This window comes from Pyxicephalus adspersus, chromosome 8, assembly GCF_032062135.1.
Source record: "Pyxicephalus adspersus chromosome 8, UCB_Pads_2.0, whole genome shotgun sequence".
Classification (NCBI taxonomy): domain Eukaryota; kingdom Metazoa; phylum Chordata; class Amphibia; order Anura; family Pyxicephalidae; genus Pyxicephalus; species Pyxicephalus adspersus.
The window spans coordinates 74,360,234-74,504,412 of NC_092865.1; the positions used below are offsets into that span (position 1 = coordinate 74,360,234).

A 144,179-nucleotide genomic window follows, 5' to 3' on the forward strand; every position below is an offset into this window, starting at 1 on the left:
ATGCACTTGGGGGCTAACAACATACATGCTATTTTTTTGTAATAAAGAGGAATAGACTGTGCAAAGCATTGGTGGGATCTTGGAGACTCTTTTCTCCCTTGAGACGTATAAGGGGGAATATGATCAAAAATATTATAAATGATCCATATAAAGAACTCTCTTCCCAACTATTCACTTTAATACCCTTACAAAGAACAAGAGGGTGCTCTTTGCCTCTGGAGGAAAAGTAGTTTAATCCCTGGATAAGGAAGGGATTCTTTACTGTAAGGTCTGTGAAAATGGGGAATAGTCTCTCTCGGGAAGTAGTTTCAGCAACTACTATAAATTGTTTCTAGAGATCATCCAGCTGTTTCTTAAAGCACAGAATATAACTGGGTATACAGCTTTACAGTAAAGATAACCGAGACTATTGATCAAGGGAACATCCAATTGCCTCATGGAATCAGGAAGGAATTTTTTTCCCCTGTTCGAGCAAATATTGCCAGGGTTTTTTTTTGCCTTTCCCTGGATCAGCTATGTCCATAGGGTTTTGTATCTGGGATATGTTTTATTTCCCTAGTGGTTGAACTTGATGTACTGATGTCTTTTTTCAACCTGACTTACTATGTAGCTGCAAAGATGGAGACATAATCCTGCCCCTGTACAAACCATTGGTCAAACCACGTCTTGAATATAAAGTACAGTTTTGGGCAACAGTTCACAAAAGGATATTGTGGAATTGGAGAGAGTGCAGAGAAGGGCAACTAAACTAATAAAAGGAATAGAGGAACTCCGCTATGAGGAGAGATTAGCTGAACTGAATCTATTCTCCCTTTGAGAAGAGATGTTTAAGGGGGGATATTATCACCCTGTATAAATGGACAAGGAAAGGATTGAAAAATTAGGGTCTTTTTATGGCAAGCCTGACTAAAACTAGATAAAATAATCCTACAAACATAACCATATACATAAATCATGTAAACACAATGAGGGAGAATCTTTTGTGTTTACTGTACATATTACACAATCTCTAGCAATGTATAGCATTATAGAATAATGGGCTTCCTCAGGGTACAACAAGACTCTACAATTCAATAAATTCAAAAAATTGTAAGCTCTTCGGGGCAGGGTCCTCTCCTCCTGTATCGCTGTCTGTATTAGTCTGTCATTTGCAACCCCCATTTAATGGGTGCGTAATATGTTGGCGCTATATAAATCCTGTTTAATAATAATAATGGTAAGTACACATACTATAAACCATCACTGGAAAAACATAATGTTAGATTCTTATTTGCAAGCGATAACTCACTTGATATATTGACCCGGTAGATAATGCTAATGATGGGATGAAACATCAGAGGCTGAACTCACATCAAGGACCAGAGTTTTAGATAGCAGGTAAGTAGGTTGGATAAGCTCTAAAATAGATAGATTCCTAATAAGAAACCACTAAAATTCATATTATGAACTGACATTGTCAAATCAAAATAATTAAAATTACTTTGACTGTATAGTAGTTAGTGTAAGTTATTAAATGTTAATTTCTTAGCTCAAAATAATAGGAATTGGTAATGTTCTATGAAAAAGCAAATATTTCAATGATAGAAAGAAGGTATTTATTATCAGAAAATGGTAAGACAATGCAATATATTAGTTGTCCACAAGATGGCACACCTGAGATGAGTTCAATACGGAACCTAATAAAACTATTGGTGAAAGATATCATTAATTCCTGGTAGGGTTAAATCTATAAAAAGATGAAAAGCAATTGATAAGTATACCAAAAGAGCAATATTATGTCTGGTGAACTATCCTATTTCTGTGATTTAGAACAGAACTAGGCAAGACAAACATTATTATTAATATTATTATTATTATTATTATTATTAATAAACAGGATTTATATAGCGCCAACACATTACGCAGCACTGTACATTAAATAGGGATTGCAAATGACAGACTAATACAGACAGTGATACAAGAGGAGAGGACCCTGCCCTGAAGAGCTTACAATCTGGTAGGTGGGGGAATTTCACACACAATAGGATGGGAGATATGTAGTGGTGGGAAGTAGTGGTGGTTTCAAATGACAGAAGAAGCCAGGTAGGCAAGTTTGAAAAAATGGGTTTTGAGCGCTCTTTTAAATGAGCAGAAAGTGAAGGATGTTGTGGGGGGAGCAGGTGTGGGGTTTATGAGGGAGTCAATTGTAGAGAAGAGGTTGCGTGGGTTGGAGGCTTGAGAGGAAATGACTGCCGAGAAATAATTTAAAACATAATATGTTTTGTGAACCTGAACCAATGTTCCTACTTCTGTGATTCCTTTTAACAGAACTAGGCAAGAGAAATACAACATACTAACAATTATATGTATTTGTTTGACTTTGTTAAGTATGAAGTTAAGATGTATTAATACATTCATAGTGTGTCACAATACTTTTGAGCCTCGAACCTCTTTCTTTGTTCTCTCTCTGTGCTCCCTATTATTCTCTGAATTGTGTTTACCAAAGAGGGAGGACCAACTGTACACACCTTAAATCCCCTAGGGACAACAGGGAACATTCCCACTCCCACCAATACTTTTCCTATCTCCTCTCCCCCCCCCCCCCCCCCCCATTCCCGGACCATCATATACTATATACCTAATATTATTACTAACTGGAACTTTCTATGAGGCACTGCAAAGAAAGACGTAGCAAAGAGTTTTAAAACTTTTGGAAAAGTAAAACTATAGGATGTAGTTAAATTAAAATGACAAAAACCTTTGCATTTATTTCTAGTTTTATTTACTTTACCAGAGAGATCGATATTGTGTTGAGATCTTAATTCTACCCTAAAGACCTTGCAAATGTCATATTTTTTTTCTTCCTGCCATTTCTTGTGAATTGTTTTGCATCATTTTACAATTTTATTTATGGTTATATCCCCGTCAGTGCTGGATCTGCAGCAACTTTTTGACTTGAGTAAAAAGAGCAACACCACAGCAGAAAAGCCTGGAATGCCAAGAGCAGGAGTCCAGAAAGATACTGAAAAACAAATTTTAATGCCAACAGATTATGCTGATCTCATGGTAATATATTCTGCTCTTTCAGGTGCTTTAAGTAAATTAGCAAACAATATTTTCTGTAGACTTTACACTGTTTAATCTGTATTTGAATGTTCCTAAAAGGCCGGCTTCCACTGCTATCTCTGTGGAAAAAACAGCAATAGTGAAAAGCAGTGGCAGAAACACATTCAGTCAGAGAAGCATAAGGACCGTGTGTTCACCCTGGAAAATGAGGACAGTCCCTGGACGTATCGCTTTCCTGGAGGGGAGTTTAAGTTGTGTGAGAGGTGAGTGTTCCAGTAACCTTCTAATGCTTATTTGTAAATAAATCTACCTTAAAGTTTCATAATATCCGAAGATTCAGGGTTTTGAACAGCTGGACCTTCTCAAGTATAGTTTTTAGATGTGGAAGATTCAATGAGACAGCAACCAAGCTCAGAAGGGTAGATGTTTAACTGTGAACAGATGGCTAATTTCTGTCTCTGAATCAATCTTTTGTGATGGTTTCAAGTGACAGTAGAAGGAATGAACTCTGCATAAACAGTTCTGTTACGTTCTGTGGAGAACTCCATTGGTATTTTAGCAGTCACCCCTAGCTTGTTCTGATTGATCTGCAGTGGAGGATCTTGAAATAATGTCAGGACTGCTAAACACTTACTAGATAATTGTTGTCCAGGACAAATAATTGTGATTGTCTTGATTAGCAATTATCTAGCGTGTGTACAATTTGCTTGAATGTGGAAAGTCCCTGTTTTTGCACCTGTTGAAAATGCTTATTTTCTGCAGTCTGGATTTAGGCTAGAACACCTGTCTCTGTAATAGATACTGTGTGATTTGTACACCAATTATACATGAAGATTATAATTGGTGTAGGCGCTTAGTTTCATACGGCTCACAGCCTAAAACTATTAGATGGGTACTGAAAGGCTAAGTCACCCACTTATGTTTTGCATATTTAATTTTTGTTTTCTAGGTTTTGTTTGATTTACATTTTTTTTTTACACTGTGTTATTATGTGCACTTCCGATTTGGTTTTTGTTATTTCTTCTGCTTCTTTAAAATTTATATAGAGTTTGAGATTTAAAGTACCATTTCTGTGTTTGCAGATTACACCAAAGTATGTAATGGAATTTGGTCCATAAAGGATGTCTGTAATATACAAGCAGATCTGGATGTACTTTTTGATTGGGCAACCAAGTGGCAAATTACATTTAATATAGATAAATGTAAAGTTATGCACTTGGGGGCTAACAACATACATGCTTCATAGTGTCTAGGGGGGGTACATTTGGGGGAATCAGAAATGGAAAAGGATCTTGGGGGTTCTGGTAGATTAGAGACTTAATAACAGCATGCAATGCCAAGCTGCAATATATAAAGCTAGTAAAGTACTTTCTTATATTAAAAGAGGAGTAGACTGCAGAGATTGAGAAATAATCCTGCCCCTGTACAAAGCATTGGTCAGACCACATATGGAATATGCAGTCCAGTTTTGGGCACCAGTTCACAAAAAGGAAACTAATAAAAGGAATGGAGGAGCTCAGCTATGAGGAGAGATTACCTGAACTGAACCTATTCTTCCTTTAGAAGGGACATTTATGATCACCCTGCATAAATATACAAGTGGTCCATATAGAGAACTATCCTGCCAATTATTCACTTTGAGATCATTACAAAGAACAAAAGGGCACTCTTTGCGCCTGGAGGAAAAGAAGTTTAAGCTCCGGATAAGGAAGGGATTCTTCACTGTAAGGTATGTAAAAATGTGGAATAGGCTTCCTCAGGAAGTAGTTTCAGCAACGACTATAGATTGCTTTAATCTCTTTGGCAGTAATCCCAAGTGAGACTCGGGCTGAATTTTCCATACCGAAAGCGGTAACCCCAAGCAATACTCAGGGTGGAATTGCCATGGAGTCTAAAAGTCCTACCTGGTTCCCACGTTCCAGCGGCGTCTTCCAGCGGTTTCTGTGGCATCCTCCAGTGATGCCCGACATCTTCTTGCCCTGGCGATGCGGGCATCTGTGTAACCAGGTGATGCGGGCATCTGTGTAACCAGGTGATGCCAGGCCGGCATATGCTTCCCCAGTGTGTGAACGGTTCGGGACGCGAGGCCAGGGGAAGCAGGTGCCGGCCGGGCATCTGCTCGTGAGTTTGTGGCTGGGAGGCGGTAAATTTAAAAAACTATAAGTATTTTTAAATGTACCGCTTTTACATTTAAAAATACTTAGTATTCATAGCTCTAGGGAGGTTAAGAAAAAGATGAATGCTTTTCCAGAAGCACAGAATATAACTGGGTCTTAAAGCTTTAAAGTAAAGATAACAGAGACTGTTGATCCAGGGAACATCCAATTGCCTCATGGAATCAGGTACGAATATTTTTCCCCTGTTGTAGCAAATTGAACCAGGGCCTTAATTGCCTTCCTCTGGATCAAGGATTTTTTTAGTGTTTTTATCTGGGATATATTTATTTTCCTAGTGGTTGAACTTGATAGCCTTATATCTGTTTTCAACCTGACTCACTATGTAACTATGTTTCAATGGCACCTGATAAGGGGTGGTGAAAAATAGGCAAACATAAGGATCTTAGTGACTTTGAAAAGGTCTCTTTAACAGTAGGTATTGTGCAGTGTGGTTTAACCTCCCTGGCGGTATGAATGAGTATTTTTAAATGTAAAAGCGGTACATACTTATTATTTAAAATTTCCCACCTTCCTGCCCAACGTTCCCGCCTTCCAGCCTAAGGCTCGCGACCAGATGCCCGGCATCTGCTTCCCCTGGTCTTGCGTCCCCAACCTTCACACGCCGGGACGCAGATGCAGGCTGGCATCTGTGTAGCCTGGCGATGCCCGAGATCGCCAGGGGAAGCAGATGCTGGGCAGCGCTAGAGGATGCCACTGGAATGTGGGAACCAGGAGGGAGTTCTAGATTCCCTGGCAATTCCACCGAGTGTGCCTCGGGATTACCGCTTTTGGATTTAAATATAACTTTAATGTTAGAAAAAAGAATCTTTTAAACCTTTATTAGTGGAATTCTGGTTCTTACCTCTAGTAATTTTATTTTTCAGTTATGAGATATTGGCATTCCTTTGAGTAGTAAAGCTAGCTAACTTATTTTTTGTTCAGTTTACATACATTTTATTTATATTATCAACAGGTTTGAGGGGATGCAAAGTTGTCCCAATGAAAACAATTGTCCATTTGCTCATGGAAAGGATGAATTGGCAGAATGGCACGAACGAAGACAGTTTTTGCAATTGAAGGTCTCCAAAGCTCGTGAAGACAAGCTTCTGGAACCCAGCGACTCTGACTTTGGAAAATATACCTTTATCATGCAAGATTTGGCACAAGGTGAAATGAAAGAAGCATTGGCCACAAAATGAAGCCATCAATGCCCTCCCATAACCCACAGTTTTTGTACTTCTTTGAAACAAAAATTGGCTGAGGCCTTTCTTTCACAGTATGTTTCTGTTTTAAAGATACATGTTAATCAGTCCAAAATCTTTTAACCATTCTTCCCAGGACAGTATTAGCATTGTATCAGTGGTTCATTTAAAGTGTTTTCATGAAGTATAGGATTATGCTTTGTGACCTACTAATATAATTTTTTTTTTTGTTTTTTTTGCAACCAAAAAAAATGTGTTTTCCACTTCTGTGTTTTCTACCACACTGGAAAGTACATTTAGGGCCACATAGAAACAGTAGCTACACAAGTATAATAATAACTGTTTTTAATGTGTGTATTGTCTTGTCTTGACTTCATTCATAAAGTGAAAGTTCTTGTTTTGTTTGAGGGTTCTTGTGGGTTTTTTTTTTAACTTGTATTTTTATTTATTTTTACAAAAAATACAGAACAAACATAAAAAAGGTGTAAAGATTTGAATACAACTACAAGATAAGAAAGGGTGGATGAAAAGGGAATATTTTGCCATGTACCAAATGTAAAATGTAATAGTAATGGAGAAACAATATTATAAACAATAGCATAGTATCAGAGTCCTTGTGTCCCATAAAGTCCAATCTTAATAAATATCCTTTGCTTAGAAAAAAGGAAAAGGTGAAAGTAGGCATCTGAAAATAGTGTAACTCGTGTAATACAGAATAGTACTAACAACCACCCACCTTGTCAGTCAAAGCATTTATTTTATGGGATAACCTCTTAGGGGTATCATTGTGAGTAGTTAAGAGGCCAAAAAAAAGGGGGAAGTGAAGGTTTAGGGAGGAGGGAGGTAGAGGTTGGGGGGTCAGGTTGGTAGAGGTTGGGGGGGGGGGTGTAACTTTTATGACCAGTTAAGTGTGTGCGGCAGAGCGGTCATTATCAAAAGCCCTAATTTTCTTTATTCTTATTATATCATTGACCCACAGGGCAAGAGTGTGGGGTGTTGATTGTTTCTAAAAGGGAGGGATGAGTTGACGGGCAGCTGCCAATAGGTGATATAGCAAGGTTTTTTTGTGGAAGGTCAGGGGGTGTAGGGATTAGGGATAGTAACCCATTCTTTGGTGTTGGGTTGTAGTTTCTTGGCAAAAAAGTCCAAGCGGGCCAAAAAAATGTCTTGCCAGTATTGTTGCAAAAACGGACAGGCCCACCAAATATGTAGGTAAGTCCCTTTCTTTAATTTCATTTGATAGCACTAAGGAATTCCTCAGGTATGAGGGGTATGCCTTGAATGTGGCACGGCTTAATGTTGGTATAGCCGTTTCTTGGTTTTAGAGAGACATATGCTCCTGATAGTACTTCGTGGTGTGAGTGGGAAGAGTTTGAGAGAGGTTCGACAACTTGGCATAGACTGATTCAAACTCACTAGCAGTGTCTGTTGCCATGCACCTGTAGCCCCTTAAAATTAATGGATGGGGTGGAGATTTTTGGGGGTCTAGGATGAACTGTTCATGCTAAGTGTCTACTGCATATGTTGGCAAACTCATAATAGTGCCGTTTGGCTTTCTCACATGCTACGATCGTTTGTGAGCTTAAAATATGCAGCAGTTGCCGTCTGGCATTGGAGACTTCTATGAGGGTGCATGGTGACAGATCGCGCCTTTGGATAGATTCCAATTCCACTATTTTAGTGAGGAGAGGCATACTCTGGGAGGTTCTAGCCTTTTCAAACAAGCACCATACTTGATAAGTATCCCATTGAACACACATTTAATGGCTTCCCATTGAGTAAGTGGATGTGTGGTGTCATGTTCATGAACCAGATGTAACATCCATTTGGCGTTTTCTACTTCTGCACCACATACTGAGTCACTTAGAAGCCAATCAGTAAGCCTCCAGAAGCCCTGAGACCCCTGTCAAAGAGGATGGCCCAGCTCTAAATGTATAGGGGTGTCATCTCAAGCCAATGCGGGCTTTTAGTTGCTTTGCCAATTAGGAAATAGTCTATGCGACTATACGTATTGTGAGCATAAGAGAAAAAACTAAAGTCTCTTCAAGTGGGGTATAAAATTCGTCAAACATCCATCACACCCAGCTTTTGCCAAAGGCGCTTGATTGTAAGCAGGGCTCCCATGGGCACTGCAGATCTCTCTGGAGAGGTATCGATTTGTGGCACTAATGGTACATTAAAGTCACCTTCAATGATCAAGTTGTGATAAAATGCTCTAGGGCACTGACTAGCGTTTTTAAAAAATCTGCACTGGACATTGTTGGGAGCATAGAGGTTAACAGTGTATAAATCTGGTTGGCCACCTTGATGGTCAAAAATATATTGCGGCCTTGCGGGTCAGTGTGGGGCTGCAATTTCTCTGGATCAAAAGATTTGTGAAAAGCTATTGACACACCCTTCGATTTAGCAGATTGGTTGGTCCTAAGGAGCCACTTATTGATAGTACCAATTCCTAAAGGAGAGTAATGGAGTCACTTCAAAAACGGATTCTTGCAGGAACAGTATTTTAGACTTAATTTTGTGGAAATGGTAAAGAACTTGGCTGCGTTTTTCAGGAACATTATTCCTTGTACGTTCAGGGAGTACAGAGTTATACTCTCATCCTCCATCATTAAGTGATTGGGTATGAGTAAGTTGCATGGATAGTGCCCCTAGGAGTGAGACCAGGGTCAGGGGATTAGGAGAGAAAACGGGGAGGGGGTAAAGAGGGAAAGGACAACATTATGGTTGGTGTCTACATTGTGTAACACATGAATCTGTGGGATTACATGGGAGTCGAGGTGGTGGGACTGCCCATCCTCCCAGCATCCAAAACCTGAGTAATTAACATTATATTAGCCAATGTGCAGCACAAGTAATAAAGTTGCAGTAATACTTATAAACAGCATAAATAACAGTATTAGGCAATTTAGCTTTAGAACAATGTTAGGAATGACAGATATGTCAACGTAAGCTGTTAGATTAGAGCAGGATATACTCATCAGCTAGGGGGGTCGACAGCACTTGACCATGGATTTACTCAGTGATCGTGTGTAGCTTGCCCTTGTGCTGGATCCAAGTTGAAGAAGGAGGTGGATCAAAAAGTGGGAGCTGCACAGGCCAATCAGGCAGGGACACATCAGGCAGGCCCAGAGTGCGCTGAAAAGCCAGTAAGTCCTCAAGTTGGTGGAAGGAGGCAGTTTTCCTGTTGCCAATAGGAATTAGCTGGAAGGGGAAGCTTTACATTTTTGGCATGAAGTAGATCCAGGATAGGTTTGAGTGCCCTGCATGAGATGAGAGTGTAGCAAAAGAGGTCCTGCAAGAGTTGGATCGGTTGGCCATTGAACAGGATGGCTGCTTGTTAGTGGGCTATTTGCATAATATCCTCCTTGAGGCAGTAAAAGTGCACTCTGCAAATAATGTCCCGTTGGATCCCAGCTTTTAGGGCCCGGGGCCCTGTGATCTCTGCCCATTGCGATGAAATGATCCTTAGGTTTTGGCAGGAGATCATTAACCTCCTGGGCGTTTCACTGATGTCTAGATTTCTGTACCAAAAGCGGTATACTGTTTTTCATGAATTTTTTTAAATTGTAGACCTGTAACTTACAGAAATATGTCCAAACAAGGGTCTAGTAGATATCCTGAATATAAAAAAAGTTTGAAATGCACAATCATGTAAAAAAAAAAAAAAAAATGTAATAAAATTAAATAAAAAACACAAAAAGCAGCTTAAACAAGAATGCATAAATAAATCAAAATAATTTGGTATACTGTATAGTACTATATTTTTCTAAAACGCCTCCCCAGTGTGGTAAATTTTAAAACAAAGTTCAACGTCACATAACTATGGATAAAACCACATAAATATATTTTGTATTGGATTGGATACAGGAGTTTGTATTGAATCCAATACAAAATATTTGAATTTCCCGCTACAACCCCCGTCGACGGGCACATGGACTGACATCAGTAGGAATCGCAGAGGGACGCGTACGGGAACACCAAGTGTTCTAATTCTTTCGGTACTTCCATTCAAAAAGTGTTACAATTTTTGCATGGAAATTTATTTTAGATTGTAGGCTATTATTCACCAAATTACTCAATATTTACTTATAATTCACCGAATTACCGCATAACTCACCGAAATATGTCCAGTACAGTACATATAGCCAGTACAATACAGTACAGTACAGTAGCATATATATATATATATATATATATATATATATATATATATATAAATATTATATAAAGATTTCTTTGTATTGGACTCAATACAGCTTTTCTGTATTGAGTTCAATACAAAGTGATTTGAATTTCCTGCCCCGTCTCCCACCCGCACCGATGCATGCACTGATGTCACCGGGAAACCCCGGAGATCGTTAGTGCACACGCCGGGAGAAGACTGAAGAGAGAAGACGTCTCCGGAGAAGCTGCGGGGACAAGGTAAGTATTTTTTTTCAGTTGTAATCCGATTGTCATACAATGTTCTATGACAATCAGATTGCACTGTAACGCACTGTAACGCTATACTTTTAGCTACCCCGAACCTGGTTCGGGGTAAACAATTGTAGCAAGTTTTCTGACCCTGAACCAGGTTCGGGCTAACCGCCCAGGTGGTTAAAGACAGCTGTCACCGCTATTCACACCCTTCTCCTGATATTGGTGTGCCTGTTCCTATTCTCCAAATTATCATGTTGGTATAGGAGTTGTTGTAGGAGGGTGGAGTGTGCATTTGTTGCCTCTGTGTGCCAAAATAAGTGACTCTATTCTGCTCCCCAGGTCCTGCTTTTATTTTAACATTTCAGATTTAGTGGGGCTCTGCATTCCTTGAACAATGCCTTCTAGATCTCCTTAGTGGGTAGGCTTTGAGGTAAATTTCCATGTCAGTGTCATCTGGGGCTGTTGGGATGTTGTGGCAGGCGCAGTAGGAGGCAGAGAAGGCTGAGAGAGGGGGTCCCTAGGGCTGTTTGGTGAGGTAGACCTTGCAATAGGGCTCACCTAGATAGCTGTGGCTGCCGCTTGTTCCGCCGCCATCTTGCCTTCCCTTTTGGCTGCACGTGGCTCCACAGGAAGAAGGTCCCGATTTTCTGTGATCAGGACCCGCTGGATGCTGCACTGGAATTCCGGTGATCGTTTCTGCCGCTGTGCTGTGAGGTCTGCTTGCCGCTGAATATCGGACTGGAGATAAGAGCTTGTGGAGTTCCAGGCCACGCCCTGAGACTATGAATTTAAATCTTTTTTTCTGGGCACTTTACAGCATATAATTTGCTGAAGCTCAGAGTCAAGAGTATTTACAAAAATTAAAGTTGTTCCTCTAATTTTTATTACAGTTTTCCTTTAGTGCCCTCCTGAAAAAGAGGATACTTACAGCTCATGGTACACTTGCATAATCAATAAGCTAAAGAAATAGTGAATATAAAATCAATTGTATTTTAAACTTTAATTTTTGCAAACTCACCTTAAAATAAAAACCTTTATTGGTTAGTGTAAAAAAGTTATATTTTTGCTGAATAGTAAGATATATAATGGACTAGGGGTATTTTGAGGGAGAATTAATTATCTACTTACATTTATATAGATATGTAAGTTTGGACTCAAGGGCTTAAGTGTACATGGGCTTTTGTAAGCTTTTCTACATTATTTTTTTATTCATTTGGAATGGGGTGTTTCATTTATTTTTTAATTTAATCACATAGTATTGTGGTATACTAGCATTTATTGTTGCTTTCTACATCTTTGTTTTATGTTTCTGTACAGGTTTCGAATGAAACTTGCCCACATAGTAAAAAACATCCCAGATACCTCTCAAAAGCATGCTACATTTGCCTTGTAGATCTGACACCCTAATACACACTAAACAGAGTAAATGCTAGTATTTTTTGAAGAAGGGCCAGGAAAAAGGAATATTTACTATGTTGCTCTAATTTACTATAAAAACTATATTTGAGACCACAAAGCTTGACGCAAAACTCCTGACCTTTTCCACCAATCCTTGTGATTCAAACATAACCAGTCAAAATGGTATTAAATGTTAGACGTGACTTGGAAACAGTTGCAAATATAAGGGCATATTCTTTAAGGTTATTTACATAAATTAAAACATGGTGAGGGGTAAAGATGAGAGGGTTGCAGGCTGCTGTGTCCTTCAGTAGGAAAGTTCAGAAGTCATCCCTGGATCAAATATGTTGGGAGGCCACTGTACACACTAGATTGTTCATCTCATGTAACAATCATCTAGCATGTGTATGTAGCCTTTGTCTGCTCCTATAATTATTATCATCATGCTGTTAAATGCAGTTTATTTGTATTGTTAAAAGGGCAAAAGTCCATTTTTTTTAATGATGGCTGCTGACTGGTTGACAAATTAGTCATGCCATTTCTAAATATATATATATATATATATATATATATATATATATATATATATATATATATATATATAGTGAGTGACAATTCTTAAATTGCAGAGGAGAGGAATTTCCCTTCCTGGGAGTCCCTGGTGGGGGGCAGAGCCATCAGTGCCGGGACTCGCTTACTCAGAAACAAACATCAAGGCACATCATAGCACCATGTGGGACATAGGACTAGTTGCATTTAAGGGCAGCTGCTCATTGAGCAAAGATGTAGATGAAACATTTTAAAAGTATGTTTTCAAAATCTTAATGTATGAAATCATTTTTTGAATGTCTTTAGGTATAGAGGTATTTGATCATGCACTCCAATTTAAATACTTAATATCTGAATTTGAATATATATCTTCATGAATTTAATTACATTTTTTTAAATTTGCCATTATGGATTTCTCAGTTATATATCAACTAATCATATATTATTCATCTGATAAATTATGCATTGATCTTTGGGATAATAAATCACGATAAACATACATTTAAATAAATAAGTATATTATCGTATAAATTGAATTAATTTGATCATGATCACAGTGAATTTAATTTGGAAAGCATTTAAAGATTTGTCAAATTGTCTACTTTGTCTACAGGACTCAAAAAGGCCTGCATAGTTCAGTGTTTATTTTATTTCAAAGTAGGCCTACTCATGCACACTGCACTTCTGTTTGTTGTATTCTGTTGTTGTAAAAATTTTAAAAGTTTATAACCTGTGTTATGTTTTGCGGCTCCAGAAGATATTTCTTGAGTGGAAGGGGGGACAAAATGGCTCTTTTGATAGTAAAGGTTGCCGACCCCTGGTCTAAACTAATACTAAATCTTATGTAAATTTCTGATATAGCCCGATTAGGGGCCCGAAAACAGTCTTCCAAGAGATTAGACCAATATTCTAGAACAAATTATATCTTTTTATCACACAAATTTGTTTTTTTATAAGGGAGCGATATTCAGGACACAATTCTCTGCTAACTGGGGGTTACCACAGAAGGACAAAAACAAGGTAGAATGACTATTAAGATAATAATATTTGCATACCTTATGCCAAGCTTGCCACAAATTGTGTATAAGAGGGAGTTGAGAGAAGCCTCCAAAGGTAGTAGCTCCCAATGTAAAAGAAGCTTTTAAATTTAGGGTAGGAATTGCCAGTAGGTCCAAATCTGAGTTCTGCATAGACTTGGGTACCATGAAGCCAACATCTGAAGTATCTAGTTTCAGCAATATCCTAGTAATATAACTCTATATCAAGGAGATTAAGTCCTCTATTTTTAACTGGTTGGTGCAGGATTGCCCTTCTCAGTTGGGGGTCTCCCTTCGGCCCAGATAACACTGGGGAACGCATTTTTTGTTGAGTTAGATCTTACATTTGTTTTTTACTAATTTTTGGGTGGTTAATCCAGAAATGACCCCAGTTTTTTGCTATCACATCCAGTTTTTACGATACAGGGTACCCTCCATTTTTTAAAAAAAAACCATACAAATTTTACATACAATGAAAAAATAATGAAATAGTAACTTGAGTGTACTGTTTATTTACATTTCTTTTAACAGTAAAACATTTGAAAATTAATCGGGTAAACAGCTAAGGTAGAAATTTACGTCTATAGTTTTTCCTGGAGTGTTCAGTGTTGGGACAATCCCGCCGGATGCTCCAACAATAGTCAGCCATCATATGTACATCTTATCTACCCTGATACCTTCCTTCCATGACCTTCAAATCTTGGTGGAATCGTTCACCTTGCTCATCACTGGCTGCACCATTTTTTTTTCCAAGAGGTTAGAAAGATGGCTATGCAGAAAATGCACCTTGATGCTCATATTCAACCAAGCATTTTGTAGCTCTACAAATGTTGCTGGACAATTTCTGTGTAATTATTTGCTTGTGTGTTTCCAAGAAAGTCCTTGACAATGGCTTTGAATGAAAACCAAGTATTCTTTTTGATTTCTGACATTGTCCTGAAGAAATATTCATCTTTGATGAACTGCTGAATCTGTGGACCATCGAACACACCGGCCTTTATTTTTTCAAATGACAGGCTAGGAAATGCCAAAATGAGGTACTTGAAACAGTCTCCTTCAATTGGCAAAGCTTTAACGAACTGCTTAAACAGACCCAGTTTCATGTGCAGAGGTAGGAAAATAATCTTTCTATCAACAAGTGACTCATGTAGAATGTTTGAATCACCTGGTTTTAGAGCAGATTTTGGAGGCCAATTCCTTTCCACCCAATGCCTCTCACGAGCTCTGCTGTCCTACATGCACAGATAACAGGGATACGTGGTGTATCCGCGTTGCTGACCAAGAGGAAGCATACAATTTTAAGGTCAACACAGATTACCCAATTGTGTTGGTGATATTGCAACAACTCAATGACTTTTTTATGTGTGCATATTCTTCACGAAGAGAAACTGAATGGCCAATTGGGACTGACCCAAATATATTTACATAGTATGAGTTTTAGATTGAAATTCTCAATTCCTCTATTAAATCAGGTAAGTACTGCAGAAATGCAATTTCTCTGGTTCGAAAGTATGATACCCTTGTTCCCTTTTCAAGTAAATTTTTCTCGCAGTCTTGATGCCAGGAGTTCTGAAGCCTTCTTTGATAGTCCCAAATCTTGCGCCAAATCACTCAACTCACACTGATCAAATTCCTTTACAAACAGTTTTCTCTTCAATTTCAAACTCTTTATCATTGTTGTCACCTAGTTCACCACCATAGTCATGTTCTTCAAGAGAGGGTAGTGTAACGAAAACCGGAACTGGGATTTCATCTGAATGAGCCACTGGGCATATAGCCTAGGTAGACTAGGAAACTGTCACATTTATTTTTCTTGTTATATCCTGAAGTTTTCACTATACAAAAGTAACAGTCACTGAAATGAGATCCTGGCTCTCGCCAATCCATAAGTATATCAAATGGCATCTTATCACGTGTTCCCTTTGTCCACATTTGTAAACCCTCGACACACTGTTTGCACACCTTATGAGTGTCCCAAAATTTATCTTGATCACCAAGTTTAACTTTGAAATATGCCAAATATGCTTGCTCTACAAATGTGCTGATGTTTGCCCTTTGGGAATAGTGGAACTGCCACAGATATAACAAAATGAATCGGTTGTTTAGGAACTTTAGACAAGAAACAGCAGAGCCAGACATGATCTGAAGGAAAGGAAAGAATGAACACTTGCTTCTGAAAAACATGGCTGTTAAGCATTCCTGGAAGGCTATTCTGCACTGCTAGGCTTCCAGGTTTGTTTTCTGGCAAAAAAAAAAGTTTGTGTTTGCAAAAGCCCAAACAGGCTTTTATAGATGTTTGCAAATCCATACAAACTGCCAAAGAACTCTAGAAACTACATGAAACTTATGAACTAACGCTTAAAAGCAAAGATCCTGCACAGATCCATTCATGTTAACTATTTTTTTTTTGCAAGGCCTTTGTAAGAGTTTGCATGCTGTAAAAACGCTTAAAACAGACTGAAACAAACAGAGGTCTGAACATGCCCTAACAACATCAAGTTGATAGTCAACAAGGTGGGTAAAAATGTTTGCAGCCTGTTTGCCATGAGCTTATCTAAATTTTTTTATTCACAATTAAGTAATAATTTAGGGCAATAAAATGTAACTAGATCTGGATCTGTCCCCTCTTTATTGTAGTATACGCTTCATTAAACTCAGTAAGAAGGGGCGCTACTTCTTGTATTACTATGTTATAAAATCTGTTTGTGAATCCATCCAGTCCCAGTGTTTTATTATTAGCCATTGATTTTATTGCTTCATTAATCTCTACTTCAGTAATAGGGGCATTGGGCCTTCCCTTGCAAAAATAGTTATTTTAGGAAGCTGGACCTTTGGCAAAAATTACACCAACATATTGGGCTAAGAAGGCTGTGGTGTATAACGTTGGGAATATTATTGTTCAAAAGCGAAAAGGGAGAATAGTTCAATTGGCATAGGCTAAATTTATTGGTTTTGGATTCTTAATTCTTAAGATTTGTTTCCTAGGACCTGTAGGTCTTAGGCAGAAATCACTGGTTCCTGGTAAAGCTTTTTAGATTGTTGTAGATTCTGGTTTAAGTGAATTTTGTAGGTCTCAGTAACTTTTTGTTTCTCTCATCTTACTTGATATTCCTTATATAACTGCACAACAATGATTTTGCTATTGGGGATAACACATGTGATATATAGAGCTGTTTCTAAATCTGAACTCAGAATTTGCCTATCACTTACAGGTTTTAAGTTATAGGCGTGCTATAGCTGTTCAAAAGGTCGGTAATTAGGTAATGTATTTTTACATCGGAACATTTGCAGCCACCACTATGTCTGCTGCTGCCTCAGCTGCATCATGTCCCCTGGTAGCATGCATGTTCAAGCAGCGGTTGGGCATGTCCAGGCAAGTCGGTGAGCTGACGTCAGAAATAGGTATAATAGATTGAGATAGTCCAAGGGCTTGTCTCTAGTGCAAAACCATTTTATTGCATACTACATCTAGGCTATAGTGAGTCTGTTTTGAGATAAAGATGAGTAGACACAGCAGTGTTAATAAACCAGACACTTTTCGCTACATTTGTGGTAAATATACCCGTGTGATCAATGCAAGAACCTAACCAAGAGGGTGAGATTTGCTTACAAGTATTACTTTAGATGTGAAATTGAAGATCAGGATAAAAGCTGGGCATCCTTTATCTGCTGTCAGGTGTGTTACATTGGCCTAACAAAATGGTTGAATAGGAAAAGGAATAAAATGCGTTTTGCTGTGCCTATGGTTTGGCGTGAGCCAAAAGACCATCACTCGGATTGCTACTTCTGTATGAGTAAAATTGCTGGGTTTTTAAAGAAGACTAAGACTACGAACACGTGCAATGGTTCTCGTCAGATAATCGGTTTAGGATTGATATCGGATGAGAATCTGGTGTGTGTACAGCCCTCGTTGTCCATCATCCGAATGACCGTCTTGGCGGATCCACGGACAATGAATGATCCTAATGGAAGCGAAGAAGGAGAGAGTGCAGCAGGGTCCCACTCCGTCATCCTCCCCCTCCCCTCTCCATAGAGCCGAACAGTGCTGTATGTACAGCACTAGTTCATACATCGTGCAATCGTTAGTCGTTGGAAAGGATCGTGAAAGATCTTTTCCAACCACAATTATTGCATGTGTGTACATAGCATGTGTGTGTGTGTGTACTGTAGCAAGTCAAAAATCATCTATCCTGATTGTAAATCTTCTCTAAAGCCAGTGCCAGTCCCTCCTACATCTGTTGTTACTAACAGGGACGTGTCGGATCAGGAAACACGAAAACTTCAGTCTTGTTTCTTCTGGTGGGCCTTAATGGCAATACATATGTTTTTTTCATGTTACACTTGTGCCCGTAACAAAGAAACACAAGCTCTGCCTGTAGGCCTGCTACAGCCACTACCTGTGCCACCTCGGTCTTGATAATCTATATCAATAGACTATTTTGTCAAACTACCTCCATCAAATGGAATGACAACCATCCTAGAAATGGTTGATTGCCATACAAAAATGGCTCATGAATTATTACCTACTAGTGGACTCCCTACTGCTGAACAAACTGCTGACCTTTTTGTTCGAAAAGTTTACAGACTACATTGCCTTCCTCAAACAATTATATCAGACAGGTGTACAGTTTTCTTTTCGAGACTTTTACTTTTCTTTTCGAGAACTTTCTGAACTAGCCTTAGCATAGACGTTAATTTGTCCACCTCCCTCCATCCCCAAACCAATGAATAGAGTAACAGGACAAACCATATAAACCATAAGGATGACTGGCTACATATACTGCCACTTGCAGAATGTTGCTTATAATACCACCTGTCACAGTCCTACCTATTTGAGCCATTGTTTTTTGGGTAAACTAGGTTAAATAAAGTTTTCCATTCCTGACCTTCCAAAAACTTCTCCTGTTCCAACTAATGGGAGGCTCTCTGCATTACAAGAAAATCAAAAACGACTCAAAGAAAATTTGCAAGAAGCACAAGAATCTTACAAGTGAATGGCAGATAAATGTAGTCAGGCCTTGCCTTCATTTCAGGCGGGGAACAAAGTTTGACTATCTACTAAACATCTTCAACTCAAGTTACCTGCTTCTAAATTTGGTCCCAAGTTTTTTGGACCTTTTGAAATTTTGTCTCAGACTAATCCAGTTACATTCAAGCTCAAACTACCAGTAACACTAAAGATTCACCCTGTTTTTCACGCTTCAATATTTAAACCATTTAAAGAGAACCCTGACCACACAATCTTTCCACTAGCTCCAGTTCATATACATAGTGAGGAAGAATTAATTGTTGAAAAAATTCTTGACTCTCAAATACTTTGTGGCAAACTCCATTATCTAGTTTGGTTTCAATAAACTTGTATGGAATTTTTAGAAAATATAAGGTAAAGTTTAATGGGAGTAAAATAATGTCATTGGAAGGAAGCTAAGGGGTCTGGCTGGGGTGTGAGAGAGTGCACTGAAGACAACCATAGCAGACTGATCACTGTATTACAGGGTCCAAAACCAAGGAGGGGAGGAACGAGGACATCTTAACTCTTAACATGTGAGATTATTGGCATGCCAGAACTCCATTTACCAGCAAGAACCTGTTTTGCTCCTGTGAAAATAAAACGAATATATATATAACGGGCACAATGCTCTGGTTTCACTTTAAAGAGAGTGACCTTTGAATCTGTAGTTATGAATTTACCCAGCTTGTGCATACCAACTGGTAGACTGATGACCAGTATCTGTGTATTTTAGGACTTTCCCGCTATATTTGCGCCAGTGTTCCCTTGGAGTGACAATCCCGGAAACAAGTACCAGGTGCCAAACCCGAGATTTTACTGGGCGGGAACCATGAGCCTACTGACCAACAGTTTGTAATTTTCCTCCATCGCGTTTCTGATGCTAGAGCTGTGGGCAGTATACTCCCAAATTGATTGCCAAATTTTAGGATCAAGTGTAGTTTGGAGATCTCTTTTTCAGTTGCATATTACCATAATATTACCTTTTGAATAGAGCAGAAGTTTACAGTTATCTTCAAAAGTCTTTAGGCTTAAAGGATTAGGGGTGTCCTTAGTCCTATGTGGCACACGTTTTTTAAAAGTCAGGGACTGGGCAGGTGGCAGCATCATTTACAGCAGCAGGAGGAGGTGGTGGGCTCTGAGACGGAGCGTGGACGGCATTAGTGTCTGGCATCTAATGACAGGTACTAGGCAGGTGGCAGCATCATTTACAGCAAGAGGAGGAGGCAGTGGGCTCTGAGACGGAGTGTGGACGGCATTAGTTTCTCACATCTACAGTCGGCTACTGGGCAGGTGGCAGCATTATTTACAGCAGGAGGAGGAGGAGGCGGTGGGCTCTGAGACCGAGCGTGGATGGCATTAGTGTCTGGCATCTAAAGTCAGGTAAAGGGCAGGTGGCAGCATCATTTACAGAAGGAGGAGGAGGTGGTGGGTTTTGACACGGAATGTAGATGGCATTAGTGTCTGGCATCTAAAGTCAGGTACTGGGCAGGTGGCAGCATCATTTACAGCAGTAGGAGGAAGCGGTGGGCTCTGAGAGGGAGCGTGGACGGCATTAGTGTCTGGAATCTACAGTCATATACTGGGCAGGTGGCAGCATCATTTACAGCAAGAGGAGGAGGCTGTGGGCTCTGAGACAAAGCGTGGACGGCATTAGTGTCTGGCATCTACAGTCGGGTACTGGGCAGGTGGCAGCATCATTTACAGCAGGAGAAGGAGGCAGTGGGCTCTGAGACGGAGTGTGGACGGCATTAGTGTCTGGAATCTAAAGTCAGGTACTGGGCAGGTGGCAGCATCATTTAGAGCAGGAGGAGGAGGAGGTGGTGGGCTCTGAGACAAAGTGTGGACTGCATTAGTATCTTGCATCTAGAGTTGGGTACTGGGAAGGCGGCAGCAGTAACAGGCAGTAGGAGGCATTGGGCCCTGTTACGGAGTGTGGACCGCATTGGAGGTTGAGGCCATAACCTCTGTGGACAGTGTAGAAGCTGTAGCTAATTGAGACATGAATGGATTAACGAAAATCACACTTTCCATACCTACTATCTAGTGAAACCACATAAAAAGGAACGGACTTGGTGGAATACGCGGGGAAATACAAATTTTTTATCATTTGTGGATATCTAGCAAGTGCTATCACAGTTAAATTTATGTATTTGTTTTACATAAATACATACATTTTTAGGGGTTTTAGGATACATACCAAGCCATTCTATAAGAATAAAATATCTGTATTTTTGAAGAAAAAATAAATGATTTTTTTATGGCATTTTGGATAGATACCAACTACCAAGTGCTATCAGAATTAAAAATCTGTATTGTTTGTAGAATAATACATCCATTTTTATGGCTTTAAGGTTATATAGCAAAGTGGGATCAGAACTAAAGATCTATATTTTCTGTAGAGAAATATAGAATTTTTTATGTTCTTTTGGATCGATACAAAGTGCTATCAGAATTAATTATCTAGATTTTTGGTAGAGAAATATAGAAATTTTTATGGCTTTGGAGATATATAGCAAAGTGGGATCGGAATGAAATATCTCTATTTTTTGGAGAGAAATCCTGAATTTTTTATGGGTTTTAGGATAGATACCTAGTGCTATCATAAAAAAAAATCTGTATTTTTTTTACAGAAATACAGACATTTTTATTTTTTTGTGATAGATTGCTAAATTATATCCTAAATTATACCTCTTGTAATATATCACAAAAAAAAGAAAAATTTCTATATTTATCCATAAAAAATACAGATATTTCATTCTGATAGCACTTAGTATCTATCCAAAAACCCATAACATTTTCTTAATTTCTGTAAAAAAAAAAAAAAATACAGATATTGAATTCTAATCCCACTTGCTATCTATCTAAATAGTCACAAAAAATGTATTTCTCTCTAAAAAATAATGATATTTAATTATGAATCGTAATTAAATATCTGTATTTTTTTTGGGTGAAATACATACATTTTTTATGTCTTTGATAGATAGCAAGTTGTAGCCTGAATTAAATATCTGTATTTTTTTATAGAAAAATAGAAAATTTGCTGTTTATTTTGATAGCAAGTGGTATCAGAATTAAATATCTGTATTTTCTTTTACAGAAATACAGAAATTTTTCTGTTTATTTTGATAGATAGCAAGTGGTATCAGAATGAAATATCTGTATTTCTTTTTACAGAAATACATACATTTACAGAGTTATCATAATTTATGCCAACTCTTGCAATCTTTCAAAATAAACAGAAAACATTCTGTATTTCTGTAAAAAAAAAAATACAGATATTTAATTCTGATACCACTTGCTATCTCTCACAATAAACAGAAACATTTCTGTATTTCTCTAAAAAAAATACAGATAATTAATTCTGATACCACTTGCTATCTATCAAAATAAACAGAAACATTTCTGTAGTTCTGTAAAAAAAAATACAGATATTTAATTCTGATAGCACTTGATATTTATCAAAACAAACAGAAACATTTCTGTATTTCTGTAAAAAAAATACAGATATTTCATTCTGATTCTATTTGCTATCTATCAAAAAAGGCCATAAAAACTTCTGTATTTCTGTAAAAAAAATAAAAACATATTTATTTTTGATAGTATTTGCTATCTATCCAAAAGGACAGAAAAAAATGTATGTATTTCTCTACTAAAAATACAAATATTTAATTATGAATCACACAGCTCCATTACAAGTGATATAGGCCTCAAAGTAGATAAAGGCAAAGTAGATAGAGGGCCCTGAGGGGGGTGCTCGGTAAAAAAAATAGCCAGTTACACAGCTCCATTGCAAGTTATAGACCTCAGAGACAGCGTAGAGGTAGACGGCCACTAGGGTGAGAAGTAGAAGGAGATGCTGAAAGTCTGTGAATGTGTGCTCTTCCCGACAAGATGTCCGTGCAGCAGTTGATGACTAATCAGTACACTCTGCAGAGGGGGTGTTGAAGTCATTGCCAATCCAAGCCTTATTCATTTTAATAAAAGTGATTCGGTCGACATTTTCTGCGGAGAGCCGAATCCATTTATCACTCACTACACCCCCAGCTGCACTGAAAGCTCTTTCAGATAACACACTTGCGGCTGGGCAGGCAAGGATCTGAATGGCATGTTCTGCCAGCTCCGGCCACTGCTCAAGCTTGGATACTCAGTAGCCCAGTGGGTCCCGGCTTTGCAGGTTGCAGATGTCCCATGCAGCACACAGGTATTCCTGCACCATGACTGAGTACCGCTGCTGAGTGTCATTGGCAATTTCTGCACGACTGGCAGCTTGCTTCCGCTGAAAAAAAAGCCTGCATAGTTTGGCTTAGACGACCTCTACTGCTGCTGCCACCCATGCCGCTTAAAGCAGTTGTTTGGCTCCCATGGCTGGTGGAACTGCCATAGGGATCCCTGCTGCTGCTGAATTTTAGGTCCCCTGTATTGGGGCAAGATCAGTTGTATCTCAGGCTTGTAACGTGGATCCAGTAATGTAGCAATCCAAGTCGTCAGTCCTTGTTTTTATGTGTTCTATGCATGGATCTTTGGCTATGCACTCCTGCATGAAGGCTGTCACGTGGCTCAAACTACCCACAGCTAAGGTAATTCTGGACCCACACTCTTGTGGGTCGAACAGCAGCACAGGGTCATCCCCCTCCTCCTCCCCCTGGTCTTGCCATCCACAGAACATGCCGCCTTGTGTTTGGGTGGATGGATGCCATGTACCCTCAATATCCTCCTCTGCCTCTTCCTCCCCTTCTCCCATGCCTGCAATGTCATCCTCTTCCACCTCCTCCTCTTCCTAGATTTGTGGTGCACTATGCATAGTAGGCACGCATGTCTGAGATGATGTTTGAAACATCATCTCTTGATGCAGCGTCCGCTCTGTGTAGTGTCCGAGATCCACCATCATCTGTTCCACCAGGCATATGATGGGGATGGTGTCACTGACACAGGCCTGATCTCTGCTGATCATCCTGGTGGCCTCTTCAAAAGGTGACAATACCGTGCACAAGTCCTCAATTTGCAGCCACTCCGCAGGGCTGAAGAAATGTAGTGTAGGTATACGTCTGAAACGAACAGCCACGTAATCCACCACCGCTTTCTGTTGTTCAGCCAGCCGCTGCAGCATGTAAAAGGTGGAATTCCAACGTGTGGCCACATCACAAATTAACTGGTGCACTGGCAGGTTGAGATTTCGCTGTAAATCCACCAATCTGGCACTGGCTGTGTACGACCGGGGGAAGTGCGCTGACAACTTTCTGGCCTTCAGCAACATCAGCTGGAGGCCTGGGTAATTCCTAAGGAAGCGCTGTACTATCAGGCTCATGACGTGAGCCAGGCAAGGTACGTGTGTGAGTTTCCCACAACGCAGGGCTGCCAGCAGATTGGCCCCATTGTCACACACGACCTTGCCTGGCTGAAGTATGTTGGGAGTTAGCCATTTCTCCTGCTCCCACAAGGCACTTAGAATGGCTGCGCCCGTGTGGCTGACGGAACCCAGGCTTCGCAACTTCAGGACTGCGTGGCAACGTCGGAATTGTGCACTGAAATAGCAAAGTGCAGGTTTGTGCTGGAGCTGAACAGATGCTGCCGAATGGGAGGTGCTGGTGCTGGGTCTCCACGGCAAAGTGTCCCTGGAGGAAGAGGTTGAGGCACAAGATTCAAAGGAGGAGGTGGAGGTGGAAGTGGAGGTTGAGGAGGAAATTGCATGGTGATGTGCTCTGGGCGGAGGTAGGTATGCAGGCCTTGCTGCAGCTGCATCTTCCCCTGCTGCCACCAAAGTTACCCAGTGAGCTGTATATGAAATATATCTTCCCACTCCATGCTTGCTCGACCAACTGTCGGTTGTCAGGTGCACCTTGCAAGAAACTGACTGCTGCAGGGTCATGGATACATTGCTCTGCACATGTTCATGCAAAGCAGGAACACATTTTTCTGCAAAATACTGTCGCTTAGGCATAATGTACTGTGGGCTCGCACAGAGGAATGCGTAACGGAATGCATTGGAGTCCTCCGGTAAGGGAGGAGCTCTAACGCAATCAGCTGTGCAATTGCCACATTGATTAGCTTTGTTTTGGGGTCATTTGGGGGATAAAAGGTTGGATGCTGCTAATGCTAACCACAGAAACATTGGACGATGGGGTAGAAGTTGTGGGGGATGGCAATAATGCCTGGTGCTGACTGCTAGCAATGCGACAAACAGCAGCCGATCTGCATTGGACTCCTGCTCACCGCTGGTGGAGCCTGAAAAAGGTAATGCTCAGCTACATGCCACTCTTAAATTGCTGGCAGCAGCACGGGTAACTTTGATGGCAGAAGGAGGAAAGACAGCGGAGGAAGATCGAGCAGTTTGAGCTTGCTTCTTGGGCGGAGGTGGTTGCACACAGCTCTGTGCTTTGACCAGGTGTTCTGACCAGGTTACTGGGTGGTGGCTTTTTAAATGAGTGGTCATGCAACTTGTTCCAAGTTTGTTTGGGTTTTTGCCTCATTTCAAGTGTTGAGCACACAGTTTACAGATGACCATAGTGTTGTCATCACTATGGACATTTAGAAATGCCCACACTGGCGAACATTTAACTGGCCCGAAAGGTGCTCTGGAGCTGGTGCTCGTGGCGGCGGTCCGCGGTTGTTGAGGCATAGCTGTGGTGACAGCTTCTGATGATTTACGTCTATGACTTGCCTTACTGGTACATGAAGAATGCAGAGTGTCGGCAGCTTTTACCCTCTTCCTCCCTTCCCCCTTGAGGGCGCTCTGCAACCGCCTCCTCCTCTTCCTCCTCCTCCTCCTCCTCCTCCTCTTCCTGCCTATGATGATCTCCTTGTTCGCCCCATGTCGGATCAAGGACATCATCATCATCATCATCTGATGAGACAGTTTCCCGATATGTGCCGAAAGGAAGCAGCGGCCTTTTGGAGCCAGTTTGAATTGGCTCGTCTGGCTCAGAGTGTTCTGGTGAAAAAAAACTGGGGGGAAAGCCTGTGAACTGACTCTCTTCGTCAGATGGCTGAAACAACTGAGCATCTTCAATGAATGCTTGTAGCTCCGCCTCTCCAACACCTTGGTGGGACTTCTCTACATACTGCCGTACAAGTGACTTTCCAGCCGCTGATGAAGAACTAGGAGGAACAGGTGTATCATGGACTGTTTGGGACACCTGTAAGGCCTGTGTCTGGGACTGGGATGAAGAGGGGGTACAATCATTAGACCCAGGCTGGGTCATGTACTCCACTACGTCTTGTGCCTGGTGTGGCAATAATAGACGCCCACCACCAACAGCAGGGCTTCTTGTTCTCGGGTCTGCAGCTAAAAACAAACTCATACTGCTTTGCTTGCCACCCATGCCAAAGCTGCCCTTTCTTTTTGTCCAGACATTGTAGAAATGTTTTTATTTATGTGGCTTGACACCCTGCACAATACTTTGTAGCTAATATGCTATATGTATATGTCAATTTGTACAGTAAGTGGATTTTTTGATTGGGGGGGGGGGGGGGTTGACACAGCAAATACAAGTGCACTGTGTTGTATGCAGCACTTTGCTTCGGTGGTGACGCTTGTAATATGCAGCACAGTATACAAACCATATACTGCAGTCTGTGTGTCTGTCTCCCAGTACAAGTGTGATACTGTGCACGCAGTCAGCGAGGGGACCCTGCCTCTGGCTGCGTGTATGTAACACGCTGACTGACTATCTATCTAGCTTTCTATCTATCTATCTATCTATCTATCTATCTATCTATCTATCTATCTATCTATCAATGTATCTATCTATCTATCTATCTATCTATCTATCTATCTATCTATCTATCAATGTATCTATCTGTGTATCTATCTAGCTAACAGTGAGTATCTATCTAGCTACCTATCTGAGTACAGTAGATTTCAGGACTGCACCAATACACTACAATCCAACAATCTGAGTAATAGTGTGAGTGTGACACAGTCTAACAAAGTTAAGCACTTTTTTCACTTTGACAAAGCAAGCCAAGCAGCACAGAAAGGTTGTGATGCTATCAGCAAATCTCTGTCAGGAGTGCTAAATGCAGGCACGCCCTGGCCATATATAGGCCAATGGCTGCCTGTGTGGCATGCAGTGACAGACAGCCAATTGGCTGCCTGCCACAACAAACATGGAGGAGGGCATCCCTGCTCTAATTGGATGGCCCTAGGCATTGTGGGAGGGTCGGATTCGGGGATCAGCACAATTCGGGTCAGGTCCACCCGAATTCGAACGGTCATATTCGGGTTGAACATTAGGACGACCCGAATTCGAACAACAACACTACTAGTGGGGCCCATGGTGGAGATGAAGATTCCAGTGAAGGATATGCATGGCGTCACTTGGATGTCACCGCTTGTCATGGGGGAGTGCGTGGGCATGGGGGGTCCTCAGGTTCCCATCCGGGAAGTTTTGGGCGATCAACACCCACTTCCTTACAAAAGGCAGTAAGATCCTCTGGGCAATGAAGTATGGATGTTCTTCCATTTCGGTGTGCAGATAGGCTAAAAGTTAAACCCAATCCCGGAGCACAGTCAGCAACGGTTGTAGCAAATGACACTATTGCAGGGTATGCCACGATAAGTCCTGGAACAGCTGAAGAGGAGCACCATCAAACTCAAGATTCTGAATATTCCTAGCAGTGGCCATGATATCATCCTTCAGGTCAGCACTGTCCAGTTGACAGAGAACATCACCGCGCCAGGTTGTCTGGAGATGTGAAATGCCCTGGTCATTTTAATTTCTCTAGCGGCTCTGTGTCCCAGCACACAGCTAAAAAAGGCCTGCAGAACCAATTTCAAATCGGCATCCTGGGTGGCTTCTAAAATATCTGTATTTATTTTACAGTTGAACAGAAATTTAACTGTACCAAATCGTCTTACTAACATTTAACTTAAAGTATTTAACTTACAGTAGGCAAAAATTTCACCGTACCACACCTTTCACATTGGAAAATAGGAACAGGTATGAAACGTTAAGTTATCTGTATTTTTTTAAAAGAAGGAAAAATATTTCACTGTACCAAACAGTCTTCTTTGGTAAATAGGAATAGGAATAAAACACTAAAATATCTGTATTTATTTTACAGTTGCACAGAAATTTTGCTATACCAAACCGTCTTCTTTTGTAAATTGGAACAGGTATCAAACACTATAATATCTGTATTTCACTTACAGTAGGCAGAAATTTCTGTATTTATTTTTACGGTAAATAGGAAGAGGTATCAAAAATTAAATAATCTGTATTTATTTTACAGTAGGAAAGAAATTTCACTGTACCAAACAGTCTTCTTTTGTAAATAGGAACAGGTATAAAACACTAAAATATCTGTATTTATTTTACAGTCGCACAGAATTTTAAGTATACCAAACACTAAAATATCTGTATTTATTTTACAGTAGGCAGAAATTTCACTGTACCAAACGGTCTTTTTTGGTAAATAGGAACAGCTATCAAACAGTGAAGAATCTGTATTTATTTTAAAGTTCCACAGAAATTTTGCTATACCAAACGGTTTCCTTGGTAAATTGGAACAGGTATATATAACTAAAATATCTGTATTGCTTTTATAGTCGTACAGAATTGTAACTATACAAAACCGTCTTCATTGGTACATAGGAACAGTTATCAAACACTAAAATATCTGTATATATTTTAGAGAAGGACAGAAATGTCACTAAACCAGTCTTCATTGGTAAATAGAAACAGGTCATCAATCACTAAATTATCTATTTTTGTTTTACAGAAAGCAGAAATTTCACTGTAATAAACCGTCTTCTTTGGTAAATAGGAAACGGTATCAAACACCAAAAATATCTGTATCTATTTTAAAGTTGCACAGAAACTTTGCTATACCAAACCGTTTCTTTGGTTAATTGGAACAGGTATAAAACACTAAAATATCTGTATTTTTTTTACAGTCGCACAGAAATCTAACTATATCAAACCGTCTTCATTGGTAAATAGGAACAGGTATCAAACACTAAAATATCTGTATTTATTTTAAAGTAGAACTGAAATTTTATTGAACCAATCTTCTTTGGTAAATAGGAACAAGTATCAAACACTAAACTATCTGTATGTATTTTTTTTTTTTTTTTTTTTTTTTTTGCAGTAACACAGAAATTTTAATTTACCAAATATTATTGAACCAAACAATCTTCTTTGGTAAATAGGAACAGGGATCAAGCACTAAAATATCTGTATTTATTTTACAGTCGCACAGAAACTTAAATTTCCAAATCGTATTCTTTGGTAAATAGGAACAGGTATCAATCACTAAAATATCTGTATTTATTTCATATAAGGCCAGAAATTTCACTGTACCAAACAGCCTTGTTTGGTAAACTGGAACAGGTATAAAACACTAAATTATCTGTATTTATTTTACAGTCGCACAGAATTTTTTGGTAAAAAGGAACAGCTATCAAAATATCTGTGTTTTTTATACAGTAGGCAGAAATTTCACTGAACCCAACGGTCTTCTTTGGTAAATAGGAACATGTAACAGTAAAGAATCTGTATTTAATTTAAAGTAGGAAAGAAATTACACTGTACCAAACAATCTTCTTTGGTAAATAGGAACAGGTATCAAACACTAAAATATCTGTATTTACCTTACAATAGGCAGAAATTTCACTGTACCAACAGTCTTCTTTGGTAAATAGGAAACGGTATCAAACACTAAAATATCTGTATTTATTTTAAAGTTGCACGGAAATTTTGCTATACCAAACCATTTCCTTGGTAAATTGGAACAGCTATATAACACTAAAATATCTGTATTGCTTTTACAGTCACACAGACTTTTACCTATACCAAACTGTCTTCTTTGTTAAATAGAAACAGGTATCAATCACTAAAATATCTTTATTTATTTTACAGAAAGCAGAAATGTCACTGTACTAAACTGTCTTCTTTGGTAAAATAGGAACAGGAATCAAACACAAAAAATATCTGTTTATATATAAAAGCAGGACAGAAATTTAGTTGTACCAGTCATCTTTGGTAAAGAGGAACAGGTATCAAACACTAAAATATCTGTATTTTTATATAGTAGCTCAGAAATTTCAGTGTACCAGTCTTCTTTGGTAAATAGGAACAGGTATCAAACACTAAATAATCTGTATTTACTCCACGGTAGCACAGAAATTTAACTGTACCAAACGGTCTTCTTTGGTAAATATTAACAGGTATCAAACACTAAACTATCTGTATTTATTTTAAAGTGGGACTGAAATTTCACTGTACAAAATGGTCTTCTTGGGTAAATAAGAACTGCAATTAATTGTGAATGTACAGTGTGAAAAAAAGTTGACTAACAGTATCTTCACCTATAAACAATACAGATTATACTAAATGTGCTGACTGCTGACAATTTAACAAAACTCACTAGCTATGCGTGACACTACAAGTAGTGGCAGCATGGTGGCTCAGAGGTTAGCACTCCGGCTTTTGCAGCGCTAGGTCCTAGTTTCGATTCCCAGCCAGGACACTATCTGCATGGAGTTTGCAGGTTCTCTCCGTGTCTGCGTGGGTTTCCTCCAGGTACTCCAGTTTTCTACCACATCCCAAATTGGCTAAATTGGCTTCCTCCTAAAAAATTGACCCTAGACTACATTATTAACATATGACAATAGTAGGGACATCAGATTGTGAGCTCCTTTGAGGGACTGTCAGTGACACGACTATGGACTTTGTACAGCGCTGCGTAATATGATAGCGCTATATAAATTCTGTGTAATAATAAATAATAATAATAAAAGTAGCAGCAAACACAATTGTACCTTCGGTGCATGTGCAGTCAGTGAACAGCACCTAAGAGTGTAATACACACAATAGAACTTGCACAAAATTCTGCTGACAATTTAACAAAACTGACTAGCTAGTAGTACATGTAAAAGGAAAGATGTCTGCCTAACCAATTCTACAAACATAATATCCTATAGTAAACAGTATTACAGCTATACAGCTGACAATGAACTAAGGAGGCTCCTACACTGTCCCTGTCACACTACATGTCTCCCCCTGCATCTATCCTATACAAAGAACACAAGATGGATTGACTAACCCCTCCCTGTATTTACGAGGAGGTGCTGAGCAGTTCCTGGTTTTTGCCCTCTTCCGGTTGAAAAAAATGAGTGTGGGGGCATATGACAGCCTAATATCTTAGTATGTAACTGTGCAAATATCAGGTCTTTGCGATTCCTAAAACTGTTTTTTCTTTTAGTGAGAAGCTGTGATAGGAGAGCCACAAGCAAATGTCACGTCTTTTGAGTTACAGGCCATCATAAAGTTTTTGTTTCTCTAGGGAAAGGAAGGACACTTCTCCCCCAGTGTTTGTGACATCTCAAAGTGAATATGCTTTGCTGACTTTCCCTGGAAACTTGCTTATATTTCTGCCATTACAGCTTCTCACTAAAAAAAAAAAAAGTTTTAGGATTTGCAAAGACCTGACCGATGCATGCACCGACATCACCGAAAACCCCTGAGAACGTCTCTACGCTTCATGGATGGAGATCGGTGGGGCAGGACGTGTCCCCAGGACCTGCAGGGACAAGCAGGACAATGGAGGATGCCAAAGGAGCAAGGTAAGTGGGTTTTTGTAAGTTTAAAGCAACCCCAAGTGTGATTTAGGATTACCGCTTATGGCCTGGAAAATCCAACCCGAGTCACATATGGGAATACCGTTAGGGGGATTAAACCAATGTGTGTTTTCAACAGTATAATAATTCTCCTTAGTTGGGTGTATGTCACAGATATAATTTATGACAATTTATGGTAATATTGATGGGTTGAAATTGAAGTGTACAAAGAGAGGTAACACAAAGACTGGAAAGTCTTTACTTTACTTTTTAATAATAAAAAACAGATAGATAAAACAAACAATAACAAAGAGAGATAACAAAAACACTTAGCTGCAGAAGTGAGTTGTATTCAACCAAAGAGTCCCCCAATTTTATGACTTGACAGATGATCAATAATACAGTTCTAGTTGAGACTACTCAGTTAGGTGTGGTACTGTGTTTTAAACTACCCAGGAACTGAGACAATGGCCCATGATTGACTAGTACTGACAAATGATCATCCTTTAACCAGCATTATATACCAGTATATGCTGGTAAAACATTATTGTTGGTGAGACATTATTTATAATAAATAGCAAGAGGTATTAAACAATGAAATATCTGTATTTTTTGCGAGAAATACTGAATTTTTTATGTTTTTTTTGGATAGATAGCAAGTGCTATCAGAATTAAATATCTGTATTTTTTTGAGAGAAATACAGAAATTTTCATGGCTTTTTTGATAGATAGCAAGTGCTATCAGAATTAAATATCTGTATTTTTTTGAGAGAAATACAGAAATGTTTCTGGGTTTTTGGATAAATAGCAAGTGCTATCAGAAATTAATATCTGCATTTTTTTTTAAAGGAACACAGAAATTTTTCTGGATTTTTGGATAGTTAGCAAGTGCTATCAGAATTAAATATCTGTATTTTTTTGGGAGAAATACAGACATTTTTCATGGATTTTTGGATAGATAGCAAATGCTATCAGAATTAAATATATATATTTTTTAGAATGAAATACAGATTTTTTTTCTCGATTTTTGGATGGATAGCAAGTGCTATCAGAATTAAATATCTGTATTTTTGAGAGAAATACAAACATTTTTCTGGGTTTTTGGATTGATAGCAAGTGCTATAAGAACTAAATATCTGTATTTTTTTGAGAGAAATACAAACATTTTTCTGGGTTTTTGGATAGATAGCAAGTGCTAGTTACCAATGCTGTCCATGCTACATCCCTGGGCCCACCGCCTCCTCCTGCTGCCGTCTGTCAGTGCTCCATTCACTAAAATTGTACACTTCTGGGTGGCATTGATGATGCACTAAACCCAGCTTTAGATGCCAGTTACCAATGCGGTCCCTGCCCTGTCTCAGAGCCCAGCGCCTCTTCCTGCTGTTGCTGCTGCCACCTTTCAGTACTCTATTCACTAAAATTGTACACTTTTGGGTGGCATTGATGATGCACTACACCCAGATCTAGATGCCAGTTACCAATGCGGTCCACGCTCCATCTCAGGGCCCACCGCCTCCTCCTGCTGCTTCTGCTGCCTGTCAGTGCTCCAATTACCAAAATTGTACACTTCTCAGTGTCATTGATGATGCACTACACCCAGCTCTGGATGCCAGTTACCAATGTGGTCCCCGCTCTTTGTCAGGGCCCACCGCCTCCTCCTGTTGTTGCTTCTGCTACCTGTCAGTACTCCATTCGCTAAAATTGTACATTTCTAGATTGCAATGATGATGCACTACACCCAGCTATAGATGCCAATTACCAGTGCGGTCCACGCTCCTTTTCAGGGCCCACCGCCTCCTCCTCCTGCTGCTTCTGCCTGTCAGTGCTCCATTCACTAAAACTGTACACTTCTGGGTGGCATTGATGATGCACTACACCCAGCTCTAGATGCCTTGACCATTGCCCATTGGTGATTAGTGCTGTTGTTCAAATTCAGGTCGTCCTAATGTTCGACCCAAATATGATCGTTCGAATTCGGGTGGACCCAACCCAAATTTTGCTGAATTTGAATCCCTGAATTTGACCCTCCCACAATGGCTAGGGACTTCCCCATGATGCCTAGGGCCCTCCAATTAGAGCAGGGATGACCCCCTCCATGTTTGTTGTGGCAGGCAGCAGATTGGCTGTCTGTCACTGCATGCCACACAAGCAGTCATTGGCCTATATAAGGCCAGGGCGTGCCTGAATTTTACCACTCCTGACAGAGATTTGCTCATAGCATCACAACCTTTCTGTGCTGCTTGGCTTGCTTTGTCAAAGTGAAAAAAGTGCTTTACTTTGTTAGACTGTGTCACACTCACACTATTAGTCAGGTAGATTGTTGGATTGTACTGTATTTGTGCAGTCCTGAAATCTACTATACTCAGATAGGTAGAGTGTTTCACTGTTCGATAGATAGATAGATAGATAGATAGATAGATAGATAGATAAACAGTCAGTCAGTGTGTTACATACACACAGCCAGAGGCAGGGTCCCCTCGCTGAGTGTGTACAGTATCACACTTGTACTGAGAGACAGACACACAGACGCAGTGTATGCTGCAGTGTATAGTTTGTATACTGTGCTGCATATTACAAGCAACACCACTGAAGCAAAGTGCTGCATACAACACAGCGCACTTGCATTTTTTGTGTCAACCCCCTCCCCCCCAATTACTGTACAAATTGACATGAACATATAGCATATTAGCTACAAAGTAATTTGCAGGGTGTCAAGCCACATAAATAAAAACATTTGTACAATGTCTGGCCAAAGAGGAAAGGGCAGCTTTGGCAGGGGTGGCAAGCAAAGCAGTATGAGTTTGTTTTTAGCTGCAGACCCAAGAACAAGAAGCGCTGCTGTTGGTGGTAGGCGTCCATTATTGCCACACCAGGCACAAGACATAGTGGAGTACATGACCCAGCCTGGGTCAAGTGATTTGTACCCCCTCTATATCCCAGTCCCAGACACAGGCCTTACAGGTGTCCCAAACACTCCATGATACACCTGTTCCTCCTGGTTCTTCGTCAGCGGCTGTAAAATTCACGTGTACAGCAGTATGTAGAGGAGTCCCACTGAGGTGTTGGAGAGGCGGAGCTACAAGCATTCATTGAAGATGCTCAGTTGTTTCAGTTATCTGACGAAGAGAGTCAGTTCACAGGCTTTCCCCCAGTTACTTTTCACCAGAACACTCTGAGCCAGACGAGTCAATTCAAACTGGCTCCAAAAGGCCGCTGCTTCCTTTCGGCACATATCGGTAAACTGTCTCTTCTGATGATGATGATGACGATGATGATGTCCTTGATCCGACATGGGGCGAACAAGGGGATCATCATAGGCAGGAAGAAGAGGAGGAGGAGGAGGAGGAGGAAGAAGAGGAGGAGGAGGTTGCAGAGCGCCCTCAAGGGGGGAGAGGGAGGAAGAGGGTAAAAGCTGGCCACACTCTGCATTCTTCAAGTACCAGTGAGGAAAGTCATAGACATAAATCGTCGGAAGCTGTCACCACATCTATGCCTCAACAACCATGGACCGCCACCACGAGCACCAGCTCCAGAGCACCTTTCGGGCCAGTTAAATGTTCGCCAGTGTGGGCATTTTTTAATGTCCATAGTGATGACAACACTATGGTCATCTGTAAACTGTGTGCTCAACACTTGAAAGGAGGCAAAAACCCAAACAAACTTGGAACAAGTTGCATGACCACTCATTTAAAAATCCACCACCCAGTAACCTGGCGAAACACCTGGTCAAAGCACAGAGCTCTTTGCGACCACCTCCGCCCAAGAAGCATGCTCAAACCGCTCGACCTTCCTCCGCTGCCTTTCCTCCTTCTGCCACTACAGTTTCCAGTGCTGCTGCCAGCAGTTTGAGTGTGGCATGTAGCTGAGCATTACCTTTTTCAGGCTCCACCAGCTGTGAGCAGGAGCTCCAACGCAGATCGGCTGCTGTTTGTCGCTTTGCTAGCAGTCAGGACCAGGCATCATTGCCATCCCCCACAACTTCTACCCCATCGTCCAATGTTTCTGTGGTTAGTGTTAGCAGCATCCAACCTTCCATGCTCGGGATGCTGGAGCACAACAGGAAATATGGCCCAAATGACCCCAAAACAAAGCTAATCAATACGACAATTGCAAGGCCTGCATACCTACCTCCGCCCAGAGCACATCGCCATGCAATTTCCTTCTCAACCTCCACTTCCACCTCCTCCTTTGAATCTTGTGCCTCAACCTCTTCCTCCAGGGACAGTTTGCCATGGAGACCCAGCACCTCCTATTCGGCAGCATCTGTTCACTGCTAGCAACAACCTGCAGTTTGCTATTTCCGTGCACAATTCCGACGTTGCTGTGCAGTCCTGAGGTTGCGAAGCAGGGAGCAGGAGGACATATGGCTAACTCCTAACAGACTTTAGCCAGGCAAGGTCATGTGTGATAATGGGGCCAATCTGCTGGCAGCCCTGCGTTGTGGGAAACTCACACACGTACCTTGCCTTGCTCACGTAATGAACCTGATAGTACAGTGCTTCCTTAGGAATTACCCAAGCCTCCAGCCGCTGTTGCTGAAGGCCAGAAAGTTGTCAGTGCATTTCCGCTGGTCGTACACAGCTAGTGCCAGATTGGTGGATTTACAGCGAAATCTCAACCTGACAGTGCACCGGTTAATTTGTGATGTGGCCTTGCGTTGGAACCTTTTACATGCTACAGCGGCTGGCTAAACAACAGAAAGCGGTAGTGGATTATGTGGCAGAGTCTGTTCTTTTCAGACGTATACCTACACTACCTTTCTTTAGCCCTGCGGAGTGGCTGCAAATTGAGGACTTGTGCACTGTATTGTCACCTTTTGAAGAGACCACCAGGATGATCAGCAGAGATCAGGCCTGTGTCAGTGACACCATCCCCATCATATGCCTGCTGTAACAGATGAAGGTGGATCTCTGACACGACGCGGACGCTGCATCAAGAGATGAAGTTTCATCCTCATCATCAGACATGCGTGCCTACTATGCATAGTGCACCACAAATCCAGGAAGAGGAGGAGGTGGAAGAGGATGAGGAGGACACTGCAGGCATGGGAGAAGGGGAGGAAGGGGCAGAGGAGGATATTGAGGGTACATGGCATCCATCCACCTTAACACAAGGCAGCATGTTCCGTGGATGGCAAGACCAGGAGGAGGACGACCCTGTGCTTCTGTTCGATCCACAGGAGTGTGGGTCCAGAATTACCTCAGCTGTGGGTGGTTTGAGCCACATGACAGCCTTCATGCAGGAGTGCATAGCCAAAGACCCACGCATACAACACATAAAAACAAAGACTGACGACTATTGGATTGCTACATTACTGGATCCACGTTACAAGCCTGAGATACAACAACTGATCTTGCCCCAATACAGGGGACCTAAAATGCAGCACTACCAGGAAGTGCTTGTAAGGGACTTGTGCTCAGCCTTTCCAGCTGCCAGCAGCAGCCGCAGGGATCCCTATGGCAGTTCCACCAGCCATGGGAGCCAAACAACTGCTTTAAGTGGCATAGGTGGCAGCAGCAGTAGAGGTCGTCTAAACCAAACTTTGCAGGCTTTTTTTCAGCGGAAGCAAGCTGCCAGACGTGCCGCAATTGCCAATGACACTGAGCAGCTGTACTTAGTCATGGTGAAGGAATACCTGAGCTCTGCATGGGACATCTGCAACCTGCAAAGCCAGGACCCACTGGGCTACTGGGTATCCAAGCTTGAGCAGTGGCCGGAGCTGGCAGAACATGCCATGCAGATCCTTCCCAGCCCAGCCCCAAGTGTGTTATTGGAAAAAGCAATCAGTGCAGTTGGGGGAGTAGTGAGTAACAAACGGATTCGTCTCTCCGCAGAAAATGTCGACCGAATCACTTTTATTAAAATGAATAAGGCTTGGATTGGCAATGACTTCAACACCCCCTCTGCAGAGTGTACTGATTAGTCATCAACTGCTGAACGGACATCTTGATGGGAAGAGCAAGTTCACAGCCTTTCCGCATCTACTTCTGCTCCTCACCCTAGTGGCCCTCTACCCTTAATCTGTCTCTGAGGTCTATAACTTGCAATGGAGCTGTGTAACTGGCTAATTTATTTTTACCAAGCACCCCCCTCAGGGCCCTCTGCTTTTATCTACTTTGAGACGTTTATCACTTGTAATGGAGCTGTGTGATTCATAATTAAACAATTTGTATTTTTAGTAGAGAACTTAGATCTGTCCTTTTGGATAGCAAGTGCTATCAAAGATAAATATCTGTATTTTTTTTACAGAATCACAGAAATGTTTCTATTTATTTTCATAGATAGCAAGTGTTATCAGAAATAATTATCTGTATCTTTTTTACAGAAATACAGACATTTTCTGTTTATTTTGATAGATTGCAAGAGTTAGCATAAATTATGATAACTCTTGCTATCTATCAAAATAAACAGAAAAATGTATGTATTTCTGTAAAAAAACACAGATATTTCATTCTGTTACGACTTGCCATCTGTAAAAAAATCCATAAAAATGTCTGTATTTCATTAAAAAAATACAGATATTTAATTCTGATACCACTTGCTATCTATCAATATAAACAGCAAAATTTCTATTTTTCTATAAAAAAATACAGATATTTCATTCAGGCTACAACTTGCTATCTATCAAAGACATAAAAATGTATGTATTTCTCTCCAAAAAATACAGACATTTCATTATGATTCATAATTAAATATCATTATTTGTTAGAGAGAATTACATTTTTTTATGGCTATTTAGAAAGATAGCAAGTGGGATTAGAATTCAATGTCTGTATTTTTTATGGATAAATATAGAAATTTTTCGGTATTTTGTGATATATTTCAAGAGGTATAATTTAGGATACCTCCTGCAATCTATCACAAAAAACTAAAAATGTCTGTATTTCTGTAAAAAAATTACAGATATTTTATTATGATAGCACTTGGTATCCATCCTAAAACCCATAAAAAATCATTATTTCTCTCCCAAAAATGGGGGTGATTCATTCCCATCCCACTTTGCTATATATCTCCAAAGCCATAAAAATTTCTATATTTCTCTACAGAAAATAAAGCAATAACAATTGATGTATTATTCTGCAAACAATACAGATATTTTATTCTGATAGCACTTGGTATGTATCCTAAAACCCATAAAAATGTATGTATTTCTGTGAAACAAATACATATATTTAACTGTGATAGCATTTGCTAGATATCCACAAATGATAAAAAAATTATGTATTCCACCAAGTCCGTTCCCTTTTATGTGGTTTCACTAGATAGTAGGTATGGAAAGTGTGATTTTCATTAATTCATTCATGTCTCAATTAGCTACAGCTTCTACACTGTCCATAGAGGTTATGGCCTCAACCTCCAATGCAGTCCACGCTCCGTAACAGGGCCCACAGCCTCCTACTGCCTATAACTGCTGCCGCCTTCCCAGTACCCAACGCTAGATGCAAGATACTAATGCAGTACACACTCCGTCCTCAGAGCCCACCACCCCCTCCTCCTCCTCTTGCTGTAAAAGATGCTGCCACCTACCCAGTACCTGACTTTAAATGCCAGAAACTAATGCCATCCACACTCCGTCTCAGAGCCCACCGCCTCCTCCTCCTGCTGTAAATGATGCTGCCGCCAGCCCAGTACCTGACTTTAAATACCAGACACTAACGCCGTCCACACTACGTCTCAGAGCCCAAGGCCTCCTCCTCCTGCTGTAAATGATGCTGCCACCTGTCCAGTACCCGACTATAGATGCCAGACACTAATGTCGTCCACGCTCTGTCTCAGAGCCCACCGCCTCCTTCTCCTCCTCTTGCTGTAAATGATGCTGCCACCTGCCCAGTACCCGACTGTAGATTGCAGACACTAATGCCGTACATGCTTTGTCTCAGGGCCCACCACCTCCTCCTCCTCCTTCTGTAAATGATGCTGCCGCCTGCCCAGTACCTGACGTTAGATGACAGACACTAAAGCCGTCCACACTCCGTCTCAGAGCCCACCACCTCCTCCTCCTCTTGCTGGTAATGATGCTGCCACCTGACCCCAGTACCCCACTTTAGATGACAGATAAGAATGCAGTCCACAGTATGGCCCTGATTTATTAAAGTTCTCCAAGGCTGGAGAGAATACACTTTCACCAGTGAAGCTGGGTGATCCAGCAAACCTGGAATGGATCTGGTCCAGAATTGAAAACATTTGCTAACAAATAAGTATTGACTTTTAGGAAATCCATTCCAGGTTTTCTGTATAACCTAGCTTCACTGATGAAAGTGTATTCTCCCCAGCCTTGAAGAACTTTAGTAAATCAGGGCCTATGTCTCAGAGCCCACCACCTCCTCCTCTTCCTACTGTAAATGATGCTGCCGCCTGACCAGTACCTGACTTTAAATGCCAGACACTAATGCCGTTCACACTCCGTCTCAGAATCCAACGCCTCCTCCTCCTGCTGTAAATGATGCTGCCGCCTGCTTTGTACCCGACTGTTGATGCCAGATACTAATGCCATCCAAACTCTGTCTCAGAGCCCTCCGCCTTCAAATCATGCTGTTACTGCTGCTGCCTGCCTGGTATCCAACTCTAGATTCCAATTACTAATGTCGTCCACACTCCGTCTCAGTGCAAAATGACTCCTCCTCATGCTGTTACTGCTGCTGCCCAGTACCCAACTGTAGATGCCCGTTACTAATGCCATCCACACTCTGTCTCAGGGCCCACTGCCTCCTCCTCCTGCTGTTACTGATGCTGCCGTCTGCCCAGTAACCAGCTCTAGATGCCAGTTACCAATGCAGTCCCCGCTCCGTCTCAGAGCCCACCGCCTCCTCCTCCTGCTTTAAATGATGCTGCCGCCTGCCCAGTACCAAACTCAAGATGCCAGATACTAATGGCGTCCACACTTTGTTCCAGAGCCCACCAGATAGGAAAAGTCAGTGCCCTACAAAGCAACGTCTCCACTAGCCACAGCTTATACACTGTCCATATAGGTGACCGCCTTAACTTCTAATGTCCTCTTTGCTCGGTCTCAGGTCCCACCGCCTTCTCCTCCATGTACCCAGCTCTAGATGCCAGACTAGACTCCAGCTCAAAAGGGTCTTCTTTTCCAGCTGATTCTGCCAAGCCCAATCCCTTTCACGTGGTTTCGCTACATAGTAGGTAGGAACAGATTGGAATCTCGCTCATCCATTCATGTCTCCATTGCCAATAGCTACAACTTCTACACTGTCCATATAGGTGATGGCCTTAACTTCTAATGCCCTCCTTGCTCCGTCTCAGGGCCCGCCGCCTCCTCCTCCCAGTACCCAGCTCTAGATGCCAGACTAGACTCCAGCTCAACAGGGTCTTCTTTCCCCGCTGATTCCTTTAAGCCCAATCCTTTTCATGTGGTTTCGCTACATAGTATCAGGTAGGGACAGATTGGAATCTCGTTCATCCATTCATGTCTCCAATAGCTACAGCTTCTACACTGTCCATATAGGTGATGGCCTCAACCACCCACTTGAATCAGCTGGCTCATCCGAAGTATATCTGCATCCTGATGGCTCATACTGATTAAGCCTAGGGCGTGCAGCAGGAAGAGGAGGCGGTGGGCTCTGAGACGGAGCATGGATGGCATTGGTAACTGACATCTAGAGCTGGGTACTGGGCAGGCGGCAGCAGTAACAGCATGAGGAGGAGGCAGTGGCGTCCTTGCTCCTTCTCAGGGCCCACCGCCTCCTCCTCATGCTGTTTCTCAGGGCCCACCGCCTCCTCCTCATGCTGTTACTGATGCCGCCTGCCCAGTACCCAGCTCTGGATGCCAGTTACCAATGCTGTCTACGATCCGTCTCAGGGCCCACCGCCTCCTCCTCCTGCTGTTGCCACCTGTCTGTACTCCATCCATAAATATGGCATTACAGCCATCTAGGTGGCATTGATGATGCACTACACCCAGCTCTAGATGCCAGTTACCAATGCGGTCCCAGCTCCGTCTCAGTGCCCACCGCCTCCTCCTCCTTCTGCTGCTGCCACCTGTCACTTGTATCTTATAACAGAGCTGTGTAGCTGGCTAATTTTTTGACTGAAAGACCCCCCTCAGAGACCTCTGCCTGTACTCTGAAGCCCGTGTATGGCTTGTAACAGAGCAGTGAAACCTGGTTGCTAATTTTTGGACCAGAGGAATCCCCTCATGTCCCTCTCTGCCTCTACTCGGAGACTGTGTAATATCCGGCATGTTCCCTTGACCGCCCCATAAAATGGCCTTGCCAGGAACAGAAAAAAGTCTTCCTTATTTTTTTTTTTTACTTGTACAGTGTTGTTCAGATCTGGGGGAGTCTTGACATGTCTTTTTAAATGTATTTATAGGCTGTGGAAGCTCTCCACCGTCCTGAAAAACAACCCAAATTTTTGACTTTAATGGAGTTCGAATTTGACGTTCGATTACCCGAATAATTATGCATTATTCGCCCGAATAGCGGTCGAATCGAATAGTGAGCTAACCAAACAACACTATTGGTGATGCAGTACACCCAGCTCTAGATGCCAATTACCAATTCATTCCCCGCTCCAGCTCAGGGCCCACCACCTCCACCTCCAGCTTTTGCTGCTGCGGCCTGTCAGTAGTCCATTTACTATAATTGAAACATACACTTTTGGGTAGTTGGCATTGTCAATGCATTACACCCAGCTCTAGATGCCAGACAACAATTCAGTCCCTGCTCCATCTCAGGGCCCACCATCTCCTCGTCCTCCTGCTGCTGCTGCCGCCTGTCAGTACTCTATTCACTAAAACTGTACACTTCTGGGTGGCATTGATGATGCACCACACCCAGCTCTAAAAGCCAGTTACCAATACGGTCCCCGCTCCTTCTCAGGGCCCACTGCCTCCTCCTCCAGCTGTTTCTGCTGCCGCCTGTCAGTATTCTATTCACTAAAATTGTATTACACACTTCTGATGGGTGGCATTGCCAATGCACTACACCCAGCTCTAGATGCCAGTGACCAATGCGGTCCCTGCACCGTATCAGTGCCCACCGCCTACTCCTCCTGTTGCTGCTGCCGCCTGGCAGTACTTCGTTCACTAAAATTGTACAGTTCTGGGTCGCATTGACGATGTAGTACACCCAGCTATAGATTCCAAATACCAATGCGGTCCACAATCCACCTCAGGGCCCACCGCCTCCTCTTGCTGCTGCTTCTGCCTGTCAATGCTCTATTCACTAAAATTGTACACTTCTGGGTGGCATTGACGATGCACTACACCCAGCTCTAGATGCCATTTACCAATGCGGTAACCGCTCCTTCACAGGGCCCACTGTCTCCTCCTCATGCTGTTGCTGCTGCCGCCTGTCAGTGCTCTATTCACTAAAATTGTACACTTCTCAGTTGCATTGATGATGCACTACACCAAGCTCTAGATGCCAGTTACCAATGCGGTCCACGCTCTTTCTCAGGTCCCACCGCCTCCTCCTGATGCTGCTGCCACTTGTCAGTACTCTCTTCAATATAATTGTATTACACATTTCTGGGTGTCATTGACGATGCAATACACCCAGCTCTAGATGCCAGTACCAGTATGTGTCCCTGCTCCTTCTCAGGGTACACCGTCTCCTCCTGCTGCTGCTTCTGCCTGTCAGTGCTCCATTCAATAAAATTGTATACTTCTGGGTGACACTGATGATAAACTAAAGCCAGTTCTAGATGTCAGTTACCAATACGGTCCCCGCTCCGTCTAAGGCCCCACCGCCTCATCCTCTTGCTTTACCTTCCGCCTGTCAGTACTCCATTTACTAAAATTGTACACTTTTAGGTGGCATTGATGATGCATTACACCCAGCTCTAGATGCCAGTTACCAATGTGGTCCCTGCTCCTTCTCAGGGCCCACCGCCTCCTTCTCACACTGATGCTGCTGCTGCCTGTCAGTACTCTTTTCACTAAAATTGTAGGCTTCGGGCCAGAATTGACGATGCACTACACCCAGCTCTAGACGCCGGTTACCAATGCAGTCCGTACTCCATCTCAGGGCCCACCACCTCCTCTTGCTTCTGTTGCCGCCTGTCAGTGCTCCATTTACTAAAATTGTGCACTTCTGAGTGGCATTGATGATCCACTAAACAAAGCTCTAGATTCCAGTTACTAATATGGTCACCGCTCCTTCTCAGGGTCAACTGCCTCCTCCTCCTGCTGTTGCTTCTGCCGCCTGTCAGTACTCTATTCACTAAAATTGTACAGTTCTGGGTTGCATTGACGATGTAGTACACCCAGCTCTAGATACCAAATACCAATGCAGTCCATGATCCATCTCTGGGCCTATTGCCTTTTCTTGCTGCTACTTCTGCCTGTCAATGCTCCATTCACTAACATTTTAAACTTCTGGGTGGCATTGGTGATGCACTTAACCCAGCTCTAGATGTCAGTTACCAATGCTGTCCACACTCCATCTTAGGGCCCACCGCCTCCTCCTGATGCTGCTGCCACTTGTCAGTACTCTCTTCACTATAATTGTATTACACACTTCTGGGTGTCATTGACGATGCAGAACACCCAGCTCTAGATGCCAGTACCAATGCGTCCCTGCTCCTTCTCAGGGCACACCATCTCCTCCTGCTGCTGCTTCTGCTTGTCATTTTTCCATTCACTAAAACTGCATAATTTTGGGTGGCATTGATGATGCACAAACCCGGCTCTATATGCCAGTTACCAATGCGGTCCCCGCTCTTTCTAAGGGCCAATGCCTCTTCCACCTGCTGTTGCTGCTGCCGCCTGTCGGTACTCCATTCACTAAAATTGTACACTTCTGGGTGGCATTGACAATGTAGTACACCCAACTCTAGATACCAAATACCAATGCAGTCCACGATCCATCTCTGGGCCTATTGCCTTTTCTTGCTGCTATTTCTGCCTGTCAATGCTCCATTCACTAACATTTTAAACTTCTGGGTGGCATTGGTGATGCACTTAACCCAGCTCTAGATGTCAGTTACCAATGCTGTCCACACTCCATCTTAGGGCCCACCGCCTCCTCCTGATGCTGCTGCCACTTGTCAGTACTCTCTTCACTATAATTGTATTACACACTTCTGGGTGTCATTGACGATGCAGAACACCCAGCTCTAGATGCCAGTACCAATGCGTCCCTGCTCCTTCTCAGGGCACACCATCTCCTCCTGCTGCTGCTTCTGCTTGTCATTTTTCCATTCACTAAAACTGCATAATTCTTGGTGGCATTGATGATGCACAAGCCCGGCTCTATTTGCCAGTTACCAATGCGGTTCCCGCTCTTTCTCAGGGCCAATGCCTCTTCCCCCTGCTGTTGCTGCTGCCGCCTGTCGGTACTCCATTCACTAAAATTGTACACTTCTGGGTGGCATTGACGATGCACTACATCCAGCTTTATATGCCAGTTACTAGTGTTGATGTTCGAATTCGGGTTGTTCCTATATTCGACCCGAATATGGCTGTTCGAATTCGGGTAGCCCGACCCGAAAAACATGGGATTCGACAGCAAAAATTCGTGAGGAAAAAAAAAAATTTTTTTTTTTTAAATTTTTCATTTCGTATGTGTTTTTTATTTTAAACTTGTTCTTTTTTTTAAATTTTTTACAGGTTAGTGCTCCATTCAATAAAGCTGTACACTTCTGGGTGGCACTGATGATTAACTACACCCAGTTCTAGACGCCGGTTACCAATACGGTCCCCGCTTCACCTCAGGGCCCACCGCCTCATCCTCTTGATTTTTCTGCCGCCTGTCAGTACTCCGTTCACTAAAATTGTACACTTCTAGGTGCCATTGACGATGCACTACACCCAGCTCTAGATGCCAGTTACCAATGTGGTCCCTGCTCCTTTTTAGGGCCCACCACCTCCTCCTCATGCTGTTACTGCTGCCGCCTGTCAGTGCTCTTTTCACTAAAATTGTAGGCTTCGGGCCAGAATTGACGATACACTACACCCAGCTCTAGATGCCAGTTACCAATGCGGTCCCTGCTCTTTTTTAGGGCCCACCGCTTCCTCCTCATGCTGTTACTGCTGCCGCCTGTCAGTACTCTATACACTAAAACATTACACTTCGGGCTGGCAGTGAGGATGCATTACACCCAACTCTAGATGCCAATTACCAATGCTGTCCGTGCTCCATCTCAGGGCCCATCTCTTGCTTCTGCTGCTGCCTGTCAGTGCTCTATTCACTAAAGTTGTATTACACTCTTCTGGGTGGGTTGCATCTTCAATGCACTACAACCAGCTCTAGATGACAGTTACCAATAAGGTCCCCTCCGTCTCAGGACCTACCACCCCCTCCTCCTGTTTCTCCCGTCTGTCAGTACTCCATTTACAAAAAATTGTACCTTTTGGGGTGGCATTGATGATGCACTACACCCAGCCCTGGATGTCAGTTAACAATGCAGCCCCTGCTGCTTCTTAGGGCCCACCGCCTCCTCCTGCTGCTGCTGTTGACGCCTGTCAGTAATCCATTTACTTAAATTGTACACTTCTGGGTGGCATTGATGATGCTCTACACCCAGCTCTAGATGCCAGTTAACAATGAGGTCCCCGCGCCTTCTCAGAGTCCAATGCCTCCCCCTCCTGATGTTGCTTTTGCCGCCTGTCAGTGCTCCATTTACTTAAATTGTACACTTCTGGGTAGCATTGATGATGCTCTACACCCAGCTCTAGATGCCAGTTACCAATGAGGTCCCCGCTCCTTCTCAGAGTCCAATGCCTCCCCCTCCTGATGTTGCTTCTTCCGCCTGTCAGTGCTCCATTTACTAAAATTGTACACTTCTGGGTGGCATTGATGATGCACTACACCCAGCTCTAGATGCTAATTACCAATTCGGTCCCCGCTCAATCTCAGGGCCAACCGCCTCAACCTCCTACTGTTGCTGCTGCCTCCTGTCAGTACTCAGTTTACCTAAGTTTTATTACTCACCTCTGGGTGGGTATTGTCAATGCACTACACCCAGCTTTAGATGCCAGTTACCAATACGGTACCCACTCTGTCAAAGCCCACCGCCTCCTCTTCCTGCTGCTTTTTCTGCCGCCTGTCAGTACTCTATTCACTAAACTGTACACTTCTGGATGGCATTGATGATGCACTACACCCAGCTCTAGATGCCAGTTACCAATGCGGTCCCCGCTCCTTCTCAGGGCCCACCGCCTTCTCCTCCCGCTGTTTCTGCTGCCGCCTGTGAGTACTCTATTCACTAAAATTTTATTACACACTTCTGGGTGGGTGGCATTGTCAATGCACTACACCCAGCTCTAGATGCCAGTTACTAATGTGGTCCCTGCTCCATTTCAGGGCCCACCGCCTCGTCCATCTCCATCTGCTACTGCTGTCATCTGCCAGTACTCCATTCACTAAAATTGTACAGTTCTGGGTTTAATTGACAATGCAAATCACCCAGCTCTACATGCCAGTTACCAACGTGGTCCCTGCTCCTTCTCAGGGCCCACCGTCTCCTCCTGCTGTTGCTGCTTCTGCCTGTCAGTGCTCCATTTTCTAAATCTGTACACTTCAGGGTGGCATTCATGATAAACTTCACCCGGTTCTAGTTGCCAGTTACCAATAGGGTCCTCGCTCCATCTCAGGGCCCACCTGCTCATCCTACTGCTTTTACTGCCGCCTGTCAGTACTCCATTTACTAAAATTGTACACTTCTAGGTGGCATTGATGATGCACTTTACCCAGCTCTAGATGCCAGTTACCCATGCAGTCCACGCACCTTCTCAGGGCCCACCGCCTCCTCCTACTGATTTTACTGCCGAATGACAGTACTCCATTCACACACCCAGCTCTACATGCCAGTTACCAATGTGGTCCATGCTTCTTCTCACGGCCCACCACCTCCTCCTACTGCCGTTCCTGCTGCCACCTGTCAGTACTCTTTTCACTAAAATTGTACACTTCAGGCTGGCATTGACGATGCACTGTACCCAGCTCTAGATGCCAGTGCCAATGCGGTCTGTGCTCCATCTCAGGGCCCACCACCTCCTCCTGTTTCTGTCGCCTGTCAGCGCTCCATTCACTGAAACTGTACACTTCTGGTGGCATTGATGATGCACCACGCCCAGCTCTATAAGCCAGTTACCAATGCGGTCCCCGCTCCTTCTCAGGGGCCACCGCCTCCTCCTGCTGCCCTCTGTCAGTGCTCCATTCACTAAAACTCCAGCTGTTTCTGCTGCCGCCTGTCAGTACTCTATTCACTAAAATTGTATTACACACTTCTGGGTGGGTGGCATTGTCAATGCACTACACTCAGCTCTAGATGCCAGTGACCAATGCGGACCCTGCTCCGTCTCAGTGCCCATCGCCTGCTCCTCCTGTTGCTGCTGCCGCCTGTCAGTACTTCATTCACTAATATTGTACAGTTCTGGGTCGCATTGACGATGTAGTATACCAAGCTCTAGATGCCAAATACCAATGCGGTCCACGATCTATCTCAGGGCCCACCGCCTCCTACTGCTGCCCTCTGTCAGTGCTCCATTCACTAAAATTGTACACTTCTGGGTGGCATTGATGATGCACTACACCAAGCTCTAGATGCAATTCACCAATGCGGTCCACGCTCCTTCTCATGTCCCACCGCCTCCTCCTGCTGCCCTCTGTCAGTGCTCCATTCACTAAAATTGTACACTTCTGGGTGGCATTGACGATGCACTACACCCAGCTCTAGATGCCATTTACCAATGCGGTCCCCGCTCCTTCTCAGGGCCCACTGTCTCCTCCTCCTGCTGCTGCTGCCGCCTGTCAGTACTCCATTCACTAAAATTGTACACTTCTGGGTAGCATTGATGAAGCACTACACCAAGCTCTGGATGCCAGTTACCAATGCGGTCCATGCTCCTTCTCAGGTCCCACTGCCTCCTCCTGATGCTGCTGCCACTTGTCAGTACTCTCTTCACTATAATTGTATTACACACTTCTGGGTGTCATTGACGATGCAGAACACCCAGCTCTAGATGCCAGTATCAATGAGTCCCTGCTCCTTCTCAGGGCACACCATCTCCTCCTGCTGCTGCTTCTGCCTGTCAGTGCTCCATTCAATAAAATTGTACACTTCTGGGTGGCATTGATGATAAACTACAGCCAGTTCTAGATGCCAGTTACCAATACGGTCCCCGCTCCATCTAAGGCCCCACCGCCTCATCCTCTTGCTTTAACTGCCGCCTGTCAGTACTCCATTCACTAAAATTGTACACTTCAAGGTGGCATTGACGATGCACTACACCCAGCTCTACATGCCAGTTACGAATGCGGTCCACACTTCTTCTCAGGGCCCACTGCCTCCTCCTACTACCGTTGCTGCTGCAACCTGTTAGTACTCTTTTCACTAAAAGTGTATGCTTCGGGACGGAATTGACGTTGCACTACACCCAGCTCTAGATGCCAGTTACCAGTGCGGTCCGTACTCCATCCCAGGGCCCACCACCTCCTCTTGCTTCTGCTGCCGCCTCTCAGTGCTCCATTCACTAAAATCGTGCACTTCTGAGTGGCATTGATGATCTACTAGACAAAGCTCTAGATACCAGTGACTAATATGGTCCCCGCTCCTTCTCAGGGTCAACTGCCTCCTCCTCCTGCTTTTGCCTCTACCGCCTGTCAGTACTCTATTCACTAAAATTGTATTACAAACTTTTGGGTGGGTGGCATTGTCAATGCACTACACCAAGGTCTAGATGCCAGTGACCAATGTAGTCCTTGCTCCGTCTCAGGGCCCTCCGCCTCCTCCTCCTGCTGCTGCCACCTGTCAGTACTCTATTCACTAAAATTGTACAGTTCTTGGTTGCATTGATGATGTAGTACACCCAGCACTAGATGCCAAATACCAGTTACCAATGCGGTTGACGCTCCATCTCTGGGCCCATTGCCTTCTCTTGCTGCTGCTTCTGCCTGTCAATGCTTCATTCACTAAAATTGTAAACTTCTGGGTGGCATTGGTGATGCACTTAACCTAGCTCTAGATGTCTGTTACCAATGCTGTCCACACTCCATCTCGGGGTCCACCGCCTCCTCCTGCTTCCGCCTGTCATTTCTCCATTCCCTAAAACTGCATAATTCTGGGTGACATTGATGATGCACTAAACCCGGCTCTTTATGCCAGTTACCAATGCAGTCCCCGCTCCTTCTCAGGGCCCACTGCGGCCTCCCCCTGCTGTTGCTGCTGCCGCCTGTCGGTACTTTATTCACTAAAATTGTACACTTCTGGGTGGCATTGACGATGCACTACACCCAGCTTTATATGCCACTTACCAATGCGGTCTCCGCTCCTTCTAAGGTCCTGCCGCCTCCTCCTGCTGCCGACTGTCAGTGCTCCATTCACTAAATTTGTATACTTCTTGGTTGCATTGATGATGCACTAACCACAGCTTTAGATGCTAGTTACCAGTGCTGTCCACACTGCATCTCAGGGCTCACCACCTCCGCCTGCTGCCCTCTGTCAGTGCTCCATTCACTAAAATTGTACACTTCTGGGTGGCATTGAAGATGCACTACACCCAGCTCTAGTTGCCACTTACCAATGCAGTCCCCGCTCCTTCTCAGGGCCCACTGCCTCCTCCTCCTGCTGCTGCTGCAGCGCCTGTCAGTACTCCATTCACTAAAATTGTACACTTCTAGGTGGCATTGTCGATGCACTACACCCAGCTCTAGATGCCAGTTACCAATGCGGTCCCTGCTCCTTCTCAGGGCCCACCGCCTCCTACTCATGCTGTTACTGCTGCCGCCTGTCAGTACTCTATTCACTAAAATTGTACACTTCGGGCTAGCATTGACGAAGCACTACACCCAACTCTAGATGCCAGTTACCAATGCCGTCCGTGCTCCATCTCAGGGCCCACTGACTCCTCTTGCTTCTGCTGCCGCCTGTCAGTGCTCCTTTCACTAAAATTTTGCACTTCTGAGTGGCATTGATGATCCACTAAACCCAGCTGTAGATGCCAGTTACTAATGTGGTCCCCGGTCTTTCTCAGGGTCAACTGCCTCCTCCTCCTGCTTCTGCCGCCTGTCAGTACTCTATTCACTAAAACTACACACTTCTGGGTGGCATTGACGATGCACTACACCCAGCTCTAGATGCCAGTTACCAATGCGGTTGACGCTCCGTCTCAGGGCCCACTGCCTCCTCATGATGCTGCTGCCGTCTGTCAGTACTCCATTCACTAAAGTTGTACACTTCTAGGTGGCATTGATGATGCACTACATACTACATAAATTATAAATTTAAAAGGCTGCATACATTAAATAGCAATGCATTCTTCTGCTGTTTTTATGGCAGAGACTGTTGCTAGTGAGTTGAGTTCACCCTTTCTCAATGTCCTAATGTTTATGCTGCCTTCTGGACGCTGTCCATCACTCAAAAACCTATTTGACAGCTATCACTTTGCCTGCCATTTTCTGGAAAACCACAAGGTCTTTTGGAACTTTTGCATTTTTCCCTTATTTGCCACTGTTCTCCTACACATACCTAGCAAATTTTGGTGGTTCGAACATATATAGGGGCTTTAAGTGTTGGAACCTGAAGCCACTAGGAATAATTACAATCCCTAAATGAGCAATATTCTTCCCAATAAAGAACCACTACGACGTCATGTAAACGGTCTCTGCATACTACCTGAAAAAGCCAGTCTGCCAAATGCTTCGGGAATAAGAGACAATCTCTCTTTAATCATTCAGGGAATATCTGTGTCTAGCTATTTGGTCCCATTTCCTATTCTGTTAATGGGAGATACCTAAAAATTTAATCATTTGATTGTATCCTATTTTTGTATGAAAGTTATACTTTCCATACTTTCCATTTTTTTCAAGCACAAATTATTTTGATAATGCAAAATAAATTCATTATACAGTCTGTTATGTGTGTATTAGCTTTATGCTACACATCCAATCAAAAAATAAGCATAAAGATATGTTTTCTTAATCATTGGCTTCCCTTCTGGTGCTACCCTAAAATTACCAATCTTTCTTTATGTCAGCTTCAGGTTTAAATATAAGGAACAGGCAAAGCAGTGCAAGTGTTCAACTATCACTTTTTAAAGTGTGATATTCTAATCTGGACATATATTACAAGTGTAATTCATGTTAAAATGTGGATACATGGTGGACTGAAAAACAGCTAAATAAATGATGAGTTGATAAATACAGACATGTAATAACACAAATCTTTATTATATGACTATTAGGGAATTAATGGGTCTTTGTTAACAGGAAAATGGAAAAAAAATATGATCCTGGAATTAAAAGTATAATAATGTAAATATAGATATTGGACCACAAAAACATGTACGGATTAGATCTTACTGTGTTCATCAAGACAAGTCGTGTGAAAATCAAAAGGGCGGAAAGAGACTGTACACGCGGGAGGGATAGAATGAGTGTAAAAGGAGGAGGGAGAAGAGGAGAGAGCTGCAGCTTAGACAGGAGGTAAGGAAAAAATCTTTTATATACACGATTCACACAATGAAACACTGTATAGCAACAAACCTTTATGGCCACAAGAGACTTATAAATACATCTACACTAGCTCATTTACATGGTGATAGCAGACAGGTGCCCATGTATAAATATAACTGACTGTGCGATATCCAGAGACACATATCTAAGAATTCTACTGAAACACAGACATGCAGAATTAACATAACATTTTTGGCAGGCCTTGTAGCACATACGCTACCATAATGGCATATGGTGAGAAATAGAAGATCTAACAGGTAATCTGTAATGAGGTATCACACATGCAATATATTCTAATCAGGTAAAATATGTATTTACCTGGGCATTAGATATGTGCTAGATGTGCCCTAAATAGAAAGACCAAGTCCGCTGGGAATGTAAATACATTTCGCAGATTACCTACACAGCTTCTTGTAGTTATGAAAAGGTATGGTTAAAATTATGTGTTAAATTGCATTTACAAATATCTAAAATACATGGGTAAAGGGAACCTTTAAAGATTCCTTTACATGTCTGATGCACAATGCTATGCATGAAACTTGACTTATTATAAGATTTGAAAAAATAATAGATTGTGTTTTAATGGTGTGTTTTGTACATACAATTCTGTACAAAAAGCAACAGTGATATATTAACTATTATTTAGTTGTTTATGAATTGTTCCTTTTGTGTTAGTGTTTGTTTAGTTTCAATAAATATAATTTTTTTATGTACTCAATTATTGATGACCAAGCTTATTTGTTTGTTTATATTGTATTATTCAGTATCAATATTATAGTAATGTTTTTATTTGATTTTCAGGTAGCATATCTAGATTTGTTTAATTAAAAATATAATTTGCTACATGAATACTTTCAAGACTTGATATATTGCTTATGTTGGTGCTGATAAAAATTATATTTTACATATAATAATTAAATTTAGGATGTTAGTATCCTTTTGGTTAACTCTTTCATAATTTCCAGCTTAAAAAAAATCAATTTGTATTGTGTGTTGCACCCTTCACCAGAGCTCTTCAAAAGCATCAACTACCCTTCTAGCAACAGGAATGATTTTCTGTGATATATTTATCAAAAGCATTAAACAAAAAAAAAACATTAAAAAAAACTTTGTATACACAGAAGCTAGTACATTTTAAGATTTGCAACACCACACATTTTTAATGTATTATTTATCTGTATTTCCCACAGGGTTGGTGACAGCAGTGGAGCAATGTCTCAATCTTGGAATGCCTCTGTTACATCAGAAATGCCCCCCGGGGGAATCATTGTGCCTGTGGTCTTTTCCTTGATATTTGCTCTGGGGACAGTAGGAAATGGACTCGTTTTGGTTGTACTTCTGAGGAATGTCCAAACTAAGTACAACACAACCAATCTCTTTATTCTAAACCTAGGAGTGGCAGACTTATGTTTTATATTATTATGCGTCCCTTTCCAGGCAACCATTTACACTCTGGATGGATGGTTATTTGGAGCTTTCCTCTGTAAAGCTGTTCACTTCGCGATCTACTTGTCAATGTATGCTAGCAGTTTCACCCTGGCTGCCGTCTCAGTTGACAGGTAAATAGATAATTTGCATTTGTGTGTTTTTTTTTGTTTGTTCAGAATATTTCATTGTCTCACATAGGTAGAATATGCATGGACTGCAGGTTTCAATAGCTTGCTGTTTTCCATTTATCACCTACTGTATCCATTTGCTTTCCAACATAATGAATACCTTTAGTATTACACAAGCTTTAAATCATTAATTACCTATGACAGTTTAGCTAGACCAACGAAATCCATAGCTTTCCACTGCCTCCCTTCTGTTTGGGTGCATGTGTGGGAGACACACACACACCTGCTCATCATCTAATCCTCTGATTCAAAATCTCATTTCTTTTTTAGTTGTTAGTTTTTTATATTTTCTCAGTTGAGTTGAGTCTCAGTTGAGTTTATGACTAGAACCTATGTACTAATATTCTTAACTTTTTTTGGACACTTTCTTTTTTTTATTTAACATTTGAGTTTGGTGTAGTGTTTTATTAGTCCCTCTGTTGACATCCTAAAATCCACTAACTGGACCACATTTTGACTAACAGGCAGATCAACTAAACAGGAGGCATGACGTAAATGCCTGTGCTAAAAGGACACACCACCTGCTCTATCCCGTATAAACAAATTGAATATATTGACTAATATGTAGATATTGACCAGATCAACAAAAAAGGGAAAAAAAGAGAGAGACAGCTTTTTGTGGCAACAATGCAAAAAAGTGGTTTACTTACTTTTGGACTATTTGTCACCTCTAAGATTCTATTAATCAGCAACTATCAACCAACAATATAAGTCTCTACAAAACCATACTAACAAGCCATTTTATATCCTTTATACTTCTATGTAATTTGCAAGTCAATCAGAGCAGACCATTTTCCAGTTATGTAGGTAATGCCTACAGCTTCGCATCTTCCCTAGGTGCTCACCTCCCTGCCTCTATAACCTGCATTGCCATACTCACTTCCTCTGTGAAGTGCTGCCCACCTTTTACTGGTACTTTGTCTTGCTCCAATGTTGTAGTTGTGTAAGATGGTCTGGTTAGTGGTGACATAGGTCTGGTAGGAGTCTGGTTAGTTGTTTCCCCAGAAGTGACAACTGTATTCACTGCAACCTCATCATACCCTGGTAGTCTGGTCTGTGCTGTTCAGCCAGCTGCTGGTCTGGATGACAAAATTTGGGCTGCTGAGCTTTTGGTGAGGTTGGACTATCAGACAATGGTGTGGCAGGCAGAGAGCAAGAAGCTACCATGGCAGCTGGCTCAAATATGGTACTATTCACCTAGTGAGGAGATTAATAATACAGAGGATTGTTATGGGGAACAATGTTTTATGAGCAGATAAAAAATATAAGATGAATCATCATAGTCTGCCCAAATTTGTTTGTATTTTTTATGGACTGTCTATAAAATTATGAACATTTGGCAACACTGTTTCCTGTATTACCTATGTAGTGGTACAATGATACCCCTGTTGGGATACAGATCATAGGCCAATCTAGTAAAAATAAACACCTAGGGCCTGATTTAATAATGTTCTCCAAGACTGGAGAGGATAAACTTTAATTGGTATCCTCTGGTCCACTGGACCATATCGATCTGGTCCACTGGACTGGACTGAAAATATTTGCTTTTAACAATTACCAAATAGCAAATTACATTTAAGAACTCCATTCTTGGTTTGCTGGAACCAATGAAATTGTATCCTCTCCACTCTACAGGCCTTTAAAGTCTAAAAATATTTCAAGCAATAAAATAGCTATGAATACATAGTGCACATATGCGTACAAGCCATAGCATATAGTTAGAATTTACCTACTAAAGCCAGAGCAGCTACTGAAATCTGATGAAGTTTGAGCATCTAGACTAAACTAAAGTTTGGGACTTTATTGTAGAAAGGTCAGGCAATTTTCTGCCTGATTGTTGTCTCTTCTGTCACAATCTACTGAGCTGCACATGCGCATTGGTTGCCAGGATACTCAGCACATCCGGGCTTCCCTGCAGGTGTGGGGCACACAACAGAATAGAGACAGGTGAATGAACATACACTGGGTTTAGTTCCACTTTAAGGCTGAAGTGCAGCCATACAAACTTTACTGAAATATTTTCTTTAATAACCCCAAATAGTAAAAAAAACACCTTGGGTGCAAAAAATGTCTAATGCGAACCCAACATTTCATATAGATAATTGCCTAAAGTTTTCCGATGTGCACTTCAGATTTCCCTAACCTAATGCACCATTTGAATAAAGACTGTTTGAAAAGAATAATTAGAAAAACCCTACAAACTCAAATTCTTTTTTTGAGTCCTAAGAATTTTAGGCTTTGCCATTCACAAATTATGAAATAATTTATGTAGCTCACTGTAAGGCCCTGGTCCAGCAACAGTACTCGCCAGACGCCAGTCCCCCAATCTAACACTGTACTCCTCACCTATAGCAAGCTCCAACTTAGCCTCCAAAGTCTAGTTGCACCCAGGACTTCTGTGCGCTAGGGTTGGTGTCTGGCAAAGGACTGGCAAAGAACCAGGAGCCCACAGATGATGCAGTATCAAGATTCCAGCAGAGACAATGCCAGAATACAGAGCCAGGTAACTCTTAGGTAATCAGTCCATCAGATGAAGTATTCAAGGGCAAGACAAAAAGCAGACCAGGCAGCATATACTCTCAGGGTCAGCAACAGAAAACTTTATGATATCACACGCTTGCAGCAAGTCAGCCCAGCTTAATGCTACAACAGGCACTGGGGGCAGAGAGGCTATAGAGCCTTTCCAGCCAATGACAATGCAGGATAGAGTCATGAACTAACTGTTTAACTAACTGCTTCTAAAATCCCCTTCAGCTGTGCACAGCTGTACACAGAGCATGCGCTGGGGATGCCAATAAAGTAAATCCTAGGCTGCCCGGTTAAAGATAAGAAGGAGGTTCCAGTTATTTTTTAGTTCTCCTTGCTGCTGCAAATGACATCACTGGACAGAATAAAGGGTGTTTGATATTGGCACACAACACAGGATCGTCAGTTATATAGGCATCTCCTAACACTCACTTTTAAATTATTTATTTATTATCAACATTTATATATTAACAACATTAGTGTTATGATGTTTTCACAAATGTCCAAATGTTCTTAGGAATCATAATTAACATGATAACTTCTATTAGAAATAACCAAATCTAACAGCACTTTGGTTCATACAATACTTGGGGGTTTCCTGCATTCTGGTGTGAAGCCTCCACAGGGAAATAGCAACATTTTTTTATGCATTCTTGTAAAAGTTTTACTAGCAATAACAGGTAATGATCTTTCACACCAAAAATGCATCAGTATTGATAGTCCCCAAAATACCTTTACAGTTTTTAATGGTATATAGCAATAGATAAAGGCAGGAAACATCTCTAAAGCTAAGGCTAAAGATAGCAATCTTTTAGATATATTATCACCCCAAAAAACCTTTGGGGTTTCAGAAGTTTTGAGGCTTGTTTACATGCTATTTGGCACATTTGGCTTAAGCTGTTTAGTAGTTTTGGCACAGCGTTTTTTGCAACTTGCAGCTATTTTAGTTGTACCTACTTCATTGCAAAATTACCCTTAATTGGAACCTTTGTGAGTTAACTTGTGTGTAATCTATCAGGCCCAACATTTAGGAAAATGCTTAGCTGATTGCCCTATCACTTTAATTAGGAAAGGGTACAATTATGTTACATAGTTACATAGTAGGCTAGGTTGAATAAAGACATAAGTCTATCAAGTTCAACCACTAGGGAAATAAACATATCCCAGATATAAAACCCTATAAGGTATAGTTGGTCCAGAGGAAGGAAAAAAAACCCTGGTACGTATTGCTTCAACAGAGGAAAAAATTCCTTCCTGATTCTCCTACGGCAATCGGATGTTCCCTGGATCAGCAGTCACTGTTATTTTTACTTTAAATCCTTAATACCCTTATATTCTGTGCTTCTAGGAAAGCATCCAGCTTTTTCTTAAAGCAATCTATAGTAGTTGCTGAAACTACTTCCTGAGGGAGTTGATTCCTCATTTTCACAGACCTTCCAGTGAAGAATCCCTTCCTTATCCGGAGCTTAAACTTCTTTTCCTCCAGACGCGCCCCCTTGTTCTTTGTAATAATCTTACAGTAAACAATGGGTTCAGTTCAGCTAATCTCTCCTTATGGCTGAGCTCCTCCAATCATTTTATTAGTTTAGTTGCCCTTCTTTGCACTCTTTCCAATTCCACAATGCCCTATTTGTTAACTGGTGCCCAAAACTGGACTGCATATTCCAGATGTGGTCTCACCAATGCTTTGTACAGGGGCAGGATTATGTCTCCATCTCTGCAGTCTATTCCTTATTCCTATTCCTCTTAATACAAGAAACTACTTTACTAGCTTTAGATTTTGCAGCTTGGCATTGCATGCTGTTAATAAGTCTATGATCTACCAGAACCCCCAGATCCTTTCCATTTCTGACTCCCAAATGCTAAATAATTTATAAAGATGTTAAACAGTAAAGGTCCCAACACTGAACCCTGAGGTACACCACTAATAACCTTAGACCATTCAGAGTTTGAATCATTAAATACAACTCTCTGGATGCGGTCTTTAAGCCAGTTCTCTATCCATTTACAGATTGACTTTTCTAAACCAATTGACCCTAGTTTGTGGGGTCAGAATAGATTCAGTTCAGCTCCTCTATGTGTTTCTTTATCAAACTCTCTAGGACCTTTCCAACTATAGACGTTAAACTAACCGGTCTGTAGTTACCTGGTAATGACTTTGCTCCCTTTTTGAAGATAGGAACCACATTGGCCTTATGCCAATCCATCAGTACATTGCCAGTGACTAAAGAGTCTCTAAAAATTAGAACTAATGGCTTTGAAATACCTGAGCTCAGCTCTTTGAGGACACGTGGATGCAATCCAGCAGGTCCTAGTGCCTTGTCAACCCCATTTTTTCCCAGCTGTTTCTCAATCATATCAATTCTGAGCCGTTGTGAGTCATTTAAGGCAGTGGCATTGCTTTTATGAATTTGGACTTGAGCTCTGCCATTTTCTTTTGTGTACACAGAGCTAAAAAAAGTGTTTAGTAAATCTGCCTTGTTTTTATCCCCGGTTACCAACCCAGCAACATCCTTTAAGGGGCCTACATGCTCAGATCTTTTCTTTTTGCTATTAATATATTTAAAAAATGTTTTGGGGTTTGCCTTACTTTCCTTTGCAATCTGTCTTTCATTTTGAAGTTTTGTACATTTTATCGTCTTTTTACATCTTTTGTTATATTCTTTTTAGTTTTCAAATGATACCTTTGAAATGTCTTTTTCTTGATCCTTATGGTTTTTTTGACATCAGCTATGAGCCACATAGGTTTTAAATTTAGCCTCTTAAACTTATTACCAATTGGAATATATTTTTCAGTTTGCTTTTGTAGAACAGACTTGAAACATTCCCATTTCTTTTCTGTGTTCTTTGAGGACAATATTGTCTCCCAGTCCAAGTCACAAAGAGCCTCCATTAAAAATGGAAAATTTGCTCTCTTAAAATTAAATGTTTTTATCTTTCCTCTTTTTGCTCCCTGTTTACAACTTACATTAAATGAAATCATATTATGGTCACTGCTACCCAGATTCTCTTTTACATGCTTATTTCTTATAAGCCCTGCATTGTTAGAAAGAACTAGGTCCAGCAGAGTATCAATTACAGCTGGGGCTTTTATAAACTGTACCATAAAATATCTTATAATAAATTTCCTCCCTTTTGCTGTTCCTGTTAGTGCCATTACTCCAGTCAATGTCAGGGTAGTTGAAATCTCCCATGATTAAAACACTTCCACTTTTTGCTGCTTTTTCTATCTGTGCTAGAAATTGATTTTCTATTTCTTCCCTAGCACTGGGGGGCCTATAGTGGACTCCAATCATTAATTGTGTGTTATTAAACCCCACATTCAACTCGACCCATAATGCTTCAACCTCATTGCTTGCTCCATCCGCAATTTCTTCTTTCACATTCACTTTCAGATCACTTCTCACATACAGACAGACACCACCACCCTTTCGTTTGACTCTGTTTTTACAAAAGAGAGTATACCCACGAAATTTTGACAGTCCAGTCATGCGAAGAACAAAGCCAGGATTCAGCAAAACCAACTAAGTCAAAATTCTCCTCACTCACTAAGGCTTCCAACTCTCCTATCTTGTTTGCTAGACTTCTAGCATTGGTGAACAGGCTCTTTAAACCATTGCTGCTTCCTGTCCAACCCCCTCTGTCCTAGTTTAAATATCCCTCCACCTCCACTAAATCTTTCCCCTAACACAGCAGACCCCCTTTCATTTGGGTGCAAACCATCTCTGGCATACAGGTTGTACCCCAATGAAATATCAGCCCAGTGCTCTATGTACCCAAACCCTTCCCTTTTGCACCAGGACTTAGGCCATGTGTGAGCAAACGATGGCCAATATTTCTGCCAGGGTATGTTTATTTATGAAGGAAATGGTATGTACTGCACAGTTGTTTGGCAAGTGAAATTACTTCTAATACCTTTTTTTCCTAACCTAGAAACAGTGATGACATGCTTACTACATTAAGGATTTCACAATGCAACCACTCCTGGGATTTGTAGGTATACAGTATGATAAAATATTACAGTTTGACTCAGACATCTTGAATTTCTGTAAATGCTTATGTTAAAGTGTTATACTCGTGTGGTGCTGTGGTTTTAAAAAATGGATTAGAGGGGGGCGTGTCCGGCCAGCTCTAAAGATGGCCGCGTTTTGAGAGGGCTCTGTGGGAGTCTGGGCATTAGAAATATTTTTCCTCTGCGACTGTGACCCTCCGAGTGCTTAACTGGTATTCTGGATCTATACTCCCCCTGGACAACAGGACTAAACGGAAGAAGGAAAAAATGGAGCCATAGAAACTTCCCTATTACTTCAGGCCTCAGCAGTCCCAGCAATTGCAAGATGGCCACACAACTTCTTCCGGCTTCCTCGCCTGCACAATCGGTCTGTGAATCTTCCCTGCCATCAAACTCTGCACGTATGGGCAGATCGGAAGATAGTGTGGACAAGTCCTCCTGTCATACAGCTTCACCTGCAGCATCATCTTTATCTCTGCAGGATGAGGTATGTTTGCTGTAAGCGAGGACGGGGATGCATCTCCGACAGCAGGCCCGATGGTAGGGTTAGAACTGAAGCATTTCCAAGTGGGTGATACATTGGTATTCCCATCAACTCTGAAAGAGATGCTACTATTTTTGAGACATTCCATACAGCAGGATCTAAACTCCATGCTGGGCAAATTTAACACTTCACTCTCAGGATTTGGGAAACAACTTCAAAATGTAGAATCAAAGATGGGGGAATTCCCCCAAACCCACAATGATCTGATTGATGCCCATCGAGAACATGCTTCTGAGATAAATTGGCTAAGTAGCAGATCTAGAGGGTCTCTCCCGGCACAAAAACATCAAAGTAAGGGGGAAAATTCCGGAAAATGTTGCCCAGGGGGAACTGGGGTCTTTTGTCAAGAATATGTGCCACACATTAGTTCCGTCAGCCACAGATATGGAACTCATGATTAGCTGGGCCCATACAATCCCCAAACCTGCGTTTCTCTCTACTGAGGTGCCATGAGATGTATTGATTTGCATGCATTTCTTTCATATTAAAGAAAAAGTATAGGCGGTAGCCAGGAAAACACCTTCTTTGCCGGAACAGTTCCGCAATATCCAACTGTTCAATGATCTATCGGCCCTGACAATTCAAAATTGGAGAAAAATGGCTTCTTGTTGCCCAATTCACCTGGTTTTTAATCAAGGGGACATTTCTTTTTTTCTTAATTTGTTTCTATATTTTTTTTCTCTATTCTTGCTATACCAGTCTACCTGTTTCTTTTTTTTGATGTAGCTGAAACTACGTCTCAACCCGTATGTTTTGGGATTCACCGTACCCTTGCTAGAAGGCACTACGCTACTATATCTTATCAGTTTCAGCTGATATTGAGATGACCCGTTTTATTTCATTAAATGTTCGTGGACTGAAAAGCCCATTTAAAAGAAATTTACTATCTAAAGGAAAACAAGTTTAAAAGGAGATGTCATATTCCTCAAGGAAACCCACCTACATAGTCTCCAGCCACCCAAATGAACATTGAAGTATTTTCTGCATACTTATATGGTAAACATACCTAAGAAGAAGCGTGGTTTCTTGATTGCGGTGAGGGGGACTCTGTCATTTATCAATATCTAAATCTTATTGCCAGGGAAGATGGCAGGTACCTTTTTTTGATTTGCAAAATCAATGCAGAAGTATTCACCTTGGTGAATGTGTATTCCCCCAACTATAATCAACACTCTTTCTTGAGAAAGTTATTTAAATTGGTAAATAAAGTTAAACAAGGAGCACTGCCCATAGGGGGCGATTTTAATGCGACTCCTTATATTACATTGGATTCCAACACTATAACCAAAAGAAAATTTAACGATCTACATAACCTTCTGGTGGAATATGAATAATTTGATGTCTGGAGGTGCCAACATGGATCTGAACGTGACTTTACCTACTTTTCACATGTCCATCTTTCGCATTCCTGCATTAATTTTTTTCTGACAGATTTTTGGTCTCTCAGAAACAAAAGATCGTCAGATATTGGGTCTTTAACGTGGTCAGACCATGCACCAGTGATGGTGATGTGGGGGGAACAGCCTTCTAGGCCTGATAGACTCTGGCGGCTGAACACGCTTATTTTGACTCATCCGAAGTATTGGGAGGAGTTTGAAAAAGCTCAAGATTTATATTTTTCTGTGAATAATACTTTAGATGGTAATGCTTTTACATTGTTTGGAACACTCATAAGGCATTTATGAAGGGGATCTTTATAAAAGCTTGTGCTCATGAGAAAAAGAATAGAAAGCATCAGATTACTGACTTGCCACAATCTATCAGTAAAATGGAGACCTTTAATAAACAGTCTTCTTCTCCACAGATGTTAGCTGTGCTTATGAGAGATCTTTATTACTTTTTAAATATGATGTAAATAATAAGAAACTGAAGGCAACTCAATATTCTCTGGGAAATAAACCGGGTGCATATCTGGCCAGGAAATATAAAAATAGAAGAACTAAATCTAATATATTTTCAATTGTAGATCCTGTTAGTAATAAAAGTTCTTTTAGCCGTCAAGGTATAGCAGAAGCTTTTTGTAACTACTATAAGAGCCTTTATAGTTCAAGGAATGATAGTTACACGTTCAAGCCGACTGATGTTTTTATTGAGAAACTTTTGCGTTCCATCTCTCTACACTCTAAGATCTGTCCGCAGGTAGAGAACATAAGATTAGCCTATTTGATGATGACTCGGGGGTATGGGCCTTCCCAGCATTCAATAATACTATGCTGCTTCTCTTATGGTGCACATTAAGCACTGGTGGAATAAGGATACTAGCAAAATGCGTTGGAGATGGAAATGTCGTTTCTCAATCACTATTGTTTTCAATGGCTTTTACTAGCCATAAAAATGGGTTTTATGCCCTCTAGTGAATACCAAACTATTCAAGCAACTCTTCATGTTTGGGGTAAATATTTGATCTACGACGCGAATATGCACACTACTATGTTTCTTACCCCAGAGTTGAGGCTTTCAGAAGTATTTATACCTCATTTGAAGTTATCCTCTTGGTGTATTCTTGGAGTCACAAAAATTAAAGATTTATATTTTTTAAGCAAATAAAAACCTTTCATGTTTCAAAATATCTACAATCTACCATCTACTGAATCTTTTACTTATATTAGAATTAGACACTACTTGTTGAAATTGGATCTATCTGATAGACTCCCCATGGATAGTTCTGTTTTTTCTTATTTTAATAATTCAGCTTTTTAGGGAACAAGGGAATTTCTAAGTTTTATCGGCTGAATATTTCTAATTTGGAATTTCAGAAGACAGCACCGATGCTAAAATTAGAAAAAGCACTCAATTTTAAAACTCAAAATTCTATTTGGTTGGCCGCCTTGAATGCGACATATCAAACTACAAAATATGTGGACCATTGGGATATGTACCAGAAGGTGGTTAACCAATGGTATTTGACTCCGGTGAGGTTGGCACATTTCTCAGCTTCTGGTACAAATGTTTGTTGGAGAGAATGTGCCGAAATTGGGATGCTGCAACATATTTTATGGCATTGTAAATCGATTCGATCTTTCTGAAACCAAATTTTTACTTTAGTCTCTGAGATTTTGGGCACCCACATTCCAGCTAGCCCTGAGTTTGCAATCCTACATCTGGGTCTGGATACAGTCCCTTTACTGGCTGGACCGGTAGTCATTCATGTTTTATTGATTGCCAAATTGTTGATCCTACCTAAATGTAGAAGTCTGGAATTGCCCACAGTAATTGAAGTAGGGGCATTCATGTTCATTGTTCAAATGAACAAATCTTTGCACTGGCTCAAAATAGGTTGGAGAGTGTGGTCTAACCATAAGAAATGTGTCATCAACATCCACCCTTTACTTATTTAGTTAGCTTAGGTTTATTGCTAGATTTGGAAAGACGTACAGCTGCATGTAATGTATTCTTTTAGTGAAATTTTTTCTGTTTGCAGACGTTATTTGACTGGTATATGGTTGTTCTTGCACTCTGTATCTTCTTCTTTTCTCTTCTCCTTTTCTGTGCATGTTAGTTCTATTTCTTTGACTGTCCTGTTTTATATATAGAGTCACCTTATTGGTGTCTCTTTTTCCTTTTATGATGTTAAAAGTGGATATATGTAACCTTTACATGTCTATGTTTTGTCTTTTATTAACATGACTCTGTACTTTTATATCCTTCAATAAAGAACTATTTACACAAAAAAATGGATTAGAAGCCTCAGGAGACTGGCAGCACAGTACATTTAGATCTTTTTCCCAGTCACAGGACCGATCACAGCATTGCTAACAAAAAAATACTTCAGGGGATTAAAAGACTCGACTCAATCCCCTGGGAAATAGAATACATTTGTTATGCTTATTTTGGCACAATTATTTTAAGCTAGTTAACAAATGTCAAAGGCAGCAAAAAGTTAGGGGCACGTTTTTACAAAAGTAGCTTTTAAACACCATTGATCCCAGATCTGGCCCATGGTATTCATCAATATCAAGATGGTGAATCCTATCTGGTGATCTGTAAAGTAGCGATCATGCTGATCACCACTTTAAAAATTCACTTTTGTACTTGCAATCACTCCTAAAAGCATGTCAGCTGGTTGTCAGCTGATTGCCACTTTTAGGAATAGGATAGAAAAAGGCAAATTCTGGTAATTTGCATGATTGCTACCTTAATGGTTGTAATAGAATAAGAATTAATGTAAAATGAATGACAGCATCATTAATGATATATTAGCGATACTATGTGACAATCACAAATCTAACTTTATATAACTAGATTGTGTTTACAGTACTGATTCTTAACAAAATGTACTTTTTAATACTTTTAATGTAATAAATATATATTATTTATTTACACAAACATTTTAATTGCATGAGATTTCTTGAAGCAGTAAGCAATATTGGGTTGAATTTAGATTTTTTTTTTACTCCCCTAGGCCTTCTACCTTATACCTGCCCCCAAGGCAGAGCTTTGGATGTTATAGTACATACCACACATGAATATCACGTGAGCCATTTTCTCATACAAATACAAAAATAATTACAGTAGATTACGTTCAACACTAGAAATATTCACATATACAAAAAATGCATCATAAAAAAAAATATTTATAAATTATTTGTCATTAACCTAACTAAGCATAAGATATCAAACAGAATAATGTGAAAACAACTGGTAATGTTTAAAACTTTACCAGAAAAAAGTAAAAAAAAAAAAAAACACCCCAGCAGGAGTCGTTACGGTGACTGCAATATTAACCCCCCAAAAACATTGCCAGTGGCAGCAATAATAATTTTTTAGACCAGTAAATGCGTGCTAAAATATCATAATAAAATTCAAGCTAAATATTCGTTAGCCAGTTGAAAAATTATTAGTACTACAAATGGCATCAAATTCCAGGGCAGTCATCCCATTCAAGCAGGTGGTAGTAAGATTTAGAAGTGCCAGCTACATGTTGCTAGCCATTTTTGTTTTAATTCAGGTACATATATGGTTTGCTAAATGGGTTGAAACATTTAAATAATGTTTGGGTCAATTTTATTTTTTGGAATAGAAAAACAAATGACATAGAAAACAGAGACCAATACAAAATAAGTAACTAACAGCATATATGCATGATACAGTGTAACATTTCAAGAAAACCATAATCAAAAAAATGGAAAAAAATAGCAAATAAGTATTTTCGTGCTGGTGTCTCACTTGGTGTGAGTAAATTGAACAACAAATAACCGGTTTGGAGCTAGAGTGGAGCTAGAAAAAACTTATAGTAAGCACAAACTGTAAGTAAACGTTTATAACTCCTTGTAAACAAACAAACATTGTTACTGGGAAGATGAGTGGTAGCAAGGTGGAAGGTTTGGTTCAGTGCAGAGTCTGCCATATGTATGCACAAATGGAGCAACAGCTCCTAGTCGCCTTTGTGGTATCTCGCATTGGAGAGCTGGAGAAGCGCATTGCAACACTGAAATCACTGGATCACCTTGAGAGGGGTCTCCTGCTCACTGAGCAGGCAGTTATTGGCTTAGATGTGGAGGGTGGAAAGGTTAGTCAGGATGAGCATGTAGGGAGTTGGGTTAATGTAACTAGAGGGAGTGGTAGGGGCACCCAGAAAAGGAAGGCCAGCCCTGTGTTTGAGCACCCCAACATGTTTGCAAAGATATGTGAAGATGTGCAGTTGGCAGACCCAGTGGTGGCAACTCTAGATGTTACTGCTACCCCTTAACAGCTGGGAGAACAGCACACCTAGTAGTGGTGGGGAGGGAAACGCAGGAGAGAAAAGAAAAGAAAATTGGTTGTCATAAGAGATTCTATCATCAGGAGGACTGATAGAATAGTTTGTCGCCCGGATCCCTTCAACCTAATGGTTTGCTGTCTCCCTGGTGCCAGGGTTCGGCATGTGGTGGACCGAGTGGACAAACTACTGGAGGGGCTGGACAGGACCCAGCTGTCTTGGTACATGTTGGAACCAATGACAATATAAATGGAAGATGGAGGGTCCTTAAAAATCAGTTTAGGGAACTAGGTTTCAAGTTGAAGAAAAGGACCTCCAGGGCTATATTCTCTGGAATATTGCCTGTGCCATGCGCAACACAGGAAAGGCAGAGAGAGCTTAGGCAGCTAAACGCATAGCTTAAGTCCTGGTGAAGAAGGGAAGGGTTCGGGTTCATAGAGCACTGGGCTGACTTTTCATTGGGGTACAACCTGTATGCCAGAGATGGTTTGCACCTAAATGAAAGGGGGTCTGCTGTGCTGGGGAAAAGATTTAGGGGAATGGTGGAGGGATAGTTAAACTAAGCTTCAGAGATCATCCGGCGCTGGAACGAGGAGGACGTGAACGATCAGCGGGTCCAGGTAAGATGCCGGCCGGTATCTTGTGTTCCGCCGGCCGGTATCTTGTGTTCCGCCGGCTGGGCGGCGGAACACAAGGTGCCGGGCGGCGGAACACAAGATACCGGCCGGCATCTTACCTGGACCCGCTGGCACCCGACGCTGGAGATCGACCGACAACGGAGGACGACGCTGGAATTGGAAAACGACGCTGGATGTGCAGCGGGACCATGGAGGTAAGCATGTGACAAAAATACGGGCTTAACCATCCTAGCCTTTTTTTTTTGCCCGTACCAAGGTCGGGCATAACGGCTAGGTGGTTAAAGAGCCTGTTCACCAATACTAGAAGTCTAGCAAACAAGATAGGGGAGTTGGAAGTCTTAATGAGTGAAGAGAATTATGACATAGTTGGCAATGCTGAATCCTGGCTTTGTTCTTCCCATGACTGGGCTGTCAATATTCCTGGGTATACTCTCTTTCGTAAAGACAGAGTGAAACAAAAGATGGTGGTGTCTGTCTGTATGTGAAAAGTGATCTGAAAGTGAATGTGAAAGAAGAAATTGAGGAGGGAACAAGCAATGAGGTTGAGGCATTATGGGTGGAGTTAAATGTGGGGTTGAATAACACACAATCAATGATTGGGGTCTGCATTAGGCCCCCCAGTGCTAAGGAAGAAATAGAAAATCAACTACTAGCACAGATAGAAAAAGCAGCAAAAAAGTGGAAGTGTTTTACTCATGAGATTTCAACTACCCTGACATTGACTGGAGTAATGGCACTACAGGAACAGCAAAAGGGACGAAATTCGTGAATTTAATGCAAGATAATTTCTTTGTATAGTTTATAGAAGCCCCAACTAGAAATGATACTCTGCTAGACCTAGTTCTTTCTAACAATGCAGAGCTTATAACAAATGTGCAAATAAAAGAAAATCTGGGTAGCAGTGACCATAATATGATTTGATTTAATGTTAGCTGTTAACAGGAAGCAAAAATAGGAAAGATAAAAACATTTAATTTTAAGAGAGCAAATTTTCCATTTTTAATGGAGGCTCTCTGTGACTTGGACTGGGAGACAATATTGTCCTCAAAGAACACAGAAAAGAAATGGGAATGTTTCAAGTTTGTTCTACAAAAGTAAACCGAAATATATATTCCAATGGATAAAAAGTTTAGGAGGCTAAAATTAAAACCTATGTGGCTTACAGCTGATGTTAAAAATTAAAAATCCATAAGGAACAAGAAAAGGGCATTTCAAAAATATAAAAATGAAGGATCACCTTCATCATTTGAAATCTAACAAATATAACAAAAGATGTAAAAAGGAGCTAAAATGTGCAAAACTTCAAAATGAAAGACTGATTGCAAAGGAAAGTAAGGCAAACCCCCCAAATTTTTCAAATATATTAATTGCAAAAAGTTCAGATCTGAGCATGTAGGCCCCTTAAAGGATGTCGCTAGGTTGGTAACTGGGGATTAAGACAAGGCAGATTTACTAAACACTTTTTTTAGCTCTGTGTACACAAAGGAAAATGGCAGAGCTCAAGTCCAAATTCATAATAGCAATGTCACTGTCTTAAATGAGTGACAATGGCTCAAAATTTATATGATTGAAAAACAGCTGGAAAAATTAAGGTTGACAAACCACTACATCCACGTGTCCTCAAAGAGCTGAGCTCAGTTATTTCAAAGCCATTAGTTCTAATTTTTAGAGACTCTTTAGTCACTGGCAAGGTACTGATGGATTGACGTAAGGCCAATGTGGTTCCTATCTTCAAAAAGGAAGCAAGTGGCAAATGCCATTTATTATAGATAAATATAAAATAATGCACTTGGGAGCTAACAACATGCATGCTTCATACTGTCTAGGGGGAATATATTTGGGGAGTCAGAAATGGAAAAGGATCTGGGGGTTCTGGGAGATCATAGAGTTAATAACAGCATGCAATGCCAAGCTGCAATATCTAAAGATAGTAAAGTACTTTCTTGTATTAAAAGAGGAATAGACTGCAGAGATGGAGACATAATCCTGCCCCTGTACAAAGCATTGGTCGGACCACATGTTGAATATGCAGTCCAGTTTTTGTCACCAGTTCACAAAAAGGACATTGTGGAATTGGAGAGAGTGCAGAGAAGGGCAACTAAGTTAATAAAAGGAATGGAGGAGCTCAGCTATGAGGAGAGATTAGCTGAACTGAATCTATTCTCCCTTCAGAAAAGATGTTTAAGGGGGGATATGATCACCCTGTATAATTATATAAAGGGTTCATATAGAAAACTCTCTTCCTCATTATTCACTTTGAGATTATTACAAAGAACAAGAGGGCACTCTTTGCGTCTGAGGAAAAGACGTTTAAGCTCCGGATAAGGAAGGGATTCTTCACTGTAATATCTGTGAAAATGTGGAATCGGCTCCCTCAGGAAGACCAGAGTACCTATCCCAAAGCTGAATAGAATGGGAAAAGGCAGGACATCTTATTTCCTCCTTTGCTGCGCCAGGCAAATTAGCGAACGACAACTGTGCCACCTGAGCTACCACAAAGTAGTACTTGAGATTGGGGACCCCCAGTCCTCTCATTTGTTTAGGAGCAAACAAGATGGCCTTTCAAATTCTGCCTCCATTTGCCTGCCCAAAAAAAAATCAGTATTTTCATCTGTAGGAGTGCAATCACCTTCAGGGGTACCCGAATCGAGAGAGTGCGAAATAAGTAGAGCAACCTGGGGAGCAAATTCGTTATAGTAGTAGCTATCCTCCCCAGCCATGACGGAGGTGTTTGAGACCTCCTCCTGAGGTCAGCATAAAGTTTCCTAAACAGAGGGGCATAGTAAGTTTGATCTTGCGGCGAATCGGGCCTTTCTCATTTACCAAACATTTAAGCGAGAACAGCCTTGTGATTCGCCATGAGGTCGTGTTCCCGCCGAACAAATGAGGGAATAAGCAGGGGGTGGGAACGGTGACTATTTCCAGAATGGCGCGGCTGGTAGCGAATCATTTGCTCCCAGGATGCTTAGCAAGGCCCAGCAGCCCAATCAGAAGAGATCTGTGCAGAGACATATAGAGGGAATAAGGGAGGGGTTAGTCACTCCATCTTGTGTTCTGGATGAAGGATAGAAGCAGGGAAAGACATGGATTGTGACAAGGACAGGTTACGAGCCTTTTGTATATCTGTATATATACAGATATTGCAGTTTTTGATGCTACCTGGTCTTTTTTAGCAAAGAAGACAGTTTGCTGCAGAAAAATGTCTGTCCTACTCCAAAAAAAATAGAGATATATTAGTCTGATACCTCTTGCTATTAACCAAAAAAAGGTATTTTGCTGAAGAAAAAATGTCTGCCCTACTCTAAAAAAAATACAGATATATCAGTCTGATACCTCTTGCTATTTACCCCAAAAAGCCATTTTGCTGAAGAAAAAAAATCTGTATTACTCTAAAAAAATACAGATATTTCAGTCTGATACCTCTTGCTATTTACCAAAAAAAAAGGCATTTTCCTGAAAAAAATATTTCTTTCCTACTCTAAAAAAATACAGATATTTCAGTCTGATACCTCTTGCTAATTACCAAAAAAGCCAGTTTGGTACAGAAAAAATTCTGTACTAATCTAAAAAAAAATACTGATTTTTCAGTCTGATATCTCTTGCTATATACCAAAGAAAGCCAGTTTGCTAAAGAAAAATTACTGTCCTATTCTAAAAATAAATACAGAGATTTCAGTCCAATACCTCTTGCTATTTACCAAAAAAGCCAGTTTGCTAAAGAAAAATTTCTGTCCTACTCTAAAAAAATACAGATATTTCATTGTTTGATACCTCTTGCTATTTAGCAAAGAAGACCGTTTGGTACAGGTGCAGTTTTGCACGACTACGTAAAAGATTAGCAGTAGGCGCAGGGGAAGGCGTTGCATTGGGCGACCTGCAGCATCTGGAAGGGGGCATACTCCTTGGGAGTCCGCCACTGAAGGACAACAGCAGCAAACTGTTGGAGGCAGCACCACAAGTGGTCAAACAGGTCTGAGATATGTGCAGAGCACCAGTACGCTGGTAGATGTATTGAGAGGGCAAAATAGAATCATACAGCCATGTCATGTGGAGAGTATTGTGGACTGGGTCTCAAGGGCCTCAAGTGCAGCAGGCTCATCTGCAGCAGGCAGCAACCATCACAGCCATGACTGGACCAAAGAAAGGAGTTAGCATGGCTAAAGCGCCTGTACCTTCCGATGACTCTTCCTTGTTGTTTGAACAGCCTGAGGATCTGTCAGTGTGAATTTCAGAGCCTTTGAACATTTTGCAGACGTTGTCTCAGATGAAAACAAGGATGATGATGACTGTGATGTCACCTGGGAACCACCGATGTGTGTAAGGGCTTGCAGCAGTTCCGAAACAGACGTAGAGGAAAGGCAGCAGCAACACACTGGTGTTGGAAGGGGCCGCAAATCTGCCTCATGTGAGTCCCAAAGAACACACAGATGAGTGGGCACAAGCAAGAGAACAGTCAGAGACGTTGTGACCATGGGGGAGATGGAGCTGGAGCAGATGCAGGGCACCCAGCAGACGCAGAGGCAGGGAAAGAAAAAGAGCAGCAGCGTGGTTGCACGCACCTCTCCAGTGTGGTCCTTTTTCACGCTGAAAGACGATGACGGGTGCGTAGCAATCTGCATCCTGTGCCACAGGCAGATCTGCAGAGGACATGCCAGATCACATTCGAGTACAACATCCCTGCTTTCCCACATGCGCAAGAACCATAAACCAAAGTGGGAGCAGTACTTGCGTTCTCTTGAAGGAGGTGCAACTACGTCATCATCTCTTCTTTCACCTCCACTGACTCCTTCTCCACCTCCAACTGTCATTGCTACTGCATCTCAGGAGGTTGGTGCCAGCCAGACCTTTGGCCGCAATGAAGTATCAGCTTCTAAACGCAGGTTTCGTGGCGTTAGACAACCTTTTTTGCTGCAAGATGGGTACTCCAGTGACCCCTATAGCTTCCCTAGCTCCCAGTCCCTTCAGCCCATTCTACCAGAGTTCTGCGCAGGGCATCAGGCTATAGGTCCAACCAACAAAGGACCAATTGAGCTCAATTCGCGTCTAGCCAAACTATTGGCCTTGCAGCTACTGCCCTACAGCATTGCGGACTCTGCTCCCTTCTGTTACCTGATGGCCTGTGGTGAGCAGTGGTGGAATATACCAAGCAGGCATTACTTCTCTTGCACAGCTGTACCCAGTTTACATGCACATGTAATGGATAACCTCTGCCGGGCATTGGCATTCTCGGTGGATCAGGCTGGAACAATGTCATAATCATTATCTTTCTGCTTGATAATACTCTGTGTGGCCTGACGGAAAGTAGTGATGGAAGGGGAGGGGAAGAAATGGGGGAGGAGGATGAGGGTGACATTATACTCCATAGCGCACAGCCAGCAGTAGGAGGAGCAAGAAGGGACACTGGCCAGCATCAGGAGTTTCAAGAGGGGGAGGAACAGGAAGATGATGATAAGGGAGACCATGTTGGGGCTGCTGGACAGGACCCGTCCAACCCGCATTTGTGCTGTCACGCCCCAGGCATTGTGCAGGCTATGGAACAACAAGAACTGGTGCCACTTGAAGAGGAGGAGGTGGGTGATGAGGAAGATGTTTTGGTGCCTACTGAGGGACAGGAGGAGGATGAGCCCAGGGAGCCCTTCTTTCTTATGTGTGTCCACATGTTGCGATGCCTATGGAGGTACCCCCAAATTTGCAACATCAAAAAGTGGGATGATTACTGGCCGGCCTCCCCTCCCCGCTACAAAGACAAAATGTCACAGTTTCTACCCAACCCGGCGCAAGAGAAAGAAAAGGTGACCCGCCTGAGCAGAATACTATGCGACCGGCTGTGTGAGGAGTTCCACGCACCACATTCCACACAGGGAGCTCAGGCGGACACTGCCTCCAACCGTATCCATTCTGTAGCAGCAGCAGTAGTGGCAGCCGGCTGCACAGATCCAAAGTCTAGGCCAAGGCAGGGGCGATTAACTGGATGCCTGGCAAAACCTGATGCGGCCACCTCAAACAAGTGAAGTGCAGGGGCATAACCATCGAGAACGGATGATGCGAATGGTGCATGATTACATTGGCTCTTTTCTATCTGGTGGTGGTGGTGTTGACGCAATTAATTTTTGGGTCAACAGGCTTGAAATCTGCCTGTAGTTGGCACAGTATGCCATCAAGCTTCTTTTCTGCCTGGAATCCAGTGTTCTGCCTGAAAGAACCTTCAGTGCGGCTGGTGGAGTGGTCACGGACAACTGATCACGACTGGATCGCCTCATCGTTTGAAAATGAACGAAAGGTAGGTTACTAACAACTATCATGTCCCCACTGCAGATGTCACTGATTAACTGACACAAGAACGTCAGTTGCATGTATTAAGTTTGGGAGGACTTCCGGATTCCCGCCCTCCATACCTCCTATGCCTCCGGAACTCCCCCTGCAATTCATACACAACATAGTGTAGTCACAGAGACCACGGTGGCGTTATTTCTGTGTCTCATAGACGAGAACCCTGCTTAAGGTAATAATACTGATAACAACCTCCATAGTTTTCATTCAATAACTTAAAAGAAGGACTATAAAGACTTTTACTTTTCGCTCCATCTCTTTATTAACTTTCACAAACGATAATTACCTACCCGTGTAATTTATACCTACCTCACCACAGGTCACCCCCAGGGTTGGCCCCTGTATGCTCCTTACTCATAGGATAGAAAACTTTCCCCCATTAAAGACCAGCCTGGTACTTTTCATGTTTGGTCCAAAACCATATTCGATTCTCTACTAAGGAATATGTAGGTGATTACTTATTTTCTCTTTTTACCCCTTTATTATGCTACAATACTTTAAAAAAAACCCAGAATTTAACCCTATAGACTACCACATTAGTAACTAATTTTACCATTACTGAAATACTGTTCACAAACTACTGAAACTATACCATACAACTTTCCCAACCTTGAAGGGGAGAAAAGGTATCAAATACTATAAAAAATACACACATTATTATGAAGATTTACTGAGACTCAAATCTTGGTTTAATATTAACCATTACAAGCACAAATACAGATAGTTTTTGGTGCCTATACCCTTGTTGTATACACACATGTCTATATATAGACTTTGCTGGGGTCAAAGGAGACTTGTCTGGTTTATCCAACTCATATCACACACCAAGGTATAAGTGTTAGGCTGGCTTGCAGCCAGGTTTATTGAAGGTTGCATATAAAATAACAAAACAGCAAAAGAAAACCTTGCCTGTCCGGCACTTACACCTACATCAGAAGTCCCTGTCTATCAGCTGGAGAGCTTCTCCCTGTCAGCTCAAAACCAAGCTTTCAGCAACCTTTCACTCAAGTTTGAGTTCATTCACACAGTCCACCTGGCTGTGTCTCCAAACAGAGCTCCCTCCAAATAGAACTGACACAAAACTCCTGTCTGTGTCTCTCCAAGCCAAGCTGAGCCCGCACAGACCCCTGTCTGTGTCTTTCCAAGTTAAGCTGAGCCTGCACAGACCCCTTTCTGTGTCTCTCCAAATTAGGCTCCTGACTGAGCTACTGGCTCTGTGTTTTATCCCCACCCTCAGTGTTCTTCATTAATTTTCTCACAGGTGAGAGTCTTCCACCTGCTACTTCACACAGGAGAGAAATCTTTGGCAAATATACCTCGCACAAAAAAGGAATCCTGGGCAAATATATCGCCCTTTCACCTCTAATCCTGCCTTGGTGTCACAATATATATTTATATATATATAAATATACTGATTCTTCTGTCATTGTGTCATGTGCCTGTGATTATAACCTTATGACAAATTAGTTATGTACTACTGAACTATGTATTCACTATTTCTATTACATGTACTGACTGAATGTATTTGCTATACATATAGATACTGCAAATGAACCTATGTGCATTCTCGTTATACGTATAATACCCCTGAGGAAGCCTAGACCGTACAAAACGCGCTGGGTAATCGACTTATGTATACAACATAATTATCAAACATTTGTATATTCTGGTTGGAAGTTGAATGTCTAGTGCCATTATATGGCCAAATTGGTAATGACCAGGACACAAGTCATACCAAACTGCTTTAATTTGTGAAATGTAATATGAGATTTTATCTTGAATACAATTGAAATTATTTGCCTAAAAAACCCTACATTCCGTCCAATTTTTTCATTTTGACACAGGGACTCACTCGCCAACCAAGATGCCTCTGTGAACCCGCACTGCTCCTGTGCTGAGTCTGTGGCTGCCTATCACCAACACCCTGTCAGCTGAGCCTGCCTCGGTTGAATTTTTGCACTAGTTATCGCAACATCTAGGGGTGGCATTGGTTCTGCCTGCCATTGTGCCAGCTAGCAATATACTTACTTACTTAACTATAACATTTCTGCTCCTGAGAGGCCAACAAACTGCAGATGAAAACCCCCAGTACTGCCACACTGATAGGTACCATTGCGTTTGCCTCATTTTTCAGCAAAGTATTGTAAGATTGAGGCTTGGCATTCATCTCATCCACTTCATGATGCAAACTAGCAATATCGTCTACCTTCCTACTGCTTCCGGCACCACAAACCATAGCAACAGTGCTGGTGCACAAAACATCTTCATCTGGCCCTTCACAAATTTCAGATATTTGTATTACACACTTCTGGGTGGCATTGACGATGAACTACAGCCAGCCCTAGATGCAAATCAAGAATGAGGTCCACGCCCCGTCTCAAGGCCCACCGTTTCCTTCTGCTGGTGTTGCTGCCGCCTCTCAGTACTTCATTCACTTAAATTGTATTACACACTTCTGAGTGGGTGGCATTGATGATGCACTACACCAAGCTCTAGATGCCAGTTACAAATGCAGACCATGGTCCATCTCAGGGCTCACCACCTCCTCATGCTGCTGTTGCCACCGCCTGTCAGTACTCCATTCCCTTTAAATTGTATTACACACTTCTGGGTGGGTGGGTGTCATTGACGATGTACTACACCCAGCTCTAGATGCCAGTTACCAATGCAGTCCACCCTTAGTCTCAGGGCCCACCGCCTCCTCCTGCTGCTGTTGCTGCCGCCTTTCAGTACTTCATTCACCTACATTGTATTACACACTTTGGAGTGGCATTGACGATGCACTACACCCCGCTTTGGACGTCAATTACCAATGCCGTCCAAGCACCTTCTCAGGGCCCACTGCCTCCTCCTCCTGCTGTTGCAGCCGCCTGTCGGTACTCTATTCACTTAAATTGTATTACATACTTCTGGGTGGGTGGCATTGACGATGCACTACACCCTGCTGTAGATGTCAGTTACCAATGCTGTCCACGCTCCATCTCAGGGCCCACCGCCTCCTCCTGCTGCTGTTTGCTGCCGCCTGTCAGTACTCCATTCACTTAAATTGTATTACACACTTCTGGGTGGCATTGACGATGCACTACACCAAGCTCTTGATGTCAGTTACCAATGCGGTCCAAACTCCTTTCAGGGCCCACCGCCTCCTTTTCCTACTGTTGCTGCCGCCTGTCAGTCCTCCATTCACATAAATTGTATTACACACTTCTGGGTAGGTGGTATTGAGAATACACTACATCCAGCTGTAGATGTCAGTTACCAATGCGGTTCACGCTCATTCTCAGGGCCCACCGCTTCCTTCTCCTGCTGTTGCTGCCCCGTCAGTACTCCATTCACATAAATTGTATTACACACATTCTGGGTGGGTGGCATTGACGTTGTCAGTACTCCATTCACTTAAATTGTATTACACACTTCTGGGTGGGTGGCATTGACGATGCACTACACTCAGCTCTAGATGCCAGTTACCAATGCGGTCCACGTTCCTTCTCAGAGCCCACTGCCTCCTCCTGCTGCTGTTGCTGCTGCTTGTCAGTACTCTATTCACTTAAATTGTATTACACAGTTGTGGGTGCAAGGCATTGACCATGCACTACACCCAGCTCTAGATGTCAGTTACCAATGTGGTCCACGCTGTGGTCCATAAGGTTTTTTGGAACATTTGTATTTTTCCCATGTTGCCACTCGTCTCCTACACATACCTAGCAAAATTGGTGGTTCTAACATTTATAGGGGCTTTCCTATTATTGTTTTAAAACCGCCCATTGACTTTAATGGAATTCGCGAAATCCGCTTGCCGAAATTTTGCGGACCTATAGGAAGTTCGAGAAAAGTTTCGCGAGACTGTCTTAGGACTTCTTGCTCATCCCTACTAAAGGCTTTAAGTAGTATTCTGACTTGAGAGGAGACAGCAATCAAACAGGATTTTAACATATCTTGAGTACTATGCATTTCAGATAAGCAAAATCTAGAGCTATTATATATTTCTTTGGCAAGATGTTCCCATATGTTACCCCGGAAGTCAGTCCAGTCACTATACTCAAGTCCTTGCCAGTGCATAGACAGGGTAGAGTCATTCTTTAGATTATGGCTTGATTGGAGACAAATGAAGGGCAAATCTTGAGGGTGAAGTGGCAAGTTGTTGTGACCCAAACAAGACCGAATATGACCATTAGGGCTCCAAAACTGCAGACATCCATCCGGGTTGGTACTTGTGGATCAAGAAGCATTGTCCTGGCTCTGGATCGGTGGTGCCTTTTTTCACTCTTGAGGCATGTATCCAGGCGAGTCCTCCACTGGTCACTATGGCTTTTCTAGTAATGGCTTGCACGATGACAGGGGGTCCAAAGGGCAGATCCAAGGATTTGTGCTTGTGCAGAGCTTTAACCAACACTATGTCTCCGGGCTTGAATGAGTGTGTCGATCTGTAGGGAAAGGAAGAGAGAAAGAGAGACATCTCCATAGTTGCTGTTTAGCTTTTCAATTAACTTAGCTACATATTGATCCTGAATTCGTTGAAAGTCTCCCGGTAGTAAGATAAGAGGTTCCTTGACCCAAGGGGTGGGGAATGGGCATCCCATTAAAATTTCAAAGAGGGTTAATTTGTTGACAGGATTCGGTGTCATTCTTATTTCAGCTAGTACAGCTGGCAAATATTGGTCTCATTTATCAAGGGTCCCTCCTGTCGCTTTCCTCAGTTTGTCTTTTAATGTCCTATTAATTCTTTCTACTACTCTTGCACTTCGGGGGTGATATGGGATGTGGAAATTCCATTCTATGTTCATAATTTTCGGATAATCTCTCTTTGCAAATTATCTTAGCCACTGTCCTTGCATTTTCTTTCCTGACTACAAAAGCTTCTACCCATCTGCTGAATCTATCTGTAATTACTAACATTATCTGACATCCATTGGAGGCCTTTGGCATGTGTGAGAAGTCAATTTGTAACTCTTGAAATGGACCCTGTGGAAGTAACAAATGTTCATGTTGTCCTGCTTTCTTTCCTTGTACGTTATTTCTAGCAGATGTTAAACAACGGGAAAGTATGGCCTGTGTGTGTTCCTTTAAATTTTGGGCACAAAATTTGCTTTTTTATTTCTTGTGTTGTGGTTTTAATACTTTTGTGTCCTATACCATGGATTTGAAAAACAATGAGGGGTACTGCTATTTGAGTCAGTCCTACTATCCCTCCTTTTGACTAAATTATTATTATTTTATTATTATTTATTAATAAACAGGATTTATTAGCGCCAACATATTACGCAGCACTGTACATTAAATAGGGGTTGCAAATGACAGACTAATACAGACGGGGATACAGTAGGGGAGGACCCTGCCCCGAAGAGCTTACAATCTAATAGGTGGGGGAATTTACACACAATAGGAGGGGGGATATGTAGTGGTGGGAAGTAGTGATGGTTTCAAAAGACAGAAGAAGATGGGTAGGCAAGTTTGAAAAAATGGGTTTAGAGTGCTCTTTTGCATGAGCAGAAAGTAGGAGCAAGCCGAATTGGATGAGAAAGACCATTCCAGAGAGTTGGGGCAGCTCTAGAGTAGTCCTGTATCTGTGCGTGTGATGTGGTTATGAGTGAGGAAGTCAGTAGTAGGTCATTGGAGGAGCGGAGAGAGCGGCTGGGGGGGTACTTTTTTACCAGGTCAGAAATGTAAGTGGGACAATAACTGTATAGAGATTTGAAGGCAAAGCACAGGAGCTTGAATTTGATTCCAAGGTGAAATGGAAGCCAGTGTGGAGATCTGCAAAGGGATGGAGCGGAAGAGGAGTGGTGGGAAGGATGGATAAGTCTGGCTGCAGCATTCATAATAGATTGTAGAGGAGAGAGTCGGGTTAGTGGAATACCAGAGAGGAGGATGTTACAGTAGTCCAGACGAGAGATAATAAGAGCATGCACAAGGAGTTGGGTGGTCTCAGGGGACAGGTAGGGGCAGATTTTGGAGATGTTGCATAGTTGAAAGTGACAGGACCTGGAAATGTTCTGAATATGGGGGGTAAATGAGAGGGCAGAGTCAAAGGTGACACCAAGACAACGTGCCAGAGCGTAGGGCCGAATAACAGTGTTGTTAACAAATAGATATATGTCAGGGGGAGATTTGGAATTTTAGGGGAGATGATGATGAGTTGTGTTTTATCCAGGTTGAGTTTCAAAAATCGGTCAGACATCCATGATGAGATGGCTAACAGGCAGCATGAGACCTTACCCAGGACTGAGGGAGACAGGTCAGGGGTGGACAGATAGATTTGAGTGTCATCAACATACAGATGGTACTGTAAGCCAGGTAGTAGACGGAGATGATGAGAGAAGAGATAAGACTTTGTCCACAGTAATAGGGCTGAGGGAGGCCAATGATGATTTACAGGTGGAAGGGGAGGGTATGGTTGGAGTGGCTCGGTGGGCAGAGACATCATGTCTGATTTTGTCTATTTTATCTCTAAAGTAGGTGGCAATGTCTTGGGCAGAGAAGGATGTTGTGGGGGGAGCAGGTGTGGGGTTTAGGAGGGAGTCAATTGTAGAGAAGAGGTTGCGTGGGTTGGAAGCTTGAGAGGAAATGACTGAAGAAAAAATAATTTTGCTTGGTGACAGTGAGCTCTGTGTTAAAGCTTTGTAGTTTGGCTTTGTAGTCCATAAAGTCAGCACTGAGGCCAGTTTTTCTCCACTTGCGCTCAGCTGCACGAACAGTCTTTTGTAGATGTTTGGTGTGATTGTTGTGCTACGGTCAGGGGTTGGCAGGGCGGGGGAAGCGGAAGGTGCCAGGGATAACATTATCCAAAGCCAAGGAAAGAGTGTGGTTTAACATGGTGGCAGCTTCATCTGGGGAGGTGATTTTGAAGAGGGACGGGGTTAGGGACGCAAGGCAGTTTGAGAAAAGGTTTTGGTCAAGGTTACGAATATCTCTCTGCCATTGACCAGGTCTGGGATGTGGCAAGGGAGGGCAAGAGTTCAGTAGGTTGAAGGTGATAAGGTTTTGACCTCCTTTTTACATTTTTTGTTATATTCTTTAAAGGTTTCAAATGATGAAGGTGATCCTTCATTTTTATATTTTTGAAATGCCCTTTTCTTTTTCCTTATGGATTTTTTAACATCAGCTGTAAGCCACATAGGTTTTAATTTTAGCTTCTTACCCACTTATTACCCATTGGAATATATTTTTCAGTTTGCTTTTGTAGAACAGACTTGAAACATTCCCATTTCTGTTCTGTGTTCTTTGAGGACAATATTGTCTCCCAGTCCAAGTCACAGAGAGCCGCCCTTAACAATGGAAAATTTGCTCTCTTAAAATTAAATGTTTTTATCTTTCCTGTTTTTGCTCCCTGTTTACAGCTAACATTAAATAAAATCATATTATGGTCACTGCTACCCAGATTCTCTTTTATTTGCACATTTGTTATAAGATCTGCATTGTTAGAAAGATCTAGGTCCAGCAGAGTATCATTTCTAGTTGGGGTAAAACTGTACCATAAAATTATCTTGTATTAAATTCACAAATTCCCTCTCTTTTGCTGTTCCTGTTAGTGCCATTACTCCAGTCAATGTCAGGGTAGTTGAAATCTCCCATGGTTAAAACACTTCCACTTTTTGCTGCTTTTTCTATCTGTGCTAGTAGTTGATTTTCTATTTCTTCCTTAGCACTGGGGGGCCTAATGCAGACCCCAATCATTGATTGTGTGTTATTCAACCCCACATTTAACTCCACCCATAATGCCTCAACCTCATTGCTTGTTCCCTCCTCAATTTCTTCTTTCACATTCACTTTCAGATCACTTTTCACATACAGACAGACACCACCATCTTTTGTTTCACTCTGTCTTTACGAAAGAGAGTATACCCAGGAAAATTGACAGCCCAGTCATGTGAAGAAAAAAGCCACGATTCAGCAATGCCAACTAAGTCATAATTCTCTTCAATCATTAAGGCTTCCAACTCCCCTATCTTGTTTGCTAGACATCTAGCATTGGTGAACTAACTCTCTAAACCATTGCTGCATTTACCATCCATGTTTGCCAAATTATTTTGTTTTTCAGTACAACTAGTACTGCACAATCCAATGTTAGTTTGTAACATGGGAAGCACCTTACAATTATCCATAATCCTCCCCCCAACTATCTCCAATTCACCCTCCACTAGTGTCTGACCCCTGACTAACCTTTCTGCCACCTTATTTGACCCCTCTCTGTCCTAGTTTATATATCTCTCCACCATTCCCCTAAATCTTTCTTCTAGCACAGCAGACCCCCTTTCATTTAGGTGCAAACCATCTCTGGTATACAGGTTGTACCGCAATGAAAAGTCAGCCTAGTGCTCTATGATCTCAAACCCTTCCCTTCTTCACCAGGACTTAAGCCATGCGTTTTGCTGCCTAAGCTCTTTCTGCCTTTCCTGTTTTGCGCATAGCACAGGCAATATTCCAGAGAATATAGCCTTGGAGGTCCTTTTCTTCAACTTGAAACCTAGTTCCCTAAACTGATTTTTAAGGATCCTCCATCTTCCATTTATATTGTCATTGGTTCCAACATGGACCAAGACAACTGGGTCCTGTCCAGCCCCTCCAGTAGTTTGTCCACTCGGTCTACCACATGCCGAACCCTGGCACCAGGGAGACAGCAAACCATTTGGTTGAAGGGATCCGGGTGACAAACTATTCTATCAGTCCTCCTGATGATAGAATCCCCTATGACAACCAATTGTTTTTTCCTTCCTGCGTTTCCCTCCCCACCACTACTAGATGTGCTGCTCTCCCGGCTTTTAGGGGTTGCAGTAACATCTAGAGTTGCCACCACTGGGTCTGCCACCTGCACATCTTCACATACCTTTGCAAACATGTTGGGGTGCTCAAACCCAGGGCTGGCCTCCCTTTTCTGGGTGCGATAAGGTGATAAGTAGTCCTGGACCCCTTCTGGACCCCCTGCTCAGTGATTTCTGCCTTCAGCGCTGGGAGAGCGATAATGACAGCACGCTAGCTTTTAATATTGTTTGCACACAGTTTATATACCAGTTCAAAGGAATGATTGCATGACTATAGCCAATTAGCAGACATGACAAATGTCCTTGTGGTTTTCTTAGAACAGAATATTCATGTAGGAACAAGGGAACAGATAAATGGACGAAGAGGGGAAGGGGAGAGTTTCAAGGTAAAAGGGGGAAGCAGACGTTAGTATACTGATAAGAAGGGTACAACTAGTTTCAACATAACTCAATCATTTACAAAACAAAGCAAAAGTACAAAAAAAATTTAACTCCAAGCCTCAGCAAAATTTCACTTCTTACATTCCCTTACACCATCTGAACCCAGTTTGGGTACTGCAAAATATACGACCAAAGGGTCATGATCAGACCAAGGGTTTGATTAAATATGGGCCCCTAATAATAACGGGGTCATGTGGGACTGAACAAAGACATGGTCAATGCATGAGTATTGATTGTGGGCGGCTGAAAAATACGTGTAGTCCCTAGCTGATGCTAGGAATCTATAAGGTCATATTTTCTCAATAAGTGAGAAAGGTTAGAACTCCTCCTCGGGTCATCTCTGTATTTGCTTAAACTTGTTTTATCCAAAATGTGGTCTAATGCTAGGTTTGAGTCACCCAGCAAAATAAGAGACTCTTGCACTTTGGGCTATATCTCACCCAGTAGGGTATGAAAAAAGGCTATTTGACCCTTGTCGGGAGCATAATATAAGACTACAGAAATCAGCTGGGTACCTACACAACCTATTATCATTAAATACCTTCCTGCTGGGTCTCTAAGAACTTCTTAAAGTGAAAAGTTCAATCTTTTTCTGGAACATATTAGGACCCCACATTTCTTCTTATCCGAGGTAGCCCTGTAAAATACTGAGTAGTAGGTAAGGTTTTATGTAGGTAACTGGGAATTGATTTGTTTGAAAAATGTTTCCTGCAGCGCTACCTTTAGGGAGTCATTATAAGTAAATGCCTTAGACCTTTTAAACAAGGAATTAAGTCCCTGAACATTATGCAAAAGGATTGGTAATTAAGTGGATGAAGCCTGGGCAGAGATTGGCTCAGTGGACATCTGGACCTAGAAAATTATATGTCAGTGTGGGTAAGTGATCACAAAGGAGGTCTTCACGGGGTGGAGGATCATAAGGGGGAAAGAAGGAGTGGGAACTAGGGTAAACAAAAACAGATAAACAAGAAGCATACAACCAGAAAAAAATTACGAAGTATATCAGATCAAGGAGGGTCGGGTCCAACCACAGCCTCCGGGAAAAACTGAATCCCGGACATCGGGGAGGAGCATTTCCTCCCGTATTACCAGGAGCTTTCACAAGCTCCATCTTGTCAGGGAGATTTAGCCCAGGTCAGAGCAATAAATAGGACCCGAGTTAGACTTCCTGTTGAGTGAGGGCATGTGTGACCCCCCGGGTCTCACAGCTCTCCATAATTAGTCAGAAAGATAAATGATCCCAGTGGGAACAAAGTAAAACTTTGTATAGAGAAATTGGAACCCTCCAATTGGGGGTGTCCCACTGAGATCATAGGCTAAGCAAGGCCTCAGCGGCCACAAAATTTTAAAATCTATATATGACAAAAAAAATGAAAAAAAAAAATGATGAAAGTGTCAACTATTAAACCGATCAAGACTAACAACATTACTCCTCAATGGAGCTATTTTAACATTTGGTGCTGGGAGATAACAATACAAGATCAAAAACAAATAGGCATGAATGAGGACACGGCATTATTAAAAAATGGCATTATATCTACCACAACGTACGGACATCAAATCCTGCCAGTAAGAAAAAAACTACAACTGGAAAGCGTTCAAAAAATATCTTCAGTGCCTATATTGATAGGCACTGAAGATATTTTTTGAACGCTTTCCAGTTGTAGTTTTTTTTTTTGTAGTTTTTTTTATATATTGATATGCCAGTCGTCTTCACTTTGTGCCAAAGAGGTTACAAGGTTGTCGAGGCTTCCGGTTCTGACGTAGATGGGGTATCTTCCTTTGAGACAAGATCCAAGTCCTTGAGGAGTTGTTCACCTTTAGCAAACAAGGAGAAGGAGAAACTGTTCCCTTGTAGCTGGAAGATTAATTTCAGAGGAAAGGCTCATCTATACTTAATCTTGTGGTTGATGAGAACCTGAAGTAGGGATTTAAGTGCCTTCTTGTGCTGAATGGTAAAAGGTGTCAGGTGTGAGAAAATCTGGATCTGATGACCGTCCATGTCAATAAGTTCCATACCCCTTGTTGCTTTCGGGAGAGCTTCCTTGGTAGTAAAATAGTGGGGCTTGACAATCACATCCTTTGGGGGACCATCTGGTCTCGGGGCCACTAAAGCTCTATGGGCCCTATCAATTTCAAAACCGGACTCCGCTAGCAAACCTCGTAAAAATCTTTTTGTGACTTCTGTAATTTATTTCATCTTTAACTGATTCATGGAGACCCCTGATCCAGAAATTATTTCTGCGGGATCTGTTTTCCATGTCATCAATTTTAAGTTGCAGTTCTTCAATCTGGTTGTGTAGTACAGAAATTTCCTTGGAATTTTGAGAAACCCTTAAGATGGTCCCATCCACTTTTTTTCCAAACACATCAATTCTAGTGCCCAAGTTTTGCAAATCCTGTCGCAGCTCAGAAGTAAGGGTTACTGTGATCTTGGCTAGTTCTGTTTGCAGGAGAACTGCCATGTGTGTAAACAGCTTGCTTTCTTCCAAAGGAAGTACAGAAGGTAGGCTTAAGGCAGGGGGTTCCTGATGGAGCAAGGGGTTCCTAAATCAGGAGCCTAAGGCAGGGGGTTCCTAAATCAGGAACCAGTTGCAGGGATGAGGTCTTAAGGGCTCATGGTTCCCTCTGATTAAAGGTTGGGGGCTGGGAACAAAATGTGCTGGCAGTTCTGTAGGGGGGTTGATGTGGGCTGTGAGCAGAGGAGAATGCTGGCTCTCCCTAAATGCTGGCTGGTGAAAAGTGGGGTGAATTCTCATCCCACCCTTTGGTACTGGGGCCCTCGCTCCTACCTGGCAAAGAGACGCTCTTCTCGTCCCAGACTGCAGAGCCTGCAGCCATGTCCTCTCCCTGGACAGCCGCCATCTTGGAGCCGGCCGCAGAAACTGAGATCGCGGAAAGTGGGTGCATGAGTCGGTTTATATATATATATATATATATATATATATATTACATGCTACTGTACAGTATATTAAAAATTGTTTCACTATTTTTTTAACAGATTTTTGTCTTTTTTGATTTAACGCTTTTTGCATGAAAATACGGACAGTATTAGAACCCTAGGGGGTTAACAGGTGAAATTTATGAAAATGTGCACATTTCAGCTTGAACTATTGTGTTCTGTAAACACAGGGCTTCTTTCTACAAAATAGAGAGAGAAAAAACTGCTGAGCCTGTAATAAGTTGAAAAAGGCAATGCCTAGCAAAAATAACATACAAAATATTTATATGCAGTCCTTCATATTTACGTGGCAAATTAAAAAAAAAAAAAAAAAAAATACCATTTTTATTTGAACCTTTAAATCCTGACCTGTATCTTTTCAATTACCTAATTAAATAGCTTTAGGGAATTTTAAGTTGGACAAAAATATTTAAATCATCAGCCACTACGACGGGTTTGGTTTACACCAAATCTGCTTTTTTTACTCCTATTTTACTCCTGTAGGGATATAATTGTTAGCGCCAAGTATGTGGTCAGATATAGCTAAAATAGAAAAATGGCTAGGCTCACACTAAGCAAGCCTTACATCATTACTACACATGTAATCTTTTTTTGTTTTTGGTGTTTTAATGTGGTTAAGATGCACATTAAGCCTTTTCTACAACAAACTAGGGTATATGATGCTTGCCAGAAAGACCAGTGCATTTTGGCCTATTGATGAATAGTTGAGCTTTAATGTAGTAATAAATTACTTTTTTTCATCCATATGTATCCATATATATTACCAAATGTTATTGCTATGTCTGCATTGTTCATTGAAGCTTTGTGTAGCCCTACAGTACCAGTGATCACATGGTCTACTATGTCTATAGTTTTGTGTTTTTATTGAAAGTATGTTAAATAAAGTGGACTTTCTGTCTTGAGCACATTTTCATGGGAACAGACACTTCTTCTTCACACTTCTTGCTATAGACAGGGCTTTTATTGACACATGTGTGAGAACAATCAAAGGTGCTTATAGTTCTAATTCAAAAAACATGGTGGTATTTATACAATGAAAAGTAGGCCGTACAGAAAAGTAATTAAAGGTTTGAAATTATAAGTGACTATTCGGAAATCCTGAGTGAAACAATTTATGACCCTGATATTCTGGGAACATCTTCACACCTCCCCAGGTGACCATTCCCTTTGATCTTAATTAACACTTTAGATACATAAAAGGGACACAACAGAATGTGCAGAATGTGCAACCCCCCTCCCCAATGCAAATGGTCACTATGCAAATGGTCAATTGGTCACAGGCCGGAACACAGAGATCCCCTGGGGCATTGTGTGTAGATGTAACTGTCTTTTATTGGTATTAGGCAAAAGCCTTGTGTGTATAATGTATTTTATGACTCCTTCTTATATAAAATCATTTCAAGTCCACATCATTTCTTATCTTCATCTCTTAACTTATAGTACTGTCAAGGATTTTGTACTCATACAAGAGACCTGGGGAGCCTGCCACCCACACTACTTACTCCCTGGCAACACCGGCTTAGATTCAAATTGGTGTTGCAAAAGCCAAAAAAAATAAAAGCTATCCACTACTGGTAACAAAGATGACTTCCCGAACTTGAATGTAGGTCTTAGGTGTCAGGGAAGACTAGACCTGGAGCTTCACAGGAAACCCTCACAGGAGTACTCTTTCAACCTTCTGCATTGAAAGAGTGGAGTAGCGTCATCATCGGTGAGATGATGGTCTATGGCTGGACCGGGCTTGTCTCAGGACCTGCTGGAAACTTTTTAAAAAGGTAATGGGTTCCATTATAGCAACTTTTGTCCAGACTTTGGTTTGAGTAACACATATTCAGGTGTGGGTCAGGGTCAGGTATTTCTTAGTCATCTTGGATGAATGGAAAATCTACTAAACATTTATTGATATTCTGCAAGATCCATGGGGTCAGCATTGATTAAAGGTGATTTGACATGAAATTAAATATATGATGAAGAAAAACAAAAAAAACAAAAACGTTAAGGGTAAGAATGTAAATAAGCAAAATTTTAGTAGTATTCCGTGATTATATATCAAAATGTTTTAAACATAGCAAACCTTTCTAACCTGGGCACTCAGAGCCTCTCCCTGTACATACACTTTACCAGAAAGCTAATCCTTCTGAGGCACCTTGTCCATCCCAAGGGGGCTGACTGCCCACATCTACTATACCTGTTGTGTTTAAAATGAGATTCAAAACATCTTTTTCAGAGGTGATCAAACTCAATTAATACCTAAAACAAAAGAGGTGCCCCCTTAGATGTCAGGAGTTGGGGAGTCCCGTTGAAGGACTCTTTCTTTAAATTGAGTGAAAATTGTCCTTCATAAAGGAAGGTGATCATGAACCTGAGATTTTCTGACAACTCAGATTGTATTTGAGTGCAGAACAAAGCAAGTTGAATTTTTTTACTGTTGTTTTACCAGCTCAGCGAATAACCCTTTAATTTAAATTTTTCATGGTATCAGAACAAAGAGACATGAGCATCAATATGAGCATATTGTAGATTTTCCAATATATGATGTATGTCTAATTGTGACTTCACTCCATCACCTTACCTGTCGAGCCCTCCTTGATTTATTTCCTAATACTTCCAAACTCATACTGTTTAATGTTCCTATTGCAATTTCACCTGCCTGCAAAGCTCTACCCAAGATACCTCTTTTTACCTTATTGTGAGTATAACCCGTCAATAGCCATCCCTTAAACATATAGATCTGATTTTTTACATATACAGCACATCTCTTATCACCTAATTATCAACTCTAAAATCTTTCATTGTTATCCTCCAAGTGCATCATACAGAGTTCCTGTTAATACAATTGATTGTGAGGATACCTGTGGGACTACCATGTCTGCAGCTTTAATTATGAGTGCACTATGTTTACCAGGATTAAATTTTGCAGCCTCCAAAACAGTTTTCATACTTAATATTTGTAATACAGGTATATACACCTAAACCCATCCTTCCCATGTGCACCATTGTCTTGGATCCATTACCAAATTACTTAAACCTGGGCAATCATTTTTTCCGCTCAACCGTATTGACTGTATAAACATCCAGTAACCTTTACAAAATGGCCATACTAAAGGCCTAAATCTTACCCACAGGGTCCTGCAATCAGTGGCCACATTCACACCTCTCATATCCTCATTCACTCATTTATTCAGGGTAAATCTATACCATTACATACATACATTCATATAAGACTGTAGGTCATTTTCCTGGTTGTAGGTGGTGTGTGCTAGTTAGAGATCTGGAAAAGTGGAGAAAACTTGGACATGCAACTCAGTAAGCTGTTTATGCAACTCTTGTTCATACAATAAGCAATGTAATATCTTCATCTCCTATAGAAGAAAAATCCTATTCTACCAAACAATATTTAAAAATGACCCCATGGGTATGTCTAATAGACTTTAACATAAGGGGAAGGATTTTCACCCATAGAGACAGGTATGTTCATAAATCTCAGGAAGATACTTTTATTATGCTATTATAACTTTCTTAATATGGCGTGTAAAACTTCTGTTCAATCTGGAGGCCTTCCATACCTTCTGACATAACTTCCAGGGTCTGATTCTACTGATTCCACCAGGCCATATCTGCACACAATTTATTGTAACAGTTCTTGGCTGTGAATAAAGCAGTAGCATAGACAACTGGCCAAGCCTCTATCCATCCAGAAAACACATCTACACACACCAGAACATACTCAAATTGCTGAAATTTTGGTAACTAAACAATCAATCTGCAACCTCTGAAAGGGGTACAAAGCTTTAGGTAAATTATTTTCATATTATTTTTTTTACAAGTTTTGGTTTTTTCCAGGATTACAAGGTGGTTTTTTCCAGGATTATACAATAATTGACACATCTCACATTCATTAGAATATTGTTCTGTAACAGTAGTAAATCCTTGTACAACCCAACGTGTGCTTACTGATGAAATCATAGATCCTTCGGACAGCCGAGATGGGCCATGTAGTGCCTCAGCTAGATATGCATACAGCATAGGAGGCGCACAAAACCTACCATCCTTATGGGTCCAAAATCCATCTTTTTCAGTACATCCTTGATCTTTTGATTTATTTTTTTTTATTTCTCATTAGTTTGCAATTGCAGTTTCTTTAGGACTGTTAAGTCTACCTGATCAGGTTCCTCGGGAGAGGAAGTGGCCACAAAGATCTCTGTAGGTTTGGTACCATTTAATGCTGCTAATTTATGCCATGGGATCAGATTTTTCATTTCCAAAATGTCATCAGTGCCTTAAGTATGGGCTTCACATTTTATTTTGGCTACCTTGTTTGTAAAACAAAGTGCCTCGAGGACTTTCTTCATGAACTCAAAATGTTTTATAGGTTTTCCACTAGTTGTCATAAAGCCCCTCAATTTTTACAACTGTCCAAAATCATGACATATGCCAAAGATATACTGTGGGTCAGTGTACACCATGACTTTCTTCCTTTTACCTAAAATGCAGGCCTGCATCACAGCCATTAGCTCCGTCACCTGGACTGATTGATTTCCAGGTTGATTCCCCTAAATTAACACTTGATCTTTGAGTTACAACAAAATAGCCAGAAAATGCATATCCCTCCTTCCTCATAAGGAACACCTCCTAATCCAGCTACGTTACAGTACCTATTTACAATCATAACCTCCCATTTCCCAGCTTTTAGTCGCTGATAACAAAGTAGCTGGATTTAAGGTCGCACACCTTTTAGAGGTAACCAAGGTTCAATTTTTACTGGAGCACATTGAGTGAGTTATGTATTTCCTTCTTGTTCTGTGCTTCAGTTTTGAAGGACCCAATTCTAATTTTTAGTGGAAGTGGTTTCTAATAGGGGATAAGGAACACCTCCTAATCCAGCTCATTTGTTATCATGTAACATCTCCTGTGCAGTCCCAGACTAATAGGGCCTGGGGGTCTTGTTTCAGACATCCTCTGAGTATGGCATTTCCTTAAAAATTCAGAGTACCCTAAAGCATGACATTAATGGCCACTTGGTATGCTGGAACATTAGAGTGGCAATAACATTACATTTGGAGGATAACAGATTGGTACTTTTCTATTTCTCCAATTGCAGAAGAAACTAGAGCTTATGCTCCTGACATAAATCACTGCGCCTTACCAGTGCATTTAGACTTATAGTAAGATGGGGTGGGATTTCTGCCAAAGGTGCTGTAGGTCAGAGCACTTTATACAAATGAACGTATTTTGCACTTCAGACAAGAGATATTCCTTGTTTTACTTCCTGCAGGTGTTCCCCAGTACAAATTTGCCTATCCAGTAATTTTTAACTTCTAAAAGTTTAGAAATACTCCTTAAAGGCTGTGCATCCCTCTGTAATTAACTTTATTTAGGAATGAACCTAATTTGGATGTATCATTTTATCTCACCATTCCTCCCAATGTTTCTTCCAAGCATTTGACTTGAAAGACCCCTTTCCTTTCAGTCCACCAAATCCCAGTCAGCCAAAAATTCTGATTACCCACTCTCCATACCTATCATCTTCTTTAGATGATGTATTGTTTCCCCTACTGGCAAACACTGAGTGGATTCAGTGGATCCCAAGTGATTCCCGCTAGGGTAGGCCAATTTACTTAGCCCAGTTACTGGTTGAACAGGTCCCTTCCATCTTCCTCTTGGCTCCCAACAGCCGAAAGCGTCTCTGACTTTGGATCGCTCTCTCAAGTGGCTTTCTTGTCCTGTGTTGATAAATTCAAACGATGCAGACTTATTTTTCATATTACTGCTGGACAATCTGTCTCATTAGTGGGTCAAGATGGTTTTTCAGCAATTGTTAGGCTGCTTTAAGAGCCTAATTTCTTTCAAGAGATCATTCTCTTGTTTTCCTCATCTTTTAAATTAGTTGTGGCTTGTGTTTTACTTCAAGTTTCCATTCCATAAATTTCTAAAGTGAAGATTTAACATTTTTTCATCAACATAAAGGATCCCATCCACTGGCTCTATGCCTTCTTTTCATTGGATGGGTCATTTTATCTCAGCACTCCTCCCAATGTTTCTTCCAAGCTTTTACTAATAGACCCCTTTCTAGCATATTTCTTTCATTCCACCAAATCCCGGTCACCTAAAATTTCGGATTGCCCACTCCCCATACCTATCATTTCCTTTAGATGATGTATCGTTTCCCATACTGGCAAACACTGAGTGGATTCAGTGGACCCCAAGTGATCCCTGCTAGGGTAGGCCCATTTCCCTAGTCCAGTGACTGGGTGAACAGGTCCCTCCCCTGTTCCTCTTGACTTGGTCCGGATAGCTCCGTCGGGTGGCTTTCTCATCCTGCCTTATAAAATTCCCTTCACTGTATGTGAATCTTGCCAGATTCTCCATAGCCAATAAATCCCTCCAATCACTGTCACAATGAATACAATGACATGAAAAACTCTTACTACACAAGCTGATATAAAACAACTGACTTTACGATTATATTAATGCATCAAGTACAAAAAAATTACAAATCCCCGTTAGTAATTACAATGAAGGTAAAGCATTCATAACAAGACCATTCTGAGTGGCACTGCCCACTGGCTTTCCATTTACAGAATGGGGGCATCTTGACATGTGCCAGAAGCGAGGGTCAGCTATTACTTTTACAGTCAGATCCCTGTCAGTCACACCAACACCCTGCAGTCCTTCTGTGAGAAGTCACCTAAACCTCACACAGATGAGTAATGCTGCTTATGGAATACAGTCTCTTTATCCATCAGACAACCTCCTACACATCGACCTAGTGATGTTCTCACATACAATCTTTATTCATAGATAGGCTGATCGATCCTAAAACTGCAGCAAAGAATACCCACATAAAGGCACCCCATCTGGACTGCAAGAATGTATTATCACTTTCACTCCCAGTGAGGCTTTATAACCACTGTCCATCAGTCTTATACAACATTCACACAAAGTATTATTTTATAGCAAGAAGTGCAGTTCAGGTAGAAATTTACTATCTCAGGTGAGCAAACTGGTGGAAGAGCGCAAGGTGAAAACAGACATAAAAGGTAAAAAAGCTTACCAGACAAGCATGCTGTGTCTGCTTTGACTGCACTCTCCTCAGCCGTAATTGTCGCTCAACCAGGAGTTCAGTGTTTCCTCATAACCGGGCACCAAAACTGTTAACTGTATTTCCCTCCTGAAGGAACAGACTTCTTGCTATAAATGGAACTTTCACAGACACATGTGTGAGAACAATCAAAGGTGGTTATTGTTCTAATTTATTCAAAAAAACATGGTGGCATTTATACAATGAAAAGCAGGGTGTACAGAAAAGTAATTAAATGTTTGAAGTTATAAGTGCTATTTAGAAATCCTGAGTGAAACAATTTATGACCCTGATATTCTGGAAACCTCTTCACACTACCACAGGTGACCATTCCCTTTGATCTTCAATAATACTTTAGACATAAAAGGGACACAACAGAATGTACAGGATTCCCCCCCCCAACAGAATGTACAGGATGCCCCCCCCCCACACACACACACACACAATGCAGATGGTCACAATGCAAATAGTCAATTGGTCACAAGCCTGAACCCAAAGGCTTGGGGCAATGTGTGTAGATGAAATAGTCTTTTGTTGGTATGAGGGAAAAGTCTTGTGTATTTTATGATTCCTTAAAATCATAAAGCCCACATCAAGCTTTGATTTTATTTTGTAGTAATAAACGTCAGGATCATGGAACTTGCGTAGCCTAAAAAATGCATACATGTGAAATAGATCAGCCTAGTATAATACCCAATTTAAATAAATAATTCAAGAAAAAACTAAGTTTTAACCTTTAACATTTAACCGTTTAACCTTTACCAGTTACTACCTCAGAAAAAAAAGAAAATATGTTGTGCTTTTTACATATTGAGCAAGATTTAATAAAGCTCTCCAAGGCTGGAGAAGATACACTTTCTTCAGTGAACCTGGGTGATCCAGCAAACCTGGAATGGATCTCATCAGGATTCAAAACATTTGTTAGTAAATAGCAAATGACTTTGAAGAAATCCATTCCAGGTTTGCTGGATCACCCAGATTCACTGATGAAAGTGTATCCTCTTCAGCCTTGGAAAGCTTTAATAAATCAGGCTCATTGTTTTCTTGCAATGACTGATAAACAATTGGTTTTTAAAGGCATGTAAGCACAATTCATATATGTACCTTCAAGTCTAACTTTAAGTTCAGCAAACTTATAGAGATCAAAATGAAGGTTGAAGGGCATCTGCCATTTGTATTCACTTGTACTCGCTATTCTCACTTTTGGTAAAATAGATCATTATAGGGGTATTTACTAATAAAAAGTATATGAAAAGGTCATTTACAAATATTTCTGGAGTTGTTACTGATTTTGTGACTACTTCTGTTGCTTCTGCTGAAAGAATAAAATCATTACAATATTAAAAAAGAAATAAAAGCATATTTTATTGAATTATCTATATATTATGATTCCACTTCTGTTAAATGAAATGAAACCTGTACTGAGTCGGTATATGTTGATTAGATTATTAGATGGTGTGAGATGGATTTCTATTATGCTGAAAAATAGATTTGTGACCATTACTGCTGCCATTTTTAAGGCAGGGAAAATGGCCATTGATATGGGATCACATACTTTTATTTTTTTTACATTTGTATTCCTATACAGCCTATTTTACAGAGTTTCATCCTGTTTATAAAATCATGTTTAATAGCTTTGTTTACTATGGTAATTGTAGTATGCTTCTTTTTCATTGCACTAGATTTTATATTATTTATATGTATATATATATTTAGTCATTTTACATTATTTTGTTGAAATACACCACATTTATAAAGAACCATACATTATATAATTTTTGAGGATACAATTTTGCATAGCACATCATAATGTAAAAAAGTAAGTGATTGAGAAGTGGAAAGCAGAAAGTTTACCTTAAAGGGGTTCGACTTTCATAAGGACTGGAGGTTAAAAATACCTCTACTAAATGGCAATAAAGACTAAAGTCATTAAGTTCTACCTTACTCCACTAAAAACTTAATACACAAAGAAAAAATTCAATTAACATGTATATACATTTATATTGTTTATGTATTATTTAATGTTTACTAATAATTTTTTAACTGAATTGACAGTTAAAAAAAATAGGGACACATATTACTAGATTGCACTGATTATTTTAGATTCATCAGGATGATTTGGATTATACTGAACTAAATGCCATTTACAAACTTTAATCTGGATCATGTTCATTCTTCATTTCCTTACAGGTACCTAGCAATCCGCTATCCACTAAAATCAAGAGACCTCCGTACATCTAGGAATGCCCTGACAGCTATTGCAGTAATATGGGCCCTTTCTATCCTGTTTGCTGGCCCTTACCTGAGCTACTACCATATAATTCTCTATAATCAAGTACCTATCTGTATTCCCACCTGGGAGGATAGTAAGAGGAAGATAATGGATGTGTCTACTTTTGTTTTTGGCTACCTCCTCCCGGTGCTTATTCTTGGTCTCTCCTATGCTAGAACTATCTGCTTCCTATGGACTTCAGTGGACCCTGTAAAAGCAGTGTCTGAATCTCGAAAAGCCAAACATAAAGTAACCAAAATGATAATAATAGTAGCTGTGTTATTCTGTATTTGTTGGCTGCCTCACCATTTAGTCATTCTTTGCTTCTGGTTTGGACACTTTCCATTCAACAGGGCAACGTATGCTTTCCGTCTGGTATCTCATTGTATGTCCTATGCTAATTCCTGTCTAAATCCAATCGTTTATGCTCTCATTTCTAAGCACTTCCGTAAGAGATTTAAACAAGTTTTTACATGTATGCTGACTCAGAAACCTGCACGCAACAAGGTTCATGCAGTGCAAACTGCTAATACTGTAGCTGGTTTTTATGCTGGACACACAGAGGTCACCCAAGTTCAAGAAGAAATTGTTCGTTGTGGAAGAGCAACAAGGGATGAAGTTATTGAAGGTCTGAGACCAGAAGAGTCAACAAGTCACAGGGTAGTTGGTGGAAGTTGGGGAACACGTTTGCCCAAGGCTGTTGGCTGTTCAACACAAACAACATAGATTTGAAAAAGACAAAAGAAATCCAAATGGAGTCTCAAAAGTAGCATTGCAAAAGCTTTACTGGTAGCTGATCTCAATTTATCTATACTTGTAAGGTCTCATTTTAGCCTAAAAGACATTATGAGATATAGTATGGTTCAGACCCCTTCATAATTATAATAAACCAGGCCACATCCCAAAAATTGGAACTACAAAACAATTTTTTGGTTAAATAACCAGATAACAAAACTTTTTAGACCAAATCAGCAAATTCTCCAAAAAAGTTAAAAAGTTAAAAAGCTAAAACTCACTTTATTATTAATCACATTCTAACTAACATACATAACCAAAAAATAAAAATTTTGTTAGCACCAACATAGATCTCTTTCTGGAAACTCTCTAATCAGAGTTATTCCAATCTTTCTATACGTGTTTCATGGAATCTTTAGGAGATCTAAAATTGCAGATGAACATATTATTCTGGAATTTGCAAGTCATTTATGAGCAAGATAAATCTGCCTTTGTAAATGAGTCACATGGTGACTAGCTCACTGTTCTTAGCTTTCAGAAACAGTATGTGTTAAATATTGTACTATATGGTGAGTACATGATCTTTGGCAGTCTCACATTAAAAATTAATATGTGTGGGCAACATATCACTGATTGTCTTTTAATCTCTAATAAGGTTTTATTTTTAAGTAGTCCTAATTAAAATAAAGATTATGCAAATAAAATATATTTTTAAAGCATTGAATAGCTGATACTATTTAAATAAATTTTTATATGTATTATTGCAATACTAAGCCTAGTAAAAATTCAGTTCACTTTTAGGATGTTGTGCATTTCATAACATACGTGGGTATACAGGGTGCTGAAAAGGTAAACTATTATTTATGGTGATAGAGAGAAGTTTGTAAATGAAAGACAATACCAAAATTGATATACATCTTAATCAAGGTTTTGTAGTTCACTTTCAAATGAAAAAAAAATAAGTTAGATAATAGCCTCAAAAATCAATACTGACAAGTTGCAATACTTAGCAACTTGAGAAGAAAGCACTTTGCCCGTATTTGATATAATAGGTAACTAGCTACAGTGCCAAAAACAGGTTTCTCAAATTCAAAATGTTTTATTTTTTATATTTCTCAATTTCCATTGTGATATTGCTAGTAGCAGATTTTTGTCTACATTGCTCCATATATAATTCATTTTACTGTAAACCACATGTACTTTAAAATTAATCTTTAGCCCAACTATGGACATTTAAGTATTTACATATTCTTAACAAGCTGGTAATGAGCCTTAAACTCAATCACTAACCTTTGTATCTGTGAAACAATTTATCAACAAAATTTATGGAATCATAATAATTACTAGACTGGATATAATATTCTTTTCCTTCTTATATCTGATATGCAATTACTGTTTTTGTACTGCATATACTCACAGAAAATAAATCGGAATGATGAAATATATTACTGCTGAGAAGGTCATAGTTAATGTCCCATGTGAGGGACTTGAGTGAATAGAATATATTGGATTACTCTGTTTTTTTCATCCTCCCCTAATCCCCTTACTCATATCTGTCTTGCATCATATTTTCCTCTGATCTACTGATATATTGCTGCTGAATAAAAGTAATCTAAATGACTGTGTCTAACAGCAACACTTTACCTATGAAACTGTCATTTGCAGTCTGCATGATTATACTAACCTAAACACACAAGCGCAGTTAACTGCATAATGTCCAAGGATCCCCGGCGGTAATAACATAAGTTCCCAGAACAACGTCTCTTTTTCTCTTAGATTTCCTAAGATTTTCTTAATGTATCAATCTGCATTGGTTCAGGAGTGTCAGAAAAAACTTTGGGGCCCCTCTGTGCAGATGAACTAAAAGAAAAACGCCCGCCGCTATTATTTCCAAGCCACCCAAGTCTCTCCTTTCTTCTTTCAGTAAGTCTCTAATCAACCCCCATACATAACTGGATGAAGGCCTCAAGATCATTAGGGGTCTCTACTCTGGCGAGCTCATCTTTAACCTGTTCAGAGAGCCCACGCAAAACTGACTTTTTTGTGCCACTGGGTTCCATGTGGTATCAGCGATCCAACGTCGAAACGCAGCTGTATATTCTGCAACAGAGCGTTTTCCCTGCCGCAGGCTGTGCAGCTTAGCTTCAGCTGTAGCACAGCGGTTAGGATCATCAAACACTTGGTTCATAGCAGTTATAAATTAACCAAGATCATTTAAAAGGTCACTGTTCTGTTCCACATAAGGGGAGGCCCAAGCTAGGAAGAAGGTTAACAATAAACAGTACTTTTTTTCGCAGTAAATACAGAAGATTGTATCTGGAAATAAATACAACATTGGTTGAGGAAACCTCTGTATTGTCTGTGATCACTGTTGGATTTGGGAGGTAAATACAAACATGCCTTGGAGTCTGTGGCGAGACGGTCTCGAGAACGCAATTCCTGTAGTTGCCTCTGCAAACCATTGATCTCTTCTTGTTGACTTCTTAACTCATTTTGTAGTTCAGAAAACATTTCTTGGTAAGTAACACCAAATTTTTGCAACTCTGCAATTTGCTGCCTGAAGGGGGCCACAGCAGCTGCAACAGCAGACTCCATGTTTTAGGCCAGATTATTCTGTAACCATCAGGGGTCAGGCGCAGAGTCCAGTGGCTGAAACAGCAAGCAGTCACAGGCGGAAGCAGTCCAGGATCTATGCACAAGCAGCGGTAGCAGAATAGGAGCAAACACAAATGTAGTCAAAGCACAAGCCGAGGTTGGTAGCCAAAGGTGTAAGTTGCGAGGGAGTGCGAGGAAGAGTAGTCATTTAAATAGCAGCCAAGGGTCGGTACACAGGTAGCAGTTTGGAGAGCACAATATAACAGTAGCAGGAAGAGCAAGATAATGGCAGAGCTCAATAATCTGGCAACAGGAAGTTCAAAGACATGGTTTAAAAAGAAAGTTCATGGAAGGGGCCAGGAGTTCAAGGTTCACCAAGATACTAAGTATCAAGGTATCTTTGTCCAAGGAATCCAACAGAGTGCAAAAGGCAAACCCTTAAGTGGCGCAGTAGACAGAGCTGCAGCCAGACACCGAAGTACCACTGGGTTCGGATCCTGACAGCTAGTCTCGCTTAGGCTTAGTCTACACAGACGTTTTCCCTAGCGTTTAACCTGAGGCTTTAAAAGCCCATGTTTGAAATTCCCATGCGTTCCAATTGGCTAAACTACACTAGGACTTCTTGAGGGACTTTTTTGAGCGCCATCTATAAAGATGCTTGCAATGTTTAAAAAAATAAAAACGGATGGTAACGCTGGAAAACGCGTGAAAACATGGGTAACGCTTCAATTGATTTCAATGGGGTGTTTTCCTGACTTTCCAGCAGTTTCCCACATTTTTGGGCATTTATAAGCACTTGATATGTAAATGCGTTAAAAAAAAGGAAGAAAACAGCGGGAAAACGTGGTATAGACGTTTTCCAGTGTTTTAAAGGCAAGTTTTAAAACACTGATAAAAGTGCATAAGAATGCATATAATCGCAGTAGGAACATTTACATGTGTTTTTAAAAACGTCCGTGTAGACCCAGCCTTAATAAAGGCTGACTGGCTGGCGTCTATCGTGTGCAGTGTGTGCGCAGTGGGGAGGGCTGTGCAAGCATTACACACATGGAAATGTGGGAGTCCCCGTGATGTCATCAGGGCTCCGTAGCAGAATGGGAGGGTCACAGCGTCTCGCTGTCCCCATCTCTAGTTTTGGTGATCCACCTAATGGGCAGATCATACGGTGTCCCATGCATCAGCCAACTTGCCATCCGTGAGGGACCTCCCGTCCCCCGCAAGTCCCGATGACTGCAAGGGCCATGTGCTTGCTGGTAATTAGTGTTTTGAGAGAGTCTGTTATTAAATAAGGGGAGAATAAAAGTACCTTTACATACAGGGATTAAACTGTGTTCTTCATTATGCGTTGTGCTGGGTGTAGTCCAACATAGTCATTGTGTGTATAAATAAAAAACTAAATCCATAGAATGTGTCAAAGTGTATATGAATGTGTGCACATATGTGCTTACATATAACAAAATATGTTTGATTATACTTACAAATAATGTGTTTGCAAGAATGTAATACCTCAGCACAACAAAACTGGTACATACATGATCAATGAATAGTTACATTACATGTGTATTACTATAAAGCCTATAAACACTGGCATATTTAGTATATAAATAAAAACATAGAGTGTTCGAGTGTATATAAATCTATGCATATACGTTTTTACATATAATGGCATAATTATGCTTACAATGTGTTTGCAAGAGTAAAATACATCAGCAATACACAAATGGTTCAAAAATGAACAATAAATAGTTACATGAGATTTGTTATGGAAGATCTCAGTTAACAATAATTGCATGACAAGAACATCATCAGATCATTCAGGAAAAAGTAGTTTACGTCACATATGGTAAAAAGGATAGGCCCTAATAACACATATAGTAATGAAGATAAGACCTAATTAGTTATCCTATAAGGAGTTTGAAGTGACTTAAACCTTTTAGATTCTAGGTATCTAGGTAAGATTTTAGGACATGTACGGTATGAAACAAGTGGTACTAAGAAAGGGAAAGGTATAATATATGTGCTTCAAAAATGGTTTGAAGCTAAGTACGTCATTAAGTCCCGGTGATTGTGTCGCTTTCAGCATTGTTATCCATTTGGATTCTACTTGTAGTAGTTTTTGGTTAATGTTTCCTCCCCCTGGCTATGGTGGGAGGTGTTCTAAACTCGTGAAGGATAGTACTTTAGGATCAAAACCATGTCTTGTGCCCACATGATTTTGCCAGAATTAATGGAGTGAATATGTTCATATATTCTTCTTTTTAGGTCTTCTTTTAGTTCCCTATGTATGTGATCATGTAGATGACCCCTGGTTTGGAGCAGTCTATATAGTGAAAGGGTCTGTGTACGATACCATTCGTAAGTAGAGTAGTATGGGATTCTTAATCCACCTGCACTGATTGCAGTGGCCACATCGGAATGTGCCAGCAGTTTGTTTATGTGTTTTGGTGGGGTCTTGGAAGTGGCTAAATACCAATTGGTCCCCTAATCTCCCTGGCGGTCTAATTATGTCAGTATTTTTGTGTCAAAAGCGGTACATTTTTTTGCATGGAAATTTGGAAATTCTTAGGAATAACTCCAGGGTATGATAAAGTTTGAAACACAAATCAAATTATAATATAAATAAATCATTATAAACAATAATTATAAAAAATAATGAAATAATATAATAAAAATCAATGTAATTTAAAAATGTTATCAAATCAAAAACACTGATATTTGTCCAAACAAGGGTGCAATATTATTGATAAATTTAAGTTAACCTCCCTAGAGGTAACCCCGAGTCACACTCGGGGTATGTAAAACTATGGGAAGGTAATAGTAAATAGAGCCTTACCTGATCTCCCGGCGTCCCACGCCGCCCAGCGCCACGATCTCCGTCTTCTTTCTTCTTCCTTCTTCCTGCTTCCACATCCAATGAGTCACTGGGGAGTTCCCGGTGACATCGGTGCGGGAAATTCAAAATCTATTTGTATTGCATTCAATACAAAATAACTGTATTGAATGCAATACATTAGATTTTTATGTGTAAAAGCAGTACATTGTTTTCAAAAACATTTATTTTACAGTATATATAATAGTATGAGTATAATGTGTATTTTTTTTTTTTGTATTTCAATATTTTTATTAGGTTTTCTCATAACAGATCAATAGAAAAAAGAACATTAGCAAAAACAATATAACAAAAAGTATGGTCATTTTGGATGTAAACCTACATATAACTTCACAAACAGTGCTTTTATTAACCACCTGGGCGTTACACTGAGGTCTAGATTTCTGTACCAAAAGCGTTACAGGTTTTCATGAAATTTTTTTTTTAAATTGTAGATCTGTAACTTACAGAAATATGTCCGAACAGGGTTCTAGTAGATATCATGAATATAAAAAATGTTTGAAACACACAATCATGTAAAAAAAAAAATACTTTTAATAAAATTAAATAAAAGACACAAAAAATCAGCTTAAACAAGAATACATAAATAAATGAAAAATACTGAAAATGCGATAATTCGGTATACTGTATAGTAATATATTTTTCTAAAACACCTCCCTAGTGTCCGTCACATACCTATAGACAAAACCACATAAATATATTTTCTATTATTTTGTATTGGATTGGATACAGGACTTTGTATTCAATCCAATACAAAATGAGAACAAAATTCAAACTCTCATTTTGTATTGGATTGAATACAGACTCCTGTATCCAATCCAATACAAAATGAGAGTTTGAATTTACCAATTGCATACTTTGTATTTATTTTGAATTATTTTGTATTGGATTGGATACAGGAGTTTGTATTCAATCCAATACAAAATGTGTTTGAATGAGTTTCAGTTTGAATTTCCCGCTCACGCGCCGACGTCATCGTACGCGCCGGCTTCTTCTTCCCAGAGAGGACACCCGGCGCTGGAGGACGACGCTGGAACACGACGATGGATGATCGCAGCGGGACCAGGTAAGTGATCGATAAACCCGAACTTTTCTCACTGTATTTTCATACAGTGAGAAAAGTTCGGGTTTATCGATAATTGTAACTATGTTAAGCGCGTACCAAGGTCGGGCTTAACGGTTAGGTGGTTAAACAGTCCAGGTTTTCCACCACTACCCATGGCGTTATAAGAAAAGGATATCGTCATAAAAAATAACCACATTTCCAGGTAAAACCACAATCATTAGGAAATTGTGAGTAGGCAGTGCAGTATTGTATCCCGCTTCTTGACAATACAGCCAAACAAATAACAGACATACGGAGAGAAAGAAATGGTAAAGGGAGTAAGGGGCGGAGAAGATAGGGTAAACACTACTGGGGGGGGGGGGGGGACGGGAAGGTAGAGGAAGTTCGAAAGACCAACTTAATCGAAATACCGTAATCCAAGATATTTTCCCTTAAATCGAGCTATTAAAAGAGATCCACGGTTCCCATATATCTTCAAATTTGTCCAGGGAGTTCTTTAGGGTGTGGGTAATTCTATCATTCACCATGATCCAGTTCAATTTGGTTACATTGGGGTCCATGGAAATCACGTGTGACTTCCATGCTATAGCTAACGCAATTCTGCCTGCCAATAGTATCAATCTAATCAGTTTCTTTGTAGGTTTTGGTAAGATTACCCCAATTTTGTTAAACAGGGCAGCTTCCACTGAGCTACTAATCTCCTGCTGTACGATTCTTGAAATAAATTTAAATACTTTATCCCAAAATGTCCTAGCAATCGAGCAAGTCCACCAGATATGCACCATGGAACCCCTGTCCCCACATCCTCGGAAACATAAAGGAGAAACTGAAGGGAACATCTTTGCCAGTCTAGCCGGTGTGAGGTACCATCTAAGTGCCACTTTGTAGTTAGCTTCCACCACCGCAGAGTTCAGGGATACCTTAGAAAGGGCGTAGATCATATCCCACCACTCTTCCAAATCCCATGTGATACCCAAATAGCGCTCCCAATCTTTCATATATTGCAGTTTACTGTCCTGAGCGACTATAACCGAGTAAATAACCGAAATTTGCCCTTTGGTGGAGGCTATGGAAGAGCATGTGCTTTCGAATGGCAAAGAGCGCACGGGTCTTGGGGCCTCTTTAATTATCTGGTTGATAAATGAGTACAATTGTCTATAACGGAAATATTCAGTTGAGGGAATTTCAAATTGAGTGGACAAATGATCCCATGTAAGCACTGCTCGAACATCTATCAAGTCTTTAACTTGTTTAAAGCCTTTAGAGATCCACCAGTTAAATTTCGCCGGACCTAGTCCTGGTGGGAAGTCCGGATTATTCCAGAATGGAGTGAACGGTTTATAAAGGGAAGAAAGCTTCGGGTGGTAACTAAATTTGTCCCATAACTGAATAGAGTGAGATAGGGCCGGACACTTTACATAGCCTCTCGTGTTTTTTCTCTGCCACATCAGGAAGTCTATAGATCCCAAAAAACCATCCTGGTTCTCAATCTTAACCCATTGGGGTCTAGCGCCTTGCAGGGTACTTAATGAAAGTTGTGCCACTTGCGCTGCTACAAAATAGTATTTCAGATGTGGGGCCCCCAACCCCCCCCATGCGTTTGGGGGCTAGCAACGTATCTTTACTAATTCTGGCTTTCTTCCCCGCCCATATAAACTGCATTATTCTAGACTGGAGGAGCGAAATCTCTCTCATAGGTACCTGTATTGGGAGAGTACGGAATAAGTAGAGCAATCTAGGGAGTAGGTTCATTTTGATGTCCGCAATCCGCCCCATCCACCTCCGGATATCCGCGTAAACTTTTTAAAGCAGAGGTACGTAATTACACCTATAGAGGCTATTGTATGCGGGGGTCAACTGAATGCCCAGGTATTGGATGGAATCCTTACGCCAGATAAAATCAAAGTTCCCCTGGATCACTGACAGCGTCCTAGTGGGGAGATTTATGTTGAGAGCTTGAGACTTAGTTTTATTAACCCTCAGGCCAGAGCACAATGCAAATTCGTCTAGGATTTTCATTGTTAGGTAAGGTCATGATTGGGGAAGTGATGAACATTAAAATATCATCAGCAAAGAGTGCACATTTATGTTCAGCTCGACCACACCTAATTCCCTGAACATTAGAATCGCCTCGTATAGCCATCGCTAAAGGTTCAAATGCTAGGGCAAACAAAAGTGGGGAGAGAGGACATCCCTGCCTGGTCCCCCTCTTAATTTGGATTGCTTTAGAAAAAAATCCCCCTAGCGATATCCTTGCCTCAGGGGAGTCGTACAGAGCCAGCAGGAGGTTAGTGAAGTGGGTGCCAAAGTCCATTTTAAGAAGTACCTGAAACATATATCTCCAGGATATGCTGTCAAATGCTTTTTGGAGATCAAGGGATAGCAACATAGCCTGGCGTGGTGGGCCCCCGTCCCAGCTGGAATTCACTACCGATATGAGATCAATGGCCCTTCTCGTTTGATCCGGTGCCTGCCTATGTAGCATAAAGCCCACCTGGTCCGGGTGAACATAAGCTCCCAAAAAGGAGCCCAATCGAAGTGACATGATCTTCGTCAGGATTTTTAAGTCACAGTTGATCAGGGAGATAGGTCTGTAGTTTGCTACTTCTGAGGCATCCTTTCCTGGCTTAGGGATCACACTAATAAATGCCCTATTGGCATCGCCCATCAGAGCGTTCCCCTCCCGCAAATAGTTAAAATATGCCACCAAGCGTGACGCCAGTACAGGACTAAACGTCTTGTAGTACAGGTTGGAAAATCCATCCGGACCAGGTGAGCTGCCCACCTTAAGAGAACCCATAATCCCATGCAACTCCTCAACCGTAAAGGGTCTTTCCAAAATCGCCTTATGTTTAGACTATAATTTGGGCAGATCAAGTTTGGTAAGAAACCCTTCTATTCCCTGAGTGGAGATTGAGTCCTCAGACCCATATAAATGACTGTAAAAGTCCTCAAAGGCTACAAGAATTTTTTCTGGATTTTGCGATAGCCTACCACCCCTAGTTTTAATTTTCTTTTTGTCAGAGGTGGCATTATAAAAAATAGGGTAATTTATGAAGGTACTTGGGAACCGAACTGTTGGAAAAATGTGTTTCCTGCAAGGCTAAAATATCAACTTTTAATGAGTTGTAATAGTGGAATGCTTTAGATCCTTTAACCGGTGAATTAAGACCCTGAACATTATGGGATAACATCGTTAGCTTAGAATGAATTACAGGGGTCACGGATGGATCAGTCATCATAATAAAGTAGTACTAGCGATGTCATATAGGTACTTCCTCTGGAGTCAGGGAGGGAGATTTGGGGACTACAGGAGAACACAAAAGGCAAACAAAACAAACACAAAACAGACAACCAACATATTAAACTTGCAAGTAGAACACCAATGGGGTTCGGGCACTGCCCCGACCCCGTGTCGCCCTTGTCCCGGGCCCCGAGGAGCCGCCCCAACCCTGTGCCACTAGGAGCTCCAACTGGCTCCATCTCGGCAGGGAGATTCCAACCGGGTCAAATCAAATAAATAGGACCCGAACTGGATTCCCTGAAAATTGAGGCATGTGTGACCCCCCGGGTCCCACCGCCCCCCCCAGAAACAAACACTAAGGCATATAATACCCACAACAAGTCTTAGCAAAACTTTAACACCTTCATCTAGGGGTACAATATGCTTGAGAAGGGCTCAGCAGCCACTAAATATGTTTAAGACCAAAGCATTAATCCCAAAGAAAAAAGAAAAAAAAAATTAAAGAACATGCCAGTTTGAACTATAAATAACAATGACAATAACGCCCCCAAACGGGACCACAGCAGCAGGCGCAAAATTAGGGATCGACTCAGGGCTGCGTTATAACCAGACCCAGCAAAAAAAGTCAAGGGTACACCAAGCCAAAAAAGAAAAAAAAGGAAGTATCAGAACATATACTGCACCATACCAGCCACAAAAGTAGTATCCCCACTGGTCCACTGGAAATATATTAGGACAAAAAGTCAGAGAATATAACAGGATAGCGTCCAGCATAAATTTTCAAGGTATTTTCTGTGGCTGTTTCCCAGCTCCTTTGGCTTTATTCCATAGTGGGTACATGAACGTGGAAGCTTCCTTGTCTGGAGTAGGCCAGACATCTGCTCTCTGGAGTAGGTCTAGATCTCGGAGGAGCTGTTCACCCCCGGCAAACGAGGAGAAGGAAAAACTTTTCCCCTGCAGTTGAAAAATCAATTTCAAAGGGAAGGCCCACCTGTATTTAATCTTGTGGTCAATCAAGACTTGCAGTAGTGCTTTAAGGGCTCTCCTACGTTGGATAGTAAATAGTGTTATATCCGAGAAAATTTGTATCGGGTGACCTTCCATCTCAATCAAATCCAGGCCCCTGGTCACTTTCAATAGCGCTTCCTTGGTATTAAAGTAGTGAGGTTTAACAATCACATCCCTTGGCGGGCCATCTTGTTTGGGGGCCACCAGAGCTCTGTGTGCCCTATCAAGCAATAACTGGGACTCTGGCAAATCAGGTAGAAGATTTTGTAGGAAGCGCCTCACCGCCTCTGTAATATCTTTAACTGATTCAGGGAGGCCCCTGATCCTAAAATTATTTCTGCGGGATCTATTTTCCAGGTCATCAACCTTAAGCTGCAGGACATCAATCTGATCGTGTAAAACCGATATCTCTTTGGAATTCTGGTTAACACGAGACACCGTTTCATCCACTTTTTTCTCAAAAATATCAATTCTAGTACCCAAGGTCTGTAAATCTTGTCGTACTTCTGAGGTGATTGTCTCAGTAACTTTTGCCAGCTCGGACTGTAAAAGACCAGCCAAATTTAAATAAAGCCTGTTCTCTGCTTCTGGGAGGACGGAGGGGGGTGAGCAAGCAGGGGGCTCCTGCATTAACACAGTGAATCTAGAACCAGAATCATACTGATGCATATTTGGGCTGAGAGACCTAGAATCCTCTCCCTGCCAGCCTAGGAAGCTTTGTGCAGCAGGCGAGTGTTCTGGGGAGGGGGGTTGCTGAGTGTGCTGGGGGCTGGGGACATCTTGCACGTCCTGGCTGTCAGCTGGTGATTGTTGGGGATAGTGCCTCTCCCATCCCCTGTCTACCGAGTCTCGGCTCCTATATTTGGAGAGTCGCTCTCTCTCTCCATCCCCGCGGGGACCTCATCTCCACGTGTCTCCCGGGTGGCCGCCATCTTGGGAGCCGGCCGGAGTGGTTGAGACCGCGAAATTCGGTCTTTTGCCTTGTTTCCTGCTTTCCCCACCATCCTGGAGATGTGCCAGAGAAGAAGTGGAGCCCGCTCAACCTGCAAGTATCCTGGCTGCCGACCGATTCTGCTAGGGAGAGCCGTTAAGGGATCCGGGGAGCGCCGAGCCGTCTAGCAAGCAACCTGCATGGACGGGCGGTGCATGCGCACTCCGTATTTTTTTTTTTATTTAAAAAAAATATATATATTTTTTTAAATATATAGATTTTTTAATTTATTCAATTTATTGTTTTTACATGATTTTGTGTTTCAAACTTTATTATACTCATACTATTATATTATTGTGTAAAATAAATTTTCATGAAAAACAATGTACTGCTTTTAGACATATAAAACCAGAAAGAAATGAACCGCTAGGGAGGTTAAATGTCCAGTAGACATTTTAAAACATGATACTGCATAAAGTACAATGTCACAATCAGGACAGTAGAACTCAGTAGAACTGAATTCCTTTTGGATATTCCTTCCACTGTCATCTCTCTTCGTGCAACAAACCATGCACATCCTTGTAGGTGAGGCCTTTTTCTCGGTTGGTGGGATGTAGTCCACGAAGGGACGACCAGTCAGGCGTTCCGGGTTGTCAATGGCAACAGCACAACATCCAGGTCTATTCACAGCCACTGTGGAGAGGTATCGCCTAGGTACCCTGGAGGGCGCCTCCCAACACTATCTTTTCACCCCCTTGTCATACCTGCAATTGGACAGAAACAATTGCAGGTATGACAAGGAGTCGCTTCATTCAGCATCAATTTTCACACCAGGTACACCAGTAAATGGAAATCTTGGAGGCGCTCCCTGAGCCGCATCAAGGTCAATGAAGAACCAAGTTCACACATTACTGACCTCAAGCTTAGATTTGTCAATTTCACTGATGACAAGTTTCCTGGTGAATCACTATCGCTCGATTCCACATGTGACCCAAATCGCTATAGTTGCTTTCTAGTTGTTCAAAAACAGCTGATCGCTGAGGAAGCTGCTGGATCGAGGGACACAGGTAGGAGTTTTTTTTACTACCCCGATTGTGACTCGGGGTTACCGTTTTTGGTACAAAAAATTCCCCCTAAGTCACACTCCGGTATACCGCCAGGGGGGTTAAAGAGCGAGACTTACGTTTATCATAGGTCTTTCCCCAACAAATTTACTTACCGTATTTTCCAGCATATAAGACGACTTTTTAACCCCAAAACATCTGTGTCAAAGTCGGGGGTCGTCTTATACGCCGAGTACTTACCAATCCCCTGAACGGGGAGAAGATCAGAGCTCGGGTTACCAAGAGTCAGCCGTCAGAGAGCTTCGGGAACGCTGTGAGCCATGCGGTATGAATTTCTATGCGTGTTATAGAATATTGTGATTTAAAAAACAGCCACTAGATGGAGCTGTGTGACTACTTTACATAGAAGGGTAGACAATTCTATTATTTAAAGTAAAAATTTTTTAAGTGCAACAATTTCTATATTTTAACTGGAAAAGCTGGAGGTCGTCTTATACGCCCAGTCGTCTTATACGCCGGAATATACGGTACTTGGGGATCAGAACATATTATATGCCAGTTTTTTGCTAGGGTTTTGTAAAGCAGTTCATAATTTTCATTGTATCATGTACTCACCCTGGTATTTTGTGAGGATTATGAGGTTTATGAGGTTATGAGTCTAATCCTTCCTAAATAGGAGATCCTTTCTCTGATGTTGAGATGCTTTTTGATAGTATTTTTTAAGAAGCTTTTTAGAGTATCCTCTTAAGAGTAATCTGCTACATAGGTAATTTGCTTCTTTTTTTGAAAGTTTCGGCTGCTGTACAGTTCTTTTTGAGTCTTAAGTATTGACTATATGGTATGCTATTGATAAGAGCTTTTGGATGGGCACTTTTTGCATGTAGTATAGTGTTTCCGCATGTATTTTTGCGAAAGAGTGTGGTTGTAATACAATGGTTGACTTTAATTTTCATGTAGAGATCTAGGAATGATATTTGTGTTACATATTATTCCATGGTGAATTTTCGATTGAATTCATTGTGCTGTATCTGTAGTGTGCCTAAAAAAAATCTTCTGGGTTTTGGGGATGGTGCCAAATACCCCTCTTGAATATTGGCACCATCCCTAAAACCCAGAAGACTTATTAGATGCACTACATCATCAAATACCATTACCCATAACAAGAAGGAACTTCCTCGACCAGTACCTGATCAAACTCAAAAAACTAACCTAGAAATCATTAATTTATCCTCTTACAAACTATCAGAAGCCGAAACTGAAATCCTCCAGATGGGATTATCATTTTGCCCCAATGATAAACTTGATAAATTAAAGATAATCAAAGACATTAATCAATTTGCTAGAAATTTTACAATATTCGATTAACAAAACTCTGAACATCTACCATACAATCCTGAGTTATAAGTGATATACCACACAAGATTTCAGATTACCTAAGGATCTATGCCAACTGCTTACAGAAAGTGAACTTACACCCACCGAACCATCCCTTATTTTAGTATCAGAGATGGAAACCCAAGCTACCACAAACACATTATCAAGAAAACTTAAATCCACGTACTTTCCCCCACTATCTACAAACCCAAATTTGGGTTTCATATGTAAGAAAAATAACTTCACTAGGGAATACAAGAAAGCCTTTATGAACCTTTAAAATCGAGATAAGCCTTTATGAACCTCTAAAATCGAGAAAAGTTATTATTAAAAAACCGCCAGACAAAGGAGGAAACAGTGATATTTCACCAGATCCAGATTCACCAGATCCCTGACAAACAAGGAATGGTACACCCTGATTCAGACAGGAATGCAATACCATAATATAGGAAGCATTCATTAACAACAAAATTGATAAAAAAAAAACAAGGATTATCTTACCAACAAGTTTCCTTCAACACTGGTCAACAAACATTTTCTTGCTAAACAAATTAAAGTCATTTTAGGTTATGTTTGATGCACAGATTCCAAACATGGTATTGGTTTTGCTGGATTGGCTCTAGTTTTAGAATTAATCACCTCAATAATAACCTTAAAGAAAACTAATGAAACATGAAAATTAAGCGAAATTAAACTAGATTTGCCTACATAATTAAAATACAATTTTTGAAATACCTAATGTCAATATATTCTATATTTAGTATATTTACAAAACTAATCACATAGAAGTCATTGAAATACTCAGTTTTTTTGATTTCCTTTTATGCTGATGATCAGGACAATCACATTGAATGAAGGCTCCAGCAGTAAGTCTTCCATGATGTGTCTATCCCATCTGCCCCAATACCTTTCTTCCATCACCTTTATATCCTAATGGAACCTCCCCACTTGTTCCATACTGAAATCGCCAAGATTTTTTAGAAATTTTTGCAAATAGCTATGGAGATAGTGTACCTTTATGCTTATTGTAGCACCCACATTTTTAAAGTTTAGGAGCAAGTTTTGTACCAGTTCTTCATGATTTTGTGCTTTATGGTTACCCAAGAAGTTCTTGACAACCATGACATAGCTGTGCCAGACAGAAGCTTCAGTATCAGTCATGTAAATTTTAATCATTTATCAGTTTCCGAATCTGGGGTCCATCAAAGATTCCTGCTTTTAATTTTTCAGTACTCAATCCAGGGAAAAATCTACAAATGTATTTGAAGCAACCACCGTCCTTGATCAGAGCTCTAACAAATTGCTTCATTAATCCCAACTTTGTGTGTAGTGGAGGGAGAATGATTTTTTCTTTGTCAACCATTGGCTTGGTAATGATCTTCGCTGCACCTTTTTTCATGTTTTCCCTTGGAGGCCATGTCAATTTTTTCCTGTGATCCTGCTTTGCTGTACTATCCCACAAGCTGATGAAACATGGGTACTTTATGTATCCACTTTGCTGTTCAAGTAGGAAGTTCATTATTTTTAAATCAACACAAATGGACCATTGGTGTTTAAGATAGCAAAGCTTTTGTAAGACCATTTTGATATTTTCATATTCTGCCTTAAGTTTTGTTAAGGTAAAATTTGAATTAATGCATAGGCAGTTGCCATTATGCAGTAAAACAGATTTCAAACTTCGAGTGAAACTGTCTATGAAAAGCCACCAGTCTTCTGCTCGGTATTTTGGTACTCCAATATGTGCTAGTAGTCGAGGGATGTTACAACAGTATACTTGCTCACTCTTGGCTGGTAAAACAAGTGGCTTGGAATCAGGTGGAGTTTGAAAACAAAATGAGGTAAATCCTTATAGTAACCACAAACTCTAAGTACATTTTTTCAAGTCCTTGTAAACAAACAAACATTGTAACAGGGAAAATGAGTGGTAGAAAAGTGGAAGGTTTTGTTCAGTGCACAGTCTGCCATATGTATGCAAAAATGGAGCACCATCTCCTATTGGAGAACTGGAGAAGTGCATTGCAACACTGAAATCAGTCAATCACCTTGAGGGGGGTCTCCTGCTCACTGAGCGGGTAGGTAATGGCTTAGATGTGGAGGGTGGAGAGGTTAATCGGAAAGAACACATAGGGAGTTGGGTTACTGTAGTTAACAGGAGTGGTAGGGGCACCCAGAAAAAGAAGGCCAGCTCTGTGTTTGAGCAACCCAACATGTTTGTTAAGTTATGTGAATATGTGCAGGTGGCAGACCCAGTGGTGGATACTCTAGATGTTACTGCTACCCCTAAAAGCTGGGAGAGCAGCGTGGGGAGGGTATGCAGGGAGGAAAAGATTATTGGCTTTCATAGGGAAGTCTATGATCAGGAGGACTGATAGAATAGTTTGTTGCCCAGATCCCTTCAATCGAATGGTTTGCAGTCTCCCTCGTGCCAGGGTTTGGCATGTGGTGGACAGAGTAGTCAAATTACTCGGAGGGGCTAAGCATGATCCAGCTGTCTTGGTCCATGTTGGAATCAATGACAGGATAGATGGAAGATGGAGGATCCTTAAAAATCAATTTAAAGAACTAGGTTTCAAGCTGAAGGAGAGGACCTCCAAGGTTATGTTCTCTGGAATATTGCCTGTGCCATGCACAACACAGGAAAGGCAGAGGGGGCTTAAGACAGCTAAACGCATGGCTTCAGTCCTCATGCAAAAGGGAAGGGTTTGGGTTCATAGAGCAATGGGCTGATATTTCATTGGGGTACAACCTCTATGCCAGAGATAGTTTGCACCTAAATGAAAGGGGGTCTGCTGTGCTAGAGTAAAGATATAGGGGAATGGTGGAGGGATATTTAAACTTGGACAGAGGAGGGTGGGACAGTTAAAAATAAGGTGGCAGAAAGGTTAGGTCAGACACTGGTGGAAGGTGGATTGGAGATAGTTGGGGGGAGGTTTATGGATCAATGTATGAAGCTTCCCATATTACAAACAAACATTGGATTGTGCAGTACTAGTTGTACTAAAAAACAAAAGAATTTGTCAAATAATGCTGGTAAATGCAGCAATGGTTTAAAGCAGCGGTCGCCAACTGGTGTTCCGCGAGAAAATTTTGGGTCGGTGCGGCTCTGGTCAGCACCCCAGAACGGGGTCAGGAGAAGAACCCTGTGGGGGGGGGACGCACCGGCCAGAGCCGCGGACCATATTCCCCATACAGTTCCCAGGCTTGGGGAAGAGGGTGGGCCGTGTCCCTAGACACAACCCGCCCACTCTCCAAGTGCAGCCTCAGATCTGCGATGGGAGAGTGGGAGGGGTTATGTTATATGATGTCACTCTAGGGGAGGTTTCTCCCCCTTTGAGTGACACCTGGATCCCTGTGCATGCGCAGTCAGGAGCCAGTGATTTTAGTCGTCTGGAGGATCAAAAAGGTTGGCAACCACTGCTTGTTCTCCAATGCTAGAAGTCTGGCAAACAAAATAGGGGAGTTGGAAGCCTTAATGAGTGAAGAGCATTATGACCTAGTTGGCATTGCTGAATCTGGCTTTGTTCTTCACATGACTGGGCTTTCAATATTCCTGGGCATACTCTCTTTCATAAAGACAGAGTCAAACCATGGGTGGAGTTGAATGTGGGTTTAACAACACACAATTAATGATTGGAGTCTGCTATAGGCCCCCCAGAAATAGAAATAGAGAATCAAATACTAGCACAGATAAAAAAGCAGCAAAAAGTGGAAGTGTTTTTATCTTGGGAGATTTCAACTACCCTGACATTGACTGGAGTAATGGCACTACAGGAACAGCAAAGGGAGGAAAATGGTGGTACAGTTTATAGACCTAGTTTATGGACCTAGTAGACAGTTTATGGACCTAGTTATTTCTAACAATGCAGAGCTTTGTGCAAATAAAAGAGAACCTTGGTAGCAGTGACCATAATATGATTTCATTAAATGTAAGCTGTAAACGGGAAGCAAAAACAGGAAAGATATGACTTGGACTGAGAGACAATATTGTCCTCAAAGAACACAGAACAGAAATGGGAATGTTTCAATTCTGTTCTACAAAAGCACACTGAAACATATATTCCAATGGGTAATACGTTTAAGAGACTAAAATTACCGTATTTTTCGGACCATAAGACGCACTGGACCATAAGACGCACCAGTTTTTAGAGAAGGGAAATGAAGAAAAAAATATTCTGAAACAAATAGTGTCCTAAAATATTTTATGTGCATTAAAAACCAACAGCACAGTCATAAACACATGTAATCAACCCTGTAAAGTAAACAGCAGCATTTAGAACCATTATTAACATTATTTATATTTATTTATTATATTAAAATCATAAATTATAATATAATACATAAATATAAATAATAATTTAAAACAATAATGAAATAATAGACAACAATGTAATCTAAAAATAAAATCAAAATGTACGGTACTTTTATTTTTATGTTGTGTGGTGTTTTGGTACTGTAAAAACCATTTAAAAGCAGATTACATTGTAATCTGCCTTTAAATTTCCCTCCCTGACACACCCCCATACTTCACCAATCACATCACTGGAAGATGACTCATCCTCCGGAGTGATGTGAGGGGGGGGGGATTTCCCTGCGTACTCACACAGACTGAGACAGATACGGAGGCTGGAAGCTGCTGGCATGTGTGGAGAGATACATAGCATAATGCAGGATTTCTGCATTGTGCTATACATCTCTCTGCAAGATGCCAGCAGCAAGCAGAGCTGCGGACACCTGGGTGAGTATTTCCTTTCAGTTGTAATCCGATTGTCATACTATGTATGACAATCGGATTGCAATATAACATTTGTTTACTTTGTGTTGTGTACGTGTGTTGTGTATGTGTGTGCTTTCCTGCTCCCAGCATGACTTTGTCAGCCAATCATGCTGAGAGTGGGAGGACGCCGGGAGCAAGATACCAGAGTGACAGGAGTCACAGTCACTCTGGCCGCGCTGGACAGGAGAAAAGCCGGAGGGGGGGCTACACAGGGGGGACGGGACAGCGGCTGGGGAGGATACCGGAGAGACGGCCCGGGCACAGAGGCTACATTTGGACCATAAGACGCAGGGACTTTTTCCCCCCACTTCTGGGGGGAAAAAAGTGCGTCTTATGGTCCGAAAAATACGGTAAAACCTGTCAGATGTGAATCACAGCTGATGGTAAAAATGTCATAAGGAACAAGAAGAGGGCATTCCAAAAATATAAAAATGAAAGATCACCTTCATCATTTGAAAACTATAAAGAATATACCAAAAGATGTAAAAAGGAGATAAAATCTGCAAAACTTCAAAATGAAAGACAGATTGCAAAGGAAAGTTAGGCAAACTCCCCAAATTTTATTAAATATTTTATTGACAAAAAGTTCATGTAGGCCCCTTAAAGGATGTCTCTGGGTTGGTAACTGGGGATAAAGAAAAGGCAGATTTACTAAACACTTTTTTTAGCTCTGTGTACACAAAGGAAAATGGCAGAGCTCAAGTCCAAATTCATAATAGCAATGTCACTACCTTAAATGAGTCACAATGGCTCAAAATTGATTTGATTGAAACAGCTGGGCAAAATTAAGGCTAACAAAGCACCAGGACCCGATGGATTACATTCACGTGTCCTCAAAGAGACTAAGCTCGGTTATTTCAAAGCCAATTATTTCTAATTTTTAGAGACTCTTTAGGCACTGGTATAGCACCAAAGGATTGGCGTAAGGCCAATGTGGTTCTTATCCTCAAAAAAGGAGCAAAATCATTACCAGGTAACTACAGACGCGTTAGTTTAATGTCCATAGTTGGAAAGGTCCTAGAGAGTTTGATAAAGAATCACATAGAGGACTTTCTGCTAGAAAATAATATTATAAATGATAGTCAGCATGGCTTCAAGAAACATCGAAGTTGTCAAACAAATTTACTCTCTTTTTATGAGGAAGTAAGTAAACAGTTAGACAGTGGAATAGCAGTTGATATAGTGTACTTGGACTTTGGTAAAGCATTTGACACTGTACCCCACAGAAGATTAATATGCAAGTTAGAGTCAATAGGTTTAGAAAAGTCATTCTGTAAATGCTTAGAGAACTGGCCTAAAGAGAACATCTAGAGAGTTGTAATTAATGATTCATACTCTGAATAGTCTAAGGGTATATTAGTGGTGTACCCCAGGGTTCAGTGTTGGGACCGTTACTGTTTAAAATTTTTATAAATGATATAGAGTTTGGAATTAAAAGTACAATATCTGTGTTTGCAGGTGACACTAAACTATGTAATGGAATTACGTCCATACATGATGTTTATAATCTACAAGCAGACCTGGATGTACTTTTTGATACCTTGGGTAGCCAAGTGGCAAATTACATAGATAAATGTAAAGTTATGCTCTTGGGGGCTAACAACATGTATGTTTCATACTGTCTAGGGGGGGAATACATTTGGGGGAGTCAGAAATGTAAAAGGATCTGGGGGTTCTGGTAGATCATAGACTTAAAACAGCATACAATACCAAGCTGCAATATCTAAAGCTAGCAAGGTAATTTCTTGTTGACATTGGTCAGACCACATCTGAAGTATGCAGTCCAGTTTTGGGCACCAGTTCACAAAAAGGACATGGTTGAACTAGAGAGAGTGCAGAGAAGGACAACTAAACTAATAAAAGGAATGGAGGAGCTCAGCTATAAGGAGAGATTGCTAAACTGAATCTATTCTCCCTTGAGAGGAGACGTTTAAGGGGGATATGATCACCCTGTATAAGTATATAAACGGTCCATATAGAGAACTCTCTTGCCCATTATTCACTTTGAGGTCATTGCACAGAATAAGAGGGCACTCTTTGCGTCTGGAGGAAAAGAAGTTTATGCTCCAGATAAGGAAGGGATTCTTTACTCCAAGGTCTGTGAAAATGTGGAATCGGCTCCCTCAGGAAGTAGTTTCAGCAACTACTATAGATTGCTTTAAGAAAAAGCTGGATGTTTTTCTAGAAGCACAAAATATAACTGGGTATTAAGGCTTTAAAGTAAAAATAACAGTGACTGTTGATCCAGGAAACATCCGATTGCCTCATGGAATCAGGAAGAAAGAAAATTGTACCAGGGTTTTTTGCCTTGCCCTGGACCAAATATGCTTTATAGGGTTTTATGTCTGGGATATGTTTATTTCCCTATTGATTGACCTTGATATACTTTTGTCTTTTTTCAACCTAACATGCTATGTAACTATGTATTTTCATCACATGTGTTACAATGTTAAAGAGCAAACAGGAATTCATTTATACATGCCTTTGTCATGCTTTGTACCAGAAACTTTTAGTGTCATGGGTAAATGACAAGACATGTCTGAAAAGCCAAGAAATGGGAAAAATGTAGCAGGCCACTCTGACATGGTAGCGGGGGGTAGATTAGGAGCCTGAGTCAGACTCTCCATTACTGATGAATCCCTAAGAATAAAGCTTCTGCCAGCTTTGCAAACTATTAATTGAAAACGAAACCCTTATCTGCAGGACCTATTGTGCTCCCACAACATCTGTAGTAAGAGGCTCAAAGCCCTATGTTTATCCAATGTCTGTTTAGATCTGTTTAGATCCTGTAATATTTTGATAGCATGGCCCTCATATTTAGTGTTGATCGAATAGGTCGCTATTCGATTCGACTGCTATTCGGCCGAATAATGCATAAATATTTGTGTGGTCGAATGCCGAATTCGAGTCAATGGGGGAAAAATTTGGGTTGTTATTCGGGTCGGTGGAGAGCTTCTACAGCCTATAAATACATTTAAAAAGACATGCCAAGACTCTCCCATCTCTGCACAACACTGTACAAGTAAAATTAAAATAAGGAAGTCTTTTTTCTGTTGCTGGCAAGGCCATTTTATGGGGCGGCCAAGGGAACATACCGGATTTTACACGGTATCTGAGTACAGCCAGAGAGGGACATGAGGGGGTTTCTCTGGTCCAAAAATTAGCCACCAGGTTTCACCGCTCCGTTACAAGCCATACACAGGCTTCAGAGTACAGGCAGAGCAGCAGTAGGAGGAGGCAGTGGGCACTGAGACAGAGCGGGCACCGCTTTGGTAACTGGCATCCAGAGTTGGGAACTATGCACGTGGCATCAGTTACAGCATGAGGAGGAGGCGTTGGGCCCTGAGAAGGAGCAAGGACGGCATTAGAGGTTGAGGCCATCACCCATATGGACAGTGTTGAAGCTGTAGCTATCGGAGACATGAATGGATCAACGAGATTCCAATCCATACCAACTATGCAGCGAAACCACATGAAAGGGAACGGGCTTGACAGAATCAGCAGGGAAAGAAGACCCTGTTGAGCCCGAGTCTAGTCTGGCATCTAGAGCTGGGTACTGGGTAGAGGGCAGGCAGCAGCAGTAAGAGCATGAGGAGGAAGCGGCAGGCCCTGAGACATAATGTGTATGGCTGTGTTACTCCTCCTGCTCAAACTGTATGCTCAACACTTGAAACAAGGCAAAAACCAAAACAAACTTGGAACAAGTTGCAGGAGCACCCATTTAAAAAGCCACCACCCAGTAACCTGGCGGGAACACCTAGTGAAAGCACAGAGCTCTGTGTGACCACCTCCACCCAAGAAGCAAGCTCAAACTGCTTGATCTTCCTCCGCTGCCTTTCCTCCTTCTGCCACCAAAGTTACCCGTGCTGCTGCCAGGAATTTGAGTGTGGCATCTAGGTGATCATTACCTTTTTCAGGCTGCACTAGTGATGAGCAGCAGCTCCAAAGCAGATCGGCTGCTGTCTGTGGCGTTGCTAGAAGTCAGGGCCAGGCATCATTGCCATCCCCCACAACTTCTACCCCATCATCCAATGTTTCTGTGGTTAGCATTAGCAGCATCCAACCTTCCATCCCCCAGATGCTGGAGCGCAAGAGGAAATATGTCCCAAATGACCCCAAAACAATGCTGATCATTTCGGCAATTGCACAGCTGATAGCATCAGAGCTCCTCCCTTACCGGCTGGTGGACTCCAATGTGTTCCGTTACGCATTTCTCTGCAGGAACCCACAGTACGTTATGCCTAAGCGATAGTATTTTGCACAAAAATGTGTTCCTGCTTTGCATTGGTTGCTGAAGCAAGCATGGACTGGGAAGATATATTTCCTATACAGCTTACTGGGTATGGCTACAGGGGAAGATGCAGGTGCAGCAAGGCCTGCATACCTACCTCCGCCCAGAGCACATCGCCATGCAATTTCCACCTCAACCTCCACTTCTACCTCCTTCTTTGACTCTTGTGCCTTAAACTATTCATCCAGGGACACTTTGCAGTGGAGACCCGGCACCTCCTATTCGGCAGCACATGTTTACCGCCAGAAAGATCATGCAGTTTGCTATTTCGGTGCACAATTCCTACGTTGCCACGCAGTCCTGAGGTTGCGAAGCCTGTGTTCCCTCTGCTACAGGGGCGCAGCCATTCTAAGTGCCTTGTGGGAGCAGGAGGACATATGGCTAACTCCCAACAGTATATGGCTAACTTCTCAGTATTTCATTACAGAAATACAGAAAATTTTCTGTTTATTTTAATAGGTAGCGAGAAGGATCAGAATTTATTCTCTGTATTTTTTATTTACATAAATACAGAAATGTACAGAAATATTTACAGAAATACAGAAATTATAATAGTAATTATATATATATATATATCATAATAATTATTTATATATTATTTAAAGATTTTTTTTTTGGACTCAATACAGCTATTTTGTATTGAATTCAATAAAAAATTATTTGAATTTTCCCTCTGCTGCCTGCACCGACTTCACCGGCAATCCCCAGAGAACGTCTCTGCCGGCTGAAGATCGAAGAAAGAAGAAAGCAGGATGGCAGGGGAGTAGAATATAACAAGTTATGTGTTTTTTTTTTTTTAAGTTTTATGCAACCCCGAGTGTGACTTGGGATTACCATTTTTTGTAGGTAAAATCCACCCCGAGTCACATTCAGGAATACCGCTAGAGGGCTAATTAGCAGAGGGAATTATTTCTGATAACACTTGCTACCTATCAAATTAAACAGAAAAAATTCTGTATTTCTGTAAAAAAAATACAGAGAATTATTTGCAATCCCTATTTAATGTACAGCGCTGCGTAATATGTTGGCGCTATATAAATCCTGTTTAATAATAATAATAATAATAATAATACTCCGTCTCAGAGCCCACCACCTCCTCCTCCTGCTGAAAATGATGCTGACAGCCTAGTACCCAACTCTAGATGCCAAGGCAATTACTAATGTTGTCCACACTCCGTCTTAGTGCTAATTGCCTCCTCGTCATGCTGTTACTGCTGCTGCCGGCCTTGTACCCAACTCTAGATGCCAATTACTAATGTCATCCACACTCGGTCTCAGTCCTAAATACCTCCTCCTCATGCTGTTACTGCTGCTGCCCAATACCCAACCTTAGATGCCAGTTACTAATGCCATCCACACTCCGTCTCAGGGCCCAGCTTCTCCTTTTTCTGCTGTTACTGATGTTGCCGCCTGCCCAGTAACCAGCTGTAGATGTCAGTTCCCAATGCAGTCCCCACTCCATCTCAGAGCCCACCACCTCTTCCTCCTGCTGTAAATGATGCTGCCACCTGCCCAGTACAAAACTCTAAATGCAAGATACTAATGCTGTCCACACTTTGTTCCAGAGCTCACCATCTCTTCCTCCTTCTGTTATTGCTGCTGCCTGCCCAGTACCCAGCTGTAGATGCCAGTTAACAAGGCTGTCCATGCTGCTTTTTAGAAAGTAACAGCTAGCAGATAGGAAAAGTTAGTGCCCTACAAAGCAATGTCTCCAGTAGCTACAGTTTCTACACTGTCAACATAGGTGATGGCTTTATGTTGTAATGCCCTCCTTGCTCTGTCTCATGGCCCACCGCCTCCTCCTCCCAGTACCCAGCTCTATATGCCAGACTAGACTCCAGATCAACAGGTTCTTCTTTCCCCGCTGATTCCTCCAAACCCAATCCCTTTCTCAACAGGGTCTTTTTGCCCCATTGATTCCACCAAGCCCGTTCCCTTTCATGTGGTTTCGCTATATAGTAGGTAGGGACCTGCTGCGTGGCAGGGCCCACCGTCTCCTCCTCCTCCCAGTACCCACCTCTAGATGCCAGACTAGACTCATGCTCAACAGGGTCTTCTTTCCCCGCTGATTCCTCCAAGCCCAATCCCTTTCATGTGGTTTAGGTACATAGTAGGTAAGGACAGATTGGAATCTCGCTCATCCATTCATGTCTCCAATAGCTACTGCTTCCACACTGTCCACATAGGTGAGGGCCTTCCATTATAATGCCCTCCTTGCTGCGTGTCAGGGCTCACCGCCTCCTCCTCCTCCCAGTACCCAGCTCTGGATGCCAGACTAGAATCAAGCTCAACAGGGTCTTCTTTCCCCGCTGATTCCTCCAAGCCCAATCCCTTTCATGTGGTTTTGCTATATAGTAGGTAGGGACAGATTGGAATCTCGCTCATCCATTTATGTCTTCAAAAGCTACTGCTTCCACACTGTCCACATAGGTGAGGCCCTTAAATTATAATGCCCTCCTTGCTGTGTGTCAGGGCCCACCGCCTCCTCCTCCTCCCAGTACTCACCTCTAGATGCCAGACTAGACTTCAGCTCAACAGGGTCTTCTTTCTCGCTGATTCCTCCAAGCCCAATCCCTTTCATGTGGTTTCGGTACATAGTAGGTAAGGACAGATTGGAATCTCACTCATCCATTCATGTCTCCAATAGCTACAATAGACTACATTGTCCGTAAAGGTGATGGCCTTCTGTTGTAATGCACTCCTTGCTCCGTCTCAGGGCCCAACGCCTCCTCCTCCCAGTACCCAGCTCTAGATGTCAGTTAACAATGCCATCCACACTACTTAGGGCCCACCGCCTACTCTTCTTGCTTTTACTGCTGCTGCCTGCCCACTGTCCAATACCCAGCTCTAGATGCCAGACTAGACTCAAGCTCAAGAGGATTTTCTTTCCCCATTGATTCCGCCATCCCCCATTTCCTTTCATGTGCTTTCACTTGATAGCAGGCCCTGAGACGGAGTGTGGAAGGCATTAGTAACTGGCATCTAGAACTGGGTGTAGTGCATCTTTAATGACACCCCGAAATGTGTAATCTGAAATTTGTGATTGAATGTAGAAGGCCAAAACTTCTGCTTCATCCATCGGTACCACACTTTATCGTACTGAATTTCTGTGTATGTTACCCCAGAACATTAATTGCGTCATTACAGAACTGACCACCAACTTGTACGGTTCTACTTCCTGACCTGTGTTTCTTTGCAGTACATAGAGAACATGCTGGCCAACTTCCAACATGGACCTTAGCCCGGCGTTGTCATCATCACCGCATGTATAAAGGGTGATAGCAGGTATCATGATGAGCAATCAGTCACTGCAAATGTACAAAACCAACATGGACCACCTGTTTATTCGGCTCACAGAGGTGCTAAGCCCTAAATGTCTGTTGATATGCAACACGTCCATGTCTGTTGGATTCAAAGCTGGTGAAGTGCTAGAGTACCCCATTCCTAATATGCGCTGGGACATCATAGAAGGGAATTTATACAGGGCCACACTGGCAGATTTGCACCAATTGGATGTGATTGACGTGCACTTCCACTTACGCTTCGACCTGCGCTCCAGGGTTAAAAATGCCACCCACTCGAATCAGCTGGCTCATCAGAAGTATACCTGCATCCTGATACCTCATATTGATCAAGCCTGGGCCGTGCAGCAGGAAGAGCAGGAAGAGGCTCTGAGACGGAGCGTGGACAGCATTGGTAACTGGCATCTAGAGCTAGGTACTGGGCAGGCGGCATCAAAAACAGCATGAGGAGGAGGCGGTGGGCCCTGAGACGGAGCAAGGACGGCATTAGAGGTTGAATCCTTCACCTATATGGACAGTGTCGAAGTTGTAGCTATTGGAGACATGAATGAATGAACGAGATTCCAATCTGCCCCTACCTACTATGTAGCAAAACCACATGAAAGGGAACAGGCTTGGCGGAATTAATGGGGCAAAAAGACCCTGTTGAGTTTGTGTCTAGTCTAGCATCTAGAGCTGGGTACTGGGCAGTGGGCAGGCGGCAGCAGTAAGAGCAGGAGGAGTAACACAGCCATCCACACTACGTCTCAGGGCCTGCGGCCTCCTCCTCATGCTATTACTGCTGCTGCCTGCCCACTGCCCAGTACCCAGCTCTAGATGCCAGACTAGACTCAGGCTCAACAGGGTCTTCTTTCCCCGCTGATTCCGCCAAGCCGGTTCTGTTTCATGTGGTTTCGCTACATAGTAGGTACGGATTGGAATCTCGTTGATCCATTCATGTCTCCAATAGCTTGAGCTTCGACACTGTCCATATGGGTGATGGCCTCAACCTCTAATGCTGTCCTTGCTCCTTCTCAGGGCCCACCGCCTCCTCCTCATGCTGTAACTGATGCCACCTGCCCAGTTCCCAACTCTAGATGCCAGTTACAATTGCGGTCCCTGCTCCGTCTCAGTGCCCACCGCCTCCTCCTACTACTGCTTCTGCTGCTACCTGTCACTTGTAATGTATAACAGAGCTGTGTAGCTGGCTAATTTTTGGACTGAAAGACCCCCCTCAGAGACCTCTGCCTGTACTCTGAAGCCTGTGTATGGCTTGTAATGGAGCAGTGAAACCTGGTGGCTAATTTTTGGACCAGAGAAACCCCCCTCATGTCCCTCTCTGGCTGTACTCGGAGACCGTGTAAAATCCGGCATGTTCCCTTGGCCGACACCCATAAAATGGCGTGAGCTATTCAACCAAAACTTCTTGCCAGCAACAGAAAAAAGACTTCCTTATTTTTTTTTTACTTGTACAGAGTTGTGCAGAGCTGGGAGAGTCTTGACATGTCTTTTTAAATGTATTTATAGGCTGCAGAAGCTCTCCACCAACCCGAATAACAACCTGAATTTTTCCCCCATTGACTTTAATAGAGTTCGAATTCAAAGTTCAATCACCCAAAAAATTATGCATTATTTGACCAAATAGCGGTTGAATTGAATGGTGAGCTATTCGACCAACACTAATCATAATGAAATATCTGTATTTTTTGGAGAGAAATACAGAAATTTTTATGGATATTATGATAGATAGCAAGTGGGATTGGAATTAAAAATCTGTATTTTTTTTACAGAAATACTGAACATTTTTCGGGTTTTTGGATAGATACTAAGTGCAATCAGAATAAAATATCTGTATTTTTTATGGATAAATATAGAATTTTTTTTGGTTTTTGTGATAGATTGCAAGAGCTATCATAATTTAAGATACCTCTTACAATCTATCACAACAAACATAAACATTTCTGTATTAATTGATAAAATGACAGATATTTATTCATGATAGCTCTTGGTATCTATCCTAAAACCCATAAAACGGTCTGGTATGACACCAGGAACCTTCACCCATTATAATACTTACTTGACTATGGGTGATTCGTTAGGTATTGGCGAGATATGATTGAATAAAGATTTGTGGATGTTGTATATATGTGCTATTTGGAAATCTGTGGCTATTTTGTGAAAGTGTTTTGAAATATTGAAATAAGCTGTTCAATTGCTTCTGGGACCTCTGGAGCAACAGAGTTCAGCAACTGATTCTTGGCAATACCTATTTGCTATGTTTTGGTATTGGTTATGTCCTGGTAATTTTGTTGATTTGACGTTTTTTGTATGGAAAATTGGAAAATGGTGTAAGGGCAGGAGAAATACCTGTTTGAAACAATGTTATTTATAGTCTATGATTATTTGTATTTTTATTTTGCCAATAAAGAAATATTTAAAAAAAAAAACATAAAATTGTATGTTTTTATCTGAAAATAAATACAGATATTTAACTGTGATAGCATTTGCTAGATATCCACAAATGTTAAAAAATGTAGGTATTTCCCCACTGATTCCACCAAGCCTGTTTCCTTTTATGTGGTTTCACAAGATAGTAGGTATAGACAGTGTGAATTTCGTTCATCCATTCATGTCTCCAATAGCTACAGCTTCTACACTGTCCATAGAGGTGATGACCTCAACCTCTAATGCAGTCCTTGCTCTGTCATAGGGCCCACTGCCTCCTACTTCTGATATTACTGATGCTGCCACCTGCCCAGTACCCAAATCCAGATGTAAGATACTAATGCCGCCCAAGCTCCGTCTCAGAGCCCACCGCCTCCTCCTCCTGCTGTAACTGATGCTGCCACCTGCCCAGTACCCAACTGGAGATACAAGATACTAATGCCGTCCAAGCTCCGTCTCAGAGCCCACCGCCTCCTCCTCCTGCTGTAACCGATACTGCCGTCGGCCCAGTACTCAACTCTAAATGCAAGATACTAATGCCATTCATGCTCTGTCTCAGAGCCCACAGTCCCCTCCTTCTGCTGTTACTGATACTGCTGCCTGCCCAGTACACAACTCTAGATGCAAGATACTAATGCCATCCACGCTCCATTTCAGAGCCCACAGCCACCTCCTTCTGCTGTTACTGATATTGCTGCCTGCCCAGTACCCAACTCTAAATGCAAGAGACTAATGCCGACCACGCTCCATCTCAAAACCCACCACCTCCTCCTCCTGCTTTAACTTATCCTGCCGCCTGCCCAGTATTCAACTCTAAATGCAAGACACTAATGTCCACCGCCTCCTCCTCCTCCTGCAGTTACTGCTGCTGCCTGCCCAGTAACCAATTCTGGATGCCAGTTACTAATGTCGTCCACACGTAGTCTGAGAACCCACCGCCTCCTCCTTCTTCTGTTACTCATGCTGCCGCCTACTCAGTACCCAACTCTAGATGCAAGATACTCATGCCGTCTACACTTGGTCTCAGAGCCCACCGCCTCCTCCTCCTTCTGTTACTGATGCTGCTACCTGCCCAGTACAAAAATGTAGATGCAAGATACTAATGCCGTCCACGATCCGTCTCAGAGCCCACCGCCTCCTCCTTCTGCTGTTACTGATGCTGCCGCCTGCCCAGTACCAAACTGTAGATGCAAGATACTAATGTTGTCCACGCTCTGTCTCAGAGCCCACCGCCTCCTCCTTCTACTGTTACTGATGCTGCCTCCAGCCCAGTACCAAACTGTAGATGCAAGATACTAATGCCGTCCACCCTCCATCTCAGAGCCCACCGCCTCCTCCTCCTGCTGTAACTTATTCTGCTGACTGCCCGGTACCCAACTCTAAATGCAAGATAATAATGCCGTTCACGCTCCATCTCAGAGCTCACCGTCTCCTCTTTCTGCTGTTACTGATACTGCTGCCTGCCCAGTACAAAACTCTAGATGCAAGATACTAATGCCATCCACACTTGGTCTGAGAGCCCACCGCCTCCTCCTCTTGCTGTTACTGCTGCTGCCTACCCTTTAACCAATTCTGGATGCCAGTCACTAATGTTGTCCACATGTCGTCTGAGAGCCCACCGCCTCCTCCTCCTTCTGTTACTGAGGCTGCCGCCTGCCCAGTACCTAACTCTACATGCAAGATACTAATGACGTCCACACTTCTTCTCAGTGCCCACCGCCTCATCCTCCTCCTGCTGTAACTGATGCTGCCGTCTGCCCAGTACCTAACTCTACATGCCAGATACAAATGCCAGCCTCACTTGGTCTCAGAGCAAACCGCCTCATCCTCCTGCTGTTACTGTTGCTTTTCGCCCAGGAATCTAATGTGGATGCCAGTTACTAATGCCGTCCACACTTGCTCTCCACCTCCTCCTTCTGCTGTGACTGATGTTGTCGCCTGCCAAGTACCGAACTGTAGATGCAAGATTCTAATGCCGTCCAGGCTCCATCTCAGAGCCCACCGCCTCCTTCTCCTCCTACTGTAGCTGATGCTGCCGCCTGCCCAGTACCCAACTAGAGATACAAGATACTAATGCCATCCAAGCTCCATCTCAGAGCCCACTGCCTCCTCTTCCTACTGTAACAAAAGCTGCTGCTGCCCCAGTACCCGACTCTAAATGCAAGATACTAATGCTGTTCACGCTCTGTCCCAGATCCCACTGCCTCCTCTTTCTGCTATTACTGATACTGCTGTATGCCCAGTACCCAACTGTAGATGCAAGATACTAATGCCATCCACACTCTGTCTCAGAACCCACCATCTCTTCCTTTTGCTTTTACTGCTGCTGCCTACCCAGTAACCAATTCTGGATGCCAATTACTAATGTCGATCACACGTCGTCTTAGAGCCCACCGCTTCCTACTCCTTCTGTTACTGAGGTACTGGGCCGCATGCCCAGTACCTAACTCTAGATGCAAGATACTAATGCCATCCACACTTGGTCTCAGATCCCACCGCCTCCTCCTTCTGCTGTTACTGATACTGCTGCCTGCCCAGTACCCAACTCTAGGTTCCAGTCACTAATGTCGTCCACACGTCGTCTGAGAGCCCACCGCCTCCTATTCCTTCTGTTACTGAGGCTGCCGCCTGCCCAGTACCTAGATGCCAGATACAAATGCCATCCTCACTTGGTCTCAGAGCAAATCGCCTCATCCTCTTGCTGTTACTTCTGCTTCTCGCCCAGGAACCAAATCTAAATGCCAATTATTAATGTCATCCACACTTCGTCTGAGAGCCCACCGCCTCCTTCTCCTGCTGTAACTGATGCTGCCGCCTGCCCAGTACCCAACTAGAGATGCAAAATACTAATGCCGTCCATGCTCTGTCTCAGAGCCCACTGCCTCCTCCTCCCACTGTAACTGTTGCTGCCGCCTGCCCAGTACCCAACTGTAGATGCAAGATACTAATGCCGTCCACGCTCTGTCTCAGAACCCAACGCTTCCTCCTCCTGCTTTACCTTTTGCTGCCTCCTGCCCAGTATTCAACTCTAAATGCAAGATACTAATGCCGTTCACACTTGGTCCCAGAGCCCACCACCTCCTCCTCCTGCTGTTACTGCTGCTGCCTGCCCAGTAACCAAATCTGGATGCCAGTTACTAATGTCGTCTGAGAGCCCACCACCTCCTCCTCCTGCTGTTACTGCTGCTGCCTGCCCAGTAACCAAATCTGGATGCCAGTTACTAATGTCGTCTGAGAGCCCACCACCTCCTCCTCCTTCTGTTACTGATGTTGCTGCCTGCCCAGTACCTATCTCTAGATGCAAGATACCAAGGCCGTCCACGCTCCCTCTCAGAGCCCACTGCCTCCTCCTTTTGCTGGTACTAGTGCTGCCCCGTTACACATACCGGTGTCTCCCATCTCATCCCCCCCAACATATATAGAGGGTCTGCTGTCCCACTTCTCAGTTTTGTGCTAACGTACACAGAAATTCAGTCCGATAAAGCGAGGAACCAAATGGATAAAGCAGAAGACGTGACCTTCTACATTCAATCCCAAATTTCAGATTACACAATTGCATTACACACTTTGGGGTGGTGTATTAAAGATGCACTACACTCAGCTCTAAATGCCAGTTACTAATGCTGTCCACAATCTCTCTCAGGGCCTGCTGTCTAGTGAAAGCGCATGAAAGGGAACGGGCTTGGCGGAATCAGCTGGGAAAGAAGACTCTGTTTGTAATCAAGGATGGCATTAAAGGTTGAGTCCATCACCTACATGGACAGTGTGGAAGCTGTAGCTACTGGAGACATTGCTGTGCCTTTTCCTATCTGCTAGCTGTAACTTTGCAAAATGCGACATGGACAGCAATCTTAACTGGCATCTTCAACTGGGTACTGGGCAGGGGCAGCAGTAACAGCAGGAGGAACTCCTGTGAAGCCCCAGCTGAAAAAGCTGCCTCTACTACAACCCCAGCTGTTTCTGAACCCCCAGAGTCCAAGGAATCTAAACCTGTGTCTGATGAAGCTGAGCCATTGGAGGTTAAAGAGGGAGATTCTGACTCTGGAGAATCTGAAGATAAAGAGGAGGAGGATGAGGAAGAAGTTGGCAATCTGCAACTGGCCTGGGAGATGTTGGACCTTTGTAAGGTTATATATAAGAGGCAGCAGGACAAGGATGCCCAGCTAAAGGCTGCACAAGCTCATCTAAAGCTGAGAGAAGTCTGTATAGAGTCAAAGAACTATAGTCAAGCAGTAGAGGACATCCTAGTGTGTCTAAACATCCAGAAGGAGAACCTGGAGGAGCATGATAGTGCCTTATCTCACTTCACACAGTCCACTGAAGTCCTAGAGCAAAGAGAGGCTCTACTGCAAGAGCAGTTAGAAAAAGCTGCAAAAGAATTCACAGAGAAAACTCAGATGCATGTTGGGGAAGGAGTTGCTATACCAGTGGAAGGGAAGGCTGAAAACATGCATGGAAATAGGAAGCCTCCAAAACAGAGAAAAATGGACAAGAAAAGTGTAAAGAAAGCTTTCCAATGGGCTCGATGCAGTTATACTTGTCCCAGAAGCTCAAAACTAGATTGGCACATGCAGAGGCACAAAAGAACACGTTCTGGGGACAAGCAATATGAATGCTATGTTTGTCATGTTCAGTTCACCCAGGGTGGTACCAGGAAAATGCACATACGGCTTACACAAGTGAAAAGAGAGAGCCGCAATCATGCCACATTGAGCGACATCTACCTGAACAACATTATACTTCGTTTTGGTCAGATCGGCGAAGATTCCGGGTGTCTGTTTAAGAAGAGTAAATAGATTGGGTTACAGCTGCAAGACGACCTAATGAAAGTTACAAATGAGCTGTACACAGTGATGAAGACATATCACATGTATAATGCAGATAGCATCTCTGCACAGACTAAACTTAAAGAAGCAGAAAAACAGAGTCGATTGGTGCAACAGGAAGATCGCCAGATTCCTCGTTCCCCGGACACCACAACTAGCATCCGTTTAGATGACAAAAACATATGGCGGAGCTCAGTTAGAAAAATTGAAAAAATGAAGGAGAAGCGTCAAGCCAAATACACTGAGAACAACATGAAGACGGTTAAGGCGCAAAATGAATATGTATTGGCACTTGAAGCAACCAACGCATCTGTCTTCACATACTTCATTCATGACGTGTCTGACCTGATTGATTGCTGTGATCTGGGCTACCATTCAAGTTTCCATCGTGCCCTACGTACTTTCCTTTATGCGGATTTCAACTTACAGCACTCCAAGCATGAGGGACTGGAGACCCTGGAGAATGCAACCAGTACCAGTAAGCAGCAATGGCTTGTTCTGTGCAATCATCCTACTCTTTATAATGCTGCTGGTTGTCATCCTATCTATCACTTTGTGCAAGTAGAAGATGCAACAGATTCTGAAAGCCTAAATACTGATCTGGAAAGTCTAAAAAATTTAAAAATGGATTCATCAGACAATGAATTAAATACTGTCCTCTCAGATGCATCCAGCATTGAGTTATGGAATGAAGAGAAACCTGATATTTCTGACCATCCAGTCTGTGACAAGAGTGAGAATAAAGATGGCAATGTCCCAGTTGTTGTAGAATAACAAAAAAAACTGTTCTGAGTGAGATTTTCAGTAGTGAGGGTGAGTCTACACCAGAAGGGGAAGAATCTGATGACAATGAAGATGATGTGGCTTTACGAAGTGAAAAATACACTGGAGAAGGTCTATTGTTGGGGTTGTTTGTGGACCAACCATCTACAGATGATAGACGGATGTAGAGGAGAAGGAAAATATTGATGTAACAGAAAAGCAGTCATCCCAAGGTATCGAACTTACAAAAGAGGAGCATCAGCTAGTAGACAGTGAAAACAATACATTTGGTGAGGTTTCAGAGCCTTGTACTGTAATTAATGAGCAAAGCACAGTTGAGAGTGAATCATTAAGAGACAGTAAAGATTTAGAGCAATGTGAAGATGCCTTATCAAGGGTTCACTGTATGTTAGGGTCAAATGCCCAGTCCCCTGGCCTTGGGCAGGGGGGGGGGATATGTAGGCAACCAGCAGGAAAATTACTAGAGAGCAGATAGAGTTGCACAGGATTCCTCTCCTGTGTAAAGGGTCAGGTGGAGGACTCTCACCTGGGATATAATTGATGAGGAAGCACTGAGGCTGGAGATATACCAGGGCCAGGAGCTCAGTCAGGGGAGGTGATGTGCTGGAGACACAGGCAGGTGGCCTGTGTGAGTGACCGTGCTGGAGACACAGACAGATCTGGAGACACAGGCAGGTGGCCTGTGTGAGTGACAGATCTGGAGACACAGACAGATCTGGAGACACAGGCAGGTGGCCTGTGTGAGTGACTGTGCTGGAGACACAGACAGATCTGGAGTCACACAATGGTGCTCTGTGTGAGGAAGAGGAAAAGACCCTAATGGAGAGGGCTTGAGAGCATGCAGCTCCACAGTGTTCCAAAGAGAGAGAGACAAGACTCTACAGAAAGAGGGAGAGAGACAAGACTCTACAAACAAGGTGACCCTAGTTGATTTTCTGCCTTTTTGTTGCAAATGGACTGTTATAGCACCAAGGACAGCTGGAGATAAGTGTTTATGTCTTTGATCTTTAACTGGCTGAAGTTAAGCCATCCTGTTGGGACAATTTTTTTGTTGTTTTTTGCAATAAACCCTGATTTGGCATCCAGCCCTGCTAGTTGCCTACCATTTGTCCAGCTAATACCCACAATATATATATATATATATATATATATATATATATATAAAAGCTGGGATAAAGAATAATTGTAAAAGATCTGATTAACCCTAATTGGTGGTAATATGTTGTATGAGGTTATAAAGTATATTCAAAGTATTGGCTGTGAGCATGTATGAAGGATATTTGTGTACAAGGAGAATATGGGGTATGCTAGTGATATTCGATCATAGGCAAAAAAAAATGATACCCTTCCTGGGAATATTTATAAATAGACTATGTTGAAAACAAAAGTAAAAAAGGAAATATGAATGACATTGAATTGCATGAGAAACAAACAAGGATAATATTATTAACCCTCCCCGACCTCTGTCTTCACTTGCATATGCATCAGAGCTAATGCTCTGAATTAGCAAGTCCTGGGCAGCTAAAGGTGGATGCCCAAACAGGGGATAAGGGGGTCCTCCGGAATCCCAAATATTTGGGATCTAGTTGACCAAAAAACCCTTAAAACGAAGGGTGCTCCCGCCCCCCATTGGATAGCTGACAGTTCAGAGAGAACTCATTATCTATTGAGTGAATGGTGTGTAAAGATCTATAAACGCCTGTAAAAAAGTTTCAGCAATAAGTGCGGATCAAAATACTATAACATTGAGCATATTCAAATGACATTATAAAATAATGTTATAATATAATACTTTAATGTTTGGTGTTGTTGTACACTATATAAAATGTGTATACAAGACAATGTGACTCAAAACAAGTTCATTAAATAAGTATACATTGTGATACAGGGGGTGATAAAAAAAGAGTAATTGATAGTGTTTAAATAAGGATTACTAAGTGATAGGGGAAGTCCCTCCTAGAACGAAATAAGATGACTCTGGTGTGATTAGGTTAGTAAAAAAGGTTTGAAAGAAAGTACATCGTTCAATCCAGGTGGCATATTTGCATTCAATGAAAAGATCCATCTTGCTTGTAAAGGAAGCAAAATGCCCCCCACCTCTAGACACATCCAACCCTAGAGGTGGGGGTCATTTTGGACTTGTTCCAATGCAGAAAAAGAAATACTTTCAGGATCAAAATTGATAAAAGCCCAATAGGGGTAATCATTTTTCCTGCTTTGATTGTGTAAATATGTTCATAGATCCTTTTACGGAATGCTCTCTTTGTCTTTCCTACGTAGAAGCGGCCCCATCTACATGAAATCAGATATATCACACCTGTAGAAGAGCAGTCAATGCGTTGTCTCACTTTGTACTGCGTGTTGTTAGGGAGTTGGATGGTTTTCTGTTCCCTAATCCAGTGGCATTGTTGACATTTGCCACATTTATAGACCCCTGTTGGGTTTTTTTAAGTGTTGGAATTTATTTGTACGAAAATGAATGGCTGTCAAGGCTGTCTCTCAGAGAAGAAGATTTCATGTATGTTAAATTTGGTAGTTTATTCAAGAATTTAGCTGTATTTGGGTCCCCTAATAGAATATGCCAATGTTTCATTAGTACATTAGATAATGTACTATGCTGATTATTGTAAGTGATGATAATCCTTGCAGTTTCGTCTGGTGTGGGGGAGGTTTTTTCAGAGATCCTGACGTTTCTGTGTTTTTGCTTTATAGTAACATTTCTTCAGAAGTTTCTTACTATATCCTCTTAGGATTAGTGTCTCTCAAGGCTTTGGCTTCGGTTTCAAAGTCACTGTCATCGGCACAATTTTTGTTGTAAATATTGACTTAGGGAGATGCTTCTTTTTAATGGTATAGGATGTACACTTGAGGCTTGTACTATGGTGTTCCTAGCCGTCTCTTTCCTGAAGAGAGCCATACTGATTTGACCTGATGGTAAAATTCTTACATATGTATCTAGAAACGGTACTTCACATTGGTCAAATTGCATTGTAAATGAAAGGTTGAAGGTATTGGATTGAATTTTGAAAAAAAATGATTTGAGGGAGGATTCAGGACCGGTACAAATGATGATAACGTCATCAATGTAATGTTTCCAACAGTATATGAACTGTTTGTATGGAGTTAGTGTAGGGTTCTGAAAGAGGTTTACCTCCCAGTTGCCCAGATAAAGTTTTGGGTATTGTGTGCCCATGGCAACTCCCTGGATTTGAAGGAAATGTTGGTTATTATAGATGAATACAGTTCTAGTTAAGATGTATTGTAATATTGATACTATGAACATGTTAAATGCATAGTTGGATTGATAGTATTGGTGTAGTTCTTCTTGTATTATTTATAGGCTTTTTGTATGGGGAATGCTGCAGTACAATGCCTACACGTCAATGGTGATAAGGAGGGCATTTTGAGGAAGCAGTAAGTTAGATGTAAATCTCAGAAGTTCCAATGTGCCCTTCAAGTATGATGGTAGGTTCATTACTAGCGGTCTCAAATAGGCGTCCACCAGTTCACTCGCGTATGAAACTATTGATCCAATTCCCGATACTATGGGGCATCCAGATGGGTTAAGCAGGTTTTTTGGACTTTTGGAATAGAGTAGAAGGTCAGGATGATGGGGTTTTTGACCAGAAGGTAGTTTTTCATATTTATGCCAGTTGTTCCCAATTCATATGCTTGATTGATGATAGTCAAAAATTCCCTATAAAAGATGTCTATGATGCTTCCTGAGATTGTTTCATACCAATCCTTGTTGTGAGGAATTTTGTAGCACATGTCGAGATATTGGGAGTGATCCATATTCACAATATAGGTTTTATTGTGATGTTTTTGTTGCTCTTTAGGTTATTTAGAGCTTTTTTGAGACTTGGGTTCAGGTTACGTATTTCTTATTACAAACTATATAAGTACTTATCTTCCTATAGAAGATTGATCATCAACCTATTCATGTTTGGCCAAGTTCACCTTACTGATATTCATACTTTCGCTTCTCTCATGCCCAGCTCCAAGTAAACTTCACACTCTTCATACAGTATAGAGTACAGTATTATATATAATTTCTTTTGGCATTGATGTACTATGTACAATCTGATATTTTTAATATTCAATTTAGGACATGTGAACAATTCAAAACAAAAGAGAATAGGAGTCAGGGTATTTGTTTGCTGTGGCAGTATATTAGATGTAATGTACAGTGTTATTCCTTAGTTAAGGAATTTAAAGATAAAAAAAAAGGAGTGCAAATATTTTACACACAATACATCATATATACAGTGAGATCCACCCTGCTGTATCAGAAGACATGAGGGTGGTTTTTAATCTCTTATCTAGACAAATTATGGATATCGGTGTTAAGGAATGAGAGGTTCAATTGTGTCCCAACACGTTTCGCCCCTTATGGCTTCCTCAGGGGACTTCTCAGCCTGATGTTGGATTGTAGGCTGCATACAAACATAATATATAAATAAGTACAAGGTATAAAAACAAGTACTTCATAACTATATTTTTTCAACATCTTGTCAATCATTATTTTATAGTAAATGAAAAAGTGATAATTTAAAATATAATAGAGTAAAGAAAATGTATAACATTGTTAAGAATAGATATATATTGTATAAACATAAATTAATTGAATTTTATGACCAGGCTAAATATTTATAATGTCATACATGTAAATATAACAACAAGGAAAACATCCTGTGAGGTGAATGTCTGGGAGTGAAAGATGTGTCTATAGTTAAAAAGTAGGTAGAATAATTAAGTATATAACACAAATAAAGAAGAAGTTTTAAGGGATCATAGATGTCAACACTAGTGTCTAATAATAAAGAGTTTTAATGCATCCATAAAAGTTAGGTATTAACGTAGTCAAAGTAAGGTAAATAATGAGGATAGGGACAATATTAAAAAACCAATAGTGTTAGAAGGGTATGCAAAAGCAAAAACAAAAATCAATCTAAATTGCAGTTATGTCTGAAGCGTTATACAGGAATATGAGTTTGCAAAGTTGTAAAAAAAGATGAACAAATACCTGAATGGATGGCAATGAAAGAAGATGAAGCAAATCGCTCAGTGTTGTAAAAATCAGGAGCGTTGTGTGAAGCACACAACGTGGATGCGCTGCTGGTGTATCTGTCTGTATATAGGGAAGACTCAGACACGTGCGTGTCTAGAATGCTTCCGCCCTTTGATCTGTCACGTGCTTCTGCCCTGAGTGTGATTGCGTAGGTGGCTTGGGTGGAGCCGCCAAGTGCTTGGTAATGCACCCCCACCTCCAAGGGGAGGCTGCACTCGTCCTCTTCTGAATCACAAAGTTGCAAAGACACAAATGCCACAAATTATCACATAAATCGCCAATATCAATAGTGTAAAGTTGTAATGTGGAGTGAATAATAGAGAAGCATTACTCAATGGTATCAAATATGGTATATACCATGTCAGAGTGATACCTAACTCAACATTGGTGGATATATCATATAACATGTCAAAATACCAATTGGTACATTCATTGTGGTTGGTACATCAATATTATCTTTGTAACGTTGTTGAACTATAGTAGAAAATAGTGGACAACGTATTAAATTGGTGTCTAAGAGTTCAGTGTGATGTCATTAAATATGAAGAATAAAAGAATAAAGAATAGAAGGAGGTAATAAATAGTTTTTTTGTTGTAAACAATTTTAGATGAGATACTTCAAAGGATAAATTATGAAACCACTAATTTCCGTAAGTAATAATATAACAAAAGAAAACATGTGAACAATTACTATCCATCACTAGTTCAAAGGTCTCCCAGTCCCCGGAAGAAGCTCTGCAGGGCAAAACATGTTGAGTGGGAAACAAGTCTATTGCTGCACACAAAATTTGTTGTGATATGATGTAACTACTCTATGCTCACAAGATTAGTGTACCTGTGTTACCCTAGGACTAGTGTAGGAGACCTATGTCTTGTTTTTAGAATGTACAATTAAATAAAATTTAGCTTTTAGGAAAAAAAACCTTGCCCCACAAAAGCCTGTCTTTTTTTCTTTCTTTCCCACAATCTGCCTCATTGTATTCAAGACCCAACGCTACATACACTTCTCTTCTTTGGAAAGACTAAAAGGAGCTATAAGTAGACTTACTCATATTGCCAATGAATATTGCAAATCCGACCAAACTTCAGGATGCTATGGTTGGCACAAATGTAAGGATCCACCTGGGAAAGACGAGCTCCAGCAAGCAGAACTACTCATCATCCATACCGTTCAAGAGAAGGTCTTCGCTGCGGAAATCCAGTGTCTTCAAGGTAAGAGACTTATTCTCAAGGCCAGCCCTCTTGCTAGTGTAAACCCCAAAAGAGACAGCCAAGGAATGTTAAGAGTACGCAAACGTGTAAAATAGTGCATTCTTTCTCGGTGATGAAATAAATCCCTTAATAATACCAGGTAATTATCACATCACTACTCTGCTAATTTGACACTTTCATGGAAGATTAGCCATCAAGGCAGGCATTTCACAGAAGGTGCACTTCACACTGCCGGTATCTAAATTATCGGTGCAAAGAGACGGATTGCTTCTGTTATACACTAGTGTGTTAAATGCCAGAAGTTGACAGGTAGACAAACAGGAACAACAGATGGCTGATCAAATGTTGGTCCCAACATCTTTGGACCATGGAGTGTTGTCACTCACCAGACTTGTGTCAAGCACAAAACAAATGGTGGGCAGTGATCTTCACATGTCTATCTGTGAGAGCAGTACATATAGAGGTTGTTGAGTCTAGGGATTCATCAAGCGTTACAAATGCCCTGAGAAGATTTCTCGCAATTAGAGGACCAGTAAGACTCTTGAGGTCAGATGGTGCCAATTTCATTGGAGCTTGCAAGGAATTGGAGATAGACAGAAAGCCAGTTGAGGAATATCTGAAGAAAAAGGGTTGCGACCCACCACATTCATCCCATATGGGTGGCCCGTGGGAGAGAATGATTGAGATCGCTAGACGCATTTTGCACTATATGCTTTTAGACACTAACTCTGCTAAGCTCACTCACAAAGTCTTAACCACCTTTTTGCTGAAGTGTCAGCTATAATCAACTCAAGGCCTCTTGCTCCAATCTCTGTTGACCCAGAGTCTCCTGCTATTCTAACCCCAGCTGCTTTATTCACTTAAAAAGCGGGGAGAAACTCCTACTTCACCTGGAGTTTTCAAGGAACACAATCTTTACAAATTCCGATGGAAACATGTCCAGCATCTTGCCAGTTGTTTCTGGGAAAGGTGGAGAAAAGAACATCTAAATTTGTTGTAAAGTCTTAGAAAAAGGCAAAAACAAAAAGCTAATTTACGAGAGGGTGATTTTGTTGAGGGATCAACATGCCAATTGTCTGCATTGACCTAATGGACTCATTACAAAGGAAATTCCCAGAGAAGATGGAAAGGTATGTAAAGTAGAAGTGAGAACTGTAACAAATGGAATAGTCGAGACCTTTTTTCCTACCGGTTACAGTAGTTGTGTTGCTTTTACCTGCAGAGGACCAATTATTCCACCATTGCAGAAAAAATCTAACTTCTACAGGAACTGTTCCATCTGTCAACTGTTGAATGTTGACTTCTTGTCATGGACTGGATTTGAACTTGATATATTTTGCTTGTTGCTCAATAGTCTACTGTCTGTGGCTCGAGGTCCAGAACAATTTCATCAAAATTTGCATCTTGGACTCATTCATGCAAGTAATGTCATTTAAAATGTACTGTTGAAATGCTATAGTGGTATCTACTGATACCAGACAGGGAGTATGTTGCACTGTTGTACTGCATGATACATGAATGAGTGCTGTACATACATGGACATGAACGACAAGCACTGTACACATGCCAGACTCCCGTTCGATATAGGCCCTGAGCCGATTATCGGACGAGAACAATTGCAAGTGTGTATGTAGCCAAAGGATCCTTCTCAACACAAATTGTCTATACACAGAAAACAGTCTGATAAATACACTTGTCAGCTTTATTGTAATTAACAATGGCGAATGACATTGTTAATTACAATGGCGAAGGATCACACCTTAGCAGGAAACAAAAAGGCTAAGCGAACGTACACATGTGCAATAATTATCATTGGAAATGAATGACTAACCATCGATCGTCTGATTAAACACAAGTCACTTTCATCAAATATAATTTTATGTGGACCTTGTAGTGTTTTTGATGCGGATTTAAAATCTGTGTTTCTCAAATTAGTTTTCCTCTGGCATGTCTAGTTTTTTTGATGCAGCTAATTATATATTTTGTGAAATTTGTTAAAAATAACCTTAACATATTACAACATTTAACGACAGGTTAGAGACCACACTAATTGGGATGAGCGAGCAAGATTTGTAAGTTCAATCTCGGGGCGAATCGGGCCTTTCTCACTTACTGACCATTTAAGGGAGACGGCCTTGTGATTGGCCATGAGGTTGTGTTCTCGCTGAACAAACGAGGGAAAAAGCAGGGGGAAGAATGGCAAAACTGTGAGCGACTGATTAGCTCCCAGTATGCACAGCAAGGCCCAGCTGCCAAATCAGGAGAGATCTGAGCATAGGCATATATACAGGGAATGAGGGAGGCGTTAGTCACTAAATCTTGTGTTCTGTGTGAAGGATAGAAGCAGGGAGAGACATGGATTGTAACAGGGACAGGTTAGGAGCCTTCTGTAAATCTGTATATATACAGATATAGCAGTTTTTGATGCTACCTGGTCCTATGTACCAAAGGAGCTAGTTTGCCACAGAAAAATTTCTATCCTACCCCAAAAAAAATACAGATATTTCAGTGTGTGATACCTCTTGCTATTTAGCAAAAAAGCCAGTTTAGTACAAAAAAATTTCTGACTTACTTTAGAAAAAATACAGATATTTCAGTCATTGACACCTTTTGCTATTTAGCAAAAAAAAAGCCAAGTTGCTACAGAAATATTTCTGTCCTACTTTTAAAAAATACAGATATTTCAGTGTGTGAGTCTATGATACCTCTTGCTATTTACCAAAGAAAGAGCGTTTGTTAAAAAAAAAAAATTGTCCTACTATAAAAAAATACAGATATTTCAGCAATTGATACCTTTGATACCTCTTGCTGTTTACCAAAAACGTCCGTTTGGTAAAAAATAAATTTCTGTCCTACTATAAAAAATACATATATTTCAGACTTTGATACCCCTTGCTATTTACCAAAGAAGACAGTTTGGTACAGAAAAATTTCTGTTCTACAATAAAAAAAATACAGATTATTCAGTGTTTGATACATTTTGCTATTTACCAAAGAAGCCAGTTTGGTACACAAAAAATTCTGTCCTACTATTAAAAAAATACACAGATTTCAGTGTTTGATACCTTTTCCTATTTACAAAAGAAACCATTTGGTACAGGTGCATTTTTGCCTGAATAAGTAAAAGATGAGCGGTAGACGCAGGGGAAGGTATGGTGTTGGGCAACCTGCGCATCTGGCAGCAGCAACAAACTGTTGGAGGCAGCAGCACAAGTGGTCAATCAAGTCTGCGATATGTGCGGAGCACCAGTACGCTAGTAGATTTATTGAGAGGGCAGAATACAATCATGCAGCCATGTCATGTGAAGAGTGTTGTGGACTGGGTCCCAGGGGCCTCAAGTGCAGCAGGCTCTTCTTCTGCAGCAGCAGCAACCAGCACAGCCATGACAGGAGCAAGCCAAGACAGGAGTTAGCGTGGCTAATGTGCCTGTACCTCCCGATGACTCTCCCTTGTTTGAAAAACAGCCTGGGGATCTGACCGCGAATTTCAGAGCCTTGAAGAGTGTGGGCGAGGGGTCTGGATCAGTGGCTGTATTTGCAGATGTTGGCTTAGATGAATATGAGGATGATGATGACCGTGATGTCACCTGGGAACCACCAGTGCGTGTAAGGGCTAGCAGCAGTTTTGAAACAGCAGTAGAGGAAAGACAGCAGCAACAGACTGGGGGTGGAAGGGGCCACAAATCTGCCTCATGTGAGACCCAAAGAGCACACAGATGAGCGGGCACAAACAGGTGAACAGTCAGAGACGATGTGATCATGGAGGAGAAGGAGCTGGAGCAGATGCAGGGCACCCAGCAGACACAGAGGCAGGCAAAGAAAAAGAGCAGCAGTTTCACGCACCTCTAGTGTGGTCCTTTTTCACACTGAAAGACGATGACGGGTGAGTAGCAATCTGTATTCTGTGTCACAGGCACATCTGCAGAGGACAGGCAGGATCACATTTTGGTACACCATCCCTGCACATGCGCAAGAACCACAAACCAAAATGGGAGCAGTACTTGCATTCTATTAAAGGAGGTGCAACCATGTCATCCTCTTTTCTTCCACCTACATTGACTCCTTCTCCACCTCTAACTGTCATTGCTACTTCAGTCCATCCATAATCAGGGCCCAAAGCACTTCTATTTAAACACCAGGCAAGGTCACGTTGGGAACCTGGTCACGTGCCCAAATCTCAAGTGCCAAAATTATAAGTGCAATGGGAAATAATCCAGGGAATTGACACAGGAATTGTCCCAATTCCCTCTGATCTACTCCGTGGCCATTCCTCCACCCTGGCACCTGCTCTAACCGAACTATTCAACCTCTCCCTTTTTACTGGTAAATACCCCTCAGATTTTAAGCATGCCATAATTCTCCCTATCCTAAAGAAACCTTCACTGGACCCCTCCCTACCCTCTAACTACCGTTCTATCTCCCTTCTCCCATATGTCTCCAAACTTCTTCAACGCCTTGTCTACAAAAGACTCACCGATTACCTGAGCACAAACTCTCTCCTTGACCCCCTCCAGTCTGGTTTTAGAGCTGTCCATTCCACTAAAACAGCCCTTTCTAAAGTGGCCAATGACCTCATCAGAGCTAAGTCTCAAGGCAACTTTCCCCTGCTCCTTCTCCTTGATCTTTCCTCCACTTTTGACCACCCCCTTCTAATACAAATCATGCACTCTATTGGTATCAATGACACTGCTCCCTCTTTGCTTCCTATCTGTCTGACCACTCCTTTCAAGTTTCTTTCAGTGGTAACTCCTCCTCGCCCTCTCTCCTCCCTGTTGATGTTCCCCAAGGGTCAGTCCTTGGACCAGTTCTCTTTTCTCTGTACACCTCCTCTCTCGGTAGTCTCATATCCTCTTTTGGTTTACAGTACCATCTGTATGCTGATGACACTCAAATCTATCTGTCAGCCCCTGACCTGTCTCCTTCAGTCCTGGATAAGGTCTTGTGCTGCCTGTCAGCCATCTCATCATGAATGTCTGACCGATTTTTGAAACTCAACCTGGATAAAACAGAACTCATCATCCCCCCCTCAAATACCGTATCTCCCCCTGACATATATCGAACTGTTAAGAACAACTGTTATTCGGCCCTCCCCTCAGGCACGTTGTCTTGGTGTCACCTTTGACTCTGCCCTCTCATTTACCCCCCATATTCAGAACATTTCCAGGTCCTGTCACTTTCATCTATGCAACATCTCCAAAATCCACCCCTACCTGTCCCCTGAGACCACCAAACTCCTTGTACATGCTCTTATCATCTCTCGTCTGGACTACTGTAACATCTTCCTCTCTGGTATTCAACTAACCCGACTCTCTCCCCTACAATCTATTATGAATGCTGCAGCCAGACTCATCCATCCTTCCCACCACTCCTCTTCTGCTGCATCGCTTTGCAAATCTCTACTCTGGCTTCCATTTCACCCTCAAATTGAATCAAATTGAAGCTCCTGTGCTTTGCCTTCAAATCCCTACACAGTTATTCTTTCACTTACATTTCTGACCTGGTAAAAAGTACTCCCCCAGCCGCTCTCTCTGCTCCTTCAATGACCTACTAATGACTTCCAAACTCATAACCTCATCACACGCACGGATACAAGACTTCTCTACAGCTGCCCCAACTCTCTGGAATGGTCTTCCTCGTCCTATTCGGCTTGCTCCTACTTTCTGCACATTTTAAAGAGCACTCAAAACTCGTTTTTTTAAACTTGCCTACCCATCTTCTTCTGTCTTTTGAAACCATCACTACTTCCCACCACTACATATCCCCCTCCTATTGTGTGTAAAATCCCCCACCTACTAGATTGTAAGCTCTTCGGGGCAGGGTCCTCTACTCCTGTATCACTTTCTATATTAGTCTGTCATTTGCAACCCCTATTTAATGTACAGCGCTGCGTAGTATGTTGGTGCTATATAAATCCTGTTTATTATTAATAATAATAAGAGGTTGGTGCCAGCCAGACTTCTAGCGGCGATGAAGTATCAGCTTCTGCCCACAGGTTTCATGGTGTCAGAAGACGTTTGAAGCCACAAGATGGGTACTCCAGTGACTCCTTCATCTCCTCTAGCTCCCAGTCCCTTCAGCTCATTCTACTGGAGTTCTGCGCAAGGCATCAGGCTATGGGAGCAACCAACAAAAGAGTAATTGAGCTCAATTTGCATCTAGCCAAACTATTGGCCTTGCAGCTACTGCTGTACAGCATTGTGGACTCTGTTTCCCTCAGTGACCTGATGGCCTGCGCCGAGCGGCGGTGGAATATACTAAGCAGGCATTTCTTCTTCCACACAGCTGTAACCTGTTTACGTGCATATGTAATAGGTAACCTCTCCTGGGCATTGGCATTCTTGGTGTCTAGCCAAATCCACATCACCATGGACAGCTGGACAACCAGGCACAGAGTGGGGTGCTACCTGTCCTTCATCGCTCACTGGGTGGCCTTGCATAGCTCAGTGGACGGTAGTCTGCAAAAGGCTTTGCAGCACCTGGTACCCCCGCTGAGAGGTGTGGTGGAAAAGCATTGGCCACCCAGTCCTCTCCCTCCTCCTCCTCCTTCTTCATTCTTTCTACCACTAACCACTCTCTTTTCGACACTCCTCCTGAAAGGCCAGCAGCGGAGGACACTGTGGTTAAGCGGGCACGCCACTACAGCTCCCTCAAGCACACACGTTGCCAGGCAGTACTGATACTGGTGTCCTTGAGGAAGAAAAGTCACACTGCCAGAGAATTCTTGTCCGCTTTGCACAGAGAGGTTGAGGCTTGGCTGACGTCCTCCCGGCTCACAACAGGCAACACATGTACATGTACACATGTGCCCTGCTTTGCGAACATACTGAACCTGGTGGTTGCACTTAGCAAGATCCAGCACCAACAGTGGCTGCCATAGAGTCATTTGTGACACTGTGACTAGATGGAACTCCACCCTGCACATGCTCCAGCGTATGTGTGAGCAAAAGCTAGCCATCTGCCATTACTTGGGTAGTGTGGTGCATGGAGGCAGCAGGGCCCTTGGTACAGCCACACAACTGGGCTATTTTACCAGTGAACAGTGGCTGCAGATGGGAGACGCTGTGCAAGGTACTGGCCCCTTTTGAGCAGGCCGCAAATGTTGTGAGTCGGGAGTGGTCAGTCTGGAAAGATGTCATACCTATCATCTTTCTGCTTGATAACACCCTGTGTGGCCTGATGGAAAGTAGCAATGGGAGAGGAGGGATTGAAATGGGGGAGGAGGATGAGGGTGACATTACACTCCATAGCGCACAGCCAGTATCAGGAGGAGCAAGAAGGGACACTGGCCAGCATTAGGATTTTCAAGAGGAGGAGAAGGAGGAAGATGATTATGATGATGATGATGAGGAGGAGGAGGACCATGTTGGGGCTGCTGGACAGGACCTGTCCAACCTGCATTTGTGCTGTCACGCCCCAGGCATTGTGCGGACGATGGAACAATAGGAACTGCTGCAGCTTGAAGAGGAGGAGGTGGGTGATGAGGAGGAAGATGTTTTGGCACCTACTGAGAACAGGAGGAGGATGAGCCCAGGGAACCCCTCTTCCATATGTGTGCCCACATAGTTAGTTGTGCGCCAAACTTCAGGAGCGTGTAGCTCATAGTTGTGCACCATGGTGGACCCACTTTGTGCCCCTGAACTGTTTTAGCAGTCCTCATTAAGGTAAGTTTGCACAGTCCTCATTAAGGTAAGTTTGTATTTTTTTTTGTGTATATTGCTTGTTTTGCTTCATATGCACTCATGTATGTATAGACATGAGTGCACATAAAGCAAAACATGTATGTATGCATTTAGATGTGTGTACATATACATAGAAAAGAGGAATTATACCGTAAGAAGAAATAGGCAAAGAGGACTTTTTGAACCATATTGCTTCACATTGAAAAGATTGATTATTTGTTCCTATGATTTCTGATAT

At 41.7% G+C, this 144,179-nt stretch overlaps 3 protein-coding genes across 7 annotated transcripts in view; all 3 read left to right on the forward strand.

Annotated features, from left to right (window-relative positions):
- Window positions 1–6,805, forward strand: part of ZC3H7B (zinc finger CCCH-type containing 7B) — a 65,945-nt gene extending 59,140 nt beyond the window's left edge. For 3 of the 4 annotated variants that reach the window (XM_072421164.1, XM_072421168.1, XM_072421165.1), the window contains 3 exons: window positions 2,909–3,045; window positions 3,145–3,308; window positions 6,175–6,805. In XM_072421164.1, the coding sequence (XP_072277265.1) occupies window positions 2,909–3,045; window positions 3,145–3,308; window positions 6,175–6,400 (527 nt within the window). In that variant the 3' untranslated portion in view covers window positions 6,401–6,805. Of the gene's footprint in view, window positions 1,914–2,908; window positions 3,046–3,144; window positions 3,309–6,174 lie in introns of those variants that run through there. The other variant, XM_072421166.1, reaches the window with a different exon arrangement.
- Window positions 6,806–51,699: 44,894 nt separating this feature from the next.
- LOC140337416 (galanin receptor 2b-like) lies at window positions 51,700–97,059 on the forward strand. Of its 2 annotated transcripts, none has more exons than XM_072421169.1 (3): window positions 51,700–51,763; window positions 52,984–53,352; window positions 94,591–97,059. In XM_072421169.1, exons 1-3 carry the CDS (start codon window positions 51,711–51,713, stop codon window positions 95,396–95,398), a joined length of 1,230 nt encoding a protein of 409 aa, XP_072277270.1. In that variant the 5' UTR covers window positions 51,700–51,710; the 3' UTR covers window positions 95,399–97,059. The 2 variants fall into 2 exon arrangements, with proteins under 2 accessions (XP_072277270.1, XP_072277271.1); XM_072421170.1 differs by lacking the exon at window positions 51,700–51,763 and adding an exon at window positions 51,871–52,220.
- A 32,134-nt stretch (window positions 97,060–129,193) lies between these two features.
- On the forward strand, window positions 129,194–129,970 carry LOC140337502 (SLIT-ROBO Rho GTPase-activating protein 2B-like). Its single transcript, XM_072421253.1, has one exon. It carries the CDS (start codon window positions 129,194–129,196, stop codon window positions 129,968–129,970), a length of 777 nt encoding a protein of 258 aa, XP_072277354.1.
- The last annotated feature ends 14,209 nt before the right edge of the window (window positions 129,971–144,179 follow it).

What these genes read in the sequence shown, in the direction of transcription:
- LOC140337416 (XM_072421169.1), top strand. Translation starts at nt 51,711, where the DNA reads ATGAGTGTAAAAGGAGGAGGGAGAAGAGGAGAGAGCTGCAGCTTAGAC. An exon ending in AGCTGCAGCTTAGACAGGAG is followed by an intron (nt 51,764 to 52,983) that starts GTAAGGAAAAAA and finishes TATTTCCCACAG; the next exon opens with GGTTGGTGACAGCAGTGGAG. An exon ending in GCTGCCGTCTCAGTTGACAG is followed by an intron (nt 53,353 to 94,590) that starts GTAAATAGATAA and finishes ATTTCCTTACAG; the next exon opens with GTACCTAGCAATCCGCTATC.
- LOC140337502 (XM_072421253.1), top strand. Translation starts at nt 129,194, where the DNA reads ATGAAAGTTACAAATGAGCTGTACACAGTGATGAAGACATATCACATG.